At 43.5% G+C, this 144,179-nt stretch overlaps 3 protein-coding genes, 1 non-coding gene and 1 pseudogene across 4 annotated transcripts in view; 2 read left to right on the top strand and 3 right to left on the bottom strand.

The window, feature by feature from the left end:
* Positions 1-29,984: 29,984 nt before the first annotated feature.
* On the top strand, positions 29,985-47,120 carry CNOT11 (CCR4-NOT transcription complex subunit 11). The gene is made up of 7 exons (XM_025354431.1): positions 29,985-30,678; positions 34,703-34,867; positions 39,061-39,213; positions 41,716-41,918; positions 43,527-43,729; positions 45,873-45,969; positions 46,054-47,120. Exons 1-7 carry the CDS (start codon positions 30,165-30,167, stop codon positions 46,249-46,251), a joined length of 1,533 nt encoding a protein of 510 aa, XP_025210216.1. The 5' UTR covers positions 29,985-30,164; the 3' UTR covers positions 46,252-47,120.
* A 2,582-nt stretch (positions 47,121-49,702) lies between these two features.
* Positions 49,703-49,816, bottom strand: LOC112605477. Its single transcript, XR_003115463.1, has one exon. It is a non-coding gene; the product is annotated as a small nucleolar RNA SNORD89 (small nucleolar RNA).
* Positions 49,817-52,911: 3,095 nt separating this feature from the next.
* On the bottom strand, positions 52,912-85,598 carry RNF149 (ring finger protein 149). The gene is made up of 7 exons (XM_025354497.1): positions 84,990-85,598; positions 71,246-71,496; positions 70,251-70,319; positions 65,056-65,138; positions 61,991-62,087; positions 57,767-57,965; positions 52,912-53,650 (listed from the first exon to the last, which is right to left on the bottom strand). The coding sequence occupies exons 1-7, from the start codon at positions 85,447-85,449 to the stop codon at positions 53,607-53,609; spliced, it is 1,203 nt and encodes a 400-aa protein (XP_025210282.1). The 5' UTR covers positions 85,450-85,598; the 3' UTR covers positions 52,912-53,606.
* Positions 85,599-124,497: 38,899 nt separating this feature from the next.
* The window catches only part of CREG2 (cellular repressor of E1A stimulated genes 2), a 39,259-nt gene continuing 19,577 nt past the window's right edge, over positions 124,498-144,179 (bottom strand). Inside the window, exons 3-4 of the mRNA XM_025354400.1 lie at positions 130,637-130,750; positions 124,498-125,827 (exon numbers count right to left, since the gene is read on the bottom strand). Coding sequence (XP_025210185.1) covers positions 125,680-125,827; positions 130,637-130,750 — 262 coding nt within the window. The 3' untranslated portion in view covers positions 124,498-125,679. The remainder of the gene's footprint in view (positions 125,828-130,636; positions 130,751-144,179) is intronic.
* Positions 140,458-144,179, top strand: part of LOC112605261 — an 11,133-nt pseudogene continuing 7,411 nt past the window's right edge.

Below are 144,179 nucleotides of genomic sequence, written 5' to 3'. Positions count from 1 at the left end.
CACCCATTCCCCAATACAGTGAGATGGCTCATGAAGATCCTGCCTCACTGTTTATCACCCTACCAATGCCGAAGGACCTACACTGAGCCCTTCCTCAGTCATCTTTGGTCATACTGAAGGAGTTCCAACACAAGGGAAGACAAGGACGGTCAAAAAATTCACAATTCTCTCCAACAGGAAAATGGAAGTAACCGCTTAGTTCCTTATGAGTTTCCCACTTAAGAGTTCATAACTCACAAGTTACAACTGACAGCTGCCTTCAGTTCTGGTATTGCCATTTAGTGCCCTGGATGGCACTCCGGGTTCTCTTCAGTAGGGTCTTTCCCCACTGCATGAATAAGATGGCCGTTTACAGATATCTACGATCATAGGTTTAGTCTTTTTCATGGGAAAGATTTAGGAGTGCTAGAAACTAATTTTATGTCACGTGTATCCTGTTGAAGTAATCTAAAGGCTAGATGAGAGTTTTACTGAAGAAGGTGAAAGGTAGAACCAGTTTTATGCCTGAAACTCCACAAAAGAAAGATTCATCCTTTTAAAAAGAAACCCTTATTGACTGGGCACAGTGCCTCATGCCTGTAATCCCAGCACTTTGGGAGGCCAAGGCAGGTGGATCACTTGAGGTCAGGAGTTCGAGACCAGCCTGGCCAACCAGAACTCCTTTTCTACTAAAAATACAAAAATTAGCTGGGCATGGTGGTGCCTATAATTCCAGCTACTCAGGAGGCTGAGGCAGGAGAATTGCTTGAACCCAGAAGGTGGAGGTTGCAGTGAGCCAAGATGGCACCATCACACTCAAGGCTGGACAACAGAGTGAGACTCCATCTCAGAAAACAAACAAACCAAACCAAAAAAAAAAAAAAAAAAAACCCCTTTCTCCCCATTATCAACATATTTAAGAAGAGGCAAGGGTTCCCAAGCAAGGCCCCCTTCCTTGTGCTATCAATCTCCTGCCCACAGAGAGAAGGTTTTCTCTGTAACCCAGGCGAGGACACCAAAGCTGAGGAGGGTCAATGTATTAGTCCATTTTCATGTTACTGATAAAGACATACCTGAGACTGAGCAATTTACAAAAGAAAGAGGTTTAATAGACACAGTTTCACGTGGCTGGGGAGGTCTCCTAATCATTGCAGAAAGTGAAAGGCAGGTCTCACATGGCGGCAGGCAAGAGAAGAGGACTTGTGCAGAAAACTCCCCTTATAAAACCATCAGATCTTGTGAGGCTTATTCACTCTCATGAGAATGGAATGGGAAAGACTGACTCCATGATTTTAGTTGCCTCCCACCGGGTCCCTCCCACAACACGTGGGAATTGTATTGTGGGAGCTACAATTCAAGATGAGATTTGGGTAGGGACAAGCCAAACCATATCAGTCAACAACTGTTAAAACGAACTACATATGGCCTGAGAAGGACTCCATATTTGATTCCTTGTGGATGAACTGTAACCTAGATTAATAGGCAGTCACAAGTGAAAACCTAACTTAGTAGTAGGCACCTGTAACAGTAGCTAAGTCTTGGCCAGTCCCAGTGGCCATACTTCAACCATTCACACATTGCTGAGTGTTCAAACTGTGTTCAAATAAGGCATACCCCAAGCTGTAACCAACCCAGCCATTCTGTACCTAACTTCCAATTTCTTTCTTTTCTTTTTTTTCTTTTTTTTTGTTTTGAGATGGACTTTTGCTCTTGTTGCCCAGGCTGGAGTGGAATGGCATGATCTCAGCTCACTGCAACCTTTGCCTCCTGGGCTTCATGGGATTCTCCTGCCTCAGCCTCCTGAGTAGCTGGGATTACAGGTGCGTGCCTCCATGCCCGGCTAATTTTTTTGTAGTTTTAGTAGAGACAGGGTTTCGCTATGTTGGCCGGCTGGTTTCTAACTCCTGAACTCAGGTGATCCACCTGTCTCGGCCTCCCAAAATGCTGGGATTACAGGTGTGAGCCACTGCGTCTGGCCCTCACTTCCAATTTCTGTATGTCATTTCCCCTTTTTTGGTCTACAAATCTTCTTCCACCTCATGGCTGCACTGGAATCTCTGTGAATCTGCTGTGATTCTGGGGGCTGCCTGATTCGTGAATTGTTCCTTGCTCAGTTAAACTCCTTTAAATATAATTTGGCTAAACTTTTTCTTTTATCACAACTTGCCCACATTTACAAAGCAGGCTCCTTCTCATGCAGTCTGAACCCTCCTGGAGGGCAGGGACAAGCTGTCTTTCCCTTTGCATCGGCAGGGCCAGCGCAGGCCCAGCGCAGGCCCAGCGCAGGCCCAGCATGCAAGAGACTTGGCAGGTGTCTGCTCAGCTGCACCTAACTCTCAGGCCAGGGATACTAACCAGCTGAGTCTGACTCTGAAGCCTGTGCTTACCTCCCTGGCTTCCTCATACTCTGACAGGGTTGGACAAGTCTTTTGAATGCCTTGAATGGGGAAGTTAAAGAAATCGCAGGCCGGGCACGGTGGCTCATGCTTGTAATCTCGACACTTTGGGAGGCTAAGATGGGCAGATCACCTGAGTTTAGGAGTTCAAGACCAGCCTGGCCAACATGGTGAAACTCTGTCTCTACTAAAAATAAAAAATTAGCCCGGCATAGTGGCGGGTGCCTGTAATCCCTGCTAATTGGGAGGCTGAGGCAGGAGAATCTCTTGAACCTGGGGAACGGAGGTTGCAGTGAGCTGAGATTGCGCCACTGCCCTCCAGCCTGGGAAACAAAGTGAGACTCTGTCAAGAAAGAAAGAAGGAAAGAAAGAAGGAAAGAAAGAAAGAAAAAGAAAGAAAGAAAGAAAGAAAGAAAGAAAGAAAGAAGGAGAAAGAAAGAGAAAGAAAGAGAAATCTCAGACAATTGATAATTGTGTGAGGAATATGGGAGGGCCTTGGGGAGAAATAGAGAGCTTTGGGGTGCCAACATCTGCACAGGAAGGCGTGCCACTCCTCCAGTGGCAGAAAACCAAATATTTCCACTGAAGCTGCCTCATTCTTCTTTGCCTCTCCCAGTTTTCCTGAAAGAACCACTTGGGAGGGATGAGAAACAGACCAACCTCAAGAACCATCAGACAGCACCACGGGGAGCGTGAGAATGTTGGGCCTTGTGTTTCGTGGTGTTCCACACATGGAGAGTGGACTGGAGCTGCTGTCGACTTGTGTCAATGAGCTAGAAGGGAGGGAGCTCAAATCTCAGAAGGGAGAACGCTGCGGCACATCTGGCATTTCTTTCAGTTTGGGAAATGCGGGAAATTTCGGAAAAGAACACATAGGCAGATGTCTGAGTTACAAAGAACAAATTCCAGTCACAAACTTACATGGATGCTTTACCTCTTTTAATAATTTTTTTTTCATTCTAAAAATAATATATGTGCATTTGGAAATCACATGAACATAAAAAGAGAAAAAGTACCTAAAGACGATTATTAACAATTTTAAGTATGTATGTGTGCATACATGTTTATACAATACATATATAAAGTGTGTATATACATATGGTATACACACATATAATATTACATATTTTACTTATTTACTTATTTATTTATTTTTGAGACAGGGTCTTTTTCTGTCACCCAAGCTGGAGTGTAGTGATGCAATCATGGCTCACTGCAACCTTGACCTTCTGGGTTCAAACGATCCTCTCACCTTGGGTTCCTGAGTAGTTGGAACTACATGCATGCACCACCATGCCCAGCTTTTTTTTTTTTTTTTTTTTTTTGGTAGACACATAGTCTCGCTATGTTGCCCAGGTTGGTCTTGAACTCCTGGCCTCAAGTGATCCTCTCACTTTGGCCTCCCAAAATGCTGGGATTACAGGTGTGAGTCACTGCACCTGGTCTATTTTACTTTTTGCGTGTAGCATTATGCCATAGGAATGTTGCTATGTTAATTTTTTAAACTTTTTATCTTGAAGTCATCACAGATTCACAGGAAGTTAATTTTAAAATGTATGGCAAGTCCCCATGTATTCTGCACCCAGCTCCCTCAATGGTAAGATCTTGTGGAACTACAGTTTGGTCTTAACTAGGAAGCAGGCAGGGTTACAGTGTATGCATACCACTCTCGGTAGCACATGTGTACATCCCTGTAGCCACCATCACAATCAAGATACAGGACTGCTCCCTCACCCCAAGGCTCCCTCATGCCACCCACTTTCTCTCGGCCCCCCACCATCCCTAACCTCTGCCAACCACGAATCTATTTTCTATTTCCAAACTTTTGTTATTTCAAGAATATTAAGTGATGGAATAATATAGTGTGTGATCTTTTGAGATTGGCTTTTTTACACTCAGCATAATCCCTTGAGACTCATCCAAGTTACATATATCAATGGTCCATTCCTTTGTTGTTGTGGAGTAGTATTCTATGGTATGGATTTACAATATTTATCTTAAATAGTTGGTAAACAACATTTTTAATGATTGCATAATGTTCCCATGGGTGGAGATGCCATCAGTTTCCTAACTATTCTATTATTGTTGGACATTTAGATTGTTGCTGATAAAAATAAATGCTACTGAAAACCGTGTATACAAGGGTTTCCTGATTCTGATTTCTTTAAGATCGATTTTTATAAGTGGAATAACTTAGAAAAAGGATATTGACAATTTTCAGACTCTTAATGCCTGTTACCAAATTAATTTTGCAAAAGATTTACAAATGTATATAGGTCCACCAGCAATATAGAGGCTGAGGTAAGAAGTTTTCCTAAATTATAATACAAGCTGAATAATAAATATGTAGCTTGCTTTCTGCAAAAGCCAACTCAATACCCATAGGAGAAACTAATGAGCCTTGTTATACCCATGATGTACTTGGTCTAGGTATGTATGATCTAAAGTTACTTGATAATCATGCTGCCCTCTTGGTGAGCAACATGATTGGAGGCAAACTGTGGCATACATGCACAGTACAATAGTGGTCTCCTGGCTGCATTTGTGTTGGCTGTCTGTGCTAGGGCTTCCATAACAAAATACCATAGACCAGGAGGCTAATACAACAGACATTTATGTTCTCACAGTTCTGGAGCTGGAAGTCCAAGATCAAGGTGCCAGTGGGGTTGATTCCTCTGAGACCTGTCTGGCAGATACCCACCTTCTCCCTATGTTTTCTTTCTTTCTCTCCTTCCTTCCTTCCTCCCTCCCCTCCTCCCTTTCTCTCTTTCTTTTCTTTTCCTTTCTCCTTCCTTCCTTCCTTCCTTCCTCCCTTCCTTCCTTCCTTCTTTCTCTTTCTTTCCTTCTCTCTCTCTTTCTCCCTTTCTTTCTCCTTTTCTCTCTTTCTCTCTCTCTTTCTTTCTTTGATGGAGTCTAGCTCTGTCACCCAGCCTGGAGTGCAGTGGTGCAGTCTCAGCTCACTGCTAGCTCCACCTCCCAGGTTCACGCCATTCTCCTGCCTCAGCCTCCTGAGTAGCTAGGACTACAGGTGCCTGCCACCACGCCCGGCTAATTTTTTTTGTAGTTTTTAGTAGAAATGGGATTTCACCGTGTTAGCCAGGATGGTCTTGATCTCTTGACCTCATGATCCACCCGCTTCGGCCTCCCAAAGTGCTGGGATTACAGGCATGAGCCTCCGAGCCCAGCCCTCCCTGTGTTTTCATACCACGTTCCTCCATGCATGTATGAGTCCATTCCCATGCTGCTATGAAGAAATACACATGACTGGGTCATTTATAAAGAAAAAAGGTTTAATTGACTCAGAGTTCTACATGGCTGGGGAAGCCTCAGGAAACTTATAATCATGGTGGAAGGGGAAGCAAACATGTCCTTCTTCACATGATAGCAGGAAGGAGAAGAATGAGTGCCAAGCAAAGCGGAAGCCCCTTGTGAAACCATCAGATCTTGTGAGATCTCACTCACTATAATGAAAACAGGATGGGGAAAACTGCCCCCATGATTCAATTATCTCTACCCAATCCCTCCCATGACACATGGGAATTATGGGAACTACAATTCAAGATGAGATTTGAGGACACAGCCAAACCCTATCAGTGCATGAATTCCCCTTGTGTCTCTCTGTGTGTCCTAATCTCCTCTTCTTACGACACTAGTGAGATTGGATTATGACCCACCTTCAAGTCTCATTTTAACTTAAAGACCCTATCACCAAATACAACACATTTGCAAGTACCAGGCATTAGGACTTTAACATTTGCATTTTGGGTGGAACACAATTCAGCCCATAACAGAAGGTGTTCATTGCTAGAAAGGAAGGAAAAGTGAGAGAGTCAAAAGAGTTCAGATCTAGTAGGATCAGTGACTGGCCTGGTTGGTGCAGGCCACTAACATGTAGAACCCACCCAATGGCAACACCTACCTGGGAGATCCATCTTCAGGGTTGACCAGCAGTTTAAGTGAAATCAGCTAATTAGGAATCTTTCTTTTATTGTTAGTGATATTAATCAGCTAAACTCATGACTGAAAATTGAATCCTGAAGCCATCTCATCCACATAGTACAAAGATCTCGGAATATAGACACGGACATTCCTTCTAGTATCAGCAGTTAAAAACTTCTGGCCAAAAATGCTACTGTCTTAGCTGCATTTGTCCAGTGTCATAAGCAGTCCCCTGCTCAGCACAGGACATACTGGTAGCTTTAGTACCTGGAGCCAGCTGAGAAAATTGGCCAACCCTCTACGCAACCATAATGCAGAGCCAAGCCTGAGACAGCCTGGAAAACTCATCAGGGTCCTTGACCAATGGAGTGAACTGGACTCAGTACTATCTTTTCTTGAAGAAGGCAATGGTTTTCAACAGAGTTGGGTGTTATTCTTCTTAGCCCCAGAAGTCCACTAGGGCCTAGAAAGGGGACATTGAAAATAAGGAGTTAGGGTTTGTGGTTCAGTTGATAGAAGTTGCAGCAACATGCTTCACTGGAAATCAGCTCTGTTGGTGGATTCCAGTGAGCAGAGGTTACAAGTCAGGAAAAATGAGCTGGCTGTTAAGGATTTAGCTGTACTATCAGCAACCAGACATGCTTAGCATTGTTTGGACCCACACTCCGAACTGATGTGGCCCCAGTTCCTTTAAGTGGCTGGCTTTTATACCATGTTACATATATCTCACAAAGCCCTGTAGATATTGGTTCAACAAATGTGGCCACAAGAAATCAGGAATGTAATTATAGGAAACTATTAATAAAGCACTCACAGAGTGGGAGAAAATATTCATAGTACTTATATCTGAAAGAGGAGTTATACCTAGAATATATAAAGAATTCCTACAAATCAGTAAGAAAGCAAATACAAAAATGTGGAAGAGACTTCAGTGGGACCTCTGCAAAAGAGAATACCAAATGTCCAATAACATGAAAAAGTGCTCAACTTCATTAGTTATCACAGAAGTGAAAATTAAAAGCACAATGCTACACCACCACACACCAACCAGAATGCTTAAGAAGAAAAAGTAGGCCAGGCGCGGTGGCTCAAGCCTGTAATCCTAGCACTTTGGGAGGCCGAGACAGGCGGATCACGAGGTCAGGAGATCAAGACCATCCTGGTTAATACAGTGAAACCCCATCTCTACTAAAAAATACAAAAAACTAGCCGGGCGTGGTGGTGGGCGCTTGTAGTCCCAGCTACTCGGGAGGCTGAGGCAGGAGAATGGCATGAACCCAGGAGGCGGAGCTTGCAGTGAGCCGAGATCCGGCCACTGCACTCCAACCTGGGCAACAGAGCGAGACTCCATCTCAAAAAAAAAAAGAAGAAGAAGAAGAAAAAGTATTAATAGTTAGTGGCTATGTGAATGAATCCGTATTCTTACACACCGCCAGGAGTGGGGAGGAGTATAAATTGGTACAACCACTTGGGAAAGTCTTTGCCAGTACTTACTTAAACTGAACATGCAAGTATCCTATGACCTAGCAATTCTACTCCCAGCAAGAAAAATGCTTATGTCTACAAAGAGCTTTACTTGAATATTCATAGCTCCTTTGTTCATTAGAGCCCCAAACTGAAAATTATTTAAATACCCGTCAGTAATAACATGGGTAGAGAAATTCTTGTAGACTCATTCACACAATGGACTACTGAATCTGTTGTGCCATGAACTGGGTGGCTTTATTTGTTTTTTGTTTTTTTTTTTTTTTGAGATGGAGTCTCACGCTGTCGCCCAGGCTGGAGTGCAGTGGCGCGATCTCGGCTCACTGCAAGCTCCGTCTCCCGGGTTCACGCCATTCTCCTGCCTCAGCCTCCTGAGTAGCTGGGACTACAGGCGCCCGCAACCGCGCCCAGCTAATTTTTTGTATTTTTAGTAGAGACGGGGTTTCACCGTAGTCTCGATCTCCTGACCTTGTGATCCGCCCGCCTCGGCCTCCCAAAGTGCTGGGATTACAGGCGTGAGCCACCACGCCCGGCGAACTGGGTGGCTTTAAAAAAAAAAAAAGTACTCTCTCACACTTCTGCAGGCTAGAAGTCTGAAATTAAGGTGTAGTCCGTGTCATGCTCTAGGTCTTTAGGGGAAGATCCTTCCTTGCCTTTTCCAGCTTCTTGTAACCCAGGTGTTCCCTGGCTTGTGGCAGCATCACTTCAGACTCAGGCTCCAACATCACGTGGAGTGTTCAACTTTTGAATATGAGCTGTCTGTTTAGTTGCTTCCTCCTCCTTCTCCTTCTTTCTTTCTTTCCTTCCTTTTTTCTTTCTTTCTTCAGCTTAAGCAAGAGAAATGTATTGTCTCACAGTTCTGGAGGCTGGGAGTCCAAGATCAAGGTGTTGGTAGGGTTAGTTTCTCCTGAGGCCTCTCTCCTTGGCTTGCAGACAGCCGCCTTCTCACTGTGTCCTCATATGGTCTTCCTTCTGTGCGTGCATGACCCTGATATCTCTCTCTGTGTTCTAAGCTGCTCTTCTTACAAGGACACCAGTCAGATAAGAATAGGGCCTACCTCCACCAATGGCCTCATTTTAACTGAAATACCTCTTTGGGCATTTAAGTTGAAGGCCTTATCTTCAAAAACAGTCACATTCAGTGGTATAGGGGGTGAGGGTTCTAATTATAAATGTTGTCAGGGGACATAATTCAGTCCATGACTCTCCATTCTCTGGATCCCCAAAATTCATGTCCTTCTCACATGCAAAATACATTTACCCCCACCCCAATGCGCCCAAAATGTTAACCTATTCCAGCATCAATTTCAAGTTCAAAATCTCACCTAAATATCACCTAAATCAGGTATGAGTGAGAGTCGAGGTTCAATGGTCTCTTTTACTTTCGTTTTGAGCTTCCCAGGATCCTTGCAGCCAATTGAAGGGACAATGAAACATTTCCCTTAATGCTTAAATGTCAAGCTACCTTTGAAAGGGGAATCCCTTGTTAGTAATGGCCGGGAAAGAAAACGTTAGAAGAAAAGCATGACAATTTCTACAAAACGGTGAAAGCAGAACAATGAAGCTAACATCAGACAAGATTATAGCTTAGGCACTGAAGTGGTGATGTTGTTTGGGGTATATACCCTGGGGTTTGTTGTCACGTGCCAGGAAAATTTAGGACACAAACACACACACAGAGTTTAGGAGCGGAGGTTTAATAGGTAGAAGAAAAGAGAAAAAGAAACAGGTTTCTCTGTAGAGGAAAGGGTCTTGGAGTGGAAAAGACTGGCTGGTAGTGAATGCGCTGAGTTTTATTGTCCAGTTTGAGGAGGCGGTATCTGATTTACATAGGGTTCATAGATTGGGTCAATCAGGTATGACATTTACACAGTGTGTGGGGAAGGCTCGTCACCCCACCCTAATCTTCTTATGCAAATGAACTTTCCAGTTGATCAGTGTCTTGTCTGCCCCTTTACAGTACACGTGGCTGGAAGAGAAGGGAAGATGGAGCTGCCACCTTGAAAATGTCTAGTCCTGGGCCAGCACAGTGGTTCATGCCTGTAACCCCAGCACATTGGGAGGCCAAGGCAGGCAGATCACGAGGTCAAGAGATTGAGATCATCCTGGCCAACATGGTGAAACCCCATCTCTACTAAAAATACAAAAAATTAGCTGGGCATGGTTTCACGCGGCTGTTGTCCCAGCTACTTGGGAGGCTGAGGCAGGAGAATCACTTGAACGCAGGAGGTGGAGGTTGCAGTGAGCCGAGATCATGCCACTGCACTCCAGCCTGGAGACAGAGTGAGACTCCTTCTCATAAAAAAAAAAAAAAAAGAAAAGAAAATGTCTAGTCGTTAGTTCCTGCCAGCATTTACCTGTGCAAGCTCCCAGCTTGCAGGCTGCTCTTTGTTAGAAAATGATTTGGGACTGCTTGGCCAGGTGTGGTGGCTCATGCCTGTAATCCCAGCACTTTGGGAGGCCAAGGCAGGTGGATCACCTGAGGTTGGGAGTTCAAGACCAGCCTGACCAACATGGTGAAACCCCATCTCTACTAAAATACAAAACATTAGCTGGGCATGGTGGTGCATGCCTGTAATCCCAGCTACTCTGGAGATGGAGGCAGGAAAATCACTTGAACCCGGGAGGCAGAGGTTGCAGTGAGCTGACATCATGCCACGGCACTCCAAAAAAGTCTCACTGAGGACTCCCATACCCTTGCTATCTGTCTAAGTGATTTATTCTTAACTCTTATATCAGTATAAAAGCCAAATATCCGGTAACCTCAGTTACCTGCAACTCGGGAAGGGATCAACGAGTGAGCAGGAAAGTTTCTCAAGCAGCCAAAGGAGTGTCACGAAATTAAGTTTCCATCAACCATGAGTCTTTTCTGACTTCATCACTCTTGTTTGAACAATATCCTAAAAAGTAAGCTGCTCAGCCCTCTCAGCTTTGAAGAGCAAACTGCGAGGTTTGCAACAACCTAACAGGAATGAAAGACCAAGAAAAACTATAAAAGGTAGACATAAGAATTCAAAAGGTATAGCAATCCAGAGGTCACTTTTCACACAGCGAAGCTCTCTGTGCTTTACTGGCTTCATTTGTAGCAGGACAAGCCGTGGACAAAACCCCTCAGACACCAGGTTAAAGAAGGAAGTGGTTTTATTCGGCCAGGAGCATCAGCAGACTTGCATCTCAAGAACCGAGCTCCCTGAGGAAAGAGTTCCTGGCCCTTTTAAGGGCTTATAGCTCTAAGGGGTCCACGTGACAGGGTCCTAATAGGTTGAGCAAGCATGGGGTACATGAGTAGGTGGGGGTAAGCAAGGCAAGTATTTCTCCATACCATTGTCTGTGATCTATAGATAGCACAAGTGATTAGGGTGGGGGTTAATCTTTAGCCTACAGGCCTGGCCAGTGGCCCCAATCAGTCTGTTATTTTTCAGTTTTTACTTCCTCCTTTGCTTTGGAGACAGGAGACAGTAAGAGAAATGGCCTCTCTCCTCACATTTAGTGAGAGAATAGCATCTCTAAACCATCAAATTAATATCTATCTCCTAAACAGCTTTCAAAAAGCACATGACTTTGCCAGGTGTGCTGTCTGATGTCTGTAATCCTGGCTCTTTGGGCGGCCTAGGCAAGCAGATCACTTGGGAGCAGGAGGTGGAAACCAGCCTGGGTAATGTCAGAGGCATTCAAACCAGAACGACCCCATCTTGAATAAAGTCTGGGTAAAATGAACCTGACACCTATTGGACTCCATTCCCAGGAGGTCAAGGCATTGTAAGCCACAGGATGGAATAGGAGGTCAGCACAAGATACAGGTCACAAAGACCTTGCTGATAAAACAACATGTAGTAAAGAAGCCGGCCCAAACCCAGCAAAACCAAGGATGAGAATGACCTCTGATCACCCTCACTGCTCATTATGAGAGGTGAAGCCAGTGGAACTTATAGCTTTCCTATCAAAAATCCTTAACCCAGCAGGTTTCCTAACAGGGGATCTAAATCTTAATTAATTACCATGCAAAGGTCCGACCAGATCGAGGAGGAACTCTCTTCAGGACAGGACGATAGATGGTTCCTCCCAGGTGATTAAGGGAAAAAGACACAATGGGTATTCAGTAAGTGATAAGAAAATTTTTGTAGCAGCAGAGTTAGGAAAATTGCCTAATAATTGGTGTGCTCAAATGTGGGAACTGTTTGCACTCAGCTGAACCGTAAAGTACTTACAGAATCATGAAGGAGACGTCTATACCAAATCTAAGTTAATATGGACTGGACGAGGTTGTATTAATAGCAAAGAATAACTGAAATCCCAAACTTACAAGGTTTTCAACAAAAGTAAAGTTTGCTAAAAGTTAACAATGTAACATGTATTATCCTGACTTCTAATCTTGTGGAAATCAGACCCTATCCGTGCCCCTCAAAGCTCAAGTCCCTCAGCGCAGGGTCATGCAACTAATAACCCTACTTACAGGGTTAGGAATGGCTACTGCTACAGAAACCAGAATAGCAGGTTTATCTACTTCATTATCTTACTACCACACGCTCTCAAAGGATTTCTCAGACAGTTTGCAAGAAATAACAAAATCTATCCTTACTCTACAATCCCAAGTAGACTCTTTGGCAGCTGTGACTCTCCAAAATCACCGAGGCCTAGACCTCCTCACTGCTGAGAAAGGAGGACTTTGCAACTTCTTAGGGGAAGAGTGTTTCTTTTACACAAACCAGTAAGGGATAGTATGAGATGCTGCCCGGCATTTACAGGAAAAGGCTTCTGAAAACAGACAATGCCTTTCAAACTCTTATACCAACCTCTGGAGTTGGGCAACGTGGCTTCTCCCCTTTCTAGGTCCTGTAACAGCCATCTTGCTATTACTCACCTTCGGGCCCAGTGTTTTTAACCTGTTTGTCAAATTTGTGTCCTCCAGAATCAATGCCATCAAGCTATAGATGGTCTTAGAAATGGAACCCCAAATGAGATCAACTAATAACTTCTACCGAGGACCCCTGGACCAACCCACTGACCCTCTGGCTGGCCTATAGAGTTCCCCTCTGAAGGACACTACCACTGCAGGGCCCCTTGTTCGCCCCTATCCAGCAGGAAGTAGCTAGAGTGGTCATTGCCCAATTCCCAACAGGATTTGGGGTGTCCTGTTTAGAGGGGGGATTGATAAGTGAAGCCAGCTGGACTTCTGGGTTGGGTGGGGACGTAGAGAACTTTTCTGTCTTGTAAGAGGATTGTAAAATGCACCAATCAGCGCTCTGTGGCTAGGATTGTAAAATGCACCAATCAGCATTCTGTGGCTAGCTAGAGGTTTGTAAAATGGACCAACCAGCACTCTGTAAAATGGACCAATCAGCAGGACATGGGCGGGGACAAATAAGGGAATAAAAGTTGGTCACCCCAGCCAGCAGAGGCAACCTGCTCAGGTCCCCTTCCACGCTGTGGAAGCTTTATTCTTTCACTCTTGATAATAAATCTTGCTGCTGCTCACTCTTTGACTCCGTGCAATCTATAAGAGCTGTAACACTCACCGCGAAGGTCCATAGCTCCAAGAAGTTAGGGACACCATGAACCCACTGGAAGGAACCAACTCCAGACACAATTATATGCTAATTATAATGTATTAGCATGCTAAAATACACTCCCACCAGTGCCATGACAGTTTACAGATGCCATGGCAACATCAGGAAGTTACCCTATGAGGTATAAAAAGGGGAGGAACCCTTACTTCTAAGAATTTCCCACCTGTTTCCCCGGAAAACCCATGAATAATCCACCCTTTGTTTAGCATATAATCAAGAAATAACCATAAAAACAGTACACCAGCAGCCCTCAGAGCTGCTCTGCCTATGGAGTAGCCATTCTTTATCCCTTTACTTTCCTAATAAACTTGCTTTCACTTTATGGATTTGCCTAAAATTCTTTCTTGCAAGAGACTCAAGAACCCTCTTGAGGGGTCTGAATGAGGACCCCTTTCCAGTAACAGAAACATGGTGAAACCCTGTCTCGACACAAAAGTACAAAAATTAGCCAGTGTGGTGGTGCACGTCTATAGTCCCAGGTACTCAGGAGGCTGAGGAGGGAGGATTGCTTGAGCCTGGGAGGTGGAGGCTGCAGTGAGCCAAGATTGTGCCACTGCACTCCAGCCTGGGGTGACAAGACCCTGTCTCAGATTTTAAAAAGGTGGAAATAGGAAAAAGAAGAGGGAAGAAGGAAGGAGAAAGGAGGAGGAGAAGGAGAAGAAGGAGGGGAAGAAAAATATTTATAAGCCTCCCCAACCCTGGGCATGGTGGCTCATGCCTATAATCCAACCATTTTAGGAGGCCAAGGGAGGTGGATTGCTTGAGCCTAGGAGTTTGAGACCACCCTGGGCATCATGGCGAAACCCCATCTCTATACAAATACATACATACATATATGAATTAGCCAGGCATGGTGGTATGTGCCTGTAGTTCCAGCTACCTGGGAGACTGAGGTGGGAGCATTGCCTGAGCCTGGGAGATTGAGGCTACAGTGAGCTGTGATTACACTACTGCACTCCAGCCTGGGCAACAGAGGGATACCCTGTCTCATAAATAAATAAATAATAAAAAAGCTGTTTCAGGCCAGGTGCACTGGCTCACACCTGTAGTCCCAGCACTTTGTGAGGTTGAGGTGAGATCACTTGAGGTCAGGAGTTCAAGACCAGCCTGGCCAACATGGTGAAACCCTGTCTCTACCAAAAATACAAAAAATTAGTTTGACATGTGTAGGGAGACCCCCTGAAATTATTGCTATGGAATAAAAGATGAAATGCTCATGATTATCATAAATGCAAAATTGCAGGCAGGATTGTGTAAAGACAATGCCAGGTTGGACTGCCAGAATGAGCCAACAGCACGTGATGTGCTTCCCCCTGCAGAGCGACTATAAACGGACATGTAGTCAGCGAGGTTTCACATCACCAAGATTCCTATCCCAGAAAAGCAGATGTTCATAGCTTTGGGAATGGAATGCACCCTTGTGGAGAGCCTATAAATGGATGCATGAGGGGCTCCTGTTCATATGGGTAAGATAGGGCTATAGATGCCCTCATCCTGCCATGGCTCTTCTGGGCCTCTTTAGGGTTAAGGCATACTCCCTTTTGAGAATTTCTGGTCTAACTGGTTGTCTAGCTTCACGTCCTGTTTCTATGGATTGTTTGTAAACAGCTTTTACTGCAACTGTTACGGCTGATTAATATCTTGTTAATCACAGGTTATGGAAAGACTGTGTTTCTGTTTTAAGGATCTGTTAGAAATTACTGATGCACACACTATATTGTAAATTCTTATCTCTGTATACTGTATTTCTGCATACAGATGTTATGTTAAAGAATTACTTCATCCCCATGTGACCATCTCACCTCATAATCAAACGACCCTCAATCCCTCACTAACCTAAATCCCTCACTAAACTACCCCTTCCTATTTCTGTTTGGGCTGACTGGGTTCTTATTCGTATTGGTTTACTTCCTTTTCAGTCTGTTGATCCTCTTCAACTGCCACAAGTTAACGCAGATGGTGAGCCACTCCCTTTACCTTGGGTAGCTGACCCCCCCTACTATTCCTCCTTCTGATGATGAGGAGGAATTCAATCTCTCCTTGTTTTCTCCCCAAGAGGAGGAACCTAGTGATGATCCCCTCCCTCCGCCTCCTATCTTGGAACCTGTATATGTTAACTCTTCTTCTACTAAGCCATTGCCTCCTCTGCCAGAGGAGGATGTGTGGCATTCATCTGAATGGCCTGTTTCTTGTTCCTGTCATCCTTTTGGACCTCTCCCCTCTTCTAAGCCTACTACTTCTTTCGACACTCCAGGACCCCTTCTTCCAGAGGTTTGGAATCCTGCTTTCCCCCAGTCCACGTCCCAGCACCCTCACTCTCCTTCTCTTCCTCTGCCCCTGCACAATAGATGTGTGAGTCACCTGTTTGGGTACAGCAGTGGCCACTTTCCAAACACAAGTTGGAGGCTTTAATTGAAATTGTTAATGATTTACTACAAGCAAACACTATTGAGCCCTCCTTGTCTCCATGGAACTCGCCTGTATTTGTTGTACAAAAAAAGTCAGGAAAATGGAGGATGGTAACAGACTTAAGAGCTGTTAATGCAGTTATGAAACCTATGGGGGGCCGGGCGCGGTGGCTCAAGCCTGTAATCCCAGCACTTTGGGAGGCCGAGACGGGCGGATCACGAGGTCAGGAGATCGAGACCATCCTGGCTAATGCGGTGAAACCCCGTCTCTACTAAAAAATACAAAAAAACTAGCCAGGCGAGGTGGTGGGCGCTTGTAGTCCCAGCTACTCGGGAGGCTGAGGCAGGAGAATGGCGTAAACCCGGGAGGCGGAGCTTGCAGTGAGCTGAGATCAGGCCACTGCACTCTAGCCTGGGCGACAGAGCGAGACTCCGTCTCAAAAAAAAAAAAAAAAAAAAAAGAAACCTATGGGGGCATTACAACCTGGTATGCCCTCCCTCTCCATGATTCCTAAGGAATGGCCTTTAATTATCATTGACTTTAAGGACTGCTTTTTTCATATTCCTTTAGACAAGTCAGACGGTGATAAATTTGCTTTCACTATACCTTCCATTAACAATTCAGTTTCCACAGCTAGATATCAATGGAAAGTTTTATCTCAAGGAATAATTAACAGTCTTACTATTTGTAAGTTGTTTATCGGTACTGTGTTACAACCCATCTGACAGACTTTTAAAAATAATTACATTCTTCATTATATGGATGATATACTGATTGCTGCTCCCACTAAAGATGAATTAATTCAATGTTTTACCTCTTTATATTTATTTATTTATTTATTTATTTATTTATTTATTTGAGACGGAGTCTCGCTCTGTCGCCCAGGCTGGAGTGCAGTGGCCCCATCTCGGCTCACTGCAAGCTCCGTCTCCCGGGTTCACGTCATTCTCCTGCCTCAGCCTCCCGAGTAGCTGGGACTACAGGCGCCCACCACCTCGCCTGGCTAGTTTTTTGTATTTTTCAGTAGAGACGGGGTTTCACCGTGTTAGCCAGGATGGTCTTGATCTCCTGACCTCGTGATCCGCCCGTCTCGGCCTCCCAAAGTGCTGGGATTACAGGCTTGAGCCATTGCGCCTGGCCCGTTTTACCTCTTTAAAATTAGCTGTTGCCAATGCAGGACTCCACATCGCTCCTGATAAAATTCAACAAGCCACTCCTTTTCTGTACTTAGGAATGCAGCTAGAAGCTCGCTCCATTAAGCCCCCAAAAGTCCAACTTTGTACTGACAATTTAAACACCTTAAATGATTTTGAAAAATTACTAGGTGACATCAATTATCTCAGACCAACCCTAGGCGTCACTACTCACGCATTATCTCATCTAATTGCTACTTTATCGGGAGATACAGATTTAAACAGTCCTCGCTCCCTATCTGAACCAGCAAAACAAGAGTTGTCTTTTGTAGAACAAAGAGTGAGAGAGGCACAAGTCTCTCGTATTGACCCAAATTTGCTTTTACAATTTTTAGTTTTTCCTTCCATCCACTTTCCTACAGTACTTATAGTACAAAGTGATTCTCTAGTTCAATGGGTATTTCTTCCTAATTCAGTCTCTAAAACTCTTTCAATATATCTTGATCAAATGGCCACTTTAATTGGGTTAGGAAGTTAACGTATCACTAAAATTGCCAGCTTTGATTCAAACATTATTGTGGTCTCTTTGTCAAAAAATGAAGTTAAAAATGCCTTTTCGGCCGGGCGCGGTGGCTCAAGCCTGTAATCCCAGCACTTTGGGAGGCCGAGATGGGCGGATCACGAGGTCAGGAGATCGAGACCATCCTGGCTAACATGGTGAAACCCCGTCTCTACTAAGAAATACAAAAAATAGCCGGGCGAGGTGGCGGGCGCCTGTAGTCCCAGCTACTCGGGAGGCTGAGGCTGGAGAATGGCGTGAACCCGGGAGGCGGAGCTTGCAGTGAGCTGAGATCCGGCCACTGCACTCCAGCCTGGGCTACAGAGCGAGACTCCGTCTCAAAAAAAAAAAAAATAAAAATAAAAATGCCTTTTCTACATCCTTGTGCTGGCAGACTAATCTGGCTGACTTCATTGGCACTATCAATAATCATTTGCGTAAGTCAAAATTCTTTCAATTTCTACGAAATACTTCCTGGAGTCTACCAAAACTTACTCGTTCATCACCACTAGAGGCAGCTGTTACCATTTTTACCAACGGATCCAGTAATGGAGAGGCAGGGTGTGTAGGACCAAAAGATAAAGTCATTTCTACTCCACACACTTCTGCTCAAAAAGCCAAGTTGTTTGCTCTTATCTCCGCATTACAAGATTTTGATCAGCCTCTTAATATTGTCTCTGACTCAGCTTATGTAGTCCATGCCACTAAGGCAATAGAAATAGCTACCATCAAAAATATTGCTGACACTAATCTTTTTTCCTTGTTCTCTTTGTTACAAAAAACTGTCAGAAATCGGAAGCACCCTTTTTTTTCTTTTATCACTCACACTCATTCTCATACTAATTTGCCGGGACCTTTATCCAGTGGTAACCACAAAGTTGATACTCTACTTTCTCTAGCCATTACAGATGCAGAACAATTTCTTTTTTTTTTTTTTTTTTTGAGACGGAGTCTCGCTCTGTCGCCCAGGCTGGAGTGCAGTGGCCGGATCTCAGCTCACTGCAAGCTCCGCCTCCCGGGTTCACGCCATTCTCCTGCCTCAGCCTCCAGAGTAGCTGGGACTACAGGCGCCCGCTACCTCGCCCGGCTAGTTTTTTGTATTTTTTAGTAGAGACGGGGTTTCACCGTGTTAGCCAGGATGGTCTCGATCTCCTGACCTTGTGATCCGCCCGTCTCGGCCTCCCAAAGTGCTGGGATTACAGGCTTGCGCCACCGCGCCCGGCCTGCAGAACAATTTCATCAACTCACTCATACTAATGCCTCAGGTCTTAAACATAAATATTCTCTCAGTTGGAAACAAGCTAAACAAATTGTACAACACTGTTCTCAATGTCAGGTTCCTGTCTTACCCACACCATCTCCCAGAGTTAATCCCCGAGGCCTTTCTCCTAATTCTATCTGGCAAATAGATATTACTCATGTTCCTTCTTTTGGAAATTAGCTTATGTGCATGTCACAGTTGACACCTTTTCCAATTTCATCTGGGCTACCTGTCAAAATGGATAAGCCACTTCTCACGTTAAAAAACATACGTTTTCATGTTTTGCAGTTATGGGAATTCCTAGTGAGCTCAAAACAGACAATGGTCCAGCCTATTGTAGTAAAGCTTTTAAAATTTTCTTGATCAGTGGCATATTAAATATATTACTGGTATTCCTTATAACCCACAAGGCCAAGCTATTGTAGAAAGAAGTAACAGAACTTTAAAATTACAATTACTTAAACAAAAAGAGGGGCTAAGGAATTGTCTACCCCTCACATACAACTAAACTTGGAATTGCTCACGTTAAATTTTCATAATATTCCTAAATCTAGTTATGTTACTGCTGCTGAAAAACATTTCTCTGGTAACCATCTCACAGTAAACCAAGAAGGGAAGTATGGTGGAAAGATGTTCAATCTAATATATGGTCAAAAGTTTCTATTTTAACGTGGGGAAGAGGCTATGCTTGTGTTTCCCCAGGTGAGCCTGTTTGGATTCCTGCTAGACACCTGAAATTGTGTCCTGAAGATGCATGTGACAATGAGATGGAGAAATTTGCTGAAGAAAACCCTGCAGCAAAAAACAACTAACACATCCAACCATCAAAAAAAAAAAAAAAAAAAAAAAAAAGAGAAAATAACCACGCTAACTCCTTTACAACAGACAATCCAGTCAGCCATCCTGAACAACTTGTCTCCAGCGATCCAGATCCAGCTCAATCTCTGCCTCCTCCTGATGACACTGATCCTTCTACCCTCTGTCACTCCACAGACTGTTAAAAACTATACATATTGGGCCTATATTCCTTTTCCTCCTCTTATTCGAGCCATGACACGGATGGGTACTCCTGTCGAGGTCTATGTTAATGATAGTATTTGGATGCCTGGTTCTGTAGATGATCATTGTCCTTCCCAACCTTCAGAAGAAGGAACCCTTTTCAATATCACTGTAGGTTTTAGGTATCCACCTTTGTGCCTGGGACCCACCAGTGGATGTCTCTCATTAGATATTCAAACTTGGGCAGTCACACTACCATCTGTTCACTCTGTCCCTCCTTTAGGACACTTGGTATCAGAGCTCTCATTAAAACCTCTAAGGCAGATCAAAACAGGAATCACTGATTATATTCACACATCCCAGTATAAGCCTTTAGGACCTGTGTGTCCTCTCAACTTGTCTTCAAATGCTGACAAATTAATGTGGAAGGATTGTGTTAGTCCAGAAGGAACTGTGCTATTTAATTCTTCTCACTACGCCATTGCTGATTGGGCTCCCAGAGGTCATATTACTAATGATTGCTCTCAAGGTCACAGAGATTGTCAACATTTTCTCTATGATATTACTTATCAAAAAAGCAGTGACAACCCTCCCCTATTATATTGTAGATTTAACTCCTTTTTTCCTTTTAAGTGGAAAGGGGCAGGGGTTGCCCCTCCAAAGCCAAGGCTCGTTTTTCTCCACTTAGGACCTGAACATTCAGAATTATGGAGATTAACCATAGCTATGACTGGTATGACAGTTTGGGCTGCAGAAAGTGTTATAAATCCACCTTGTCACCTGGAAAACTAAGACAACAGATTGATTTACACTACTATTTCCACACAGCCAAAAATATCACTTTGGCAATCGTCAAAAGGTCAATTCAAAGATGGGACAGTAAAGATTATGCTGACTTACATGCCCTCCCGTTGCTAATGTCCCCCCAGCACCTCTCATACAACCTATTGCCCCCACCCCATATTTCACAAAAGAGTATCATCCCAAAATATATATACTATCTATATGGACTCCAATAAAACTATGCCACTTAAAAGTTGTGTTAAACCATCATATATGTTATTATTAGGAAAGATGCATGTTAGTTCAAAAACCAACATAATTACATGTGTTAATTGTTACTTGTATACTTGTATTGACTCATCCTTTAATCAATATCATAGTATTTTAATAGTCAGAGCCAGAGAAGGTATTTGGCTCAGGCCTTGAGAATCTTCCACTTCTATCCCTGTTATTAACCATATTTTACAAAAAAAAAATTCTTAAAAGGAGTAAACGATTTATTTTTACATTAATTGCATTAATAATGGGCTTGATTGCTGTTACTGTGACTGCTGCTACTGCTGGAGTTGCATGACATCAATCTATTCAAACTGTTCATTTTGTGGATAAATGGCAAAAAAAGATTCTACTCCGACGTGGAATTCTCAGTCAGGTATTGATCAAAAATTTGCCAATCAAATTAATGATCTAAGACAAACTGTTATATGGATGGGAGATAGAATTATGAGTTTCGAACATAGATTATAAATGCAATGTGATTGGAATACTTCTGATTTTTGTATAACTCCGTTCCAATATAATCAGTCTGTTCACAATTGGGAATCAGTAAAACTCCATTTACAAGGAAGTGAAGATAATTTAAGTTTAGACATAAACAAGCTAAAAGAAGAGATTTTTGAGGCCTCTCAAGCACACTTAACTCTTTACCCAGTGCTGAAGTTTTAGACGGTATATCTGAGGGGTTATCTAATCTCAACCCCATTCAATGGGTAAAATCTCTGGGAGGATCCACTATCGTTAATTTTGTTCTGTGTATAATTTGTGATATTGGTTTATCGTTCATGTGTAAAATTGGAGAACTAGAGTGCTAGTTCAATCCAATCATGATCAGTGCCAAGCTATGATTGCTATGGTTCATTTAAATCAAAGAAAAGGGGGAGATGTAGGGAGACCCCCTGAAACTATTACTACGGAATAAAAGATGAAATACTCCTGATTATTGTAAATACAAAATTGCATGCAGGATTGTGTAAAGACAATGCCAGGTTGGACTGCCAGAATGAGCCAACAGCACGTGATGTGTTTCCCCCTGTAGAGAGTCTATGAACGGACGTGCAGTCAGGGAGGTTTCACATCACCAAGATTCCTATCCCAGAAAAGCAGATGTTCATAGCTCTGGGAATGGAATGCAACCCTTGTGGAGAACCTATAAATGGACGCATGAGGGGCTCCTGTTCGGATGGTATGGATAAGATAGGGCTGTAAATGCCCTCATCTTGCCACGGCTCTTCTAGGCCTCTTTAGGGTTAAGGCATACTCCCTTCTGAGAATTTCTGGTCTAACCAGTTGTCTATCTTCACGTCCTATTTCTATGCATTGTTTGTAACCAGCTTTTGCTGCAACTGTTCCTGCTGATTAATATCTTGCTAATCGTAGGTTATGGAAAGACTGTGTTTCTGTTTTAAGGCTCTGTTAGAAATTACGGATGCGTGTAGTATCTTGTAAATTCTTATCTCTGTATACTGTACTTCTGTATACAGATGTTATGTTAAAGAATTACTTCATTCCCATGTGACCATTCACCTCATAATCAAACTACCCTAAATCCCTCACTAACCTACCCCCACCCTCACTAAACTTAATAATAAATGCCAGTGCATTGGCGGCATTGCAGGACCAGAAGGCGGTGACACCCCTGGACCCAGCTTTCACTATCTTGTATGTGTCTATTATTTCTCAACCTGCCAATCCACCTGGGAACAAAGAAAGAGCACCGTTGCATTGCAGGCTGCTGGCCAGATCCTGCAATATCCATGATGGTGCACGCCTATAGTCTCAGCTACTCAGAAGGCTGAGGCAGGAGAATTGCTTAAACCTGGGCGGTGGAGGCTGCAGTGAGCTGACGCCACTGCACTCTAGCCTGGGTGACAGAGTGAGACTCCGTCTGAAAAAAAGAAAAAAAAAAGAAAAAATGCTGTTTCATAAAAAGCTATTTTATCACATGGCACAAATTAAATAAACAGATGTTAATTAAAATGATTAAGGAGTTCTCCTGTGAATTTCAATATTTAATGCCAGCTGTTATTCACATTAATATTTTAACATTTTACCATTAAGATATTTAATACAAAGGATTGATACATACTTAACTGTTTAAGGCTGGGTGTACAGGATCACGTCTGTAATCCTGGCACTTTTGGAGGCCAAGGCAGGTGAATCACCTGGCCAATACGGTGAAACCCCATCTCTTATACTAAAAATACAAAAATTAGCCAGGCGTGGTGGTGCATATCTGTAATCCCAGCTACTTGGGAGGCTGAGGCAGGAGAATTGCTTGAACCTGGAAAGCGGAGGTTGCAGTGAGCTGAGATGGTACCCCTACACTCCAGCCTGGGTGACAGAGCAAGACTGTCTCAAAAAAAGAAAAACAAAAAAACATACTTAATGGTTTAGAGTGCTAGTTAAACCTGTTCAAATCATTCCTGGACCAAACCGAGGGTCAGGGTGCTATTTCTTGTGACCCAATAAGGAGATGCAGATGAACTGGGTAGGAAGACAGTTTTTATTTCTGCAACCAGTTACAGGGTGAATGCCTGGAAATTATCACCAGATCAACTCAAAATTACAAAGTTTTCTAGAGCTTATATACCTTGTAAGCTGTAAGTCTACATGTAAGTGTGCATTCATCTAATGACGTAAGTGATTAACTTCTTTTAATTTATAACTAAGGTCTGAGTCCTGAAGACCTTCCTCTGGAGCCTCAGTAAATTTAGTTCATCTAAATGGGTCTAGGTATTGGGGTGATTACCCTTATCTTGTCTCCTGCTAAATCATGGAGGTTTGGGGAGTTCCTTCAGACCCCCAATAAACTTGTTTGTGGAGGACTGGGGGAGTTTCTTCAGACTGCCCCCCAGAAATTCGTTTAATCCTAAATGGGTCCTGTTAAGAATTCCTTGGTTATTTTGTCATGCTTTAAGACTCAGGAAAGGCCTAGTCAAAACTCTTGGTGGGCTTTTGTTACATTCCAGCCTTTGTACAAGGGCACTGGCTTTTTTAGCTTTTAATATTTACATAGTGTGTGGGGATGGCTCGTCACCCCACCCTAATCTTCTTATGCAAATGAACTTTCCAGTTGATGAGTGTCTTGTCTGCCCCTTTAAAGTACACGTGGCTGGAAGAGAAGGGAAGATGGAGCTGCCATCTTGAAAATGTCTAGTTCTGGGCCAGCATAGTGGCTCATGTCTATAATCCCAGCACTTTGGGAGGCCAAGGTGGGTGGTTCAGAAGGTCAAGAGATCGAGAGCATCCTGGCCAACATGGTGAAACCCCATCTCTACTAAAAATACAAAAATTAGCTAGGTGTGGTGGCGCATGCCTATAGTCCCAGCTACTTGGGAGGCTGAGGCAGGAGAATTGCATGAACCCGGGAGGTGGAGGTTGCAGTGAGCCAAGATTGTGCCACTGTACTCCAGCCTGGTGACAAAGCGAGATTCCGTCTCAAAAAAACAAAAAACAAAAAACAAAAAACAAAATTTAACTTAACCAGTCAGTCCTGAAACAGTTGTTTTGGAGGCCTGCATTAGCGAGACCTGGCCTGCCACAGAACGTCTAAGAGGAAATGGAAAATAACATTCCCTGAGTGCCCACTATGTGTACAACTCTACTTATGTATCTTGCTTAATTTTTATGATGATTCCATGAGCGAGATTTTTTTTTGTTCGTTTTTTTTAGTGATTGACCAATCCTGCAGAACATGAAGATTTTACTTTTCATTTTAGAAATGAGGAAACTAAGGCTCAGAGAGCTTATTCAAAGTTCCTGAAGATACATAGCTAATAAATGGTAGAATTAGAATCTGAACCTAGGTCTGCCTGACTGCAAAGCCCACGTTTTGTGGAAAACTCTCCTCTTGTATTTCATAAAATTAACCTCAATTGACATTCGAATCAGCATCTCTGTGGATTATTGGAGAGAAGTTATAAGTTGCCAAGCCTCTGCTTCACAGTGAGAAAATATGGGTAGGATTTGAATGAGATAAGAATGGGATGCTTGCACAGTATTTTGTGGTTTTTACATTTTTAAATTTTTTTGTAGAGATGGGGGTCTTGCCCAGGCTGACAGTATCTTATTTATGCTGCTGAGGGAATATTTTTGTCTCCCTTTTTAACAGCAGGGTATTCTAGAACAATCTTTTGGAATTGAGCTCAGTCGGGAGGTCTGAACTTTTACTATTGTTAGTCACCTCCAAACCAAGTGATTTGTTACCAGTTAAAGGTTATTTAGAAGCCTTTACTGGATTTTTATTTTTTTATTTTATTTTTGAGACGGAGTCTTGCTCTGTCACCCAGGCTGGAGTGCAGTGGTGTGATCTTGGCTCACTGCAACCTCCGCCTCCCAGGTTCAAGCGATTCTCCTGCCACAGCCCCCTGAGTAGCTGGGATTACAGGCATGTGCCACCACACTCAGCTAATTTTTGTATTTTTAGTAGAGATGGGGTTTTGCCATGTTGGCCAGAGTGGTATTTATTTATTTTTGAGATGGAGTTTTGCTCTTGTTGCCCAGGCTGGAGTGCAATGGCACCATCTTGGCTCATTGTAACCTCCAACTCCTGGGTTCAAGCGATTCTCCTGCCTCAGCCTCCCGAGTAGCTGAAATTACAGGTGCCCACCACTACGCTCAGCTAATTTTTTGTATTTTTTAGTAGCAATCAGGTTTCACCACATTGGCCAGGCTGGTCTCGAACTCCTGACCTCAGGTGACCCACCCACCTCGGCCTCCCAAAGTGCTGGAATTACAGGCGTGAGCCACTGGGCCCAGCTTGGCTCTTTAGAAAAGGACATGATGGGGAGGGTTAGTTGAGAAATGCGGCAATGAGAATGTAGATGGCAGTGTGCAAAGGCAGGGCCAGTAGATGCTTTGAGGACAGTTGTGGGGGGAAAAAGGAGTGATCATTACAATTAATAGCAGTAGCAGTTTTGCTTCAGTTATAATTTAAGGAAAAAGGTTGAGGGGCCTGTATTTTTTGCTCCAGATCCAATGATTTAATTTTGAAAAGCAAGATCCAGTGATTGAACTCATGCAAGGGGATGACCTGGGGCCTGTGAAAAGTCAGGTTGCAGTTTCCATTGCATTCAGAAAAAACAGAAAAATAAATACAACTTTTGGAAGAAACTTCAAGTTTCCTCCCATTCACGTTTAACCCTAGGGGTCTCACACTTCTAGAATTGCTTAGTGTCACGCATGTTCTTATAGAAGACCACCTAAACAGGCTTTGTGTGAGCAACAAGGCTGTTTATTCACTTGGGTGTAAGCGGGCTGAGTCCGAGAGGAGAGTCAGCGAAGGGTGACAAGAGAGGGGCAGCTTTATGAGGCTTGGGTAGGCAGTGGAAAGTTACAGTTAAAGGTGGATATCTATTGTCAGCAGAGGAGGGGTCACAAGGTGCAATGGTGGAGAGATCATAAGACTCATTGTTCAGAAGAAGAATGTCACAAGGTCGATTCATCAGTTGGGGCAGGGCAGGAGATCAAGTCATAATGGTAGAATGTCGTAAGGTGGATTAATTAGTCAAGGCAGGAAATGGCTGTTCACTTCTTTTGTGGTTTTTTGGCTGCTCCAGACTTCTTGGCTCCTGCAGGCCGTCTCGACATATATGTGCAGGTCACAGGGGTTACAATGGCTGAGCTTCAGCTCAGAGGCCTGACATTCCTGTCTTTTTACTTATAAAATATAAGTAAATATAATAAGATTATAAGAAAACATAAAGAAAATATAAGCTTTTCCTGGGGGTTATTGGGGTGGGGCGATATTTCTCAGGGCTGCTTCAGGCATGACTTAGGGGCAGCGTGGACACCTAAAGAAAATTTAATTGTATAGTGAGTTGCTCTGGAAAGTTTTTGGGTACAATTCTGTGTGGCTAACAAGGCACCAGTTAGCATATTTTTGAGCTTGGAATTGTCCTAATAGAATAAATTCTCTAAAAGTAGCAATTAAGCATAATAGCTTTAAGGTAGGTGGCAGTGAGATTTTAGACCAAGGTAGAAATAATGTTTTATATACCAAAGCCTTTTGTCCCCATTTTCCAGCATATGAATAGGGTTCCCTGTTGTTTAGCCAACGATCTATTATATTACCCTTTCCCATAGGTATGAGTGGCAGTCCAAATGGAGAAGTTCAATAGTTCTGAGTGCAGATCCTATGCAGAAGAGATAATAAGGAAAATAATCTTTGCCTCCTGGGTTAAACTGAGGCTGGCAAAGAGAGAAATGTCCCAAGCCTTCTAACCACCAATGGCATAGTTTATGTCATCCGGGATGCTGGTCCGGTTGCCAAATATGGGGAAGGAAATGAGGGGCTGTAGGAGGCTGTAGGAGGCAAGCCAGAGCCTTATATCCTACGTGGAAATGGTCATGAAGGGAAGAGAGAATGGCAGAACTTCCCTTCTAACAAAAAGCAGCCCAAGAAATCACTTCTTTTCTAACAAAGAGCAGCCTGAAAGATCGAGCTGCAAACATAAATAAGGAAGCTGGAAGCTTGCACAGGGTGATGCCAGAAGCCGCACAGACAGAAAGGGCAACCTGGGGCCATGCATGCCCACCATGGGGGCTCTACCTTCCCTTTTATGTTAGCATGTGCACAGCAGGAAGGAGATCAGTCACAAGAATAGCTACCTGCCTGCGTAATAAAAGACTGGGGCGGGGGCTGCCAGAGATTCACACTCGATGCAGATGGCACACCTCAAAAACCGGTTTTCTTTTTGAGACAGAGTCTCTGTCACCCAGGCTGGAGTGCAGCATCGTGATCTCAGCTCACTGCAACCTCTGCGTCCAGGGTTTAAGCGATTCTCCTGTCTCAGCCTCTCAGTTAGCTGAGATTACAGGCACCCACCACCTAATTTTGTAGTTTTAGTAGAGACGGGTTTCTCCATGTTGGTCAGGCTGGTCTTGAACTCCTGACCTCAGATGATCCACCTGCCTCGGTTTCCTATGTCATTTTTTTAAAGATAAAATATATTGTTCAAATATTTTTGAAACATCTTGGAAAAAACTCACACAGTATTAGTATTACTACATTAATAATTGGCAATTGGTATAATGAGTACTATTAAATAGTATTAGCACTGCAGGAAAACTACTATAATAGACCCACAGACCACCCATTGTAAAATGGCTTGCACAAAATAAAGTTTATTATAATAACTTTTTTTTTTTTGAGACAGTCTTGCTCTGTCGCCCAGGCTATAGTGCAGTGGTGAGATCTTGGCTCACTGCAACCTCCGCCTCCCAGGTTCAAACCATTCTTCTGCCTCATCCTCCCAAGTAGCTGGGATTACAGGCAGGAGCCGCCATGCCCAGCTTATTTTTGTATTTTTAGTAGAGACATGGTTTCACCATGGCCAGGCTGGTCTCAAACTCCTGGCCTCAAGTGATCCACCCATCTCGGTCTCCCAAAATGCTGGGATTACAGGCGTGAGCCACCATGTCCAGCCCCTATAATAAAAAATTAATGAGAGTACTTTTGAGCTAATTTGAATCAGTTCCTCAGGTTACCACATTATATCTGCTGCTGTTAGGAACGTTAATTGAAAGGATCTTTCTGAAGGGCAATTTAGCAGTAAATTGAAGAAGCCTTTAAAATTCAGTAGATATCACAGCTGTTCACCCAGCAATTTCTCTTCCTTAAATTTTTCTTAAGAATTGAGGTGGCAAACCAAATACTACACTTCTCACTTATAAGTGGGAGCTAAGCTATGAGGATGCAAAGACATAAGAATGATATAATGGACTTTGAGGAGTCCGCAAGGGCGGGAGGGGGGATACGTGGGACGGGCGTGAGGGATAAAAAACTACATTTTGGATATTGTCACGCGCATCCGTGAAGAGACCACCAAACAAGCTGTGTGAGCAATAAAAGTAGTGGAAAATTACAGTCAAAGCGGGTTGTTCTCTGGCGGGCAGGGGTGGGGGCCATAAGGTGCTCAGTGGGGGAGCTTCTGAGCCAGGAGAAGGGATTTCACATGGTAATGTCATCAGTTAAGGCAGGAACCGGCCATTTTCACTTCTTTTGTGATTCTTCAGTTACTTCAGGCCATCTGGATGTATATGTGAAGGGTTGGGCTCAGAGGCCTGACAGGTACAGTGTACACTGCTCTGGTGATGGGTGCACGAAAATCTCGGAAATCACTACTCAAAACTTATCCATGTAACCAAAAACCACCTGTACCCCCAAAACTACTGAAATACAAGTTTTAAAAAGATGAAAAAAAAATCTTTCTCCCCAAAAACACATAAAATAAAAATACGTTTTAAAAAAGAATTGAGGTGGCGCTTAACTAGATAATTAAGAATCGCTGGTGGTAATCACTGGTGAAATACATGCACGTTTCTGTAGGTTTAGGGACGGGCAAGTCTGGGAAATGCCACCTGGTGGTTCTCAGCCCAGACTACACCTCAGCCTCACCTGAAGAGGCGGGGTTTATTAATACCTGAATCAGCATCTCTGGGGGTGGGACCAGGTATTTGCAACGCCTCCCCGTGGGTTTCTAATGCGCCGCTAAGTGCCCAGGATAAGCACCCTAGGGCAGTCTAAGGAAAACGTGGCACAGCAAACAATTTTGTACATGAATATTAACTGGAGACATGTTCTTGAAATCGTGTTAAGAGAAAAAAACCCATGTACAAAAAAGCTCATAGCGCAGTATGATTCCATTTCTGCAATAAGAGTGTGAGACTAGAAATTAACCGTGGTTACGAGAAATGCGTAGCATCTTTTTCATTTACTGTATTAAAAAAAAATGTTTGAGACAGAGCGCCCAGACTGGAGTGCAGTGGTGATGACAGCTCACTGCAGCCTGGGACTGCCAGGCTGCAGCGACCCTCCCGCCTAGGACACTCAAAGCGCTGGGACTACAGGCACGCGCCACCGCGCCCGGCCGGCCTTTACAATATTTTTACGACGAATACTTATGGATGTTAAGAAAATAGTTAACATCCGAGGTGCGTTTTTCCAAGTAATAACGTAGATAGCATTTACTGGGACCGTCTGGCACCAGGCACTGTCCTAGGGCCCGCCAAGGTGCGGCTTTCGCTTGTAGTTGCGCCGACGCACGCGGGCCCCGGGCGCTCCTGCCGGGGAACCTCAGCGGACCTAGCCCTGAACGCCGCCAGCCCGACCTCGCACCGCCCCTCCCTTCCCGGGCCCCGCCCCCGCTTCCTGCCAATTCGCCCCGCCTACCCCGCGTCTCCGCATCCTCTTCCTGGCTTCGCTCCATCAGCCTCGCTTTCGCTGGGCGCTGTCCTTTTCCGCGGCGGTCTGGTTTCCCCGACGTGTTTTGTTTGCGACGCTGTCGTGTAACAGCGCGCTTTACGGCCGCGGGGACGGAGCGAGCCGGCGCCAGGGCCCCTCGGGCCGGGAAGAGGGGAAGGGGAGCGAGGTTGATGCCCAGCGGAGGGGCGAGCGCGGCGTCTTGCCGGCTTCTCACCGCCGCGGAGCAAAGAGTGTCCCGGGAAGCGGCAGGGTCGGCGTCCAGGAGCGGCTTCGGGGGCTCCGGCGGCGGCAGAGGCGGAGCAAGCGGCCCCGGGTCCGGGAGCGGAGGCCCTGGGGGCCCCGCAGGCAGGATGAGCTTGACCCCGAAGGAACTCTCGAGCCTGCTCAGCATCATATCGGAGGAGGCGGGCGGCGGCAGCACCTTCGAGGGCCTGTCCACCGCCTTCCATCACTACTTCAGCAAGGCCGACCACTTCCGCCTGGGTTCGGTGCTCGTCATGCTGCTCCAGCAGCCGGACCTGCTGCCCAGCGCGGCGCAGCGTCTCACGGCGCTCTACCTGCTCTGGGAGATGTACCGCACCGAGCCGCTGGCCGCAAACCCCTTCGCCGCCAGCTTCGCGCACCTGCTCAACCCCGCGCCGCCCGCCCGCGGCGGTCAGGAGCCCGACCGCCCTCCGCTCTCAGGTACCTGCTGAAGCCGGCTGTGCCGTGTGGATAGCGTTAGATTCCGCAGCTTTCCACCCGCGCTGCTGGGAGCTCACCTGAAAGGGAAATTAACTATCCGTGTGAACTGATAATCCTCTTTTTCCGCCTCCCTCTGCGTTCCCACGCCCCTCACTCCCTCCCAGCCTTAACTCTAAAGAATGGAGAGGTGGTAGCTTAATTGCAAGTTCGTGACACCGAAAATTTCTCTATACACCCCATCACATCATAGAGCTCAGTGTAGGTCTTGACATGTTTAGTGTCTCAAATACGGTTCGTTCTTCGAAAGCCCGTGTGTGGTGTGTGAAGTTAAAACCAACGATAAGACTAGATCTGTCCCCGGTTTTTAGTCTCAAAGGAGTACGTAGAAGTCAGTACTAAGAAGCTGAAGAAGTTGTGGGCGGAATTACACGTGAAACACCATTAAAGACTTTGCAGCCGCCTGCCTTAGCCTGTTAGGGATGGGGGCAGAGGATAGAAAGTCCCAAATTGATGATCTCGCGATTGGAAACGCATGACTTACTGAACATTATGTAAAGTGCATTCATGGTATAAATTATGTAAAATATATTTACCATTGTGTGGCATTGGTGAGATCAAACTAGTAGGTTGGATGCGAGGCTACATTTTTTTGTTTTTAAGCTCAAACGGGATGCTTTATGTGGATTTGCTTTGGGAGAAGACTTGCAGTCAGAAAACAAAAATGGCGTGGTGACAAGGGGACCTGAAGGATTTAGGGACCAGTGTAGTGGAGGAAGCACATAGCTAGAGATAGGTAACAGCTTGATCTTACATTCCTTAACCAGCATAGGTAGGGCCTGCTATACAGTGAGTCAAGGCTAAGGCAGCAGATTTTGAGGTGACACCAGGAGTTCGTTTTTATGGTACAGGAGGGCCGCATTTCTAGTTAGCGTTCCTGCCTGGCACCCCGTCAGGATCTCTGATTGGTGCCCTGTAGTGCCCTTGTCTAAGAAGGGCAACCTTTTGTATTGGCTGAGATGCCGTTAGGGTACAGGTACTTAACCTGCTTTTAAGAAGCTTGTGACTGCCCAGAAAGTGAATGTAACACAGGTTTGTGGTCAAAACCCACCACCTAGGCCTGGCGAGGTGGCTCACGCCTGTAATATCAGCGCTTCTGGAGGCCGAAGTGGTGGAGGTTGGGAGTTGGGAATTGCTTGAGGCCAGGAGTTTGAAACCATGCTGGGCAACATAGTAAGACCCTGTCTACAAAAAATAAAAAATAAAAATTGTTGGGCATGGGGTGGCTCACACCTGTAGTCCCAGCTGCTCTGGAGTTTGAGGCAGAAGGATCACTTGAGCCTAGGAGTTTGAGGCTGCAGTGAGTTAGGGTGACAGCGAGACCCTGCTTCTAAACAAACACACACAGAAAGAGACAACCACCACCCTGGGGTGCTGGTATGAGAGGATTGGGACACTATGGGATTTAGGTCAGAGGGCCCTTTGAATTCTGAAGAACAAGTGAGGCAAAGGAACTGTGACTTATTAATGTCATTCTCATCTACAGTGAATCTAAACCCACACCTAGTCCGTAGACTGCACTGTCCACACAGATCTGCCATGGGCAGGATGGCAGTGGCCAGAGAAAGAATCCATGGATGGATTATATTTAACCGTTTTGTGCCTCAGATTCCTCATCTGTAAAATGCAAATAGTAACAATTGCCAGCTGGTAGAGTTGTTACAAAGAATAAAAGTACCTGTGAGTGTTACCCACTATTATTACCATTATTAAAGGAGGTAGGGATGGTGTGTAGGTAACATAGAAGAGAAAATATCAGTGCCAACACCCCACTCCCAGAGCTGCTGCTGTTTTCTGTTTAGGGTAAGACATTTAGTGGGTATGTCTTCAGAATGCTTTTCAGATGACTCCGAACAGAGGCAGGACTGCGATTGTGTAATGCTGGGTAGCACGGAGGAAGGACGGACCACCCGTGGAGCCAGAGAGATTCTTGGAAGGAGTGATACTTTTGCTGGATATTGATTAGGGATGCAGGTGCGAGGGCGGGAGTGACTCTGCCAGGTATTACTAAAGAACCGGGTGTAAAGCCGTGTGCGGTGGCTCATGCCTGCAATCCTAGCACTTCGGGAGGCCGAGGCAGGCAGATCACTTGAGGCCAGGAGTTCAAAACCAGCCTGGCCAACATGATGAAACCCCATCTCTACCAAAAATACAAAAATCAGCCCAGCATGATGGTGCACTCCTGTAATCCCAGCTACTGAGGAGTCTGAGGCAGGAGAATTGCTTGAACCTGGGAGTCGGAGGCTGCAGTGAGCTGAGATCGCACCACTGCACTCCAGCCTGGGCAACAGAGTGAGACTGCCTCAAAGCAAAAGAAGGAACTGGGTGTAGAAGTTGAGGGATTTTGTGCAACTGGGGTGTAGGGTACATGGATGGGACAGAAAGTCAAGAAGTGAGATTAGGAAGGTGCGTTGGGACCATATTATGAAGGGTCTTGTAACGGTATAAAAATCTGGGTTTAATTCTGTGTAAACAGGTTAAGTAATGTGATCAGATCTGCACTCTAGAGATATAACTAAATGGTAAGAGGAAGTGTGGGCTATGGGTGGTGAGTGGGCAGGGGTCAAAACTGGGAGCTGGGGAAGTCAGTAGAGGGGGCAAGAGTACTCCAGGCAAGAGAGGAGTGGGGACTAGAGCTGAGGGAATGCAGCCTGTTGACATTGCTGCAGTGGGAGAGATGAGGCTTGATGAGCAATCGAACATGGGACAAAAGGGAAGGAAGATTCAGCCTTGCGGGAATTTGTAAACTGCATTGTGTGTTGAATCAGGTAGTGTATTTGGATTGCTACTGGTTGCTCTTCTATTTATTCCACTTTACACAGTGGAAACAGAGAAGAAAGAAAAGCATGTCTGAGCACTGTAGTGTTGTCTGTTTTTGTTTACATATATAAGCTTTAGCCTTTGCAGGAATTGAGGCACTTTAGAAAATGAAGTTATTGGGCCAGGCGCGGTGGCTCATACCTGTAATCCCAGCACTTTGGGAGGCCGAGGCGGGCGGATCACGAGGTCAGCAAATCGAGACCATCCTGACTAACACGGTGAAACCGTGTCTCTACTTAAAAATACAAAAAATTAGCTGGGTGTGGTGGCGGGCACCTTCAGTCCCAGCTACTCGGGAGGCTGAGGCAGGAGAAGGGCGTGAACCCAGGAGGCGAGGCTTGCAGTGAGCCGAGATCGCACCACTGTACTCCAGCCTGGGTGACAGAGCGAGACTCTGTCTCAAAAAAAAAAAAAAAAGAAAAGTTATTAATGTAAGAGGTAAAGAGGAAAGAAACACCAGGTGGGGTGCGGTGACTCACACCTATAATCCCAGCACTTTGGGAAGCCAAGGCAGGTGGATCACCTGAGGTCAGGAGTTCGAGACCAGCCTGGCCAACATGGTGAAACCGTGTCTCTACTAAAAAGACAAAAATTAGCTGGGCGTGGTGGCGGGTGCCCGTAATCCCAGCTAGTTGGGAGGCTGAGGCAGGAGAATCACTTGAACCCGGAGGTTGCAGTGAGCCGAGATCATGCTACTGCACTCCAGCCTGGGGGATAAGAGTGAGACTTCATCACAAAAAAGAAAAAAAAAAAAAGAGAAAACCACGAAATGCAGCATGGCAGTCAAAGACAGATTTTCTTCAGTGAAAATCTGAGAGGCACTCCTGGCCGATGTTTTAACTAAAGAAAACCTGTCTTTCACTGCTAAGCCACGTTTCATGTTTTTTCATCTTCCTTTAACTCTTAAAATTAACAGGTACAAAAACCTTAAGTTTCATTGGTAGGGCCACAGATCATTGAATTTCAAATGACATATTTAATTACATAGTTCATAAATGTATATATTTGGTTGACTGAAACTTAATTATAATTTAGTTCTTAAAAATATATGGCTTGAAGTGGCAAGTAGCAAGTACTGATTTTACCAGATTCAAGTTGATTTTTAAAAGTAACCATTGGAGAAATTGTTATACATTTTTGTTTGCAGGATTTTTACCTCCTATAACTCCACCAGAAAAGTTTTTTCTTTCCCAGCTGATGCTGGCACCCCCACGGGAACTCTTCAAAAAGACGCCTCGCCAGATTGCGCTGATGGACGTTGGAAACATGGGCCAGTCTGTGGACATTAGTGGGCTTCAGTTAGCCTTGGCCGGTAAGGAGGAATCAATGGTTTGGGCATTCCTGTGTGGTAATATTAGGACTCTCTTGTTGAGGACTCGACTAAAATGATGGTTTTTGTAACTGCTAAAAGGTTAGTATCATCCGTTTTAAAAAGTAGTTTTAGTACTGAATCTTAAATGGAAGTCTTGGCTGGGCACGGTGGCTCACACCTGTAATCCCAGCACTTTGGGAGACCGAGGCGGGCGGATTATTTGAGGTCAGGAGTTCAAGACTAGCCTGGCCAGCATGGTAAAACCCTGTCTCTACTAAATATACAAAAAATTAGCCGTGTGTGGTGGTGCACACCTGTAATCCCAGCTACTCGGGAGGCTGAGGCAGGAGAATTGCTTGAACCTGGGAGGTGGAGGTTGCAGTGAGCCAAGAATGCACCACTGCACTCCAGCCTAGGCTACAGCAAGACTCCATCTCTAAATAAATAAATAAATGGAAATCTTTATTTTCGGATGCTAATAGCTTGTACATTCATTTGTAGTCTTCACTTGAGTTGATTGCTTTTCCTGATTTAGAAGAAAGCTGGATAAAATTTAGTGTTTTTTTTTAAGTTCTGATTGGAAGACTTAATATTTGTTAAAATGTCAATACTATCCAAAACAATCAGCAGATTTGGTGCAATTCCTGTCAAAATTCCAACAGTGTTTTTTGCAGAAATAGAAAAATCCGGCCAGTCACAGTGGCTCACACCTGTAATTGGGAGGTTGAGGCACAAGAATCACTTGAACCTGGGAGGCGGAGGTTGCAGTGAGCCGAGATTGCACCACTGCACTTCAGCCTGGGTGACAGAGCGAGACTCTGTCTCAAAAAAAAGGAAAAATCCGTCTTTGAACTGAAGAAAGGCTGGCGTAGTAGCTCATGCCTGTAGTCTTTGGGAGAGGCTGAAGTGGGAGGATCATTTGAGGGCAGGAGTTCAAGACTAGCCTGGGCAACACAGGGAGACTTTGTCTCTACAAATAATTAAAAACTTAGCTGGGCGTGGTGGTGCATGCCTGTGGTCTCAACTGCTTGGGAGGCCTAAGTGAGAGGATCACTTGAGCCTGGGAGATTGCAGTGAGCTGTGATTGCGCCACTGCACTCCAGCCTGCATGACAGTGTGAGACCTGTCTCAAGGGACCCTCAATAGCCAAACCCAATGTACTCTTGGCATCCTTGTTGAAAATCATTTGCCCGTATATGCCAGGATTTATTTCTGGGCTTTCTATTCCATTCCATTTGTCTATATGTCTGTCTTTCTGCCAGTACCACACTGTTTTGATTACTGTAGTTTTGTACTAAGTTTTGAAATTGGGAGGTATGAAACTTTCAACTTTGTTCTTGTTCAGGATTGTTCTGGCACATTCTGTGTTAAACATGTAAGCAAATGAATGAGTGCTCTTGAAGTAAACAGTGTGTTCTGACAGAAAATAATAGGAGAAGGAGAACTGGTGGTGAGAGAGAAGGTCTCTGAGTTCTGAAGGAGTAGAGGAGGCACTTTGGGCTTGCCTGCTATAAGCATTCGTCACTTGAGAGCAGCTCAATAGGGAAATTGTAATATGTAGCTGGGTTTGTGAATGCTTGACTTTGTCATTAAGTAAGCTGAAGTATTAATTTTGACAATGCCCCATCATCCTCTTAGACTTCATAGACCTGTGACATTTGGCTTCTGATATAAGGTGACATGTTGCAATAAACAGCTTTTCCTTTGGAACACTGTTAACCTTTAAACTATTGGGTATTAACAATACAACAATGGGGCCAGGCACAGTGGTGCATACCTGTAATCCCAGCAGTTTGGGAGGCCGAGGCATGAGAGTCACTTGAGCCCAGGAGTTTAAAACCAGCCGGGGCAACACAGGGGGACCCTGTTTCTACAAAAGTAATTTAAAAAAATTAGTTGGGTGTGGTGGTGTGTGCATCTGTGGTCCCAGCTACCTGGGAGGCTGACATAAGAGGATCACTTGATCCTGGGAGGTCAAGGCTGCACTGAGCTGTGATTGCACCACTGCACTCCAGCCTGGGCAGCAGAGTGAGACCCTGTCAGAAAAGCAGAGACAAGAACAATGTAACAAAGGTTATTTTCTGAAACCAAAAGAAATCTTTTTAAGACTTTTTAAGGTTGTACTAATAAGTACAAAAGTACTTATTAGCCACTAGTGTCAGATATAATTTAATAGAAATAAAATGATTATTTTTATTTATTCCTGACAAACACCGAAGATACTTTGAAAACTGGATACAGAAGTGATATATTCTGATGGTTCTAGCTTAGTATTTATAATAATATTTATACTATTTAAACAGTATTTATCATAATAAAGTGAGAATCACATCTCACCTTCCTTTTCACTTGGGATGTCTTGAGCCAGACGTGAGAAAGTTGTGAAGTATATCACGTGGAGGAAGGATCACACGCCTAGAGTAAGGGCTGAGAAGTCTGCCCGAGTGGCTAAGCTTGCTGCTTGCCGTTCTCTCCCCAGCTGGCAGATGTCCGAATCCATTCCTCTTCACAAGTGGAAAGAAAAAGCAAGCATGCCTCTCCACTCTGGGGCCAGCCACCCAGACCGTCTCTCTGGAGGCCTAAAATTCAGGTGTCTTACAGTGGCATCCGTGGACCACAGGTGTATTTTTGGATGATGCAGTTTGTGTTTTCTTAACTTTAAAAAAACAAGCAGACAAGTTAAACATAAGTGACTACAGGGGGTGAAGTTTTACCCCAACAATGACAGTATTCATTTCAGAGGTTTTGTTTTTCTTTATGATTTATTCCTGACAAACACCGATCACTAGTTTACCACGCAACTGGCCAGTTTTTACATTTTGGTTGATAGTATGTTATCTAACTTTTTGTACTTCAACAATCTGATATTTTTTAAAATGGCATTACAGGATAATTTTAGTGAGTATTTCTCTTAATACATGAATGAGAAAAGATGCTCTATGTCTAAGGCATCTTTTCATATGTCTGGCCATTTTTCCATTGGGTCGATGGTCTTCTACTGATTTGTATAGTTCTTTACTCAGGAATTTAGCCAGGTGTTTCTAAAATTATACAATCTGAAATAAAACATGCATTCACTTTTTAAAGGAATTATAATTAAGTGAACCTGGAGCAACCTGCCATCCAAGTTAAGAAAGAGAATATTTTCAGGGCCAAGAGGCTCCCTGGGTGTTTCTCCAGGTGGCTGCCTCATCACTAACCTGATTTTTATGATAATCATCCTCAATTTGCTTCCCTCCTGTGCCTGCCCATAGTTTCACGTTGCATGCCTTTGAACTTCATATATGTGGAATTGTACTGCATTTCTTCTTTTGTGCTTTTCTTCTGTTGGGGGGTGAGAGATGAGTCCATGCTGATGGTGTGTAACTGCAGTGGCTGCTCTTCATTGCTGCTGTGGTACCTTCACACTGTGGAATACCAAGTTCTGTATCCATTCTGCCACTGATGGACATAATACTGCTGTGAACATTCTTGCACCTTATTCTGGGGTGCGTGTGAAAGTGTGTCTCCTAGATGGAAAGAGATGCACATGTAAAACTTTATAAGGAAACGTCAAATTGTTTTCCAAAGTTGCTGTGCCATTTTTCATTCCTGTAACAGTGTGCAAGTTACCTTACATCCTCTTCCGCATTTGATAATGTCAAGTTTATACATTTTTGCCAATCTGGTGGGTATGTTATAGTATCTTGTGTTTTAACTGGATTTTCCCTAGTTCCTAATGGGATTAAACATCTTTTCAGATTTTTTTGGCCATTCAAGCTTTTTAAATAAAATCCTTATTAAAGTTATTAGTTCATTTTTTCCTGTTGGGTTTTTTTTTTTTTCAATTAATTTAAAAATTTATGTACAGTAAGTCCTCAACATCACTGACAGGTTGTTGGAAACTGCGGATTTAAGTGAAGTGATGTAGATCAGGTCCTTGAATAACACTGTTTCATCAACTTTGTTTTATTATAACATTGATGAAAATAATTGTTATATGTCGTTTCACTTAGTTGCAGATGCCAAGAATCTTTCAACGACGTTAAGTGAGGACCTGCTGTACGTACAGACACACACACATACTCTTTCTCTCTCTCTGAATCTGGCTCTTTGTTTTTCTGTGTTACAGATAGCTTACCTCAGTCGGTAGCTTTTCAGTCTCCTCATGATGTCCATAATTTTAAAACATCTCCTATTTTAACCTTTTCCAGAACGCCAATCTGAACTGCCAACACAAAGCAAAGCGAGCTTCCCCAGTATTCTCAGTGACCCAGACCCGGATTCTTCTAATTCTGGATTTGACAGCTCAGTTGCCTCTCAGATCACGGAAGCTTTAGTCAGCGGACCAAAGCCACCTATTGAAAGTAGGTATATGTAAATTAATTTATATTCTTGGTTTTATTCCGTCAGCATCCTCTAGGACTTTTCAGTTTTTTGAGACATCATCTTATTTTTGTTATGACTTAAATTGTAATTTAGTGTGAACCTTTCTAGTGTAGTGAGTATCTAGAACATAGTAGAGATGTTCAGTGACAATTAGTTTCTTCTTTAAGAAAAGTGCATGCCAAGTTGTTGGTTGCACGTCTATCCTATGCATACCTAAAGATACAGGCCGGTGCGGTGGCTCACACCTGTAATCCCAGCATTTGGGAGGCCAAGGCGGGTGGATCACTTGAGGTCAGGAGTTTGACACCAGCCTGGCCAACATGGTGAAACCCCGTCTTTACTAAAAATACAAAAATTAGCCAAGACTAGTGGTGCACGCCTGTAGTCCCAGCTACTCAGGAGTCTGAGGCAGGAGAATGGCTCGAACCTGGGAGGCAGAGGTTGCAGTGAGCCAAGATTGCACCACAGAACTCCAGCCTGGGGGACAGAGTGAGCGAGTGTTTCAAAAAGGAAAAAAAAATTTTTTTTTTAAATTACAGATTCTGATTTTACTGAAATGAGTCTTTTTGTAGCAGCTCATTATCTTTTTGTTTCATACCTCTTAAGTAATCTTATCACTATCATTTCCTTTTCCATTTTAAAGTTTTTCTTATAAGCTCCTAATTTACTTTAATTCAAAGAAAATACTTGTAGAATTTGAAATAATATTAGCTGCATTTTTTGGGGGTTTCTTTAAGAGATGGAGTCTTGCTGTGATGCCCAGCCAAATGTGAGAGTCTACTGTTGAGTTTACAGAAAACATCTATTTTCTGGTTAAAAATCATCACTTTATCTTAAACATCTCCGCTGCCTCTTCTCTCACCTCACCAGGACTAGCATCTGAATCTCCCTTCAACCACTTACAAAATCTGCCAGACTCCATCCCCTGAGGCTCAGGGGATCCTCCTACCTCAGACTCCCACGTAGCTGGAATTACAGGCATGCACCACTCTCCCTGGCATCTGTTTTATAGGCTTCTGTGTGCTCTGAATTATGAAGGCAAGCTTTCTGCTTTGGAATGAGAACATGTTTACCCGGTGATAGTGTGGTATATCACCATGAGTTTGAAATTCACACAGTGACTTTTGTACCATTTGGTTTACAGTAGATCTTTGGCATACATAGGTTTAATATTTGAAATTTCCGCTAGTCACAAGTGTGACTGAAATGTCCATGGCATGTAGTGGCTTCTTTTTAATATTTGCTTGGGCACAACTCTACATTGCATAGGTCACCAGGAAGATATGTGAAAAGCAGATCACTCATCATAAGTGGGTCTAGCCAAATACCCGATGTCCCCACCTCGCAGGAACTCTCTACACATAAGGAGTACTGCTCGTAAATTGGTAAAAACCTACAAAAAAAAATTTTTGTAAGTGGTTGAAGGGAGATTCAGATGCTAGTCCTGGTGAGGTGAGAGAAGAGGCAGCGGAGATGTTTAAGATAAAGTGACGATTTTTAACCAGAAAATAGATGTTTTCTGTAAACTCAACAGTAGACTCTCACATTTGGCAGGGCTAGGATCCATGATCAGAATAAGCCACTTCTGCCCTATGTGGATCCATGATCGGAATAAGCCACTTCTGCCCTATGTGGATCCATGATAGGAATAAACGACTTCTGCCCTATGTGGATCCATGATCGGAATAAGCCACTTCTGCCCCATGTGGATCCATGATCGGAATAAGCCACTTCTGCCCTATGTAGAAACCATGTGAGATGTGAAATTGGTTCAGCAGAAGTCCTAGCCAGCATTTATTTCAGTGGGTTTGTAACTCAGGGATGAATCTTGTTTTATAAAACAGTCGAGTTGAACCACTTCATTTTCCTTTTGTACTTATATTGTTTTCTGAAAATAAATACAGCATTTGTGAATTTAGGGATTTGTGACGGTCTCCACATTCATTTCAAAATATCAAAAGGCAACCATACTTTTCCTCCTGCTGTTTCATCACCACATAATTTGTTACTTCAGTTATAAGATGCAAAGATAAAACTAGTACAGATCACAGTGGCGACTGAACGAACAGTGAAAACCAGAACAAATAGTGGTAACTCAGAATAGGATGTGTGAGGACATAGTATTTCATTTTTTTCATCAAAAGTCTTCACCCGTTTAGCAGTCGCGCCCTTTTGCTGTTGAGTGGTCATGCTTAAGTACAGCGTGGGCAGGCCACGGCCAGGCTTTCCTCATTTCTCCAAAAATGAATAGTTTGTTCTCTGGCATCACGCTGGTATAGTGTTCTTTCATTGTCTTGTTTGCATTCTGACTGAAGCCCTGCCTTCCTGTGTCATTCCTGCTTCTGATTTTGAAGTATAAGAGTTTTAGTCACGTCATCCTTATTAAGAGATATCTTTGTGAACTTTATTAAGTGAAATGTGTGAGATGTGTAGAGATGTTAGCTTCCTGACAGGAGCAACTATCACTGCTCTCATTACAGGCCATTTTCGACCAGAGTTTATTCGTCCACCGCCTCCACTCCACATTTGTGAGGATGAACTGGCCTGGCTAAACCCCACAGAGCCTGACCACGCAATCCAATGGGATAAATCAATGTGTGTTAAGAATAGCACTGGTGTGGAGATCAAGCGAATAATGGCCAAAGCCTTCAAAAGCCCCTTATCCTCTCCGCAACAAACGCAGGTGTGTATTGATTGTAAGCATTTTCTTATCTTTTTCTAAAATTTATTTTTAATTAAAACAAATTTGTTTTTGAGACAGTCTTTCACTCGGTTGCCCAGGGTGGAGTGCAGTGGCATGATCTTGGCTCATTGCAACCTCTGCCTCCTGGGTTCAAGTGACTCGTGCCTCAGCCTCCCCAGCAGTTGGGACTACAGGCATGCACCACCATGCCCGGCTAATTTCTGTATGTTTGGTAGAGATGGGGTTTTGCCATTGTTGGCCAGGCTGGTCTGGCCTCAAGTGATCTGCCAGCCTTGGCCTCCCATAGTGCTGGGATTACAGGTGTGAGCCACTGCACTCAGCCATTGTGAGCCTTTTCTTATCTTTAATCCAACAAGAGTATTTGTTTTTTGGAAAGTGATAAGCAGTAAACTAATCCTGTCACCATGAGGCAGCAGTAGGAAGTTGCAAAGGTTTTTGGGTCTCTGAAGTTTTGTTCTGCTCTTTGGTAGTTTTGCTGTGGTGGGGCAAGAAGTCTGATGGCTGAAAATGTTCTGACGTTTCTTTGTGATCAGTTTGTCCCTGGGAGAGGTGGGGTCGTGGGGGTGTCACTGCTGTGTACAGCGGGACACTTTCCCCAGTGGTTACGTTTGAGCAGACAGTAACGCTTCTGATGGAAAGCGAAGTTACTGATAGGCTGTAGGGAGGAAACAAGGCTGGGAAGGGGAACCCGCCCCCATCACACAGCTGGATCGTGGTGGATTTGAGATTAAAGTAGCCCCCACTGCCCGAGCGGGAGACTGGATCCCCTCCGGAGAGGCAAGGCCACTCTTCTACTGGTTGGTGAATTTTATCCAGTTTGCATTAGAACTTTTCAGGAGATATTGACCTCTCCAATCAAGTTTGCCACCAAAAATATCATTTTCAAAATGAAATAATGAATAGCAACGTTTGTAGTTCGCTTTGCTCGCGAGACTATCCTGAAAACACAGTGACTGTGGAACATACAAGTAGACGGGAAAAAAAAACAGCATAGGACATTTAAAGAGGAAGTGCTTATTTGGTGGAAAAAATCTTTTGGGGATACCTGTTTGAATTACAAAGTGTGGCTGTGACTTGAACTGTAAAGTTCTGCAGACTGATGACTTGCAGCAGGTCGGCTGTCCCGCTTCCCACTCCGCCCCCTTCTCAGGTAGTTCTGGTCTCTACCTGAGTGGGGTGGGGCAGGACTGTTTCTTGGGATAACTAGTTGGTCATTAAGATTATTTTTAGTTACAACAGATGACAGAAAAAAAAAACCTGCAAAGGACTTGACATTGTTACAACCAGACAGTGTTGTATCTGACCAGACAGTATGGAGTCTGGCTTGATGTCCAGGAAGAGGAATCACTAGCATATTTATAAACTGTCTTAGATGTGTTTGCGTTTTAGTTTGTTCAAAATTAAAATGTAAATTTAGAAATGTCAAGACATCATGGGTTTGAAGGAAGAAATTTATGAAGTTGGTTCAATGCAGATAGTTTTGTAGCTTTGTGTATAAAATGCTTATTTCATATACGTGGGAAAAAAAATTGACTCAAGACCCTCTTTTTCTCTCCCTCTCTCTCTTTAAAAATCTGGTGTATTTAGCTCCTTGGTGAGTTGGAAAAAGACCCCAAACTTGTCTACCATATTGGCCTCACCCCAGCCAAACTTCCTGACCTTGTGGAAAACAACCCTTTAGTCGCTATAGAAATGTTGCTGAAATTAATGCAGTCAAGCCAGATCACTGAGTATTTCTCTGTCCTGGTCAATATGGACATGTCTTTACATTCAATGGAAGTTGTAAATCGGTAAGTTTCTAGATTTGATCAAATGTGTGGGGACAGATACAGATTAGATGGCCAGGAAGGAAAAATTGTAACAGATTTTTGTGTTGATATTATTGGCATAAGAGTAACTATTAAAGAAATAATCTAAGCCTTAGCATTCACTACATGTGAATTTAGCATGTGTTAATAAGAACTGAGGGTAGGATTTCAAACTATTTAGTGTTAGTAGAAGCATAAATGAAAACTGCTGAAATTTATTTTATTTATTTTTTTGAGAGGGAGTCTCACTCTGTCGCCCAAGCTAGAGTACAGTGGTGCAATCTCGGCTCACCGCAACCTCCACCCCCTGGGTTCAAGCAATTCTCCTGCCTTAGCCTCCCTAGTAGCTGGGATTACAGGTGTGTGTGCTACCACACCCGGCTAATTTTTGTACTTTTAGTAGAGACGGGGTTTTGCCATGTTGGTCAGGCTGCTTTCGAACTCCTGACCTCAAGTGATCTGCCCACCTCAGCCTCCCAAAGTGCAAGGATTACAGGCGTGAGCCACTGTGCCAGCCAGTTACTGAAATTCATTTCCCTGTACATAGTCCTATCTTCTTTATCCCTGTACAAATACAGATATTTTTTTCTTAGTGACTAACAGCTGTAAGTGTGGAAAAATATGGACCTTAAGAGCTGAGAATCCTAGGAATGCCGTCCTAGCTTCCTCGTGCTCTTCTCCCAGCCTTTCTGACTCCCCGTCTCCTGACCCTGCCATCCTTGACTGTCAGGAAAATAGAACGTCTTCCCTTCTTGATGTATGCTGTACAGTGTTTGCATTTTATAGTATTTTCCTTACAAATATCTTTTAGGTAAACTGTGAATTAGATGGGCTGGAGGGCTTCAGTTGTTTATGTGCAGGATGGCCAGAGGTTCAGGTGTGCCTGAGTCCTGGTGGAGGCTTTGCATCCTGAGCTCCCTTTCACGTGGTATCCTGCTTTGGGTGATAAATTATATGGTCCTCCTATATGGGGAAATCCGTTCTGAGTGCCAAGCGACTAAACTTCAGTGAGAGCATAGTTTTTTAACACCTGTTTGTAAGTTGGGGCTTTTTGAAAAATCTATGTGAAATTGAACTACAGAATGTGCCCTTTTTTCATCAACTATTGGGGAAAAAAAGCCCAGCTGGAAGCCGAGGGAGTGGAAGTATGTGCATAGAAGGAGTGCATTCTTTTAGGGGCAGGAGAGGGAGGAAGCGTGAGGTTTCCAGATTAATTTTTAACTTTAACCTTGGTCACCGGCAAAACCAGCTAGCTGCTTGTTGAAAATGTGTTGCTGCATTTCTCCCACTCCTTGTTCCAGTCTTTCCCCTACTGAGTGAAGACTCTCTTTTCAGTGGCCCAGTTCTGTGCAGGTTTGCCTGCACAGCGTGGATTGACCACGCTGAGTGTTCACTTCACCATATTCTTATAGCAGTTCTTGTCCCTACCAGACATTTGGCCCTGAGTCCAAGATGCAGAATCACTGTATCTTTTTGTCAGTGCGATTCTATCTGCTCAGTATCTTGGAATTCAAGGACAGGGTCCTGTTTGTTTTCCCCCAACACCTATCACAGTGCATCATCCTTAAGCGTGAAAACATGTTTGTTGGTGACACACGAATCTCAAGTGACTGCAGCAGCTCATGACAGTGTCCTTGGAGCACTGCCTCCTCATGCCTTATTGAAAAAAGTTTTGAGGTCTGATAAGTTTAGAAAAGGTAGCATATATTAATCTTCTTTTGGAAATTTATACTTTGAGTATGGAATTCCTGTTCCCACCCCACTCATTTTTCTCCTTAAAACATTCCATATAATCCTTTGGAAAATACTGGCTTTGGCCTTTATTATGACTCTAAATTCCAGTAACAGACCATGACTTATGATTTAACCAAGAATACTCAGGGGCAGGGCTCAAAAAAATAACTGCGATATGTACAGTAAGTAGAGACAGTTTTAAAAAGTGTTATTTATGAGTAAGTAGGTGTGGCTCTTGGGTTTACTTGCCCAAGTATATTTAAAACAAGGGAATTGGATATGTCAGATAATTCCACCAGATGACCGAAGCAAATTTTGTATTTTATGGTTAACAGTGTTTTTCGATGTTAGCAAATGAAATTAATGGCCCAAATTTTCTTTTATGAAACAGACTAACTACAGCTGTTGATCTACCTCCTGAGTTTATTCACCTTTATATATCAAATTGCATCTCTACTTGTGAGCAAATTAAGGATAAATATATGCAGGTAATAGAAATATTTCTGTAAATTTTATAATTGCCTGCCAGGAAAATGAGCACACTAACATTTGTTCTTTTTCCCCTTTTTCAGAATCGGTTGGTGCGTCTTGTGTGTGTGTTTCTCCAATCCTTGATCCGTAACAAAATTATTAATGTACAGGATTTGTTTATAGAAGTGCAGGCATTCTGTATTGAATTCAGTAGGATACGAGAAGCTGCTGGTCTTTTCCGGTTGTTGAAGACATTGGATACTGGGGAAACACCTTCTGAGACCAAAATGTCAAAATAATACCTCATCAGAACCATCCCATCCATTCACTGTTCAGCTGTACTGTGATTTAGTTTTTACACCGTTAAAACCCTGAGTGGATTGCTTGGTCTAATGCATATAAACAGTACTTTATCTACTTAAAGCAAAGTTTTGCTTTCTTGGATGACTTTTTCCGTGAGATGAATTTTTGATAAGAACTGGGGAAAACGTGTCTTTTAGGTGTCTTGCTGATGACTATCCATAGGAGGAATGGCTATCCCAAAAAAAAGATGAGTTTTTTTTTTAAAGCACTAAAGAACAAAATGTGTTTTTCATTAATACAGGCTTCTGATGAAACAGGAATCCAGTTTTCGTAAAGTTCCAATGTTGATAATGAGAGTAAATTCTTAAACATTTGTGATACTGTCCTAGAAGAAAGCAGCTGAATGTTTCTGAACCATCAAGAGGCAAACAGGAGTTTGGTTCTTGAACCTGCTTATGCACAAAGCTCTTAACTCCTCATGAACCAAGGACTTACTTGTAACTTTCTCCTTGTCGTGGAGGCTTAATAGACAACAGAATAAATGCATTTCTTGGGCCTCTTATAAACTTGGGAACGCTTAGAAAGCTGCTTCTATTACTAGGCTGTAATAGCTGGTATAGTTTTTTGGTTTTTTTCCCTCTTAAGATGTTCTGTTATTAGTCTGAGACAGCTATTTTTTTGTTTTAAGGAAAAACGTCAGTCAGTGCTCTGGGAGGTGATTTCCTGTGGGGTCTGCACCCTCCTGTCTGGGTGGTGGATGTGGGTTTGAGAAGTAGGAGAGCAGGGTGGTACCATGTGGGCTCTTACCCTTTATGTGATTTTGGACAACAGTGCCTTCCATTAAAGTTCTTTTTATCAGCTGTTATCTGATATATTTTTAAAGAAATCATGAGAAATTCCTTTTACTGAGGTATTTTCAAAGTGTATTTACAAGGAAGATAATCTGTTCAACAGGAATTACTCTCTAACACTTTGAAAAAGTTAAAGGAAACCAAGCCAAGTGATTTTAAGGTAAGTAAAAGTTCCAATCTTAAAACTGGAGAAAGCAGTACCAAAGATTTGTAACAAATTGTCTTAGTTTTTCACTATAAGAGAAACGTTTAAGAACGTTTGCTTAGAGGAAATAATGAACTAAGCCCATCTATAAGAGGAATGCCTTCAGACAATTAAAACAATGGCAACAAGTGATTTCTTTCTACACCTAAAAGTGAGCATCCCCGTTAGCATTGGGAAAAGAACAGCTTATTACTGAAGTACTTTTGGAGTGGCGGTTTCAACAACCCAGCCTTAGGTTCCAGGACCTAAAGGACCTACAGATTCTCTGGCATAATAAAACATTGAACTCAGCCAACACCACAATCACTCATGCCTGAGTGAAGCTGATGTAACAGACACTGAGTCCATGAGGCACATCACAGCCTTGTTGCCTTTAAAGCAGTAGACAATATTTTGCTATACCTGGGGGCCATTTTAAATAGTGAAATCGCCAACAAAAAGTGCAGAAATGCAAAGAACATGGTACTGAAAAGACTATGAAAGGACACCTGTTTGTAGTAGGAGAGGAAACAAGGCATGGCATCCCCTCCAGCCTCCGTCAGAAACGTGCATGTCAGGCAGCTTGGCTCATTCACTGCTCTGTGCATGTCTGAAAATGACTGCATGTGGTGATTTTGGGGTTACAAATTTTAGTAGGGAGGTTCTCAAATAGGAACTTCGTAAGTGAGGATCAAAACCACAATATTGGTGTTTACTTGAAAGACTAAAATTTTAAATGGCTTACAAAGAATAGTGGTTATATTTATAGAACATTTGATAAAACAGTCATGATTTGTACGTGCAACACCAACAAAAGCTGCTTGAAAATAAAAGTTTACCTAAAGTAAAATTGGTGGCTAGGTTTGGTGGCTCACGCCTGTAATTCCAGCACTTTGGGAGGCTAAGGTGGGAGGATCACTGGAGTTCAAGACCAGACTGGATGACATAGCAAGACCTCGTTTATATTGAAAAAAATAAAAAATAAAATAAAGCGTGGCATGCACCTGTAGTCCCAGCTACTCTGGAAGCTGAGGTGGGAAGATTTCTTGAGCCTGGGAGATTGAGGCTGCAGTAAGCATCAATGGCACCACTGCACTCAAAAAAAGATTCAATAACTACAATAAACTTTGTAATCAAATGAGTTCAATTCAACTGTCACGTTAAGATGCCTTGAATTCTTTAGATTTTCTAGTTCCAATTTCTAGCTTTAATATCTTCACCTGTTAAAAAGAAGACAGCAATAAGTAACACCTTAGGGTAGAAAGCAGTTATTTCAAAAGAAAAGTAGTTTGAGATCCTAAAATGTAACTATTAGAAATAATTAACTTTCTTTTAGAAAGCTTTAAAGAAATGGTACCGATTTTTATTCTTATAGTGTACATATACATTTACACCTAATTTTAAGTAGCACACTAAATGATCCACATTCCCTTGGAGAATGATGGTCACGTCTCTCAAACAGTATTTTGAATGATATTCCTTAAACATTTTAAGGGTATCTGGAAAATTAATGTATAGGAAGAACTTTTTACACATTTGTTAAAATGTCAGCACCCTCTGTCTACTAAAATGTTTTACTGATTTCACTTTACATCTTGTCTTTTTTTTTTTTGGCAATCACTGTTGTTCTTACCAGGAAAATCCCCAAGACACTTCCAAGAGTACCTGTATAATCCTGGATCTGATACCTGCAGTCACCCACACAAAGTCCTGGTGTTCCAGGCTTCTCACTAGCCAATAATACAACCCTACAACTCAGCAAAGAAAAGCATGGGTTGGTTTTTTTTCCCTAATCTTTAAATGAATGTAGTGCAAATGCTTTTTTCACAACTTTGCTGTACAAAGAGGGCAAGTCTCCAGCTGCGTGGCTGATTATGACACAGTAGAAATTTCACTTTTATAACTAGTAATCCAAATGTTAGTATTTTTGAAAATATGGTGACAAGTATTTTAAAAAAAACTTTTAAAACTTAATTAGCTGGGAATGTCGTAGGTGGCTTTTCTAGTTGACTATTAAGTCACAGAAACACAACATATATTAACTACAAAACTAGTTTTGGTTTGAGTCAACATCCTGTGCTTTAGCAAATCACAAAGTAGGGTTTATACCAAGCCCACAGAAACTGCTTTTGACTAAAACATATAATTACCTCAAGTTCTACTTAGTAATACATATATACTGACTTATAATTTCAGCCTTCATTGAGCAAATAAACTTCAGCGTGCTCAAAAGAAGAGACTATTGCCAAACTAAGCGATCTTACTGGGGAATTTGGTTACACTGGGTATTTCATCCTCAGTATATGGGGACAATCACCTATTCCTAAAGGTCTATTTTTTTTTTAAATAGTTCAGTTCTCTTTGGGATGCCTTTCTTGACCACTCCCATGGCATGGAGCTTCCAATCCTGCTACTGAGGTCAGACTAGTGGTTCGCTTCAGGAAATTTTGTCATCGTGTGCCCAGAGAGAGCAAACTGCTGATGGAGACACTGCAATTCGGCCTTTTCTTGTCATCATTCCTCAGTAGCTGGAGGGAGCAGTCTTTTGGGAAAGGCTGTGTGTTCAGGATCCCTAAAAAGATAGCACATGGGGAAATTACCTGCCAAGTGGTGTGTGTGTTTACACCTCTCTGGCCCTTTAGTTTTCCGCTGGGACACCCAGAATGCCAGTCCAGACACCGAGGAGCCGAGGAAACAGGACAGCAGACGGGGCTGCGGAGAGCGGCACAGTCATGGACAGTCTCCTTCGCCACGCCACCCACGGTTCCCACAGTTAAATACCGGTCTTCATTACACGTGAACACATGGCTCTTACGACAACTGTTGGGAGGAAAGTGATTCATGTGGTAAATAATATAACTAAATGAAATCTGATTTATTATACATTCCCCCAATTCTCTGCATCTTAACTTAAAAGCTTTAGCAAAAACTCTCATATTTGTCCCTTCCTGGTTTTTTTTTTCCCCCCCTTTAACAGGATTATCACTCTTGCCCAGGCTGGAATACAGTGGTGTGATCACGGCTCACTGCAGCCTCAACCTCCTGGGCTCAAGTGATCCTCCCACCTCAGCTTCCCAAGTAGCTGGAACTACAGACGGGTGCCACCATGCCCAGCTGATTTTTTAAATTTTCAGTAGAGATGAGTTTTGCCTTGTTGCCCAGGCTAGTCTTGAATTCCTGGGCTCAAGAGATCCTCCCATCTTGGCCTCCCAAATTGTTGGTGTTAAAAGCGTGAACCACCACACTTGGCCTGTCACTTCTTTCTCATGTTAATTTTCATCTAAACTTCTATCAGTGAAAACTTTCTCCATTCAAAGTACTGAATAGTTTTCTTCTCTTGCTAATTTCTTTTTTGCTACTAAAGATTTGTGTTTCTAGATATATGACCATAATTATTCCAACCTCTCCAATTTATAATTTAGTGTTCAAGCTTTTAAATTAAGGAACACTATGTTTGACAGCTGCTGATTAAGAAATCACATTTCTGTAATGATCAAAAACAATTTACCTTGGTCTGGCACGGTATTTTTTTTTTTTTTAAAGAAACACCAAATTTATTACAGTTATCCACAGTTAGCAATGATGATCTTCATGCAAATTGCTGCTCTTGCCATTCCTGGACCCAGAGTGCGCCATGACCTTCACAGTATTCATGCCATCTTTCACCTTGCCAAAGACCACACGTTTGCCATCCAACCACTCAGCCTTGGCCGTCTTGGCAGTGCAGATAAACTGGGAAATGTTCATGCTGGGTTCGGCATTTGCCATGGACAAGATGCCAGGACCTGTATGCTTCAGGATGAAGTTCTTGTCATCAAATTTCTCCCTGCAGATGGACTTGCCACCAATGCTGTATGGCGTGTGAAGTCACCACTCTGACACACAAACCCTGGAATAATTCTGTGAAAGCAGGAACCCTTATAACCAAATCCCTTCTTTCCAGTGCTCAGAGCACGGAGGTTTTCTGCTGTCTTTGGAACTGCAAACAGCTCCAATCTGCTAACATAGTTTTATGGATTAGATGAACAGTCACTTCTTGGTTTCTAGGCCCCTTACCTCAAAGGAGACAGCCCAAGGGCTTGCCATCGACGGCAATGTTGAAAAACGTGGGGTTGACCATGGCTGGAAGCAAGGGGCTCTGGGCGGCAGCATCTGCAAAGCTCACAGCCTTCTTTTCAAAGTCAGCTTCGTTAGCTACTCGGAAGAATGACTAGTTAAAACATTTTCCCCTAGTATTTCTTTTCTTTTTTTTTGAGACGGAGCTTTGTTCTTGTTGCCCAGGCTGGAGTGCAGTGGTGTAATCTCAGCTCACTTCAACCTCTGCCTCCTGGGTTCAAGCAATTCTCCTGCCTCGGCCTCCTGAGTAGCTGGGACTACAGATGTGTGCCACCACGTTCAGCTAATTTTTTGTATTTTTAATGGAGACGGGGTTTCACCATGTTAGCCAGGATGGTCTCGATCTCCTGACCTCGTGATCCACCTGCCTCAGCCTCCCAATGTGCTGGGATTACAGGCATGAGCCACCGCACCCAGCACCCCCCTAGTATTTCTTAAAAGACAAAGAGCAAACAATCTACTTGCTACAGAATCAGGATATATTTTCCTATACATATTAAGCTACAGAAGGTAGATTCAAAGGCAGTGGCTGTTATGGAAACCTACTTGAAGCTGTCTGCTAACACACACTCAGTGTGCAAAGCAAAACACATTTTCTGCTTCAATAACTCCTCATATTGCATCTATCTGTAGAGTTTATTTCAGTAAAACTGTTTACTTACCATTTCACGAATCAAAGTATTAAGTAGCTTGAGAAAATCATATTAATCTTCATACCCTACATATGGCTATAAAAATACATTTATAATTTTAAAAATTGTTTTAAATAAACATTTTTTACCTACCAACTAAAGATATAGAGTAACTAGAAGCAACACAAGACTACAGTTCCACACTCTAAAAAATAACTGCCTCATATTCCTGACTTCTACCTCCAGGAAGTGAGGACAGCAGAGTGTGCGTTTAATCACTTTCTAACACTTAGCGGTCTGCAAAAGCTTTGCATTAGCCTGCTCCTTTGACCCAAAAGAACAGCAAGCAAGTAAAAAAGAAGAAATGGTTACCAAAGTCATGGTATTAAATCTGCTTAAACTCTGGGCCGGGCGCGGTGGCTCAAGCCTGTAATCCCAGCACTTTGGGAGGCCGAGACGAACGGATCACAAGGTCAGGAGATCGAGACCATCCTGGCTAACATGGTGAAACCCCGTCTCTACTAAAAATACAAAAAACTAGCCGGGCGAGGTGGCGGGCGCCTGTAGTCCCAGCTACTTGGGAGGCTGAGGCAGGGGAATGGCGTGAACCCGGGAGGCGGAGCTTGCAGTGAGCTGAGATCCGGCCACTGCACTCCAGCCTGGGTGACAGAGCGAGACTCCATCTCAAAAAAAAAAAAAAATCTGTTTAAACTCTAATCAAGAAAACTGGTTATTTCAACAATAAAAATTAAAATAATACATCTTTCACCCTTTTAATTGTAAAGATTAAATTGTAACTGAAATCAATATGACAGATTCTCAGTCTGCCTACTCATTTTCCTTAACAAGGCAATGAAGAACTTAATGCTCATGTGCAATATAGAATCTTAGGTTTTTATTTGTAGGAAAAAATAAACAGATTTCCCTCCCCATCAAGGCGTCACAAGAAATGAGGCAATAAAGGGAAAAATGCAAATCCTAAAGTCATCTAGTGACTTTCTCCTAATTCTAAACAAAGAAAAAGTGCTCTCAGGTTTTGAAATCTCCACATACAACACAGATGGGCAAAAAAGCTATAGACATCTCAGTTACAAGTTTCAAGTTCTTAAAAAAAAAAAAAAAAACCAAACCTTTCCTCCAGGGAAAGCCCGTGTGATCAATTACCGAATTGAATTATACAGTTCCACTTCAACTAGTCTAAAATTGATGTGATTAGCCAAAACCTTGAAAAATAGAATTAACCAGTTTTTTACAGTACCATAGCAGCCAGTCTATTATACAGAAATACCACCTGTCCTTTACATTAGAGTACTTGCCCCAGTTGTCTTTGTAAGTCTGAAGCAACACACTGTTCATAGTAAATTTTAGTAGATAAATATATGAGGACTAATTGAAAAGTCTCTTTAAGAAGAAAATATCTTAGTCCTTTGTATATCAAATCAGAATCTAATAGGTAAAATAATATACATTATTTTCAAATATACAAATTATGTGCTAAAGTAAAAAAAATAAAATGTCCTTCAGTTCAAGCCAAACTTCTGCCGGTGCCACTTCAGTGGGCACGTGCGCTAGGAGATGGGTCCTCCATGCCGAGAGTCACTCCTGCCGGCTTCTGCAAGAGAACGACACAAGCTACTCCATCAGGAGAAGAGGGCAGCATATTCCGAGCTTCAACTACACAAACACAGTTACTCACTTGGAGATAATTCAAGATGGTAAACAGAAAACTTTTTTTCTTTTTTTTGAGATGGAGTCTCACTCTGTTGCCCAGGCTGGAGTGCAATGGCGCCATCTCGGCTCACTGCAACCTCCACCTCCCAGGTTCAAGCAATTCTCCTGCCTCAGCCTCCTGGGTAGCTAGGATTACAGGCACCCACCACCACACTCAGTGATCTTTTGCATTTTTAGTAGAGATGAGGTTTCACCATGTTGGCCAGGCTAGTCTCGAACTCCTGACCTCAGGTGATCCACCCACCTCAGCCTCGTAAAGTGGAGAAAACACCTTCTCCAGGGTCTACCATTACATGCAGGATTAGAGGCATGAGCCACCATGCCCGGCTAACAGAAAATTTTAAATAAAACATACATGGAAAACTGATAACCCATTGATAGTCAACAAGAAAAACTGGTAAACATCTTTGTCATATGAGGAGTTTTCTAGCATTAGCCTAGCCAACATTAATCTCATCAGAAGATCAGTCTTTAAAGACAGTCAGAGATGGTGGTACCAGAAGATGTTCCCAAAAGTTGAACAAGTAGCTAAGGTGATGGTGACGCTGCCACCAATGAAAATAGCCAGTATTTATATTGACCCTAAGAGGGAAGATTAACACGTCACCAGCCCTGGTGTATAGATGGCAAGGAAGAGGAGGAGCTGGTACTGAAATCCAGACAGTTGCTATTACTACGTATACAAAAATCACTCCACACAAAAGGCTCTTAGAATAGAATACTTCCTTAAAGATAGCAGTAGAACCCACTACTTTTTATTTTGCCAATTTAAAGTTTCTCTTTTGAGACAGGGTCTCTCTCTCTCTCACCCAGGCTGGAGTGCAGTGACATGATCACGGCCATGGCTCACTGCATCCTTGACCTGCTGGGTTCAAGTGATCCTCCTACCTCAGCTTCCCAGACAGCTGGGACTACAGGCACATGCCATTATTCTATGCCCTGCTAATGTTTTGTAGAGACAGGGTTTCTGTACGTTCCCCAGGCTGGCCTCATGCGATGTAATCTGCTCCCACCCCACCTCCAAAAGTGCTAGGATTATAATTGTGTGCCACCATGTCCAGCCTAAAGTTTCTATTAAATGGTGAAATAACGTAAGTAATCTCAAAATGTTTCCTCTTGCTTTATAAATATAAAATGTGTATTTACTGTTTAAATTGACAAAAACTGTATATATTTATGGTATACAACATGATGTTCTGAAACATGTATACATTGTGGAATGGCTCAATCACACTAATTCATGTGCATTACCTGACACACTTATTCAAAGTGAGAACATTTAAAATCTACTCTTCGGGCATCTTTCAAGAATACTATGCATTGTTATGAACTGTAGTCACCATGCTGTATAATGGAGTTCTTGAACTTACTCCTAACTGATACTTTGCACCTTTTGATCAGTATCTCTCCAATCCCCCCCACACCCAATCAAATATTTTGCAATCCCCCACCCAACCAAATATTTTACACTCCCTTCAAGGAGGTGAAGTAGGTGGAGAGTGACGTAACTGGACACTGGAAGGTGCACTTCTGCAGGAAAACACCTTCTCCAGGGTCTACCATAGTAACTTCCACACTCATTTCCTAGTTGCTCCTAAGAGTCTAGTAAATGTTTTCTCAACTATAAGTGAAGCTACATTTTATTCTGGAGGTATTAATGCCTGATTTTTCTAATTTAGTGTTTTTCAATTTATACTGTTACCGTTACAAGGCTGAAAGAACATTAATAGATATAGTCAACTTGCTGATGCACAATACTTGGGAATTTAAAAAAAGGACAAAGAGAGAAAAACAGAATGTGAGCCCCACATGGAGTTGGGTGGGGAATGGGGGAAACTGGCTGCTTCAGAAGGTATCTGACATTCTGCTGCTTTGGAAACCTAGCTGCTGCTTCCACCTTCTTTATTTCTACCCATGATTTCAAATTGTATTATCTTTGTTCTATGAGGGCAGTTCAGGACAGCCAATGGTAAACTGTAATGCACTGCAAGTTAACAAGGTAGCAAGAATGCAGAAAACTCTGGAGGCTGCTCTTGAAGGACATTTAGTCAGAATAAGAGTCTTAGTATCTCCAGGGTGCTCATGTACTAGAGAAGGCAAAGTTAGTTTTCTTTCTGGAGTTGGAAGGCAATGGCAAAATCACACAGGTATGCATTCTGGCTCCATAGAAAGACATTCTTAAAAATAAGAGCCATTTACCAACAGAACATGCTGCTTTGTAAGGTGGCCCAGTCTTAGCTGGAGAGCTGGTTAGGAGAATGCCTACACCAATCAATCGCTACAATTTTATAATTCTCCGAAATCTATTCTCCTTTTTTCTTCCACAATGCATTCTTTTCTTCCTCTGGTGCTGTTAATACTTACATTGTAATATTTCCACCTGTTTTTGCCTCACGGATCCTAAATGTGCCACAAAGAAACTGACTTAGTTTCAATCTTACTGCTTTGGAAAAATACGCTTCCTCTTCTAGGATGACAAAATTCAAAATGTGAAGCATCGATTCTTCCCATTTAAAATAACCTTTAAGTGAATCCAATTCCAATAAAAATTCTGAGATTTTCTTTTACTTGGCAAAATGATTTTAGAATTAATCTTTAAAAAATGTAGAATAGGCCAGGTGTGGTGGCTCATGCCTGTAATCCCAGCACTTTGGGACGCCAAGGAGGGCACATCACCTGAGGCCAGCAAATCACTTGAACCCAGGAGGCGAAGGCTGCAGTGAGCTGAGATCACGCCACTGTACTCCAGACTGGCCGACAGAGCAAGACTCCATCTCAAACAAAAACAATAACAATAACAATAATAATAATAGAGAATAGCCCAGGAATTTTTTTTAAAAGAAGAATAAAGATAAAGGAATTTGCCTTGCAAATATCAAAACATATTATTTGTAATTATTATTCACTAAACAATATTAGGACAACTGATTAAACACTTAGGTTTAACAAGTGGAATAAAAGGGAAAAAATAGATTAGTTAAATCTCTCCTCACACCTTAAACTATATATACTAAGATTTCAATGTAAAATACAAAACCCACAAATACTCGCAAAGTACAGGTCAATATCTTTATAATCCTAAGATAAGAAAGGCCTTCCTAAGTCAGCATGCAATCAAAGGCAGAATCATGAGAGAATGGGAAACTAAACTACATAGTTTCTATCTGGAAAGTACAATGAAAAGCCAAAGGATACAGAAACTGGGGGAGAAATACACAAAATATATGACAAAGCCCTAGTATTTTCAGTGTATAAAAAGCTCTAAGGATCAATATGAAAAAATTACTATCTTCATAAAAAAATAAGCAAGGGATAAAATAAGCAGTTCATCAAAGAATAAAGATGACCAATAATCTGAAAAGAGGATTAACCTCATCGGTAATAAAAAAAAAAATGCGATTAGTCTAGACAACATGGTGAGACTTCATCACTTCAAAAAAATTTAAAAAGTTAGCTAGATGTGGTGGCACATGCCTGTGGTCCCAGCTACTTGGGAGGCAGAGGTGGCAGGACTAGTTAAGCCTGGGAATTTGAGGCTGCAGTGAGCTGTGTTCTCATCAGTATACTCCAGCCAAGGTGACAGAGCAACACCCTGCCTCAAAAAGTAAAACAAAACACACAAAAAAAACCAAACAAAAAATACATGCAGTTCACTACATTTTACCTATCAGAGTGACAGAAAGCAATTAGACAAGTGGTAAGTATATATACATAATGATTTCAAAGTGCTAGTTATAATAAACACCCATGAATAGTTTCAAGAAATTACAGAAAATTCAAAATGTAGTACTATGTAGCTGTAAAAAAATCACCTATTTATCAACATAGAAAGAGCTTCATACCTTAAGTAAAACGTAGATTATATTTAGTTAGTTATTCTTTGATAGCTCAAACTCAAGCAATCCTCCCACCTTAATCTCCCAAAGCCCTGAGATTACAGGTGTGAGCCACCACACCTGGCCACATGCCATTGTTTTATAATTTGCACACCGCTCACCTAGCAATGCCGTATTTTCCCCTGCATCTCCTTTAAAGCTGGCATCGCACTGTGGCTCCGATTCAGCGGGGGAGGCTGATGGTGGGCTGCTCTCATCACTTCCGTCGTCCTCTGGTAAAGTTAGACTCAAATTTGCAGCCAGATCCCTTCCAGAAGGAGATTCTGGAGCAGGCATGTCCTGGACATCTCCAGGCTCTCCCTTGAGAATTAGAACAGAAGAAAAACATGATCAAAGCTTATCTATCATCTGGCTCGTAATTCACACACGATATTATGTACTTCTATACAATGAATCTGGCAAAAAGCACAACGTCTCCCTTATCTAGTATCACAAGAAAATGAATTCTTTCTCGACAACCAACCTCCTAAGGCCTACATGTTTTTTATTCTAAAAAACATTTCCCCTCCTTGATACAAGCAATGCCACCTTTTAAACTACTGACAGAAAGTGAAGCTTTCCTCCACTTCCTTGCCTTCCTGGACAGAGGATATGAGGCCATAGCCATGAACTCTGATTACCACCCTGTGCTGGTTTACAGTGAGGCACTAGGGTTTCAGAGATAAACAAGGCTTTTGAACAACAGATGCCTTCAGACTGTATTATTTTCTTGAAAAAGTTACTCTGGCTCCTTCCATATGGACAGGGTGGTGATCAGCTGTAGTTTGCCTCCACCTTCCCTCCCGCTTCCATTTGCTGCTTTAAAGAAAGGAAAACAGTGAAAGTGGAGGGCTGGAGACGCTATCAGCAACACTACATTAAGTCTCAACATTTGGGGAACAGCTAGAAACCTCATTTGATTAATACCAGAGTCAAAGCTGTGTTGTAAGTGGATGGAACTCCTGGTAAAGTGACTTATTAGATGAGGGGTTGCTGCAGGTTCACTATGACCATCTGGCTCAGCATCTCACCATTGCTTCAAGTAAAAACACCACTCACAGGCACTCCACCTCCCTCCACCGGGCTGCGCCCCCAACAGCCCTGCTCCACCTGGTTCTAGAACCTGCCCCTCCTGCCTCACCAGCAACGTAACGCCCTCCCATCCCTGCTCCTGACACACCAAGCAACAAATCCTGTGGCTGTGACATCACAATACCCAAACTTCTGCCAGCCTAGCCCCAACCTGTTTACCTATATCTGCTAACTTAACTACCTGCCAACCTCCAACCCTGTCTGTTCACTCCCCAGACACAGCATTAGCCTCAAGACTTTGGTGTGTCTGACGGATAATGCAACACCCAGCTCAACTGCCCTCTCAAATGCACTTGCTCCACCTTCCAATTTCTACCTGGCAGGAGGCCGTGTGACCCCTCCTCTGTGCTCCCACAGGCAGCACTTCAAACAGGTCTCTCTGGCCGTGTCGTGTCTGTGTGCGTGCCCTGACCCCCCACCAGTCCAGAAAGTGAAATCCTCAAGAGCCCGTGAGGGGAGGGGCTGTGTCTTACTCATCTTGGTCTCCCCAGAGCCAAGTGCAGATCTAGCACCTCAGATGTCATTTCTTTGACCCATCCTTGCCAAATGAATGAAAACAAGTGACAAGGATCACTGAAATAGCTGTAAACCTTTAAAGTCTGTGTGGTGGACTGAGGCTGACTCTCACTAGTTATGGGGAAATAGAGAACTAGTTACTCCAAGAGGGCACAGCATGGCTAACTAAAGCATCCACTGCAGGAGGGGGTCAACAGGTCCACAGAAAAGGGTGTACTGTCTAAAGATTCAAAAGTCAAAGACAAGACAGTAAGTTTCTGAGGTTTAATGTTACTATAGGTTCTGTTCATCAAAAAAGAAATTAGGCATTCTGGGGATACATATTCTAGCTTTCTGAAATTAACATTCTAAGAAAGCAACTCAACCTTATGTGAGATGAAGAGTCTTAATTTTTAATATATGAAATATATAGCTTATTTCCACAAACAAAACTCATGAGGATTAAAGTCGCTGTGCTACAGTCAGTGAAATTCCTTTCATACAAACATCCAGAAATGAAAAGCATGTTAAACTACTGACTGATGAAGAAAACAACTTAGAATATGCTTTAGAGTGTATCTAATGAAGAGTTCTAAAACCTTGCCAAGAAAGAAATCCATCAAGCTCCCTGTATGCTATTATTTAAAATGCTGTCCCCACAAAGGGTCATCCTCTCATCTAAGCTACAGTTTCTGCAGTAAAGAGGGATGAGCCAGGTTCATTAAGAAAGCATGTTATGCCACGCTAAACACAGCTACAATTATTGAAAACCATGAATATGTGAAGAAATTCTAGAAGAGAGACAAATTTTCTGGACATCAAAATAGTCTCGTTTCTAGCAAGACCGTTCTTGAACACTGACCCCCACCTTCCTGTGAGCACACAGTGAAGGCGTTCTGGAACTCACATTTAAAAAACAACTCAGTGGCCAGGTGCAATGGCTCATGCCTGTAATCTCAGCACTTTGGGAGGCTGACGCGGATGGATCACTTGAGGCCAAGAGTTTGAGACCAGCCTGGCCAATGTGGTAAAACTCCATCTTTACAAAAAATATAAAAAATTAGCTGGATGTAGTGGAGTGCACCTGTAAGCTCAGCTACTTGGGAGGCTGAGGCAGGAGAATCACTTGAACCCATGAGGCAGAGGTTGAAGTGAGCCGAGATCATACCACTGCACTCCAGCCTGGGCGACAGAGTGAGGCTGTCTCAAAAAAACAAATGAATTGTAATTCATAGAGAATGACAGTAGTTGTTAAGGAAGCGGTCTCTTAAGCTAGAAGATGAGGGGACATTTTAAACAGACTGCAGTCTGGGAAATAAGTCCCATTAAATAACTGTATGACTTCAGGTGAGTTATTTAGCTTCTCTAAGCGCTTTAATGATGCCACTATAGAAGCTTACATGACCATAATGGCTTAAAGCTGCATAAAATGATCATCATTAAAAAAAACCCAAACTGCAGTTTCTAATTCCACAATAAACTCTATGAAAAACTCTAAAAATATGTTTAGCAACAAGACGATATTTGATAAATTATTTTCCCCAAAGATCTTTATTTAAAAACTTTTTTTTTTTTTTAATTGATTGATTGAGAGAGGCAGGGTTTCATTCTTGTTGCCCTGGCTAGAGTGCAGTGGCACGCTCTCAGTTCACTACAACCTCTGCCTCCCAGACCCAAGCGATCCTCCTGTCTCAGTCTCCCAAGTAAATGGGACTATAGGAGCGTGCCATCACATCTGGCTAATTTTTTTTTGTATTTTTAGTAGAGACAGGGTTTCACCATGTTGGCCAGGCTGGTCTGGAACTCCTGACCTCAAGTGATCCGCCCACCTCAGCCTCCCTAAATGCCAAGATTACAGGCATGAGCCACCAAGTCCGGCCTATAACTGTTTATCTTCTAAATGAGAATATGTTGAGACATTAATAGAGTGTATGAAGACTCTAAAACCAATAAAAAATATAACCTAAACAAAAGTGTTCTTTCCCTCTATGTTCCCCTCTTTGGGTAGGGTAATAGTTAAGTGCTCGGACCCTGGAATTAAGCAAACTTTATTTGAAAGATGAGTTCCCATTAAATAACTGTATGACTTCAGGTGAGTTATTTAGCTTCTCTAAGCTCAAGTTTCCAATTAGTAAGATGGGAATAGTGACAGCACTTTTATAGCAACTGTGAAGATTAGACATAACAAGGTATGGAAGGCACTTGTTCAGCACGTGGCTAGCTACTCCTATGATTTCCTTTTCATTTTGCCCCCGTGTCTTCTGTGTAAGGCCCTGTGACCATCAGTGATGAACCAACTTCAATGCAGGACAAACTGCCCCAGGTCTATTTGATTCTGAAACCTAGGAATAGGGAATAATATTTGATGTTAAGAAGTATTGGCTTCGGTTTCTTCACATGTAGAATGCACATATTAAGCCAGACAACCTATGCGGCTCCTTCCTTTTCAAATATTTTATGATTCTTGTTTATACAAAACTAGCATACATACATTCTGTGGTGCAGCATACCAAAACACATTACTCTAAGTAATTACAAACTCTCTGGGAAACATCTGAGCATATCATCACAAATTTATTTCACTGATTTTTTTGGACTGCCTTAAGAAGTCATTTTTAATAGTGAGGAAATTTTCTTCAGAGAACCACAAGGATATTAGGAGCCTTTCGCCCGTTCCTCTTGTTTCTAGTCAATAATGAAACTGAATCACTCAGGAAGAACTGGGGCAGAGATTGAATATAAACAAAAACGTAACAAACCCAATATCCTAGGGCTTTGATGACATCAAGTTTACACATTGGACATGTTCGGTGATCCAAAAGCCATGGGTCAATGCATATTCTATGAAAAATATGCCTAAAAAAATTAAGTATGTGTTAATGTTTTTAAAATCAATGTTTATATAACTTATAAAAGAAATAAGACATTCTACCAACTCATCCTCTCATTACAAGTTAGCTGGCGTCAAATCAACATTCTAGTCTACTTACTTATCATGTCATTATTCTCTCTTCCATGTGAAACAGAATCTGGCACTTCTAGGGAAAATTTCCCTTCACCCTACAAAAACCATGGCTTATTTATGCCCTCACACTAGGTTGTACATTTTTATGTGCCTTTGTAAGGTATTTGAAAAATTTTTGGGAAAAAATGTGGCATAAATCAACTAGTAGTAATAAGTAAACTAATACTAAACTGGCAGTACCTTATATAAAGTCCATAAAGTGACTCAAATGGAAATACAACAAAAATATTAACAGATCATCTTGCGGTGGTAGGCTTACGCAGGCTTACGCAACTCTTTTTTTCTCTCTTACACAGTTTTGTATATACTCCATTTTTCTATAATGAACACCTATCACTTTCAGAATAAAAAAAAAAAGGCATATATATTTTCTTCTTTTGCTGATCTGTCTCAGTTGGCTAACTTTTCCTCCTGTGTGATAAATCTATTTTCTACAAGAGATGAAGAAAAGGAGTTAAGATTATAGTATGTATGGGTTTCAGAGCCAGACAGGCTGGGCTCAGACACGAGCATGCCATTCGATGGCTGGGACTCTGAACTAGGTTCCTACACTCTCTGCCCCACACCAGGGGCGCTGAGGGGCACATGCAACGTGTGTACAACTGCGCCACGCACAGAGCTTACTTGGTCATTGTTTGGTATTATTACTGTTGTTTGGAGACTTTTTTTTTTTACAAACAGAAATCTGCTAGTGGAATTAAAAGTAACAGTACTTGCAGCCAGGCATGGTGGCTCACGCCTGTAATCCCAACATTTTGGGAGGCTGAGGTGGGTGGATCACCTGAGGTCAGGAGTTCGAGACTAGCCTGGCCAACATAGTGAAACCCGCTCTACACTAAAAGTACAAAAATTAGCTGGGTTGTTGGCAGACGCCTGTAATCCCAGCTACTCAGGAGGCTGAGGTAGGAGAATCGCTTGAACTCGGAAGACGGAGGTTGTAGTGAGCCAAGATCACACCCCTTGCACTCCAGTCTGGGCAACAAGAACGAAACTCTGTCTCAAAAAAATAAAAAAATAATAAAAAAAAAACCAGTACTTGAGAAATACTTTTTACAAAAACATAAAAGGAACATGTTGGCTTTATTGGGAAATTTGTTACATAAATAAAGCACAGGAGAAAATAAGGGAAAAGTCAAAAGCCCGGTAAGGAGACCAGGAAATGTGCACATGTGCCTGCATTTGAGGGTCAGGTCCAAACTCCAGCTCAGCCACCAGCATGACCTAGCACTGCTCGTCTGTGCAGCTTCCTGGACATTGTTTTTACGTTAGAAAGACTTGCCCTAAACCAGCCTGGAGTAAAAACTCTTTTCTCTACTTTAATAACTTTCTACATGACATGATCAACTTACACTGACCCAACCCAGTTTATTCAGTACCCATCGTACCAATCACATGTAAATGTTTGTAGGTTTAAACCAGCTACCTTTAGTCAGGAAACTTTCATTTGGTTACCCTGATATGCATGGCTGCATTTCCTTCACACAGTTATCAATCTACTATAAAGTACTTGGATATATACTAAAATACTCTGCAAACAAAGCAAAATATAATTATATACTGACTTGTGACCTGCTTCTAATAGCTGTGAAGTATAATTAAAATTCATCAGACTTAAAACATACCATTTCTGCACACAAAATGAACCCTTTTAACAAAGCAATTCTTTTTAAAAAGTTATCAATTAAAGTATCCCATTACTTTTTTTGGAGATAGAGTCTTGCCATGTTGCCCAGGTTGGAGTGCAATGGCGTGATCTCAGCTCACTGCAACCTCTACCTCCTAGGTTCAAGCAATTCTCATGCCTCAGCCTCCTGAGTAGCTGGGATTACAGGCATGCGCCACCATGTCTGGCTAATTTTTGTATTTTTATTGTAATAGAGACGGGGTTTCGCCATGTTGGCCAGGCTGGTCTCAAACTCCTGGCCTTAAGTAATCCACCTGCCTTGGCCTTCCAAAATGCTGGGATTACAGTCATGAGCCACCACGCCCACCCTTTTCGTTCTATTTTTTTTTTTTAAAGCAACTTCCTGCTACTAAAACAAAACCCTTAGTGTAACCAGAATAAAGGAAAAAAAATTTTTTTTTTCTTTTTTGAGATGGAGTCTCACTCTGTCACCCAGGTTGGAGTGCAGTGGCGCAATCTTGGCTCATTGTAACCTTTGCCTCCCGGGTTCAAGCAATTCTCCTACCTCAGCTACCTGAGTAGCTGGGATTACAGGCGTACACCACCACACCCGGCTAATTTTTGTATTTTCAGTAGAGACGGGGTTTCACCATGTTGACCAGGCTGGTCTTGAACACCTGAGTCAGCCTCCCAAAGTGCTGGGATTACAGGTGTGAGCCAGCTAGGAATACTGATTTTAAACAACCTTAGAAGGAACACAAGTCCAGGGTGCATATAACAGCAAACTACTGCCCTCCCCAACCCACTTCCTTTAGGCTGTTTCAGGCCCTTCTCCCTGGTCCCTCATTTTTCTTGCTCCCAACACAGCTTACTTTTTGCACTGCTAAACGTATAATGTAATTCCTAGGATTCTGATAAGCCTTGCTTAGAAGACTAAAAGCCAATCTATGACAAAGATACTTAACGAGTCTTAATGTAACCTAAGAATCTCCTAGGTAAAGCAATCTTAAAGAGCAGTGAAGACATTACATTTAAAATCCAAGCTGCTTTTCTAAAAAGAGGAGATGATCACAAATAACAAGATCTTCATATCATAAAAAACAAATAACTATTTTGTCAGACACCTAAAACTTGTCAAATAATTTTTAACATCTCAGTAGGTAAAAAGAACATACTTGCATGGCAGAATTCTAATAATATCCTTTACTTTGAAATTTTCAATACACACTGCACAATTTTCAGCATCAACATCAATTCCCTGTAAAAAGAACAAGAAAGTGTTACTACATTCTTGGCACATAGTATATCCCTTGGTAAACTCACCACATCCGGACTACAACAATGATGAATTCCCTTCTACAGTGGTACAACCAGCGAAACTAAAACACAAATAACTCTATACTTGGTGTTTACCACTATCAGGGGATTATCTAAATAATATGGCTGAAAAGGAAAAAATTTCATTGTCTGCCTAATCAGATATGAACAGTGTTTAAATACTAATACACTGTTCATATGTAATTACTGTATTTAAAAATATATTTAGCCATGTGCACCACCTGTCAATATGGAAGCAGTAAACATTTTATTTTATTTATTATTATTGTTTTATTTATTTATTTTTTAAAGAGACACGGTTTTGGCCAGGTGCAATGCCTCACACCTGTAATTCCGGCACTTTGGGAGGCCAAGGAGGGCCGATAATGAGGTCAGGAGACCGAGACAATCCTGGCCAACATGGTGAAACCTCGTCTCTACTAAAAATACAAAAATTAGCTGGGCATGGTGGCGCATGCCTGTAGTCCCAGCTACTCGGGAGGCTGAGGCAGAAGAATCGCTTGAACCAGGGAGTCAGAGGCTGCAGTGAGCCAAGATGGCGCCACTGCACTCCAGCCTGGGTGACAGCGAGACGCCATCTGAAAAAAATAAAGAAAAAAGAGACAGGACCTCACCGTGTTGACCAGGCTGGTCTTAAACTCCTGGACTCAAGCGATCCTCCTGCCTCAGCCTCCGAAAGTGCTGGGATTACAGGCATGAGCCAATGTGCCAGATGTTTGATTTTTTTATGTAGATATTGTTATCAAAGACTGTATTACAATGAACTTTCACAGCCAGACACGGTGGCTCATGCCTGTAATCCCAGCACTTTGGGAGGCCAAGGCAGGCAGATCATGAGGTCAAGAGATTGAGACCATCCTGGCCAACATGGTGAAACCCCTCTCTACTAAAAATACAAAAATTAGCTGGGCATGGTAGTGCATGCCTGTAGTCCCAGCTACTCGGGAGGCTGAGGCAGGAGAATCGCTTGAACCCGGGAGGTCGAGGTTGCAGCGAGCCAAGATTGCACCGCTGCACTCCAGCCTGGTGACAGAGCAAGATTCCATCTCAAAAAGCACAACAAGGCCGGGCGCGGTGGCTCAAGCCTGTAATCCCAGCACTTTGGGAGGCCGAGACGGGCGGATCACGAGGTCAGGAGATCGAGACCATCCTGGCTAACACGGTGAAACCCCGTCTCTACTAAAAAATACAAAAAACTAGCTGGGCGAGGTGGCGGGCGCCTGTAGTCCCAGCTACTCGGGAGGCTGAGGCAGGAGAATGGCGTAAACCCAGGAGGCGGAGCTTGCAGTGAGCTGAGATCCGGCCACTGCACTCCAGCCTGGGCGGCAGAGCGAGACTCTGTCTCAAAAAAAAAAACAAACAAACAAACAAAAAAAAAAACCAAAAAAAACCACAACAACAAAAAAAGAACTTTCAACATTTAAAATTATATGTTTCAATGAAAGTAAATACTATCATTTATCATATGCAGGGCAAAAACGATGAAATAATTTTTAAAGTCTTTAATAATGGTTTGCAAGTTTATACATTACTGTGAATGAGTCTACAAGGAAATAAAAATTAGACACCACTAGTCTCTCTAGAATGGAATATGATGTAGACCGAAGAAAACATTTTTGTACAGTTTAAAATGTTTAAATACTAAGCAAGTGTTCACGGGTTGTTAAAAAGTATTCATGTTTTAAATGCTGTAGAAATGCAAATGTCTGCTATATTATAAAATAAATTACTTTTCAAACATAAAACTTAGAATGACAAATTAGAGTAAGCTACCATTTTTCATCTAACTACTTAATAACGGTACAAAGAAACAAAAATTGCTGGGGAGAAAGTAGTCTTGTGACAAAATTTTCACTTCTAAGAATCTATGGGTCATGAACTTCTTTGGTGGTAATCAGCCCTCCCTACTTCTCTGGAATAACTCCTGGATCTACACACCTGGTCTCATCCATTAACCAAGGCAGCCAGGGCCACAGTGGCCATCTGACACAAGACAGGCCAGCAGGATTCTCCTTCCCAGGATGCTCGGGTAGGGACTCAGACACTCCCAATCAGTATCAGCATATGGCTGCAAATTTAGGCAGTTCATTTTATAGAACACAGTTACACTGTTCTTATGTAATTGCTGTATTTAAACATATATTTAGCCATGTGCACCACCTGTCAATATGGAAGCAGTAAACATTTTATCTTATTAATTAATTTTTTGAGACAGAGTCTCGCTCTGTTGCCAGGCTGGAGTGCAGTGGCATTATCTTGGCTCACTGCAACCTCCGCCTCCTGGGTTCAAGTGAATCTCCTGCCTCAGCCTCCTGAGTAGCTGGGACTACAGGCACGCACCACCCATGCCCAGCTAGTTTTTGTATTTTTAGTAGAGATGGGGTTTTACCATGTTGGTCAAGCTGGTCTCGAACTCCTGACCTTGTGATCCACCCACTTCGGCCTCCCAAAGTACTAGGATTACAGGCGTGAGCCACCACGCCCAGCCTATTTATTTTTTTTAAGAGACAGGGTTTCACCATGTTGCCCAGGCTGGTTTCAAACTCCTGGACTCAAGCGATCCTCCTGCCTCTGTCTCCCGAAGAGCTGGGATTACAGGCGCGACCACATTTGATTTTATATGTAGATATTGTTATCAAAGACTGTATTAAAATGAACTTGTAACAACATTTAAAATTGTATGTTTCAATGAAAGTAATCATATGTGGGGCAAGAATGATTAAATAATTTTTTAAATCTCTAATAATGGTTTGCAACTTTATACATTACTGTGAATGAGGCTACAAGAAAATAAAAATTAGACAACACTAATTTTTATTTTCTCTAGAATGGAATACAATGTAGTCTGAAGAAAACACATTTTTTTGTACAGTTTAAAATGTAAAATTGCAAGGAAATCTGTGTACAGCTGTTCTTCAACTTACCATGGGGTCACATCTCACTGAATCCATTGTAAGTTGAAAATATCATTAAGTGTAAAATGCATTCAATGTACCTAACCTACTGAACATCATGGCTTAGCCTGGCCTACCATAAACATGCTCAGAACACTTACATTAGCCTACATTTGGGCAGAATCATCTAACACAAAGCCTATTTTATAATAAAGTACTGACTCTCTCATATAATCTACTGCATACCATACTGAAAGTTAAAAACAACACTTGAAGTATGGTTTCTACTGAATGCGTATTGCTTTCACACTGTCATAAAGTTGAAAAATTGTTAAGCCAAACCATTGGAAGTTGGGGGCCATCTGTATATACCTCATGGATCATTTAGGAATCTTCTTAAAAATATATACACCATAAGGCTTTTTTGCAAGGCTCCTCTTTTTCTCAACCATTATTTTGACAACTTTCAAGAAACAGTCCCTGGAAGCATATTTTCAAAATTGTTCTGTATGGGAAGAGGATAATATCAATTTACTTGTGTTCTCAAAGATTCGATTCAGTAAATTAAACAAATACATCTACGTCTTCTCACACTTAAGAACTTCGATTTCCGTCCAGGCACGGTGGCTCAAGCCTGTAATCCCAGCACTTTGGGAGGCCGAGGCGGGCGGATCACGAGGTCAGGAGATCGAGACCATCCTGGCCAACATGGTGAAATCCCATCCCTACTAAAAATACAAAAATTAGCTGGGTGTGGTGGCAGGTGCCCGTAGTCCCAGCTACTTGGGAGGCTGAGGCAGGAGAATGGCGTGAACCTAGGAGGCGAAGCTTGCAGTGAGCCGAGATTGCGCCACTGCACTCCAGCCTGGGTGACGGAGTGAGACTGTCTTATTAAAGAAGAAAAAAAAAGAACTGCGATTTCCTGCTAAGGAGGCTAAGAAGGCAAGTTCCAAGAGGAACGTAAACCACATGCTTGTCAAGTAACTGACTATGCTGAATGTGTGCAGAGTTTGTCACAGGCATTAACCGGAAACTCTATCCCTAAGGACCTTCTGAGTGATCTGCAAATCAGACACTAATCTTAAGCCATGAGATGTGATCTTTTTTTTTTTTTTTTTACTTTTTCTGTTCAACACATTTACATGGAAAGAAAACAATACCTTGCACAAACTGTTAAAATTGAACTGCAGTACGAAAGCAATTAGCAAAGGAATGGTAGCCACCAATACAATTCTCGAAGCCTCATTACTATCAATTCCAAATTAAAAAAAAAAATGAAAGGTCTGTAAGCTAATGTGTTATTTTTGCTTTAATCCTTTAAGGTCAAAGAAAGAGATATACACCATAAGTGCAGGTACTCTTTCTTTCTGAAGGGGAATAGAGACTGGAGGGTGGAACAGATTTTTGATAACTTAGTGAGATAACATGAAAATCCAAACAGCTACACCAAGTCATAGCTGCAAGTCAACACAATTATCAACATTTTAAAGCACACCAGAAGAACTATGAAAAGAATAAATACTACGCATTAGCAACAGTTTTCCTTTTAAGGCATCTATTCTCCAAGAATCTGAGCTTCTAGATTCAGGATTTGTCCTATTTCAAAAATGCTTTAAAATTCTGGTATGATTTTGAACTTTTAAGTGTCAGATTGGCCATGTCAAAATGTTTCCTTTTCCAAAAGTAGTTTTAAAAACCCCTTTTCTCTCCTTCCCCACAAATGCCAACATGTTCTCCCTGTAACTAAAGGAGTGGACACATAGTCTCAGATTTAACAGAAATGAACTGAAGGTATCAAGGGTTGGTGAAGACTGTATGCTCCTCCACGTCTTCATAGTTACCTGGTTCTAACCAGCACCACTTTCTTCACTGCTGGGAATGTCAGAGCTGGCCAGGAGGGCAGCAACCAGCCACTGTGGCTCCCAAAGTGCTTGAACTGTCACCAGTGAGGGGCTCAATTTTAAATTAAATTCATTTAAATGCAAATTGCTGTATGTGACTAGCGGCTACCACATTAATGCAGGTCTAGAAGGCTCTTCTCAATGGCAAAATATTTCTGCCAATCCTTCTTTAAGATAAACACGTACAGCATATTCTCTACTCTAAACCACAAAAAAAAAAACCCATGAAAATATTACCTTTTCTCCATGCTTTACAGTATGAAGTAGAAGCTGGCCAATAACTTTCTTAGTTTCTTTTCTATGGCTCTTGGGTGGGAAAATATTAATATAGTTATTGAAAAATTTAAATTAAATCACTATTTTTCTTAAAAGTCACAAATACAATACACATAAGCATACAGAAAACATTTCACTTGAAAGGCAACGTCAAATGACTATACTGAAAATAACTTTTAATGGCAAAAACCGCTATTACTTTTGCACCAACTTAATGAAAAAGCCCCCAAACAACAAAAGCCATTCAAGTCTTAATATGCAGAACAGCCATATGTAACATTAAGAGGTGTGTGACCAAGAGTACTGATTTTCAATTTCTTTTCTGAAGAAGAAACCACATCTTATGTTTAAATATTGTCAAGAAAGAAAGCAGCTAAGGGTAGGGGTACCATATGCTCATCTACTCAAGTACCTAAAAGGAAAAGGCCTCTTCCTAGTACTCAAGACAGAACAGTCAACTTTCCACAATGACAGAAATAAGTGGGATGTTCAAAAGGCCTGCCTTGGGAAGCCACTGGCTCTGACGGCCCTTCTCTTCGCTGTCACTGAGACAGATAAATGGCTTTACTACAGCTCCATGATGGAGACAGAGAGGCCCCCATTTCCTCTCTGCTCCTCACTTTTAGGTCTCATCAGAGAATGAGGGCTACCTAAGGACAGGTCCACCCTTAACTCAGGCCTTTTCATCACTCCTTTGTGTCTGGCAAGGGACTAAGAGGTTCCTGCAGGAAACAAATGTGCAAAAGGTAACCCAGACTTAAAGGTATCTAATTTCCCACAAAACAAAAAATTTAACATAGTCCAATTAAAAAGTGATTTCCAAAAAGTCATGTGAATACTTAAATAATATAAGCAAAAATAAAAGAATATGGTCAAATGTAACTTCTAGGAATACATACGGGGCATATTTATGAACTATCTTTTAAAAATCAAAATTCAGAGTTATCCATCATTACCTGACTTCCAATCTGAGAGCCAGTATATAGGAAACGCTGTATATAGTAAAATATTAGCCAGGCTAACGAGATAATCATCATGGTGATGAAGGCGATGGCCACAAACACCACAGACTGACCGCTGATGAACTCCTGTACGTGCCGAGTGCCAACCCCTATGGTCATCGTTACTGGAATTCCTTTCTGCACCAGCTCCAAAATTTCTCTTCCTTTTGGATAGCTAATCATAATGACCACTATATTTCCTGTTCCTGTAGGAAAGAACAAAGAAATCAACGTGAAGAACACAAAATATGATACACAGAACATTCAATTAAATATAAGGGTACTATGTTCATCTACATATATAAATACATTAGAAAAATTCCATGGAAAACATAAGTTACCAAACCTGGTTCCAAAAGAAACTGATGACATTATAAGTAATAGAATCAATCACTAAAAACTACTCCCCCGGCTGGGCATGGTGGCTCACGCCTGTAATACCAACACTTTGGGAGGCCTAGGTGGGTGGATCACTAGGTCAGGAGTTCAAGACCAGTCTGGCCAACATAGTGAAACACCATCTCTACCAAACTTACAAAAAATTAGCCAGGTATGGTGGTGGGCGCCTGTAATCCCAGCTAGGGAGGCTGAGGCAGGAGAATCGGGGTGAACCGGGGAAGCGGAGGTTGCAGTGAGCTGAGATCGCGCCACTGGACTCCAGCCCCAGTGACAGTGCAAGACCCCATCTCAAAAATAAATAAATAAATAAAAACGATTCCCCCAAAAGCTACAGTACTGTTCAGTTTCACAGGTGAAGTCTACCACCAAACCTTTAAGGAACAAGTAATACCAACGATATTTAAGTTGTTCCACAGCAGATTAAAAAATTAGAAAGTTTAAAAATTACTTGTAAGACGGCCAGGCGCGGTGGCTCACGCCTGTAATCCCAGCACTTCAGGAGGCCAAGGCGGGCCGATCACGAGGTCAGGAGATCAAGACCATCCTGGCTAACACAGTGAAACCAAGTTTCTACTAAAAATACAAAAAATTAGCCAGGCATGGTGGCAGGCGCCCGTGGTCCTAGCTACTCGGGAGGCTGAGGCAGGAGAATGGCGTAAACCCGGGAGACTGAGCTTGCAGTGAGCCGAGATCACGTCACTGCACTCCAGCCTAGGCAACAGAGCAAGGCTCTGTCTCAAAAAAAAAAAAAATTACTTCTAAGATAATAAAACCAAGCATGGTAATAAACAACCAACAAAAGAACCATACAAGCCAGGCATGGTAGTTCACACCTGTAATCCCAGCACTTTGAGACGTGAGATCGGAGGATCACTTGAGGCCAGGAGTTGGAGACCAGCCTGTGTAAGTGAGACCATGCCTCTACAAATAATTTAAAGAAAAAACGAGTTGGGAGCAGGTGGTCGAGGCTGCAGTGAGCTGAGATCATCCTGCCGTACTCCAGCTTGGGCGACAGAGTGAGACTGTAGCTCAATGAAAAACAAACAAACAAAAAACTATACAGATCAATTCCACTTATGAGTACTAATACATAATGCCTAAAGCATATTCATTAAAATCAGGGAGACAATACGAACATTTTTACTATGATCACTATTATTTAGCATTGCTCTGAAGGCATAAGCAGACATGAGACAAAAATCGAGACATAGAAAAGAAGGGCTAAAATAAAAAATTTTACATGAATTTAGCTACAAATGAATGCAAGCATCATAAAATATCAGTAAGATTAAAAAAGAACTAAAAATACTGCTTCTAAGTTCACTTAGAAGGAAAATAAGACGACTGGAACAACATTTTAAACTGTGAAACCTGGACCGGTCTTTAAGTAATTAAAACATCGTGGCTGTAGCATATGGAGACGCCCACAGGATGAGACAGAATAAAAGTCCAAAAATAGACCCAAATACATTAAAGAATTTAGTGCACAGAAGCAGAATTCCAAATGCATGAGGCAAAATGAATTATTTAAAAAATTATTTGAGGCAACCGGGTATCACCGGTGGGGCGGGTGGGGAGAAGCTGCATCCATTTCTCACAACTTACGCCAAAATAAATTCCAACTAAGTCAAAGATTTAAAGGTATATATATAAAAAGAGGAAACATACAATGGCCAGAAGAAAGATGGGAATTAAAAAATATATATTGAAGAAAAGCTTCTCCAAGTATAAAAACTACCTTAGAGGATCTTAACAAAAATTTTTTTTTAACTACAGAAAAATGAAAATTTTCTCCATGAGTAAGAGCAAAACCAAGGTCAAAAGAGCAAAAGAGCAATGTCCATGTCTCTTTGGCCCAGCAATTCTGTGTCCAGGAACATAACTGCATAGATGTAACCAATGAAGTATCTATAAAGATTTATTGTTGGCTGGGCACGGTGACTCATGCCTGTAATCCCAGCACTTTGCCAGGCATGGTGCCTCACGCCTGTAATCCCAGCACTTTGGGAGCCTGAGGTGGGTGGATTACCTGAGGTCAGGAGTTCGAGACCAGCCTGGCTAAAATGGCGAAACCCCGTCTCCACTGAAATTACAAAAATTAGCCAGGCATGGTGGTGGGCACCTGTAATCCTAGCTACTCAGAAGGCTGAGACAGGAGAATCACTTGAACCCCAGAGGCAGAGGTTGCGGTGAGCCGAGATTGCATCACTGCACTCCAGCCTGGGCGACAAGAGCACGACTCTGTCTCAAACAAACAAAACACAAAAAGAGCGAACGATCAACTTGGAAAATATAGATGTAACATAACAAAGACAAAAAACTAATTTCCTGTAAGAGTAATAGAAAAACAAAGAAAATGAAGTTGATCTGCAGAAAAGAAAATACAAAGGGTTTTTTGTTTTGTTTTTATTTTTAAAGAGATGGGGTCTTACTCTGTCACCCAGGATGCAGTACAGTGGTGGGATCCTAGCTCAATGAAATCTAAACTCCTGGGCTCAAGTGATCCTCCTGCCTCAGCCTCCTGAGTAGCTGGGACCACAGGCACACACCACTACACCTGGCTAATTTTTTTCATTTTTTGTAGAAATGGGGTCTCATTATGTTGCCCAGGCTAGCCTTGAACTCCTGGCCTCAAGCAATTCTCCCACCTCGACCTCTCATAGTGTTGGGATCCTGGCATAAGCCACTCTATGCCTGGCCAAATGGATATTTTAAATAGCAGCTTTATTGAGATATAATCCACATACCACAAAATTCACCTTTTTTTAAGTGTACAAGTCAGTGGTTTCTAGTAGATTCGTAAAGTTGTACAACCATCATCACTATCTAATTCCATAACATTTTCATTACCCTAAAAAGAAACCCTGTGTCCATTGGCAGTCACTCTCTCCCTGCAAAAGGGATTTTAAACACACAAAAAGTCTTCCTTAGTAACAAATGAAAACATTTCCTGTAAGATTGGCAAAGACCAAAAAGTCTGATACACTGTATTGGCAAAAATAGGCACGAATCAACACTCTCGCACACTGCTGGTGGGGTGGTGAATAAATTACTACACTCTTCTACGAAAGGCAATGGCATTTGAAAAATTCTAAATGTCCATGTCTCTTTGGCCCAGTAATTCTGTGTCCAGGAACGTAACTGCATAGATGTAACCAATGAGGTATCTATAAAGATTTATTGTTGGCTGGGCACGGTGACTCATGCACTTTGTGGGGCCAAGACAGACGGATCAGGAGTTTGAGACCAGCCTGGCCATCATGGCAAAACCCTGTCTCTACTTAAAAGAAATACAAAAATTAGCTGGGTGTGGTGGTGCATGTCTGTAGTCCCAGCTACTTGGGAGGCTGAGGCAGGAGGATCACCTGAGCCTAGGAGGCAGAGACTGCAGTGAGCCGAAATTGCACCACTGCACTCCAGACTGGGCAACAGAGCAAAACACTGTCTCAAAAATAATAATAAAATTAAATAAATAAAAAAGATTTATTGCCAATGTTTTTTCCTAAGTTTTCGTATCACAATATAAATGTCCATCGAAAAGAAAAAAACTATATAAATTACAGTATGTGTATGAAGGCTGAAGCAGCAGCTCTGTAAGTACTGACAGTATTCATGACAGAAAACACACAATATGTAAACTGTGTGGACAGCATGCTGCCCTTAAAAAAACAAAACAACAACGAAAACCCAAAGACCTACATGCTCCTATAAACACATACTACCCTCTGGAAGGCCACCCCAGAGACTGGAGACCATGACTGTTTCTGGGGAGAGGCTCTAGGGGATTCAGGACGGGGTGGGGGGTCTTATTTGCATAGTAAGAATTCTGTATCATGTGCACATGTTAGCTATTCAAAAAATAACTTTTAGGCATGTTGGCTCACGTCTATAATCTCAGCACTTTGGGAGGCCGAGGCAGGTGGATCACTTGAGGTTAGGAGTTTGAGACCAGCCTGGCGAACATGGTGAAACTGTGTCTCTACTAATATTACACATGCAAAAAAGTAGCTGGGCGTGGTAGCTCATGCCTGTAATCCCAGCTGCTCAGGAGGCTGAGGCAGAAGAATTGCTTGAACCTTGGAGTCGGAGGATGCAGTGAGCCAAAATCGCGCCACTGCACTCCAGCCTGGGCGACAGGGCAAGACTCTGTCTCAAAACAAAACAAAAAATAACTTGAAAGGGTATATAAAGAACATTCCCTGACATCATACTAAAACCACATTTTAACACTATTTTATTGTGGAAATTTCATCTGCAGCAAATCCACTGGGTCTCAAGCTTTGGGATTTAGTTACTGAAACACCAGAAGGACACCCTTCTAAGGTAGCCCCTGTGTGGAAGCTGATCCTATGATCTGATGACCTGCCTGTCTAACAGCGTCCCTTGGCAAGAACTGTAGTTTCCAAAGCACCCACACAACCAACCATGTCATCACAAGGCGACACAACAAGGAGAAAGGCATTTTCTGCCATCACGAAAATAAACATCTAGTAGTTAAGAAAGACGTGTATAGAAAGAATTATGATGGTTATATCGGATATAATTATATGGCACTTTGAAAGCTGAAAGTCTTTTTTGTAAACCCGCTTTTGTGGAAAATTCCAAGCACATACAAAGTAGAAAGAATAGTACCATGAACTCTCATGTTTCCATCTCAGTTAAAAGCTTTTACGCAGAAAACTAAACTATGCTATGATGATAGTTGAATCAATTTCTGGTACTGATACCACATTCTTTGTGTGGTAACGGGGAAGAACATGTTTACATTTATAACTCACTTGAAGCAGGAAAAGGCCACACTATGGTTCTACAGCTGAGTGTTTAGAAATCCTAGGGAGTTGCTCAATGTCACACACCACCTGAAAAAGCCAGTTCTAAAATCTGAAGACCCAGTTCCAAGGTAGTGTCCCTTCCCCGCACCCCTTCATAGGATCACAGGCTCCACAGCCAGACAGACCTGGGTACAAATATCACTGTTATCTACAGTGGGGGGGGGGGGCGCTGGGGGGCTGGAAAAATCCATGCTCACTGAGAATGCTTCTGCAGCTACAAAATGGGGATGAGCATGACTCTATTTCAGACTACCACTTTTGCAATAAGAAAGCAGAGTAACAAAGAGCTACAGAAGTAAGGGGACGATTTTGTTTGGGGTGGAGGGAAATCTCCCCAGACACACTGGAACCACATCTCAAAGGAGAGAAAAGTTTACAAAGCAAAGGAAGAGGGTTTCTAGACGGTAGACCACAACAATATATTTGGGATGGTGACCAGCCCAGTTTGGCTGGTGACTAAATACATGTAAAGGTATCTTGTTGAATAAATGAACGGATGAGTAGGAGACAGAAGATTAACTGAGATTAAAAAGGTTATTCAACACCTACAATCTCAAGGCTGGGGTGGGGGAAGGGATACTGCCGCAACAAGTATCAGGACACCCTGCCCAGAAAACACTTGCAATATCAATCTGAAATTTCTCACCTAGGAAATTCATCTTAGTTCGCTGAGTTAAAAGAAATTATTATTTTATTTATTTATTTATTTATTTATTTTTGAGACAGAGTCTCGCTCTTGCTCTGTCGCCCAGGCTGGAGTGCAGTGGCACGATCTCGGCCTTGGCCTCCCAAAGTGCTGGGAACAGAGGCGTGAGCAACCACGTCTGGCCATGGATCTCTTGACCCTAGGGAGTTTGAGACCAGCCTGGGCAACATGGCAAAAATCCTGTCTCTATTAAAGCAAACCAAAAAAACCTGCCTAGCATGAGGACTGAACAGTTTGCTATATTATAATCATAGCAGCAAGATTGCTTCTGGAAATTATTTTAAATTAACAAAACCCAGAACGAAGATCATACCCTGAGATTTGCTTTTCCAAAACATTTCTGGGGACGAACTGGAGACAGGGCAGTTGGGGAAAAAACACGCTAGTTCAGGGGTCAGCATGTGCATAACCCCAAGGGGTGCCAGGCACAGGCACCTTGTAGGCCCTACTCTTGCCTCTGATACATCGCCGCCTCTCTGGTCAATACTTAAGAGCTAAGCTGCTCAAGTTATTGTGCACGACCCTTCCTTAATTGGCACATGAGAACAAATCACAGCTTATTTCCAAACTAAATGGCTGGATTTTTTCACGGAAACTCAAAGACTTGGGATGACAGAGGAAAAAGCCCTTTGAGGTTATATTTTCCTTCCCCAGGCCTCAACATTGTTACCAATATTGCTTGACTAAAAAAAATGTCACCTTGTCCTCTTCCCCACAAGAAGCTACACACCTTGGCATTAGACAGGAAAATTTCTTGAAGGCAATTTATGCTTTTTGTTTTACACTTAGCAAAATATCTTTGCACATAGTACATAACCATACATCTACTTGCTGAACAACAATAAATACCGAATATAGTGTTTTTTTGTTTTTTGATACAGGGTCTCACTCTGTTGCCCAGGCTGGAGTACAGCTGCACGATTACAGCTCACTGAAGCCTTGACCTCCCAGGCTCAGGCAATCCTCCCATCTCAGCCTCTCTAGTAGCTGGGACTGCGCCACCACACCCAGCTAATATTTGTCTGTTTATTTATTTATTGAGACGGAATCTTGCTCTGTCACCCGGGCTGGAGTGCAGTGGTGCAATCTCAGCTCACTGCATGCTCTGCCTCCCGGGTTCACACCATTCTCCTGCCTCAGTCTCCCTAGCAGCTGGGACTACAGGTGCCCGCCACCATGCCCAGCTAATTTTTTTGTATTTTTAGTAGAGACGGGGTTTCACCGTGTTAGCCAGGATGGTCTTATCTCCTGACCTCGTGATCTGCCCGCCTCGGGCTCCTAAAGTGCTGGGATTACAGGTGTGAGCCACCATGCCTGGCCTGCTAATTTTCATTTTTATATTTTTTGGGGGTTTCACCATGTTGCCCAGGCTGGTCTCAAGCAATCTGCCTGCCTAAGCCTCCCAAAGTGCTGGGATTACTGGTATGCATCACGACGTCCCACTTCAAAGACAGTATTTCTAACAAACCAAATCACCCGTAACACAATTTAACATTCTTCTGTGCCAAAAAGTAAAGTTGTGCTTACTTCTGTTTCATATTTCTGTGTTTCTCTTATCACCTTGTCAAAATAATAATAAAAAGGAAAAACGTTCTGACTTGGTCAACAGCTTTAAAATTCTTCTGGATGACATGAGTCTAGTGTACTATTTCTCCTCCCAAGACAGCTATTTAAAGTAGATTTCAACATTCTCTTGAAGGAGAAGGGAGCTATTGAAATATTTAAAGTAGTGGATTAGATTTCTGTTCTAGAAAACGAATTTAGGCAGCAAGAAATCGTTTCAAAGTTCCACAAAGAGAATACTATCAACTTTCAGGTTTTCTTTTCCCCAGTAACTTAACTGCAACACTCTCTCTACATTTTTCCCCCTCCTCTCTGGAGAATTTCTGGTCAAATCTTTAAGGTTCAGCATAAGCTCAACTTAAGACTTTTCAGCACCATCCGCCTCTTAGAGACCTCTTTTTGCACACCTACTATAATTTATTTATACGTCTCCCTCACTAGACAAGTACTACCTGTTCTTATTTATTAGTTTTTGTAGCCCTAGCATCAAGCAGTGATGGCCTATAAAAAGGCTTCTACATGAATGAATAAAACTGAAAAACTGGCTCATCTTTTAGTGCTACAGTTAAAATGACCCAATAAGGCGAATTCCCAATAAAGAGATTCCCTAGCAGGTGAATTTGGTGAATTCATCAATATGAATGTAAATATCATGGAAATCTGAAGTATTATGCAAAGCAAACGTTTTTATGGTTGGTTAGGTGAGTTAGGAGGACCCCAACATAAGTGCAATTCTCTTTTTGGCACAGAATTTTAAATTATGTTTTGGACAATGTGTCTTGCTCAAAAACATTTTGTATTTTTGAATATAATACTCAACAATGTTAAGAACTCTTTTGCAATTTTCCCAAATGCACTGCTTTATCTCAGATCTTCATTCTCAGATCTCAGATCTTTTGCAATATTGCAAAAGGCTGTTTCTGCCACCCAGAATATCCTATAGCCCACTCACCTCTATCGCACACAACACACCTTCCCCATCGACTTTAACTGGTCCTTGAAAACTCAACCTTGGCCAGGTGTGGTGGCTCACACCTATAATCCCAGCACTCTGGGAGGCCGAGGCAGGACAGCTTGAGTCCAGGAATTTGGAAGCAGCCGGGCAACACAGGGAGACCCCATCTCTACAAAACATTTAAAAAATTAGCCAGGTGTGGCAGCATGCACCTGTAGTCCCAGCTACACAGAAGGCTAAGGTGGGAGGACTGCTTGATCCCTAAAGGGCAAAGCTACAGTGAGCTATGATTGTGCCACTGCACTCCAGCCTGGGCAACAGACTGAGACACTGTCTCTAAAAAAAGAAATAAAAAAAAACAAAACTCCAAAACCAACCAAACAAAAAACCCTCAACCTTTCTGGGAAGTGTCCTAGCTGATCCCATCCTCTGTGAGGCTATGAGGTGCCATTTCTGTCTTCCTACAGCACCAAAATACATTTTATTTTATTTTTGAGAGACAGTCTTGCTCTGTCGCCCAGGCTGTAATGCAGTGGCACAATCTTGGCTCACTGCAACCTCTGCCTCCCAGGTTCAAACTATTCTCATGCCTCAGCCTCCCAGGTAGCTGGAACTACAGGCGCTTGCCTCAACGCCTGGCTAATTTTTTTTCGTGTTTTTAGTAGAGACGGAGTTTTTCCCATGTTAGCCAAGCCGGTCTTGAACTCCTGACCTCAGGTGATCCACCTGCCTCAGCCTACTAAACTGCTGGGATTACAGGTGTGAGCTACTGTGCCCAGCCTCAAAATACATTTTAAATTCAAATCTAAAGTTTTAGATAATTTGTGAGAGTACAGCATTACAGATCATCAAGAACTTACTATCCATTCATAAAAGACTATTTAACTTGCTCTGCAAATACAAAATGCACACCCCTCAACATGTGAGCTCTCTAAAGGTCAGGGATTTTTTAAAAAATTTTCTTTCTATACCTCTAATCAATAGGAGGGATTTCTTACACATCTTTGTAACCTCCCCTGCTATCCACTCCAACTCTGGCAGATTCCCAAATATAGCTCCAAGCCTTGCCAGTACTTGGCACTCAGTAAATAACTGTCAAAAAATGAAAGTGCCGTTCTTAAAAGACCACACCAAGATTTCAGCTAAAGGATCAGCCTATTTGTTAACAAACACATGTACGTTAATTTAAGGCCAATATCCTGTAAAAGCTTTTGTTGTAGTGCTTTGATGTTTATTAATTTCCACCTACCTTGGTCAAGTTTACTTTGATACCTTTGCAACACCTGCATTAAATCCCTTTCCTTAGCCAGGTGTGGTGGCTTACACTCCCAGCACTGTGGGAGGCCGAGACAGGCAGATCGCTTGAGCTGAGGGAGAACAGCCTGACTAACATGGCAAAATCCCATCTTTACAAAGAATACAAAAATTAGCCAGACACGGTGGCGTGTGCTTGTAGTCCCAGCTACTTGGGGGGCTGAGGTAAGAGGATCGCTTGAGCCTAGGATGCAGAGGTTGCAATGAGCCAAGATTATGCCACTGCACTCTAGCCTGGGTGACAGAGCAAGACCTTGCCTCAAAAAAAAAAAAAAAAAAAAAAAAAAAAAAAAAGCCTTTCCTTTATACCTCCTAAGCACCTGTGCATACTGCAATTATGAGGTTCAAACCACATTGTCTGGAAAGTTCTGTGTATCACTCCCCCTAGACCATACACCTCTTAAGGGCAGGCCTGTGTCCTATGCATTTCTATCCCTGAGCAGGCATAATACTTAACCCAAAGTGGCTGCTGAATATATGTCTGCTAAAGTAAACAGAATTGACTTTGGGAATTAGTAACAGTCCTTATAGTTGTTCTGACGAAAAATTAAAATCACTTTTTTTTAGAGCCACAATAAAATACTGATTTAAATCCCAAAATAATCTTGTGCTGGATTCTAGTAGAGACAAGCAAGATTTCAGAAAAACTGGAGAAATTCTCCTGAGGCTTGGGAAGAGACTACCAGTATTCTTTTTTTTTTTTTTGGAGACAGGGTCTCACTCTGTCACCCAGGCTGGAGTGCAGTGGCACAATCTTGGCTTACTGCATCCTCTGACTCCCGGGTTCAGGTGATTCTCCTGCCTCAGCCTCCCGAGTAGCTGGGACTACAGGCCCGCACCACCATGCCCAGCTCAGTTTTGTATTTTTAGTGGAGACGGGGTTTCACCATGTTGGCCAGGCTGGTCTCGATCTCTTGACCTCATGATCCACCTGCCTTGGCCTCCCAAAGTGCTGGGATTACAGGCGTGAGCCAACGCACCCAGTCTAGTATTCAATTTTATAGGCAGGCCACCTCCACCTACTTCATAGAAAACCAATGTTACACAGAACAGTGAGAGCCACTGAATCAGTGGTTTTTCCTGGCTCTAGTCACACTCTGGCTAAACACAGAAATCTAAGTCTGAGCCATCTTCAAGGCTGGCTGTACACAGTCACCTTGTGACTTAATTCCATTCTCAAAAAGTCACACTGGGTACCATTATGCCCAACGTGGCCACATTCTGTAAAGGTCTTTTCATTTCTGCAGTCACCACTACAGTACTGGCCCTTATATTTCTACTTAGACTAGCCCCACAGTCTAAGTGGATTCTGTTCCCAGTTTTTGCTGTTTAATTCATCCGTCACACTGCTACCAAACTAATTTCCCTTTAATCAGTGCTTCAAAATGTTGGATAATTTTGTCAGCCCCTCCCCGACTCTCTAAATGTTTTGCAATATCTGCAAACATCTTTGATTGTCAGGACTGGAATTCAGTGGGTGGAGGCCAGGGATGTAGCTAATATATCCTACAACGCACAGGACAACCCCTGCCCCAACACACACAGAGACACACATGTGGTAAGGGGGTAAGGACAGGGAGGAAGAGGGAGAGGAGGGGGAGAGGGAGAGAGAACAAAGAATTATCTGGCCCTAGATGACTATGTTGTCCTGGGCTAGTCATTTAAACTCCTTGAGCGTCAGTTTCCTCATCTGTATGTACTCCGTGGTCAAATACCTACCTTAAAGGCTGTTGGGACGAGTGAGTCACTCTATGCAGAACACTGAGCTGTGTCTGCAGACTGGACACTTCACACATCTTTAAATTGTTTCGTTGGTCTTTTCTCTCAAACAGAATTATTCTCTCACTAAAAAGGCTAGAATGGACACTAATAATGGGAAGAGAAGCTCCCAAGAAGTAGATTTCACATGAACATCAGAGGTGTTTTTCTGGGCCTGGATAAATTACATGTCAATAACATAAGCAGGCAAGGTTGCTAAGCCATGGTTACAACAAGTGCTATTAGCCCGAAAAGGGGGTTCTTAAAGCTATTATCAAAAAATGCGGTAAGTAGATTTGGAAAACTGTAGGCTGATGAACCTGCCATTTGAAAAAAAGTCTACGTTAAGATGGGTGTATAAGGACCCAGCAACAGAGAATCACGGCACGCTAACCTCTTTTCTTTGACAGAACTACTAAAGTGGGGAACACTGGTGATAGGATGTACGTGGAGTGCTATGTCAAATCTGACAGGACCTTTCATGACATTCTTGTGGAAACGCAGCCTGGGTACCATGACAATTAAACAGATTTGTAACCACTGGAATAACCGCACCGAACATGGTGCCTAGCCCAGTGCCACCACATGGACATCTGCTCTCATTCCCATGCCCTCCTTTCTGCTGCAACTGAGGAACTGTCCTTGGACTGCCTGTGGCCAAGCCTCCAGGGTTCTGGACCCAGCCTTCCTGCCCTCTGGAAGACTCTGGCGGATCTCTCCCACCCAATTTCAAACACACCCTACCAACTTCGTCCCACCATCCCGTACTCCCACAATTTCTCCCTCAGTCTTCAATCTTCTTGAAAGAGTTGTCCTAACATTCCTTACTTCCTCTCAACAGTCTTTCAGCTGGCTACTTTTCCCATCACTTCACAAAATAGGCAAATCCAAGGTTATTTTTCTGTCCTCACTTTACTGTTAGGTCCTGAACTTGTATTCAGGACGCCAAAATAGAGCAAAAAACAGAAGTATAGGAAAAATAATGTCTGACTTAGTAGCAGTGGAAACAAACAAAAAAAAAATTAACCACATTAAGCTGAGACTGAGTCAACTAGTTGTGTGATGCATAAGTGGTTATCTTACATAACAGAATATGTTCACTCTCTGTGTACTGGTCGTTATTTTACCCGGAACTTAGTTTTAAGGATATTTTGCAAAATAAGACTTAAACTACGACTACTGCCTGAAGATACAACCTGCTGCCCTAGGGAATGGTATGCCTGGTAAATAGCAAGGTCTTATTATTATTATTATTTTTCTTGAGGTCTTGCTCTCTCGCCCAGGCTGGAGTACAGTGGCACAATCACAGCTCTCACTACAGTCTCGACCTCCTGGGCTCAAGTGATTCTCCCATCTCAGCCTCCTGAGTGCCTGGGACTACAGGCGGGCGCCACCCTGCTCACGCGATTTTTAAAAATTTTTGTAGGATGGTGTCTCACTATGTGGGCCAGGCTGGTCTCGCACTCCTGGCCTCAAGCGATCCTCCCACCTCGGCCTCCCAAAGTTGGGATTACAGGTCCCAAGGGCTTGTCTGGAATGAATACAGTAATTTCAAAATTTTGATCGTAACTCAAGACTCACTGAATCTGACCGGCAGTAGAGCCAGTGTTATAACCCTAAATTTAGAAGGTCAGAAAGCACAGGTCAAGGTTTACTGACTCAGTCAGATGCAGGTTTTCTGACTCAGAGTTTAGAATATTCAGACATGATTCAAGAAAGCGAAGAAACCAGAGTGCCAACGAGCCATCACCTTATGTTGATGAAGGGACAACTGATCCTGGGGTGCGCTGGGTTAAGAGCTTGGATTCCTACTCACCCCTCCAACTTTTGGAAGCGGTGAATGGAAAGGGGACCATGATTAGGAATCTAAGATTTCCCCACCTGTTAGAACCACAAGGCTCCTTCTGTGGATTTTAACGTCTTTTGTACTCCCTTCACCCCATGGATCAAAGACGAAGATCATATCTCGTCTGCAGACTTACCTCCCTCCCAATAGCGCTTGGGGAGCCGCACCGAGCAAATGAGGGCTTCCCTGAGAGTTCCAACAGCTAGAGGCCTGAGAATCGTGCCAGGCCCGCTTGGCGGCCTGCGGTTCAGGGCCAACCCTGAAGACCCCAGCCTCGGCTGCCGCGCAGAAGTCCCCCTCCCGTCCTCGCGCCCCGGCCTGCTCACCCGCATGGGACATGGGCATGGTGAGGTTCCCGTAGCGCTCCTCGTTGTAGAGGACCACGGCCGAGGCGTTCCTCCGCGCCGCCACCAGCACCTTGTCCTTGAAGGTGCAGCCCCCGCGAGCCACCAGGGCGACCCAGGGCGCGGCCCCTCGGCCGCCGGGCTCGGGCACGAAGAAGCGCGTGTCGGGCGCGCAGCCCTCGGGGTCTCCGCCGGGCGCCCACGGGACGCCCACCACGCCCTGAGCGCCCTCCTTGGGCGAGCTGTCGCCGAAGCGGCCGCTCTCCGAGACGCTCCACACCGTCAGGTTGGTCTGCGGGTCCACGTACTCGATGCTAACCACGGCCGAGAACCACTCGAGAGCCCGGCCCCGGGCCCCGGGCGCGCACAAGGCCAGGGCGAGCAACGCCAGAGCCAGCGCGCCGCGGGCCCCAACGCCGGCCGCGGGCCGCCGCCACGCCATGGCAGCACAGCTGAGCTGACTAGGGGCAGGCGGGGGTCACGCGCGAGTGCTGTGAGGCCGCGGAGCGAAGAGAAGCAGACGCCCACCGCCACCCGGGAAGACTGAGGCGGGGTCGGGGCCCTGGCCGCTGCGCACGCGCACTTGGCGGAGCGGACGAGGGGCGTGACTGGCCCTGGCCCCGCCCCCGCCCGATCAGCCGCGCAGTACGCAGGCGTAAGCTCCGCTGAGCCACGGACCGCGAGCCGTTCAGGGCTCTCGGGCGCCTGTGGGCGGAGGCGGGGGCGGAGGCGGGGGCGGAGGCGGGGGCGGAGGCGGGGGCGGAGGCGGGGGCGGAGGCGGAGGCGGGGCGCGCAGCGTATACCACAGTTTGCGCCACAGCTGACCCCTTGGCCAGGGGCCGAGTTTGCGCAACAGGACGTCTAGCACCCCCGAAGTGAGGGGAAGTAACTCCAGAGAAACGGGAAGCTTCCCTGAAAGCAGGCGTGGACCGCGGTTCAGTAAAATCGCTTAACAGATGTTTGTGGAGAGTTTATTGTGCAAGGCACATGGCAGAGGCCTTGTGTAAATCGTTTCAAAGTTAATTAGCCAAACCTGTTGGCGTCCGCCGGTCGTTCTCACTCGGGAGGCCGAGGTGGGAAGATCACCTGAGCCCCGCAGGTGGAGGCTGCATTGAGCCGAGATCACCACTCCTCTCCAGCCTGGGCTGACTAGGGAGGCAATTAAAAAAAAAAAAAAAACCAAAGTTAGGCACACACTATCCAACTGCCTTTTGCTACCAATATTATGATGCTAGTTGATTCCTTACAGCTGAAGTATATGTACAACAGCCATTTTTGTTATAGTGTTTTATGTGCAATCTGTAATTTTGAAATAATCAGGCATAGGCATACAACATAAATGTCATTTAGGTAGTCTGATGCCTGCTACTGATGACATACAACGTTTAAGTGCTCATTTGGGCATCAGACTACCTAAATGAACACCTATGTTGTATGTCAATAAAAAAGGGAAAAGGATTTGTTTGGATATCAATACCCAGTGATACAGAATCCATATAAAACTACTGTGAGTACAAAGCCTACTGCTGTCAGAAAGGAAGTTCAGAACATTGATTTCAGATAGACTCATCTTCCCGTGTTAAGGGTCTATAACTGTAGGAAGTAGGTTGTTGCCGCCCGCATCACGTGTTTTTTTGTTTTGTTTTGTTTTGACAGAGTCTCGCTCTGTTGCCCAGGCTGGAGTGCAGTGGCGCGATCTTGGTTCACTGCAACCTCTGCCTCCCAGGTGCAAGCGATTCTCCTGCTTCAGGCTCCGGAGTAGCTGGGATTACAGGAGGGCGCCACCCACCTAATTTTTGTATTTTTAGTAGAAACAGGGTTTTGCAATGTTGGCCAGGCTGATCTTGAACTCCTGACCACAGCCTCCCGAAGTGCTGGGATTACAGGCCCGAGCCAGTGCCCCCGGCCTGCATCACATGTTTTTTGTTGGGCCTTAAACCCTCTCCATTTCCGCTTTGCTGCTGTCTTTCTTGGACTGTCTCTGTGCTCCAAAATGCAGTCTGACCCACAGCCTGTAAGTTTTCCATGAAGTTGAATCTCCTCTCCTTTCCCATCAGGAAACTGAATTTTAAAAGGCCCAAAGGGCCTCAGGCTTAAATTATCATGGTCTATGCAGGCTGAGAACGGGTTTTAGGGACGCCTCCACCACCACCCTTTATGCTGCAGCAAAACAAATACTGTAGTTCCCAAAAAAGTGTCCTTGCAGTTTCATGTTATGTCTTGCAAATTCATTTACATCTTTCTCCAATGACCTGCTCCTGGCTCTTGTCCCAGCAAACACTAAGTTAGTCTTCAAGTGTTAACTCAAAAGCTATTTTTTTTGTGTGAAACCCGCCTTGGGTAACTACGGGCAAATTTGGGTTCTCCTCCAGTTTTCCATGTTGCTTGTGTATGTTTGTACATTCATGCTGTAGCAGCAATACTGCTTTCCAAGTTTTGGGCCTTCTTTTAACGTTGTGAACTTCGCAAGGGCTAGGATTGTGTCCTCGGTCTTTTCATGAGCCTACCTCAACTAGCACAGTGTTGTATGTGTAATTGATAAGTAATTGATAATTTCTGAAATAGGCAGAATAGCTTTTTTTTTTTTTTTTTTTTTTTTACTGTTCAGAGTTCAGTACTCAGGATTGGTTACAGGCTTGTTGAGCAAAGTCCGGCAAGCTAATAGGAACAGACCTTGCAGCTGTTGAGCTCAGCACAGTTCCTTGGTCTATTTTTTTATTACTAGCTCCAGGCCTCAGTTGGTTTTCCTTGATCCAAAGTTGCCACCACTACCTCAAATCTTCAGGACCTTCTTTCCCTACACTGGCTGCCAGGGGCCTTCACTCTGGTTAATTCCCCTTCCGTACTGCCCCAGAAGAAAAACTAACAAGACTTCCACCTCACTCTTTGGTGTGGGGAGGGAGAGAAAGGGTGCGAGAGGTGTCATTATCTTTTCTTTTAATCATTTTATTGTAGAAACTTTCAGATACTTTCAAAAGTAGAGAGACTGGTATAAGAAACGTTATGCACTTGTAACTTAGATTCAACAATGATCTGTAACCATAATAGGTCTATTGCCTGAAGCACATGGTGAGTCAAAACACTGATACACCAGATTGCAGCAGAGAGAGGTTTAATTGTAGAGCTGCTGAACGAGGAGATGAGAGAAACCTCAAATCCATCTCCCAGACGAGTTTGGGACTAGGGTTCTTAAGAGTTTTGGAGTGGCTAAAGTGTGGAAATCATTGGTTGGATGATTGAAGAGTGCAGAGTGTAAAATCATGGGATAGGGAGCTGAAGAAATCGTATTCTCATGATGATTCTGTTCCTCTGTGGGGGCCTTCAGACTGGTTGGCATCATCTGTTTTACTGGAATTAGGGATCCCAAAAACATCATAAGCAATTCTTAAACAAAAGCCTTCTGATGCTAACGTTAGAAGTCCTATCAATAGGAAGAATGGGGCTACAAACAGTCAGTGTCTACTGACACATGACTTGTGGTTATAAGGAAGTGGGTCAAAGTGCAGCCTCATTACTGCTTACCCATAACTATATGTCTATCCAGAATTCTTGTTAAACCTGTGAAGATGGCTTCAGATCAACTCACGGCTAATTTGATTTCAAGTATATACCTGACCACTTCCTATCTCCTCTGATGGAGTACTTTGAAGGTGTGAAATTAAATAATTCAAACTTAAAGCTGTTGGAACTTGAAAGTATTCTGAGTCTTGAAAGGGATGTGGCTGTGTGACCTGAGTCACGTGGCATGCAGCTGCAACTTCTGTTTTTTTTCCTGTAAATAATTGGAAAGGCCAAGCAGCACCAGAGATAAGACCCCCCACAGATTTTTACCCCTCTTCACACAGTAGTAAATTAATAAATAAATCCTCCTTGGAATGTAGCAATCAAATATTTGTAGTTATCAAATAACTATAACATATGCACTGGTCTGATATGGAAAATATTGTAATCCTGCTAAAACTTCTCCGTCTCTACCTACACAAGTAAAACCTTAACTTTTCTACTTTGGAACACTGACCCTGCTTATTTGGACTCTGTGTTTCTCTATGGCCATCTTCAAGCTTTGCACTTGAATTATAGAATTTTTCTATAATTAACTATATGTTCTGAATCTCATGAGTTAAGGTTGACAAAGGAAATCCAAGATATTATATCATTTTATTTGTAAACATTTTAATATGTACCTTTAAAGCATAGGGACTCTGTAAAAACATGAAAGCACAATACTATTATCACATTAAAAAATGTGACCACAGTTCTTTAATATCATTGAATATTCAGTCAGCACACGAATTTCCCCTGATTATCTCCTGAATGTTATTTTACATTTTGTTTGGATGAAGATTCACACATTGCATTTGGTTGAAATGTCTCTCAAGTTTCCTTTATTTATAGGTTTTTTTTCTTTTCAGTTTTTAAAGGAAGAAACTGGATGATTTGTCCTGTATAATTTCCCACATTCTGTATTTGGCTCATCACATCCTCCTGCTGAACACAGTATTACCTATGAGTATGAACGAGGGTTTCCTTCATAATACGCAAAAACAGCCTCCAATAAAGAAGCGCTTTAGAGGGCAAGGCTGATATAGAATGGCATGTGTCATTCACAACTTGCAATTGAAGAATTTTGTATTCATCAAAATGGTTTATTGTCTTATTTACTGACCTCGTAATACGCGTAGTGGGTAAGATTCTCAGTCTACAATCTCAGGTGTACGAGAATTCTCCAGTTCCTTATTCTTTTGGGTGGTGGTATATTTTGTCGTCGTTTCCACTGTGTTGCCCAGGCTGGACTGCAGTGGCTATTCACAGGTGCAATCATAGTGCACTATAGCCTCAAATTCCTGGGCTCAAGCAATCCTCCTGTCACAGCCTCCCAACAAGCTGGGACCATAAGCCATCATACCCACCTTGTTTTTAATAGAAATAAATTGATCTGTGAGATCCATCCTACGAGGGGTGTCTCAGTCAGTATAGGGGTCCCTCAAAAGGTGATGGGCCCCAATGGGGTCCAGAGGCCAGGGCTGGGGGTTTCGGCAGGGGCTTCTGGTTGGCAGCCTCAGTGAATACATTGCCGCTCCCACTGTCTATGCACTGCTTCCCAGCCTGCTGTGAGTGGCATGCGGCAGGAAAAGGCTTTGCTGGGCTGGGATCCTGAGTGCCACCTCATCTGAAATTGTAACACCCCCTCAGGTGCAACCCTGGAGTCTCACGTGTCCAGGGGCTTACTCCCTCTCTTCTTTCTTGCCCCCAAAAGTGAACACATTCCACCACCTCTGAAATTCTTCCTGTAACCTGATGGTTTTCACACTTTAATGTGCATACTCATGGCCTGAAGAACTTGTTAAAAAAAGTTCCTCAACCTTACCCCCAGAGATTCTGATTCCAGAGGTCCGGCGGGCCCGTTTGTTCCCACTGCTGATGAGCTCACAGGCCCCTTAGAGGAGTCTCCTTTCTGTAATACTGCCTGTGTCCTCTTCAGAGGGTGGAAGAGCCTTAGAACCGCTTTTGCTGTCCACTCTGCACACCTTCCTGGGTCAGAGGAACATCAAACTTGGCACCTGCTCCAACTGGCTGTGGGATGATATGGGCATAGAGGGGAGAACAAACAAATTAGTATTTCAAAATAAATATCACTAATTGGAAATTAGGTTCTACTAATAAAACATCACTTATCTGATTTATATGTAGACTTTATACATACTGGCATTTTGTTGAAATTGGGAAGAAAGAAGTTTCTAAAGAGGCTTAAAACCCCATTTTCCTTGACAGGGGGCCTTCATGATGACAGGGACTGTGGCTTTTAGATTTGTGTACCCAGATAAGCATAGGTTTGAATTAATGATAACTTATTGAAATATTAAAACACACATATTCACCTTCATAGAACTCAACTGTGTATGAAAAAAGACTTGGTATTACATAATCACTAATAGTGGTCATTTTGGATGTTGATACTGCTCTGAGTGAAAATGTTTCTGAATTTAGTTTTATTTTATTATAAATTTAAAAAATTGGCCAGACCTGGTGGCTTATGCCTGGAATTCCAACACTTTAGGAGGCTGAAGTGGGAGAATCACGTGAGGTCAGGAGTTTGAGACCAGCCTGGGCAACACAAGGAGACCCCATCTCTACAAAAAAAAATTTTGTTTTTTTTGAGACGGAGTCTCACTTTGTCGCCAAGCTGGAGTGCAGTGACTGATCTTGGCTCACTGCAACCTCTGCCTCCAGGGTTCAAGCAATTCTCCTGCCTCAGCCTCCCAAGTAGCTGGGATTACAGGCATGTGCCACCAAACCCACCTAATTTTTATATTTTTAGTAGAGACAGGGTTTCACCATGTTGACCAGGATGGTCTTGATCTCTTAACCTTGTGATCCGCCCGCCTCGGCCTCCCACAGTGCTGGGATTACAGGCGTGAGCCACCGCGCCCGGCCCAAAATTTTTTTAAAAAATTAGCTACATGTTGTGGTGTGTGCCTGTAGCCCCAGTTACTTAGGAGGTGAGGCAGGACAATCGCTTGAGCCCAGTATGTGGAGGTTGCAGCGAGCTATGGTCACGCTGCTGTATTCCAATCTGGGTGACAGAGCAAGACTCTGTCTCTAAAAAAATTAAAACACAAATTATTTTCTGTACTTCATACATTTTCTTTAATGCACTTGCATGATTTTATTGCTAATAAAATAAATATTACAATCCTGGCCAGGCACGATCACTCACACCTGTAATCCCAGCACTTTGGGAGGCCAAGGCGGGCGGACCATTTGAGGTCAGGTGTTCGAGACCAGCCTGGCCAACATGGTGAAACCCCATGTCTATTAAATATACAAAAATTACCTGGGCATGGTGGCGCACACCTGTAATCCCAACTACTCGGGAGGCTAAGGCAGGAAAAATGCCTGACCTGGGAGGCGGAGTTTGCGGTGAGCCCAGATCATGCCACTGCACACTCTAACCTGAGGGAGAGACTGAGACTCCGTTTAAAAAAAAAAAAAATTTACAATCCTAAGGAAAACCTGGAAAGGTCTACAAAATCTTTGCTCTGTTTGGGGTAGTAGGTGTATACTGGGGAAGGAGTATAGGGTAAGGGACACTTGGAGGTACAAAGAATGGATTTTTTTTTTTTTTTTTTTTTGAGGCGGAGTCTCGCTCTGTCGCCCGGGCTGGAGTGCAGTGGCCGGATCTCAGCTCACTGCAAGCTCCGCCTCCTGGGTTCACGCCATTCTCCTGCCTCAGCCTCCCGAGTAGCTGGGACTACAGGCGCCCGCCACCTCGCCCAGCTAGTTTTTTTGTATTTTTTAGTAGAGACAGGGTTTTACTGTGTTAGCCAGGATGGTCTCGATCTCCTGACCTCGTGATCCGCCCGTCTCGGCCTCCCAAAGTGCTGGGATTACAGGCTTGAGCCACCGCCCCCGGCCAAAGAATGGATCTTTTCTAAGCTATTTTGGTGAGTGTGTGAAAGGCACCAGGCATGTGACCTCCCAGATGGATCGGCAGAGGTCCCAACGTGGACTTCTACTGGCTTGTATTCAAACCAGAAAATCTAGGGGTGGGTCCTGAGAAGCAGGAGTCTCCCCAGGCTCATCTACGCCTCCAGTGGCCTAGATGAGTATGGCCAGGCTCTAATATGGGTCAGGAGTGCCTGCAGGCCTCTCAACTTTTTAATCTCTGTTTGAAATGAGTACTAGTGGGAGAGCTTGTAAATACGGCAAAAAAGCACCTAAGGGGTAATTTGATAATGTTGGTCATTAGGCCATAAACTGGAACATTATCAAACATCCTTTCCAGGGGTTAAATCAAACTATAATCAGACCCAGGCCTGGGCGCCCCTTTACACAGTAGCCTGTTTTTTGTTTATTTGTTTACGTCTTTAGTTTTCTGAACACTACCAGCGTTAAAAAAGTGAGGAAAACCAGATTCCATTGTCCACCAGTTCTCTATGATGAATTTTCAGGAAGAAAACGTCTGCAGCCATTCGTGGGCATTCCTGCCAGTCTCTGATGCCAATTCCAGCATCTTCCAGTGGATGTGTCAAGTAGTCTGTGATAGACTAGGTCTTTGCAGTCCAAAAGACCTACAAGATAAGCCACATATATAATTTAGAATGTTTGAGTAGCCACATTAAAAAAAGAACAGAGGAAATTAATGTTAATAATGTATTTTATTCATCCAGATTTATGCAAAAATAGTTCAACATGTAAGGAATATAAAAAATTTGAATATAAAAAATCACTTACAAGGTTTTTTTTTCTTTTTCTTTTTTTGAGACAGAGTCAAAAAAAAATGGTGCCGTCTCGGCTCACTGCAACCCCCACCTCTGGGTTCAATCTATTCTTGTGCCTCAGCCTCCTGAATAGCTGGGACTACAGGCACGTACCACCATACCACACTAATTTGTGTATTTTTAGTAGAGATAGGGTTTTACCATGTTGCCCAGACTGGTCTTGAACTCCTGGCCTCAAGTGATCCACCCACTTTGGCCTCCCAAAGTGGTGGGATTATAGGCATGAGCCACCGTGCCCGGCCCTACAAGTTTTTGTACTAAGTCTTTGGAACTCCGTGTGTCTCACACTTACAGCACACCTCCATTTGGACTAGTAACATTCCAGGTGCTTAACAGCCACATGTGGCTTATTGAACAATGCAGGGCCAGGTAAATGTAAGTGGATTTCCTGAGACATTGCTATTGTGTTTAACAAGAACATATTATTTGTTAATGAACTCAAAATACGACTGTGCCTTCATGTTACACTCAAAGTATTCAAAGATCTTTCCTGACATCTGGTGAAGAATCAATCTTCTTTCTCAAGAACCAAAGATCTTAATTCCCAGGAATTTTATGTACCTAGTATTTTCTGTGTTTAAAATGTGACTCTCACAAATATTGCAGAATGGATCACAGAAAAATTTGCCTTACTACCATTCGAAAATTTAGCTCCAGTATATGAAAAAAAATTTACCAGAGGATGAAAAATTATGAGGTTACATATTTACCAAAACATTTGTATTAACCCTTTCTTATCCTTGTGGAAAAAGCAGGCTATACATCCTGCAAACTCCATAAATACACACATTTGTCAGTGGTTTTGGAAAACCCATAAACAGGGGCTACGGTATTACCCGCAGGTGCAGGCTGCAATTTATAAGCTCTTTAGTACACTCCTAGCACCAGGTCATGCAGTGACTATAGCTTGTCTTGGCAGAGCCTGTTACGTCATGATAGCCCACCACAGTGAGAAATTCTTCCATTTCCTCAAGTTTGTGGATTGCGCTTCTCTCCTGGAAACATGTAACATATTCTTTTATACTCATATAATGTGTCACTCTTCTGAGGTTATTTCAAAGAAAAGCCAGTATTATTCAACTGTACTTCATTCATCTTATATAATCAGTTGTAGCTGTAGACCTCTACAAACAAAATTAAAAAAAAAAGAAGACATGTGACAGACTTATCTGCCAATATTCAAAATGCAGCTATCTCTTTCCATAGTTTTCAGTTAATCTTTGTAAATACCTATTTATGAACAGGTAAATAAATATAGCTCCGTTGTATAGACAACTGTGTTATGTTTGTCTTTCTAAGAATTTGTTTCATCTAGGTTATCTAATTTGTTGGCATATAATTACTCATAATATTCACTTATAATCCTTTTTATTTCTGTAAGGTTAGTAGTGATGTCACCCTACCCTTTTTTTTTTTTTTTTTTTGAGACAGAGTTTTACTCTTGTTGCCCAGGCTGGAGTGCAATGGCACGATCTTGGCTCATGGCAACCTTCGCCTCCCGAGTTCAAGCGATTTTGCAGCCTCAGCCTCCCAAGTAACTGGGATTACAGGCATGCGCCACCATGCCCTGTCAGTTTTGTATTTTAGTAGAGATGGGGTTTCACCATGTTGATCAGGCAGGTCTTGAATTCCTGACCTCAGGTAATCCACCCACCTCGTCCTCCCAAAGTGCCGGGATTATAGGCGTGAGCAACCGCGCCTGGCCGATGTCCCCTCTTTCATTCCTGATTTAATAGTGAGTTCTCTCTCTTTCTTCTTGAACAGTCTACTAAATTCTTGGACAGTCAAATAAAGGTCTGTCAATTTTGTTCATCTTTTCAAAGAGCCAACTTTTGTTTTAATTGATTTCCTCTATTTTTTTTTTTCTATTCTCTATTTAGTTTATTTCTGCTCTAGGTTTTGTTATGGTCTTCTGCTTGTTCTGGGTTTGGTTTGCTTTTCTTTTGCCAGTTTTTTAAGGTGAAAGGTTAAGGTACTGATTTCAGATATTCTTTTTAAAAAAGGTATTTACTGCTATAAATTTCTCTTTAGGTACTGCCTTAGCTGTATCTCAGAAGTTTTGGAATTTTTTTCATTTTAATTCATCTCAAAGTACTGTCTAACTTTCCTTGTTTTTTATTCTTCGATGCATTGATTATTTAGGAATGAGTTTTTAAAATTTTAACATATTTGTGAATTTCCCAAACTACTTTTTCTTGTAGATTTCTAATTTTTGTTTTGTTTTGTTTTGTTTTTTGAGATGGAGTCTCACTCTGTCACCCAGGCTGGAGCGTAGTGGCATGATCTCAGCTCACTGCAGTCTCTGCCTCCAGGATTCAAGTGATTCTTGTGCCTCAGCCTCCTGTGTAGCTGGGATTACAGGCACACCCCACCACACCTGGCTAATTGTTTTGTATTTTTTTTAGTAGAGATGAGGTTTCACCATTTTAGCCAGGCTGGTCTCAAACTCCTGACCTCAAGTGATCCACCCGCCTCGGCCTCCCAAAGTGCTGGGATTTCAGGCGTGAGCCACCATTTCTGGCCCTCATTTAATTTCATTGTGGTTGGAGAACATACTTTATATAATTTTAATACTTTTAAATCTATTTGAATTTAAAATTCAATTGTTTTATGAGGTAACATACAATCTATTCTGGGGAACATTCCATGTGCGCTTGAGAAGAATGTGTACTCTGCTGTTGCTGGGTGCAGTGTTCTACAGACACCTGTTAGATCTAGTTGGTTTACAGTGTTATTCCAGTCTTCTGTTTCCTTGTTGATCTTCTGTTAAGTTGTTTTTCTCATTATTTAAAGTGGGGTATTGAAGTCTTCAATTATTATTATTATTTTTTTCAAGACAGAGTCTTGCTCTGTCGCCCAGGCTGGAGTTCAGTGGCACAACCTTGGCTCACCACAACCTCTGCCTCCCAGTTTCAAGTGATTCTCCTGCCTCAGCCTCCCAAGTAGCTGGGATTACAGGCAGGTGCCACTGTGCCCAGCTAATTTTTGTATTTGTAGTAGAGATGGGGTTTCACCATGTTGGCCAGGCTGGTCTTGAACTCCTGACCTCAAGTGATCCACCCACCTCAGCCTCCCAAAGTGCTGGGATTACAGGCGAGAGCCACCATGCCTGGTAAAGTCTTTGGGTGAGGGAGAAAGGACAAGATGGAGGAAGGTGAACAAGGAGGCACAATCCATGTTGCTTCCAGGTTCTTCCTCACCAACTTTCCCACGCACGGGAAAATGCAGCCCACGCCCAGGAAGATGCAGATCAACCGAACATGCGCCAGGTGACGTCAATCCGAAGAGATCGAAACTTACCCGGCCACGCCTACGGAGACGCCCCTATCACGCCCTTATCCCGCCCACTGCCCTCCCCCTTCCAGTACCAATGCATAAAGGTCCGCTGCCGGCAGGAGCCCGCGTGACTTCTTCGACCCCCGTTTTCATGGGCCGGGGAACCTCACCCGAGAGCGCCGGTGCAACTTCCCTGGCCCCCCACACCTGAGGACCAGAGAACCTCGCCCGAGAGTGTGTGCATATTTGCAATAAAAGACTGCCACTTTCTTACGTACTTTGGCCTCATGTTTAATTGCTTAGCGCTCCTAAATTAAGTTACATTAAATTAAATTAAAACAGTCTTCAATTATTATTGTTGACTAATTAGCAACAACAGAGTCTCAACATACTGTGGGGAAAAGAAAGAAAGATCAGACTGTTACTGTGTCTATATAGAAAGAAGCAGACATAAGAGACTCCATTTTGCTCTGTATTTGAGATGCTGTTAATCTGTGACCCTACCCCCAACCTTGTCTTTGCAAGAGACATGTGCTGTGGTGACTCAAGGTTTAACGGATTTTGGGCTGTGCAGGGTGTGCTTTGTTAAACAAGTGCCTGAAGGCAGTATGCTTGTGAAAAGTCATCACCATTCTCTTAATCTCAAGTACCCAGGGACACGTACACTGCCAAAGGTCGCAGGGACCTCTGCCTAGGAAAGCTAGGTATTGTCCAAAGTTTCTCCCCATGTGATAGTCTGAAATATGGCCTCGTGGGAAGGGAAAGACTTGATCGTCCCCCAGCCTGACACCCATGAAGGGTCTGTGCCGAGGAGGACTAGTATAAGAGGAAAGAAGGCCTCTTGGCTGTTGAGATAGAGAAAAGCATCTGTCTCCTGCCCGTCCCTGGGCAATGGAACATCTCGGTATAAAACTTGATTGTATGTTCTGTTTACTGAGAAAGGAGAAAACCGCCTTAGGGCGAAAGGCAGGACTTGCTAGCGCAATGCGGCTCTTTATGCACTAAAAAGGTTTATGGAGATGTTTGCATATGCATATCAAGGCACAGCACTTTTCCTTAAACCTATTCATGTCACAGAGATCTTTATTTATATGTCTTACTGCTGACCTTCTCCCTACGATGATCCTATTATCCTGCCACTTCCCTTTTTCTAAGATGGTAAAGATAATGATCAATAAATCAATAAATACTGAGGGAACTCAGAGACCGGTGCCAGCGTGGGTCCTCTCTATGCTGAGCGCCGGTCCCCTGGGCCCACTTTTTCTTTCTCTATACTTTGTCTCTGTGTCTCATTTCTTTTCTCAAGTCTCTCGTTCCACCTAACGAGAAACACTCACAGGTGTGGAGGGGCAGGCCACCCCTTCAACATACGTGGAGCAAAACCCAACAGAACTAAAGGAAGAAATATCCACCTTTTAAATTTACATTTAATGTAATTACTGAAAAAGTAGGATTCACATCTGCCAATTTGCTGTTTATTTTCTATTTCTATATGTCTTGTTTTTCTTGTTTTTTCTGGTTCTGCTTTCTTTTGTGTTAGGTAGATATTTCTAGTTTATAACATTAATTCACTTGTCATTTTTCTTGTTATCTATCTGTATGAGTTATATTCTTACTAATTGCCCTAAGGATTGCAAGTAACAACTTATATCCATCTAGTTGTCAATAATGCCAGCTAAATTTCAAAAGAATACAAACTTTGCTTTTATATAGTTTTGTTTCCTTCACTGTCCTTTTCGCTCTTATTGTCATACAAGTTATATCTTTATACATTATAAGCCCATCAATGTAATTTTATATATTCTGATTTATATGGTTATTTAAAAATCTATCAGGAGAAGGCCGGTCACGGTGGCTCACGCCTGTAATCCCAGCACTTTGGGAGGCCGAGGTAGGTGGATCACGAGGTCAGGAGATTGAGACCATCCTGGTGAACACTGTGAAACCCTGTGTCTACTAAAAATACAAAAAAATTAGCCAGGCATGGTGGCAGGGGCCTGTAGTCCCAGCTACTTGGGAGGCTGAGGCAGGAGACTGGCATGAACCCGGGGGGCGGAGCCTGCAGTGAGCAGAGATGGCACCACTTCACTCCAGCCTGGGCGACTCAGTGAGACTCCATCTCAAATATATATATATTTTTTGTATATACATCTCCTGGTGTATATACAAATATACATATTTGTATATTTTTATAATATACAAATATACTTTTTTTATATATACATCTCCTGATGTGTATATATATATACATCAGGAGAATAAAAGAGTTACAAACAAAAAATACAGTTAAACTGTCTGTTATATACACCTCTGTAGTTAACTTCACCAGTGTTCTTTATTTTTTTGTATGGATTAGAGTTACTATCTGGTGTTTTTCATTTCAGTCTGAAGCATCCTTTTGAGTATTTCTAAATACAAGCACAGATTTTCTAGCAACAAATTCTCCTATTTTTTTGTTCTTCTGGGAGTGTCTTAATTTCTCCTACATTTTTGAAGTATAGTTTTGCTGGCATAGAATTCTTGGTTATCAGTCTTTTTTTTTTTGTTGTTCCAGTATTTTGAACATGTCATTCCCACTGTCTTTTGGCCTCCATGGTTTTTGATGAGAAATTAGCTGTTAATCTTATTGAGGATCACTTGTATGTGATAAGTCACTTCTCTTTACTGCTTTCAAGATTCAGTTGCTGTTTTCAAGATCCTCTCTTTGTTTTCCAACAGTTTGATTATAGTATGTCTAGATGTAAATCTCTATGAGTTTATCCTACTTGGAATTTTGTTTAGCTCCTTGGAACTGTAGAATAATGTTTTTCATCCAATTGGGAAGTTTTTGGCCCTTATTTCTGTAAGTTCTTTTTCTTCCTCTTTCTTGTCTCAACATTCTCTTACCATATGATCCGGCAATTGTGCTCTTTGGTATTTACCCAAAGATGTTGAAAACTTATGTCCACACAAAAACCTGCATATGGATGTTTATAGCAAACAGCTTTATGAATAATTGTCAAAACTTAGAAGCAACCAAATCGTCCTTCAGCAGGTGAATGGATAAGTAAATTGTGATACATCCAGACAATGGAGTATTATGAGACTGAGCTCTTAAGTCATGAAGGGACATAGAGGCTATGTTAAGTGCATGTTGCTAAATAAAAGAAACCAATCTGAAAAGACTATCTACTGTATTATTCTAACTATAGGACATTCTTGAAAAGGCAAAATCAGGGAGACAATAAAAAGGCCAGTGGTCGCTGGGGTTAGGGAGAAGGAAGAATAGGTGGAACACAGAGGACTTTTAGGACAGTGAAAATATTCTATATGATACTACAGTGGTAGAAACATGTCATTATACATTTGTTCAAACTCTTAGAATATATAACACCAAGAGTGAATCCTAATGTAAACTATGGACTTTGGGTGATAATGATGTGTCAATGTGGGCTCATCAACTGTCACAAATGTTCCACTCTGGTGGGGGATGGTTAGTTGGGGAGGCCTGTGTCGAGGCAGATGGGAACTCTCTGTACCTTTTGCTCAATTTTGTTGTGAACCTAAAATATGTCTTTTTAAAAAAATCTATTGAAAGGTACTGTTTTTAAGGCAATACTACTTAACGTGTGAACTGTGGTCTGGTGCCAGTCAATGAACTGTTTGGTAATAATCTGCCATGAGATAAGGAGCTTGTTCCAGAACGTACATCAATCTACTGTTGACCCTACCTAAACAGCCTTGCTATAAAATGAAAAAAAACTTCAGCTGAATTGAACAGTGTGCTTAATGATGTATGCCATACTTGGAGTATGAGGAGATGCATACCATACTGTATAGGAGTTGCAAAGAGAAATCTGACATAAGCTTATTTACAAATGACTAGCAGAGATAAGACCTTCATTTTAGTGTGTCTTGTTATTAGGTAAATTGTAGTAAGAACCACAAGATGCTCCAAACAGTGAGAGAGCTTCCACATGGAAAAATTGGGCACTGTTTCATGGAAGTAGTGAATTTGAAGTCAACTTTGAATGATAGTTAAGATTTCAATGGGGTAGGCAGTGTGAAAAGGAAAGGCATTTGAGATAGGACACAAAATAAGCCAAGGTTTGGAAGTGGGAAAATGGGGGTTGTGTTTGAGACTAGTTAAATTTTGAATGAAAAATAGGGTATATAGGTTAAATCAAGTAAGGCAAGGTCAGAAGGCATTTGAGGCCATACTACAAAGGACTAGGATTCTATACCACGGAGTTTTTCTTCCATTTGGTAGATAATAGGGACATACTGACTTTTTTTTTTAATACCAGGAAATGACATGGTTCTACTGTGATGTAAAAGATGTACCTTGGCTGGATGCAGTGGCTCACACCTGTAATCCCAGCACTTTGGGAGGCCAAGGTGGGTGGATCACCTGAGGTCAGGAGTTCAAGACCAGCCTGGCCAACATGATGAAATCCCATTTCTACTAAAAATACAAATTAACTGGGTGTGGTAGTGGGCAACTGTAATCCCAGCTACTTGGGAGGCTGAGGCAGGAGAATCTCTTGAACCTGGGAGGTGGAGGTTGCAGTGAGTCGAGATTGTGCCACTACGCTCCAGCCAGGGCAACAGAGTAAGACTCTGTCTCAAAAATAAATAAACAAATAAAATAAAATAAAAATGAAAGATATACCTCATATCATTGAGGAGAAGGCACCTAAAGAGGAAAAGACTAGTGGAAGGAGACTAACTAGAATGCTATATAAATAATAAAAACCCAACCATGAGGCATTGAATCAGAGTGGTGGCCTGAAAGGGATCTGAAAGGAATGACAGCATATAAGGAGAGATGATGGAGGCAACACTTACAGGTCTTGAAAACTGCTCAAATATGCAGAAAGGAAAAGAAGGATGCCTGAAAATAATGATGATGCAAAAACTAAGCCAGGTAAGGCAGCAGGAAGAACCGGTTTGGTGGGAAGATGATGAATTTGGCTTGAGGTGCTTGGCAAGACATCCAAGTCTGCTGCACAGGCAATGTAGGTCAGCAATTTGAGAGAAAGGTAAACTTTCACAATCCTAATTTGAGAAGCAACAGCACAGAGATGATTATGGAGCCATGAGGGCTGAGACACTCAGCGGGGGAGACAAAAAACAAAAGAGATTCTTAGCCAGGAGAGAACTGTGGTGTTGGGCAGGGAGAGAAGAAGTGGTGGTTGGAAAGGGCAAGGAAATGAAGATGAACCACTGACAATGGCAGATAGATGTTCAGAGAAGACCCTAAAGACTACAGCTTTATAGCACCCAGGGCAGGACAGGCTCAGAAAGCAATGGAAACAATGTCATGTGCTGCAGAGTCTTGGTATTGGCCTAAGTGTTGGGGGCCATAAGCGTAGACCACTTTAAGTTGTTTGGGAAGAAGCAAGATCAGTAATTCCAAGAAGTAGAAGGGTTGAGGGAAGTGTTTTCTTTTTTGGGGAGTGGCAGACAGGGATGTTTGTCAGCTGAAAAGAAGGAACCAGGGGTAAGGGAAGATTGAGGCTGCAGAGTAGAGGAAGTGGTTGTGGGAACAAGTTTGCAAAATGAGCTAAAAGGGTGGGGTTGATTACAGCGGTAACCCTGGGAGGAAGGAAGTGTATTTCCTTTTTTGACACGGGGAGAAGGATGAGAGAGTCAGTGTGGACACAGACATTTTTGACGTGCAGAGACAGGAAGCTGAAATCGTTCTGGGCAAGTGACCCTTCTCTTCTCAAAAGAATAGGAAGTGAGGTCGCCAGACACTAAGATGGGACAAGTGTTGGGATTAGAGAATAAGGGAAGGAGCAAAACAGCTGCTGGGAATGAGACAAGGAGTCCACCAGAAATGGGTAAATGGATTTCTGAAGACCTGTGAGAACTCTACTGAGTCTAAATTCCAGAATGTGCAGTAAAAACCACTGGTGCCATTACCCCCATGAATTAGAGGAAGCAGGTGGTGGGGTCTCCCTGGGATACAATCTAGTCCGCCATCTGGATATTTCACATTATTGCTGCAAATGAAAAGTAGGCTCATACCTTATTCATCACTGTGTTCCCAATACTCACGACAATTAACCATACTCATGCTTAACAAATACGTATTGAATACATGAATGAATTGTGCAGCAAGATCAAAGTTCTCGTTAACTGCAGAAGGAGGCATTAGAAGGAGAGAAGCAGTGTTATTACTAAGGCTGAGTCAGTACCCTGTCAGCACCTGCCAGAGAGACGGCCCCAGAACTTTGCGTCCCTCTCCCCTTGCCTACAGAAGCTCACCCTGCCTGGCCTAGGCCACAGAGGAGAGGCATAAAAGCCCTCCACCCTCTTTCGTATGTCGCCATGCTTATCTTGCAATCTTGAGTTATAATCTGGCTGCCTGAAAATCTAACACGTGTAACATCAAGGCCACAATTGCGGTGCGCTACAAAGATTTTATCTGCTTTTAACATTAATCAATGATGATGATGTTGTATAAACCAGCCATGTGAATTCAGTTCATGGGAGGCCTAGTAACTCATGGGCGAGTTAATAAAACAAGTTCTAAGCTGCACAGCTGGGCATCAGCATCAGGATCAGAGGCAATTTTCTATAATTATACTTCTTCCAGAAACCACCTGTCTACATTGCTAAGGCTGAAGTCAAGAAATACAGAACCTAGAGCTCCTATTCAAAAATATTTTGTATTTTAGCAAAAGATAGGTGCTTCTCTCAAGACAGAAACAAACAAAAAACAAAAAACAGCAGAGACCCCATAAGGAAGGCATAAAATGAAATCAATAATCGTTTATAGGTTATATGAATATTTGTAGTCTACAGACCTAAATTCTCAGAATTTCATATTTCTGGGCAGAATACACCCTTGAGGTTAAGTGACTTTGAACTTGCTGTGTTCATAGAATGCATCTTATGGACCTCAAACTACAGGGGCGTAAATGACCAGGGCTGCTGACTGCTCTAAGTCAAGGACTGGACACTTTAGCCAAGCATCATAAGGCAGTTTCTGGAAGATGGGGACGACTTCTGATGGCCAGCTTTGTCTTGAGGGCTCTCCTTTGGCCTTGTGGAAGCTTCTTTAGTTCACATAAGGGTCTAGGACACCTCCAGCTAGTCTTTCTTCCCTTTCTCCTTCACTCAAGCCAGACTTGCATGGGGTCTAATGTTGCTCTCAACCTTTCCCAGCTTCCTCTCTGTTATCTCTCACAGGCATAATAAAACCCTTGCCCTATTCATTCCATCTTGGTGTCTGCTTCTTGGAGGACTTGAACGGACATAGAACCTTTGCATCGGAGTCCAGAGGCCGAGAGAGGCTGATGGTAGGTGAGAGTTTCCGTACCATTGCTGTAGCCACTGCATAGGCTTATGCATTTGGAAATCAGCAAAACATCATTAGCAAACAAGTAAATATGTCTGCAGACCCCATTTGCCTTCATCTGACTGAGAAATAGATATTCCTAGAGTAGTTGGCCTGGAAGCAGAGACTGACCATGCTGAGGAGGGCTGGGCTGCCCCGCTAGACTTGGAGCCCTGCTCTCTGAACCTACTCTGAGATCAGTGGGAGAATGCAGCCCTTGTTCAGCACATTTGCAAGTCTCCCCACCCCCGCCCGGCCAGACCAGGCCAGTGAGCTGAGTGCAGTGGGTGTCTGCTAGGCGTTCCTGGCCAGGCCTATTTCCTTCTCTTCTGGTACGAGCGTGACTGTTTTGCTCTGTGGAAATAGTCTTCCACACAGGACCAGTCTTGATGAATAGCACTCAAGCGCTTCCTTTTCTTTCGGCCAAAGGTTGGGTAAGTAACTCAGCGTAGTGCAAAGCAGGGCCCGCTCTCAGAACCTGAACTGGAGCAGCACAAAACTGGAAACTGTTGAAGAGTCACGCAGGGGCCCAGAACCTCCCCGTGCTCCTGTGTAAACCTAGTTGCTCTGTTTCTGCCCTTCAGAAGCCAAGAACTTCAGCTCTCAAGATCTTCCTCCTTCTCTTGCCCAAGGGTAAATAAAGCTTGCCCAGAATTACATAGGTAGGGAGTGACAGGGTTAGCACATATAGTCAGTCTGCCAGACTCAGCGGTGCCACGCTAGGATCTCCCAAACCACTCCTCAGAAAGCCCAGCCTGGCCTCAGATGATCTGCATACCACCATTTATACCCTGTGGTGCCTGGGCTTCCTTGTCCATGTCTCTAACATGAAGATGTTGGCTTCCCTGCCTCCTAATAGCTACTGATTCCCTCCTCACATTTTCTCTCTTTCTGTGAGAAATTGTGGATAGAAAATAGTACGTAAGACAAACTCACATTTCCTCTGTGCTTATGATGTGGCAGGCCCTGTTCTAAGCACTTTATATGCATGAACTCATTTAATCCTCATAACAGCCTGAGGCACCGTGTTGACCCATTTTACAGGTGAGAAAACTGAGGCGCAGAAAGTTCTGAGTAACCACATGGCTAGTTAGTGGCAGGTCTGCTAAACGCGGCACATTCTCCTGCGACAGAGGCTCCTTGAGGGCATGGGCTTTGTTTGGCTCACAACTGCATCTACTGTGCATTTGGCATAAAGTAGATGCTTGATAAATGTCAGAACACATGAATAAATGTGTTTAAAAACTAAGATAAAAAAAGAAGCCATGAATGAATGGATAGGGATGGAAAAGAAGGTCTAATTTTCTCCAAGTCTAATTCTGTGCTGTTTTGGTTTTCCTGATGCTTTTTTCTTTTTTTTCTTTTTTTCAATCCTGCTCCTTCTGTAGGTGCTCATTTGGGTTCTCATTACTTCTCAGGTAGGCTCTGGGTGTTTTAAGGAAATTCCTGAATTAGTCCCCCTTTTTCCAGTTGATCTAAAGGTATGATTTCTGAACCTGCTTCGTTACGATAACTATGTAAGAGCCCAATGGTGCAAGCACTTAGATGAAAAATAGATGTCATTTATTTCCCCATGATTTAGATCAGGAAGCCTCTAAGGGTTGTGAGATGATGTGTTAGGGTCCACATAACCTAGTTCTCATGGGGAATTTTCCATTCTTATGGGGAGTTTTCTATGATCTGTTCATTGAGGAGAAGCCCAAACAAAACTTGGGCTTAGCTTATAAAATGCTGGCATCAGCTGGAGGGCACAGCTGTGGAACAGCCCTGAAAGACAACAAGGAAATCTGTTTTTTGTTTGAGATGGAGTCTCGCTCTGTCGCCCAGGCTGGAGTGCAGTGGCGCGATCTCGGCTCACTGCAAGCTCCACCTCCCTGGTTCACACCATTCTCCTGCCTCAGCTTCCCCAGTAGATGGGACTACAGGCGCCCGCCACCTCACCTGGCTGATGTTTTCTTGTATTCTTAGTAGAGACGGGGTTTCACCGTGTTAGCCAGGATGGTCTCGATCTCCTGACCTCGTGATCTGCCCGCCTCAGCCTCCCAAAGTGCTGGGATTACAGGCGTGAGCCACACCACCCATCCTACAAGGAAATCTTAGACCCAGCTTCCCGGATGGAGAGGTAGCCAAAGAGATGGTCTCCCCTGATACCAGTGCAGGTGACGGTTAACTTTCCAATTTGGTCTTCAGTTTACAGAATACTGAGGCAGGAACTAATATTACCCAGAGGAGGATACAGTGGCTGATGGGACGTTCGGTTTCCCGTTTTCAGGGGGAAAGTGAGAGTATCTTTATTTCTGCAAAGTATAACTGCATCTTGTAAGGCAGAGCGTTGGGCTGGTTAGCTCTTTTAGCTGACTGTGCCTTGAAGGGTGTGGGAGCTGAGTAGTCAAAGCCGTGGGTTGTGCCCGTTATTGGCCGATTGTCTCCTACAGCCACAGTGGGTCCTTTCTACTTGGCTCTGTGGTGTAAAGGCTGGGAGTTTGCAAAATCTCTTGGGTGTAGGATCTGGGTGTCCCAGGCTCTCTTGCCAGCAGACTTATTGTTAGTTTCTACCAGTAGGAGGCACTGGTGGGAGCTCTAAAGGTAGGAAGGGAGAAATTGAACTTTTTAAATAAGTGAAATCTAATAAGTGTTTAAGAATGTTTATCTTCAAATGAACCATTTAACTAGCTTTTTTCTTTTCTTTTTTTTTTTTTTGGAAACAGAGTTTTGCTCTTGTCACCCAAGCTGGAGTGCGATGGTGCAATCTCGGCTGACTGCAACCTCTGCCTCCTGGGTTCAAGTGGTTCTCCTGCCTCACCCTCCTGAGTAGATGGGATTACAGGCACCTGCCACCACACCTGGTTAACTTTTTTTTTTTTTTTTTCTTTTTTGAGACAGAGTCTCGCTCTGTCACGCAGGCTGGAGTGCAGTGGCCGGATCTCAGCTCGCTGCAAGCTCCGCCTCCGGGGTTTACGCCATTCTCCTGCCTCAGCCTCCTGTGTAGCTGGGACTACAGGAGCCCGCCACCTCGCCCAGCTAGTTTTTTGTATTTTTTAGTAGAGATGGGGTTTCACCCTGTTAGCCAGGATGGTCTCGATCTCCTGACCTCGTGATCTGCCCGTCTCGGCCTCCCAAAGTGCTGGGATTACAGGCTTGAGCCACCGCGCCCGGCCTAACTTTTGCATTTTTAGTAGAGGTGGGGTTTTCTCATGTTGGCCAGGCTGGTCTCGAACTCCTGACCTCAGGTGATCCTCCCACCTCAGCCCCCACAAAGTGTTGGGATTACAGGCATGAGCCATCGCGCCTGGCCAGCTTTTCCAGATATTTGAGTGTTATATTTAAAGTTGCTAATTAACCAAAGAATTGCAAGACCAAACCATATAGTACTAACAAATACAAATGCCAACATGTAATCATTACTGCTAAAGTCATTTAAAACCTATCAAATTTACTCTGGAAATTCTGACTGTTCCCTCTCAGAAAGCCTGTGGAACATTACCCACCCTGTAGGTCATTGAGCTTTCCTGACTTTTTCAAATGCGTAATGAGAGCATGAGTCTTTTTCTCAGCAACATTAACAGCATCTTTGATTTCTGTTGACTTTTTCTACTGAAAAGAGTTGAAAATCTTTGTCAGCCTCAGAAAAGACAAATAATTGTCACTGTTAGATAGCTGTTTGATATTTGGCCTCTTTTAGCTGAAACGATTGAAGTCTTTAGAGAAATCATGTATTAATATTTGGTGAATAACTGTGTTCAATGATCTGTGAAAATAAAGGTGCTTTAAAAAGAATGTTTTTGGCTGCACAATATTGTGAATGTACCAAATGCTACTGAACTGTACACTTCAAAATGGTTAATTTTCTCTTCTGTGAATTTTACTTGAATAAAAATTATTTAAGTATCTTTTTCACATTGAAAAACTTATTTAGCTGTAATTTCACCAGATTGAAGAACGCTTAAAAGATTTCTCACTGCCTGCGTCCACTTATCTTTACACCCAGAACCATTTGACAGCTTTTAGATCATGGCAGTTTTTATTTTCAGTAGTTTATGATTTTAAATCACATAATAGATGAAACAAGATGTGAAGGACGCACTCGCACTGGTTACTTTTTCTTTTTTTTGAGACAGAGTCTCTCTCTGTAGCCAAAACTGGAGTGCAGTGGTACTATCTCGGCCTGCAACCTGTGCCTCCCAGGTTCAAGCAATTCTTATGCCTCAGCCTCCCGAGGAGCTGGGACTAGAGGTGCATGCTGCGCCTAATTTTTTGTATTTGTAGTAGAGATGGAGTTTCGCCATGTTGGCCAGGCTGGTCTTGAACTCCCAACCTCAGGTGATCCACCCTCCTCAGCCTCCCAAAGTGCTGGGATTACAGATATGTACTGGTTACTTAACCTAACTACTTCAAAAGGATCAACTATGAAAAATGCACGAAAGTCTCAGGACGCTTTTTTATGAGCCCTCAGAAAAATTGCCTATTTTAAATTGCATGAAATCATTATAAAGGGACTTTGGAAAAGAATTGAACTCTGCGGCCGGGCGCGGTGGCTCAAGCCTGTAATCCCAGCACTTTGGGAGGCCGAGACGGGTGGATCACGAGGTCAGGAGATCGAGACCATCCTGGCTAACCCGGTGAAACCCCGTCTCTACTAAAAAATACAAAAAACTAGCCGGGCGAGGTGGCGGCGCCTGTAGTCCCAGCTACTCAGGAGGCTGAGGCAGGAGAATGGCGGGAACCCGGGAGGCGGAGCTTGCAGTGAGCTGAGATCCGGCCACTGCACTCCAGCCTGGGTGACAGAGCGAGACTCCGTCTCAAAAAAAAAAAAAAAAAAAAAAGAATTGAACTCTGCAAAGATTTCTTAAAATAGTTACAATGGGCCGGGTTTGGTGGCTCACGCCTGTAATCCCAGCACTTTGGGAGGCTGAGGCAGGTGGATCACCTGAGGTCGAGAGTTGAAGACCAGCCTGGGCAACATAGTGATACCCCATCACTATTAAAAATACAAAAATTAGCCAGGTGTGTTGGCGCACACCTGTAATCCCAGCTACTCGAGAGGCCGAGGCACAAGAATCACTTGAACCTGGGAGGCAGAAGTTGTGGTGAACAGAGATCACACCCTTGCACTCTTGCCTGGGCAATAGAGTGAGACTCTCTAAAAAAAAAAAAAGAGAGAAAAAAAAAGATAGTTACAATGTAATAATAAATTATATTTTTATTTCTCACAATTCTCACCTGTATATATAGCTGATTGTTCTTTTTACAAAATAAAGCTATTTGGAAGAAAATAATGTCTACCAGAATTAGTACTGCTCTTCCTCATATGTTGTTAATGATTTCCTAATGTCAAATTATGAGAACCATCATTATATGTTTGTTTGGAAATTAAAATTCTCATGTATTGGAAGAATATATCCTTTTTACATTGTATTTTATCTTGAATTTAGGTTGTGAATTTCAAAATAGATAGCCATGTTTTGTTTGTTTTATCAAAAAATCACATTTTTTTTTTTTTTTTTGAGACGGAGTCTCGCTCTGTAGCCCAGGCTGGAGTGCAGTGGCCGGATCTCAGCTCACTGCAAGCTCCGCCTCCCGGGTTCACGCCATTCTCCGGCCTCAGCCTCCCGAGTAGCTGGGACTACAGGCGCCTGCCACCTCGCCCGGCTAGTTTTTTGTATTTCTTAGTAGAGACGGGGTTTCACCGTGTTAGCCAGGATGGTCTCGATCTCCTGACTTCGTGATCCACCTGTCTCGGCCTCCCAAAGTGCTGGGATTACAGGCTTGAGCCACCGCGCCCGGCCAAAAAATCACATTTTTATAATAGTGATGTCAACGTATAGCAAGAAGAGCTCTTTTTATTGTATGTGGGGATCCTGGCTACATCAGGCTTTCTCTCATTTCTCCCCATTTTTACTATTTAGGCCTCTGGCATAAAGAATAAACGTCGGCTTGTAATCCTAGCAGTTTGGGAGGTCAAGATAGACAGATTGCTTGAGTCCAGGAGTTTGAGACCAGCCTCGGCAACATGGTGAAAACCTCTCGGCCGGGCACGGTGGCTCCTGCCTGTAATTCCAGCACTTTGGGAGGCCGAGGCAGACAGATCGTGAGGTCAAGAGACCGAGACCATCCTGGCCAACATGGTGAAACCCTGTCTCTAGTAAAAATACAAAAATTAGCTGGGCGTGGTGGTGCATGCCAGTAGTCTCAGCTACTCGGGAGGCTGGGGCAGGAGAATCGCTTGAACCTGGCAGATGGAGGTTGCAGTGAGCCGAGATTGCACCACTGCACTCCAGCCTGGCAACAGCAGGCGACTGTCAAAAAACAAACAATTTCTATTAAAAAAATGCAGAAATTAGCTGAGTGTGGTGGCACACACTGTACTCCCAGCTACTGGGGACGCTTAAGTGGAAGGATCACTTAAGCTAGGGGAAGTCAAGGCTACAGTGAGCTGTGATTAGGCTGCTGCACTCCAGCCTGGGTGACAAAGCGAGACCCTGTCTCCAAGGAAAAAAAAAAGAATAAAAGTCAGTTAGCATTATTATTTAAAAAAAAAAATCTTACAGGGCACTTTATTCAATTAAATTGAGCAAGGTCTAATTTATTCATGTAAACTGAGTTTTGTTGTTAACTGGATCCTATCCTCCAGCTTTTTTTTTTTTTTTTTTTGAGACGGAGTCTCGCTCTGCCGCCCAGGCTGGAGTGCAGTGGCCGGATCTCAGCTCACTGCAAGCTCCGCCTCCCGGGTTCACGCCATTCTCCGGCCTCAGCCTCCCGAGTAGCTGGGACTACAGGCGCCTGCCACCTCGCCCGGCTAGTTTTTTGTATTTCTTAGTAGAGACGGGGTTTCACCGTGTTAGCCAGGATGGTCTCGATCTCCTGACCTCGTGATCCACCCGTCTCGGCCTCCCAAAGTGCTGGGATTACAGGCTTGAGCCACCGCGCCCGGCCCTATCCTCCAGCTTTTATTCATTTTTCATGAGAACGAATTTATCATCAGTATCTACTGCAGTTGACCAGGCACGGTGGCTTATGCCGGCAATCCCAGCACTCTGGGGGCCAAGGCGGGTGGATCATCTTGAGACCAGCCTGACCAACATGGTGAAACCTTGTCTCTACTAAGAATACAAAAATTAGCCAGGCATGGTGGCGCACACCTGTAATTCCAGCTACTTGGGAGGCTGAGGTGGAAGGATCTCCTGAACCTGGGAGACAGAGGTTGCAGTGAGCCGAGATCGTGCCACTGCCCTCTAGTCTGGGCCACAGGGTGAGACTCCATCTAAAAAAAAAAAAAGAGAAAGAAAAAAAAAGTACTGCACTCATTTCCTACTGCTTCTGTAACAAATGACCACAAAGTCAATGGCTGAAAATGACATAAATGTATTGTCCTACAGTTTTGGAGGTCAGAATTCTGAAACTCTTCTCAATGAGCTAAAGCTGAGGTCTCAGCACAGCCTCCCAAGTAGCTGGGGCCACAGGCACACACCACCATGCCTGGCTAACTTTTTGATTTTTTTTTTGTAGAGATGAAGTCTCACTATGTTGCCCAGGCTGGTCTCGAACCTCTAGGCTCAAGTGATCTTCCTGCCTCAGCCTCCCAAAGTTCTGGGATTACAGGCATAAGCCACCACAACTGGCTCCCTTGTACATTTTAAAATTCACTTGCTCCCCTGTTTTCTTCCTTAATTTTTACTATCTGGTTTATTTTTTAAAATCAGTATCTTTTTTTTTTTTTTTTGAGACAGAGTCTTGCTCTGTTACCCAGGTTGGAGTGCAGTGGTGCGATCTCAGCTCACTGCAACCTCCGCCTCCCGTGATTCTTCTGCCTCAGCCTCCTGAGTAGCTGGGATTACAGGTGCACACCACCATGCCCAGCTAATTTTTTTGTACTTTTAGTAGAGACGGGGTTTCACCATGCTGGCCAGGCTGGTCTTGAACTCCTGACCTCAAGTGATCCACTCGCCTTGTCCTCCCAGAGTGCTGGGATTACAGGCGTGAGCCACTGTGCCCAGACTCAATGAGCTAATTCTATTTTCCTCACTCTCACTCCTTTCTCCCATATGTTACTTGTCTTATTTCAACTTTGTCATAACATAATAACTTTCGTACACTAGTCTTCCCCATTTGTCTCACTTTTGTTTTAATCTTAGATGTATACTTCTATGTTCTTAAATGCTCACAATCAGTCTGATTGCTAAAGTTTTGCCAGTCATCATTTGCTTAGATAACAGTGATTCTTGGCCAGGTGCGGTGATTCATGCCTGTAATCCCAGCACTTTGGGAGGCCAAGGCAGGTGGATCACCTGAAGTCAGGAGTTTGAGACCAACTTGGCCAACATGGTGAAACCCTGTCTCTACTAAAAATACAAAAAAATCTGCTGGGAGTGGTAGCGCATGCCTGTAATCCATACAATAGCTGGGATAATAGTAATCCCAGCTATTCTGGAGGCTCAGGCAGGAGAATCGCTTGAACCCGGGGAGGTGGAGGTTGCAGAGAGCCGAGATTATGCCATTGTACTCCGGCCTGGGTGACAAGAGCGAGACTGTGTCTCAAAACACAAAACAACAAACAAATAAACAAACAAGCAAAAAACCCTGATTCTTTTTTTTTTTTTTTTTTTTTTTTTTGAGACAGAGTCTGGCTCTGTCACCCAGGCTGGAGTGCAGTGGCCGCATCTCAGCTCACTGCAAGCTCCGCCTCCCGGGTTCCCGCCATTCTCCTGCCTCAGCCTCCCGAGTAGCTGGGACTACAGGCGCCCGCCACCTCGCCCGGCTAGTTTTTTGTATTTTTAGTAGAGACGGGGTTTCACCGTGTTAGCCAGGATGGTCTCGATCTCCTGACCTCGTGATCCGCCCGTCTCGGCCTCCCAAAGTGCTGGGATTACAGGCTTGAGCCACCACGCCCGGCCAAAACCCTGATTCTTTAGCAGATTCTTCAAGAAAGGTAGATAGGTACAGATTTCTCTCAGTTATCATCTGGTGAAAACTATGTTTCTTTAGCCTTGATATTTAAAGGACAATTTGGGTGTAAAATCCTTGGATCACACTTTCTTTCATTTATTTATTTATTTTTAATAATGCCCATTGTTGCTTTGTTTGTATGTTGGCTTTGAAAAGTTTGATTCCAGACTAATTTTCTTGCTTTTTAAAAGTTATCTAATATTTTTGCCTGGGGGGCTTTGGGATTTAATCTCTGTCTTTGAAATCTAATCATCTTCTTGGCCTAGCTCTCAGAGTTGATATTTCTGGGTTAGTTTCCCCCTTCCCCTGGCAAGCCCGTTCACTAGGCATTTTTTTTTCATTTCTTCCTGCCATTCCTGTGAGTCATGAAATTATGCTCAGATCCTATAACTACCCAGATAGTTAGCTTTTGGAATCAGAAAAGAGCAATTCTTTTATTTAAGATATCAGTGTGCATGCTAAACACTAGACTACATTAGTTCTAACTAGCAACCTAAATATTGTACAGAGAAGCTGACTATAATAAATGTTATGAAAATAAGAGACTAGAGTGGTGGTGCACACCTGTAATCCCAGCTATGTGGGAGGCTGAGGCAGGAAGATTGCTTGAGCCCAGGAGTTTGAGACCAGCCTGGGCAAAATAACAAGACCCCTGATATGATTTGGCTCTGTGTCCCCACCCAAATCTTATGTTGAATTCTGATCTTCAGTGCTGGAGGAGGGGCCTAGTGGGAGGTGACTGGATCATGGAAGTGGATATCCCCCTTGCGATAAGGCAGAGGGTCCGTTGAGCTGATGAACACACAAGCCATCGGCAGACGGCAAATCTACAAGAGTTTGGTGACACATGCCCACTTGGGCTTTGGGAGTCGAAGACACCCACCGTTAGATGCTGTTGTGGGCCAGAGCCCAAAAGGGCTTGGGTGGGCCTCTGCGCCTGCCCATCTGCATGCTACCCTTAGGGGTCTGAGCTGCAGGGCAACCAAGCAGGCGACACCCCTGTCACATGTCCTACGAGGGGAATCAGGGAATTCTGTTTCATTGGAGCCTAAGACAAATTCTATTTGTATTACTAACCTGAGAAACATGAATGTGCTCTTACACTAAAACACACAACAACAACATCTTTCACAAGTTTGCATTCATATGAACTTACTGAAGTAGACAATATCTTCTTTAAATAAGGAATAGTATCAAATTTATTTTTACCTGGATTTAAACTCCCTAAAAATTCTAGCAGTGTGCATACTGTGCATTGCCGGCCTTAGAAACTGTGTGACATAATACATGTTTGTTGTTTTAAGCTGTTACATTTTGGGGGTAATCTGTTACACGGCAATAGATAATGAAAACAGTGAGATATAATCTAGATTACTTAAGCAGAGTATTTGGAAATTGTTGGTTGCCATGGCAGGGCATCCCAGGACTTACTGAGTAGTTCCAATTAAATCAATACATAATACATTGTTGGAGATAGAGTATCTCATGGCTTATAGTACAGTGTCTTGAAATACAGCTTCATCAGTGACAATAAGCATTTCCCCATCCTTGTCTCCTAGCGGCAGAGAGCCACTATGTCTGGATTATGAGAGCAGCTTCTCTGCATTCTCTGTTGGAAAATAAAGATGAACTTACTTGCCTGTTTTTGAATTTAGGTGAATAATACCTTCTGTTCGTATGCTCATCGAACAACTCTGAATAATCACTTGGCTTTCCTGGTGCCTAGGAAGGAGTGTGGGGTGCCCTGGTTATGAAGTGTGCGCATTTAGGTCTGTGGATATTGTCCTAGCCAAAGGCCATCAGGACAGATCTGATGGACAGGACAGAAGTCCAATGAAATCAGGCTTATTGGCTCTTGGAAATGAGGGAGACTGCATGTCAATGGAACTACTGGGCATTTCACCAAGAAAGAAGAGATAAGGTTATGTGATTTGGGGGAAGGGATGCCCTTAGGTAAAATTTAAATGAAGCAATGTTTTGATGGAGTCCAGGCAAACAGGCTGTGGGTTAGGGTTCAGCATTGTGCCTAAACTGCAAAGTTCTCTATTTCTTGGAAATTAGGAAGTTAAGAAAGCTTTGCTGTGTTGTGTCTAGAAGCCCTTGTCTGCAGCCTATATCTGAGTGGGAGATTGAGGCTGCTTCTCCATGTTAAAAGACTTGAATACTCCAGGCAAAAGTGGAACATTTCATTTACACTGATTTGATTTCAAGCAGCTAAGTTTCTGACTGCATAAGACTTCAGAACAAGGTTTCTCACTGAGGCAGAAAGCAGAAATCACTCAAAACTGGGTTTGTGACATTTTACAGATGTAGCATGACCCTGGGAGAAACACTATTTCCAGTTAACTTTGCAGCTGCCTTTGTCTGCGTTAGGCTAGCCTGATTGATAGCAGGGAAGATTTTTCCTTTCTCAATCTGACTTGATTTTTACTTTCTCAATAAAATGTGTGGAAGGAGAATTGTTTGGGTCTTTATAAAAATATCACCAGCTACTTTTGCAGAATATAGTACACCACTGATGAATACAATAAAACCATTTTCTCTTAAAAACCAAACAAAAAGGGCCAGGCGCAGTGGTTCACACCTGTAATCCAGCACTCTGGGAGGCCGAGGAGGGTGGATCACGAGGTCAGGAGATTGAGACCAGCCTGGCTAATACGGTGAAATTCTGTCTCTGCCAAAATACAAAAAAATTAGCAGGGCGTGGTGGTGGTCATCTGTAGTCCCAGCTACTCAGGAGGCTGAGGCAGGAGAATGGCGTGAACCCGGGAGGCAGAGCTTGCAGTGAGTGGAGATCACGCCACTGTACTCCAGCCTGGGTGACAGAGCGAGACTCTGTCTCAAAAACAAATAAACAAACAAAAAACCCCCAAAACTTTCATACTTTTTTTTTTTTTTAATCCAAACACTTTTAGGTCAACTGCATGATTCTTTCAAAAGTATCTTGGCCAGCTGCAGTGGCTCACGCCTGTAATCCCAGCACGAGGCAAGCAGATCACTGGAGGCCAGGAGCTTGAGACCAGCCTGGCCAACATAGTGAAACCCCATCTTTACTAAAAATACAAAAATTAGCCGGGCGTGGTGGTGGGTGCCTGCAATCCCAGCTACTCCAGAGACTGAGGCCCAAGAATCGCTTGAACCTGGGAGGCGGAAGTTGCAGTGAGCCGAGATCACACCACTGCACTCCAGCCTGAGTGACAGGGCCAGACTCTGTCTCAAAAAAGGATCTATTAAAAGTGGCTTTCATATTAAGACAGATCCAGAGCCTGGTTTCAGAAGTAATTAAAATATAATAAGATGACACAGGAAATGTGAAATGTGGTCGTTATAGAACAAATGCCTTAATTCCAAAACTAAGAGATCAATGCCCTGAAAATGTCTGTTAGGAGGCATGTCAGTCAGCGTCCAATTAGGAAAACAGACACTATTTCAAACAGTGGGGTTGAATCCAGGGGATTCGCTATAGAGAGGTTGGTAGGGAGGACAAAGCAAAAGACCCAAGAAAGGAAGGGGCAGAGCTGGGGCAGGGCCAAAGCTCCCCAGCCTGGCTAGAGGCCATCATGAGTCCACACTGAAGTTACGATTCTTGTAAGTATCATTGAATTAAAATCAAAATTTCAATCACAATCGAATACCAAAAAATACATAAATACGCCAGGGTAAGACTACTGGGTGGTAGTTGAGAGCATGAACCTGGGCTCACAATGGACCAATTATTACCCATGTGATTCTGGGCAGCTTCTGAGTTGGCAATTAGTGAGAATAGGAGGACCTGCCTCACAGGGTCCTCCTGAGGACCAGGGAAGACACGGATTGTGAAGGATGCAGATGGAGCCTGGTCTCTGTACGCTGGAGCTGCTCCTCCTTGAGCCTCCCTTGCTCCAGCCACTGTCGGGAGCAGGGAGAGGGTGGGGTGCTGAGAACGGAAGGAAGAGAAGGAAAACTCAAGGAGGGGAAAATAGGTCTGACTGCATTCTGGAAAACCCCAAAGCATTGAGAGGAGAGAAAGGAGGTTGGAGTCAGTCATGGGTTTAATACCTGCTCAGCCTCCTCCCTGGCCCTGGAAGCCCAGGAGCGCAGGTCTGTGAGCTTGCTGAGCCTCGGGTTTCTCATGTGAAAAACTGAAGCATTTCTTTCTTGCAGGGTGGATGTGAACAGCAGATGAAGTTAATGTCTGCATCTAGCTCCTGGCAGGATGCTGGGCTCCGGGAAAGGCGAGGTTTCCAAGATGGAGCCACCAGGGGGCGCAGTGGTTCTTTGCCTTGGCTGCAGTGAAAAATTGCCAGACTTGCAAACCCAGGAGTTGATCAGAAACTCCGGGAGGCTCAGCGGCTAATCTGGAAGTAGGAGGGTGGGAGACCTCAGCGAGGTGGGGTAAGAAGGCGAGGGAGGGAGTCGCAGGGGAGCAGGAAAAAAGCAAGCGTGTCCGTGAGGCTACCCACTGAGACCTGGGCAGGGGCTCTGGCCCAAAGCCCTCAGAAAACGAAATCATCCCTTCTTTCTACTCATTTGCGGAGCACCTACCAGGAGTCAGAAAAGGCCGTGTGCAAAATCAGCCCCTCCACTGGCTCCCAGTCTTGCTAAGGAGATTGACACGTGGACAAATGTCACCTATACGATATGCAAATGAGAAGTCCTATAATGCCACCAGGTCTAGTAACCTTTATGGCATACCAGGCATTGCATAATAATCCCATTTTACACGGGACGAAACTGAGATTCGAAGGATTCACTCATTCCCGAAATTCGCAAAGCTAAGAAACAGTGGATTCAAGCTACGTTAGTCTATTATAAAGCTACAATCGTGCTTTGCAGGTCATTCCTCCTCCAGTAAAGCAACACCAAACAACCCTACTCCTTGAAAGTTCACGTCAGTAGCCCTCAGCAGCAGCGACAAGCAGGATGGCAGCACCCTCCCCTTACCCCCATGGCTCCCAGTCAGCCTCTTCCCTCCTCTCTGCTGGCCTCGCCCTCCTGCTCACCTTCACTTTGACTGCGGCATCTGGCTCACCCCAGCCACCACGTTCCCGGTCACCTCCACCGTCCAGTGCCACAGCTTCAGCCTGGCCTTGTCATCGCTATCATCGCTCTGGAACTGGGCGTTCACATGTCTCACTGTGGACAATGCTGGGCCTTCCAGGTCGTGGTCTCAGGTCCCCTCCTGCAGCTGTCACAGCCTCCTGCTGCCTGTACTACCTTCCTTCCCACCCCAGCTGCTCTTAGAAAACACCCTAAACGGCTGGGCGCAGTGGCTCACGCTTGTAATCCCCGCACTTTGAGAGGCCGAGGCGGGTGTATCACCTGAGGTAAGGAGTTTGAGACCAGCCTGGCCAACATGGTGAAACCCCGTCTCTACTAAAAATACAAAATTAGCCGGGTGTGGTTGCACGCACCTGTTATCCCACCTGCTCGGGAGGCTGAGGCAGAGTTACTTAGAACCTGGGAGGCAGAGGTTGCAGTGAGCCACGATCACGCCATTGCACTCCAGCCTGGGTGACAGAGCAAGACTCTGTCTCAAAAAAAAAAAAAAAAAAAAAAAAGAGAAAACACCTTAAATGCCTCCTCGTTTCCCCTTCTTCCATCACACCTGTCTCTTCCTGGGATGAGTCTGGACCTGCACCTGCCCATATCCAGGCAGGGAAACCCTGCCCTGCAAAACCAGGCAGGAGGAGGAAGGGGCTGCGGCCACTGGAGGAGTTCTCCAGGGATTGAGGGAGTGCTCACTGGAGACAGCCCAGTTCTCCAGGAGCATATAGGAGAGGGTGGGAGACAGCTGCGGGGAAAGCCCTGCTACAGGGAGGGCCTAGTCAGGGATGGCAGCCCTTGGATTTAAGGTCAAAGCAATCCTTGTGAATGTTATTCAGCTGCAGAGATGAGGACTGAATTTATCCAGGCTGGAGTTCACCACGTGGTTCTGATGAAAACAGCGGGGATACTGGCTGAAGGGATGGGGCACTGAATCTACAGAATGATGACCTGGGGTCCAAACGTACTTGTTTACTTACTGTTTAGAAACCATTTGTATCTTGAGTGCAGGGCCTGGCCGTGTTCTCCACTGCAATCCCATCCCATCATCGGTCACCTTCCTGAGCAAGTGCTCTGGCGGCAGGGGAGAAAGGCTGGAAGGACAGAAGTGTGGGTGGAGATGTCTGAGTGCGTGGTGAGAAGTGGGTCACCCTAGAGATGGCTGGCTCCAGGGCGTGGCCCAGGATGTGGGAGACTGAGAGGTGGCGTCGAGGGAGGGGTGCCAACCTCTCCCAGTGTGCTAGGATTTTCCTGACTTTACCACTGAAAATCCCACGTTCCAGGAACCTCCCCATTCCTAGGTGAACCCGGCCATTTGACGCCCTAAGTGGAGGACAAGAATATCCTGGAGAAGCCGGGGTGTTGGCGGGTGGTCTGTGGAAGCTAGAGTCACCCAGGATTGACCTCGTGGGCACACATCATTTTTTGCCGCACTTTCTATGTGTGACCCCTTGTGCTTTCATCAGTGAGATGGGGCTTCATCAGTTTCTTCATCAGTGAGATGGGGCTTTTTCCTAGCCCTGAACTCCAGGAATAACAATTATGTTGAAAATGGCAAATATTTTCAAGGGCAGGAATACCAAAGCGTGGCTATGTTGGCATTTTTGAGTCTGCCAATTAGGTGCATTTTACCCTTAAGAAATCAACAAAAGTAACCCAGCTAATTCTTTCTTTTCTTTTTCTTTTTCTTTCTTTTTTGTATTTTTTTGAGACTGAGTTTCACTCTTGTTGTCCAGGCTGGAGTGCAACGGCTCGGTCTCAGCTCACTGCAACCTCTGCCTCCCAAGTTCAACCGATTCTCCTGCCTCAGCCTCCTGAGTAGCTGGGATTACAGGTACCTACCACCACCCCCCGGCTCATGTTTGTATTTTTAGTAGCGACGGGGTTTCACCATGTTGGCCAGGCTGGTCTCCAACTCCAGATCTCAGGTGATTCACCCGCCTCAGCCTCCCAAAGTGCTGGGATTACAGGCGTGAGCTACCGCGCCTGGCCTAATTCTTTCTTTTCTGTTGGAAAATTAACTGCTGATTCTCTGTAGTCTGTTTTTCTTAGAACCTCTAGTAATGGTAATTTGTAGTATGACATGAAATGACTATATATCAATATCATAATTTCATTTAATCAAGCACACAAATCATATCAGGAATGAAATAGTCTTTGGTTAAATAGAGCTAGTTTTAAAAACAGATTTTACATTCTACATGCATTACATGGCACAAATAACGACATCATTACAATTCAAATTTTACAGTAATTGACTTTCTGTTATAGCAATCAAATAAGCATCAATAAATTATCCTAGAGAGGTTTTATTTTCAGAACAGTATTTAATAGTTCAATTATTTAAATAAATACAGACTTTTTGGAAAAATTGTAGAAATACCTTTTGTTTTGTTTTTAAGAGACAAAATCTCACTCTATCACTCAAGTGCGGTGGCATGATCATAGCTCACTGCAGTGTCAAACTCCTGGCCTCGAAGCAATCTTCCCACCTCAGCCTCTCAAGTAGCTAGAACTACAGGTGGGCACCAGCATGCCGGGCTTTTTTTTTTTTTTTTAATAAACATTTTTTGTAGAGATGGGGGTCTCGCGATGTTGCCCAGGCTGGTCTTGAACTCCTGACCTCAAGTGATCCTCCTGCCTTGGCCTCCCAAAGTGTTGGGATTACAGGTGTGAGCTACCTTGCCCAGCCTAGAAATACTTTTCAACCAAAAAGCGACTGTCTTATAAACAGCTAATATATACAAGGCATATTGAAATAAGTAACATCAGAATTATACTCTACCTGTCAAAATCATGGATATGTACAGTCACTGTAAATAAGAATATGGTGGTCTGGATGGACTTTAATCAGCTTATTCACTAAAACAGAATTATTTCCCACAATATTTAGAGGAAGATCACTGGAAATGTAGTTCTTCTCTATAAGATCAGTGGAGAATCATTATATACACTGGATACTCATGTACACCTATAGCTTACTCAACATGTTTATATCAGAAATTTGAAGATGTCCTTTCCTCCTAAGTGACCCACTTAAAATCTATACAGCAGATTTGTTGAATTCTTATTAATTTGTATGTAACATTAAATGGAACGTATTTAAGAAAATTTTAAAGAACTTTACATCTCTTCTGCAAATGGATATATTAACAGTCAACAAATAAAATGCTCTTTGTATTAGGTTTTGGCCTATAGCTCAGTTCCTTATTTTATTAGGGACTAATAAGAGACAGAGTACAAATGCCTTATTAAGCTAAGCCTTAAATCTTGTTTATGTTAAGTTTTTTACTCAGAGATAATTGTAGAATCTGAGACAGTTGTAGATAATTGTAGATTCACATGCAGTTGTAAGAAATAATACAGAGATCCTATGTTCTTTTTACCCAGTTTTCCCCAGTGACACGTCTTGCTAAACTATAGTACAACATCCTAACCAGAATCTTCACATTGATTTGATCAAGATACTGAACATGTCCATTACCACAAGGATCTCTTGTGCTTCCTTTTACAGTTATGCGCAACTCTCTTGTTCTCCCCACTCCTGCCTGGCAACCCCTAATGTATTCTCCATTCCTGTACTTTTGCATTTCAAAATGTTACGTAAATGGAATCGTAGAGCGTGCAAACTTTTATGGTTGGCTTTGCCCACTCAGCATAATTCTCTGGAATTCATCCCAGTAGTTACCCATGTGAGTAATTAGTTCTTTTTTATTGCTGAGTAGTATTCAGCCCCACCCACTGTTCCACCAGCCACCTGTTAAAGGCCATCTGATTGCTCCAAGTTTTTAAACATTATGCATAAAGCTGATATGAACATTCACGCACAAGTTTTTGTGTGAACCTCTTTTCATTTCTCTGGGATAAATGGCCAGGAGCAATTGAGGGTCAGTATGGCAGTTGCATGTTTAGTTTTATGGGAAACTGCCAAATGGTTTTCTGGAGTGGCTGTTCCATTTTACATTCCCACCACTAGTATCTGACTGACCCAGTTTATCTGCATCCTTGTCAGCATTTGGTGTTATCATTATTTTTTATTTGAGCAATTTTGGTTGGTATGTAGTGATAGCTCATTGTAGTATTAGTTTGCAGTTCCCTAGTGACTAGTGCTGTTGAATATCTTTTTATGTGTTTATTTGCCATTTGTATATCCTCTGCAGTGAAATGTCTGCTCATGTGCTCCACTTTCTAATTAAAATTTTTTTAACTGTTGAGTTTCGGCAGTTCTTTATATATTCTAGATACTGATCTTTTGTTGGATATGTGGTTTGGAAATACTTTCTCTCAGTAAGTAGCCTGTCTTCTTGGTCTTTTAACATGGTTCTGTTGCAGAACAAATGTTTTAAATTCTGATGAAGTTTAATTTTAATTTATCAAATTTTTCTTTTATGAATTGTGCTTTTGGTATCAAGTCTAAGAACTCTTTGCTTAGCCTTTGTTCCCAAAGATTTTCTATATTCTATAGTTTTATAGTTTTACGTTTTATGTTTACAGATATGATCTCTTTTGAGTTAATTTTTTTATAAGGTATGAAGTTTAGTCCAAGGTTCATTTTATTTGCCTACAGATGTCCACTTGCTCCACATTTATTGAAAAGGTTATTCTCTGTTGAATTAGTTTGTACTTTTGTAAAAAAAATCAGTTGAGCGTATTTGTGTGGGCCTATTTCTACATTCCCTCTTCTGTTCCATCGATGTGTATTTCTACGCCTCCACCAAATACCACACTTCTTGAGTACTGTAGCTACGTAATAACTCTATATTAAATAGAATGATTTCTCCTACCTTATTCTGCTTTTACAAGATTGTTTTAGCTATTTCAATGCCTGTGCCTTTCCATGTAACTTTTAAAATAAGCTTGTATTGGCCTACAAAATCCTTGCTGAGATTTTGATAGGAATTGCATTAAACCTAGAGATGGAGAGAGGGAGAACTGATCTCTTTACTGTTTTGTATCTTCCAATCCAAGAACATGGTATCTCTCTTTCTCTGTGTAGGTCATTAATTTCTTTTCTTAGCATCTAAAAATTTTCACTACATAGGTCCTGGGTAAGTTTTGTTTATACGTAAGTATTTCACTTTGGAGTGATTGCAAATGGTATTGTGTTTTTAGTTTTTTCCCCACATGTTCATCGTTAGCGTAGAGAAATGCAGTTGACTTTTGTATGCCGATCTTGTGTCCTGAGACATTGCTGCGCTCACTAGTTCCAGAGTTTCTTTTTTGAAAAATAGATTATTTGGAATTTTCTTTGTGGGCAATCCTGTCATCTCTAAATAGGGATACATTTTTTTTTTCTTTCTGATCTGTATGTATTTAATCTCTTTTTCTTGCCTTATTGTCATGTCTAGAACTTCCAGAACAGTCTCTAAAATTTTAATCAGTGTAAATTTCTAGAGATTTGCTGAAACACACTTGCCTGAATGGAGTCCATCAAACTTAAAACTATGAATTTTCAACACCATTCTTAGCCAACCTTTTCAGGTTTCATGTTCTGTAATTTGGATAAATAGCTGATAACATTCATCAGCGGTTATAAATGGCATCCACTCGGCAAAGTCCTTTGGAGCAGCAGTGACCTTATTGAGCTAAATGGAACCTGACTATAAACGCAAACCTAGCAAGGGGACCTTATCTGCAGGACAGGATCGGGGGCAGCGAAGCTCCCAGTATGAAGGTGTGAGGTGGACTGCTGCAATACATTTGAGCACGTCATTTGTTCTTCCGGCTTTCTCCCCTTTTGTCTAAATTGGAGTAGCAATAATTTTAAACTCCGAAAATATAAAATTCCCTCAGAGGTACCTTATTCTTATATATTAGAAATCACCACTGTTAGGAATTCTTTTGAGGATGGGCTTATGACAAATAAATAATTTTCTGCATCCTACTATGTTTTTAGCAATAGGTAATTAAAATATATTTTGACAGGCCGGGCGCGGTGGCTCAAGCCTGTAATCCCAGCACTTTGGGAGGCCAAGACGGGCGGATCACGAGGTCAGGAGATCGAGACCATCTTGGCTAACACGGTGAAACCCCGTCTCCACTAAAAAAATACAAAAAACCAGCCGGGCGAGGTGGCGGGGCCTGTAGTCCCAGCTACTCGAGAGGCTGAGGCAGGAGAATGGCGTGAACCCGGGAGGCGGAGCTTGCAGTGAGCTGAGATCCAGCCACTGCACTCCAGCCTGGGTGATAGAGCGAGATTCTGTCTCAAAAAAAAAAAAAAAGAAAGAAAGAAAGAAAAAAAAAATATATATATAAATATATATATATTTTGACAACTCAAACTCTCATCATGTGTTTTGTTAAGCAAAAGTTTATAATCATTAATAACACTTTTATTTACTTGAAAAATGCATATTTCCTATATATAGTGATGTGTTTTTTATGTTATACAACCTCCCTAACCTACCAAAGAAAGTTTATAGCCATTACAGGAAGACAGAAAACTTGAGACAGCTCAACCCTTTATAGGTTTTAACGATCAGAGGTCTTAGATATATACACATAGGTCCATGTAGGCCTTAGAAGTGTACACAGGTACAGTCTAATTTCTTGAAAACACTAGGAGCTCCTACATATAATATGTACAAAATTTTAAATCTATAGTAAGAATCAAATTTCAGAGACTTTTTTTTTCCCCCCAAAAGCAAGAAACATCATCTCCAGGCAAGCTAGTCCTTCTTTTTTACAATCACTTCACTGATTTTCCTGGTTCAATTTCTACCCGTGCATTTCAATAACTCTTTTGTTGTTAAAACTGGACGTTTTCTAGGAGCCACTCCACCCGTGTCTGCAGTGAGCTGTCTGGGATGTGGACTCAGCCTCTCTGAGTCTAGTTTTCTTGTCTGTAAGAGCCAATGATGACGTGCAGCTCATTGGTTGCAGGGCTTAAATGAGATGGCTTCTGCTGAGGGCCTGGCCCAGGGCTGGGCAGGCAGTGGGTCCTCAGTTACTGGCTTCCTTTCTTCCTTCTGTAACATGCTGTCTTTACTTTCCCAGCTTCACCCTCTCCCCTCTCCGCTTTCTCCACCACAGAATGGGGAGCTTCTTATTTTGGATGCCCCTGTTCATGCATGAGAGAGGGGAACCCTTGCCAGAGGTATGAGCAGCAGGGATCTGGGGAGCTTCATGTCAAAGCTGCTCCTTTCTCTTTAACGCACTGCCATGGCTGCTTACATAGAGAAGGGCTGTGCACAAAGCATCCTGTGTTCTTACACTGCTTTCATGTCATGGTGGGAAAAACGTTGCATAAGTGACCAGTACCTTCTAGCCAATATAACCTAATAATGCATCTGCAATCCACCAGCAGAAGGCGTAATCCACGGACACACAGTCCTCCACCCTCACCCTAAAAACAATATTGTGGCTGCGTGATGCACAGTCAGCTCCTTTGTGGTCACGATGAGCTTAGAAGCAAGACTGCGTTTGGCACAGCAAGCAACAAAGACACTCTGACAATACAAAGCAATCACGTTGTAGGTACAGGCATTGTCTTTTCTTAAAGAGTGAAACAACAATGATCTCAAAACGTCATTTTGACCACCAGCTATTATATGATTTCTGAATAGGTGAGTCTGGACTGAATACAATGGAATAAAGACTATCTACGTGAAGTATCCGTGTGAGTTGGAGATCTGCAAATGACCACTTTAATCTCAAATCTAGCACAGAGTTCCCTGTTCGCCCTCTCTCATTCTGCTGCAGGGATGGCAGGGCTGCTACGAACCCTTCAACAAAGAGACAGTGGTCAATGGCTGTCTGGCTGCATCACTGAAAAGGTTTTTATTTAAGTGCAAACACCAAGGACTTTCTTCTTACTCCATCAGGCCTTTCTGGGAACTGCTTTGAAATATTCCTCCTTTGAAATATTGGATATGCCTCCATACCATTTCAGAAGCCAGATATGTTCTATCCTCATCTTCATAAAGAACCATTCATATTGACGAGGCCACTTCCTCATCCCTGGGTGCCTGTAGGAATAAAGAGAGACCACAGTAAAGCTGCTCTTATCAGAGGAGTGCACGCTGGGCCAAGTCATAGGACCTCCAGACTCCAGGCCTCATTTGGGCTGACAGCTGCTCAGAGGCAGAACTAGGGAGCTGAGTGTCAGTGCCCGGGACCACCAAAGGAAGTCAGGGACTGTAGACCTTAGCCCAGTGGCTAGAGGCTCAAGTCGTGGGCCAGGCTCCTTGGTGTGAATCTCAGTTCAACTGCTGATGAGCCGTGACGCCAGTGGGCTGTCGGCACTCTCAAGCCTCTGTCTCATCACCTGTCACGTGGGGTGATGTTGACGGGGCTTTTCATAGGGCGGTGTGGGGAAGCAGGCAATGAACCACATATACAACACCCGCAGAGAGTGAGTGCTCAGTGGAGGCTGGCTACCATTATTAGGAAACAAAGAAAGGCTTTATGCATCTCTATATGAAATGTTAACAGAATGGTGAGCCTGTGAAACCAGCTTGTTCATGGGAAGATTTCTAGTCGTGCAGCAGGCTGAGAGCTACTAAGGCAAGTGAGAGCCAGCTGGAGTTGACAGGCAACGTCACATCCCGTCTTGTGCTGTTGACTGACTTGCCTCTCCCCCATGCATACCCCTAAACATGTTGCGGTATCATTGAGGGCAGGGGCTGTGGCTCACTTCTTTCTTTTATAACTTCATAAAAATTTCCTTTATCTCTAAAAATGTTATAAACATAATTCAAAGACCAAGTCCAAACTGGGAAAAACATTTATTACAAAGCAAATGCATAATAGGTTGATGATCTTTATTTATTTTATTTTATTTTCATTTATTTATTTTTTTTGAGACAGAGTCTTGCTCTGTCACCCAGGCTGCAGTGCAGTGGCCAGATCTCAGCTCACTGCAAGCTCCTCCTCTCGGGTTCATGCCATTCTCCTGCCTCAGCCTCCCGAGTAGCTGGGACTACAGGCACCCGCCACCTCGCTGGCTAGTTTTTTGTATTTTTTAGTAGAGACGGGGTTTCACCATGTTAGCCAGGATGGTCTCGATCTCCTGACCTCGTGATCTGCCCATCTCGGCCTCCCAAGTGCTGGGATTACAGGCTTGAGCCACCGCGCCTGGCCTGATGATCTTTATTTATTAAAAAAAATTTTTTTTTTTTTTAGAGATAGGATCTTGCTCTGTTGCCCTGGCTGGAGTGCAGGGGCGGGATCACAGCTCACTGCAGCCTTGACCACCTGGGCTCAAGCGATCCTCCTGCCTCAGCCTCATGAGTAGCATGCCACCATGCCTGGCTAATAAAAAAAAAATTTTTTTTTTTGGTAGAGATGCAGTCTCACTATGTTGCTCAGGCTGGTCTTGAACTCCTGGCCTCAAGCAATCCTTCTGCCTCAGCCTTCCAAAGTGCTGGAATTATAGGTGTGTGCCACCACACCCAGTCAATCATCTTTTTGAAGAACAATTTATTTTGAAACAATAATAAACATACAGGGAAGTTGAAAGTACAGTATCCAAAACTGTTTTATTTTCTTAATCCATTTGAACAGAAGTTGCTGATCTGAGGCCATAACACCCCAAATATTATGCAGCCAAGATAATAACATGATTTTTGTTGTTTTAAGAAACCTACTTTGGTACTGATAACTGGAACAAAGTTTGATACCTGGAAGTGGTGCTGGTGCAACAATCCGTAATCCATGGGGCACTGGCTTTGGGCCCAGGCCATGGGTGGAAGCTGGAAGGACCCTGAGGAGACCGACAGTGAGCGCTTATAAAAAGGTAGTGCCTGGCTGGGTGGAGTGGTTCACGCCTGTCATCCCAACACTTTGAGAGGCTGAGGCGGGAGGATCACATGAGGCCAGGAGTTCGAGACCATCCTGGACAACATGGCAAAACCCCTTCTCTACTAAAAATACAAAAATTAGCCAGGCGTGGTGGTGCACACCTGTAACCCCAGCTACTTGGAAGGCTGAGGCACAAGAATCACTTGAACCAGGGAGGCAGAGGTTGCAGTGAGCCGAGATCGTGCCACTGCACTCCAGCCTGGGTGACAGACTGAGACTCTGCCTCCAAAAAAGGTCGTGCCTGTGGGTAGCCCCAGCTACTCAGGAGGCTGAGGCAAGAAGGTCCCTTGAGCCCAGGACTTGAAGGCTGCAGTGAAATATGATCATGCCACTGAACTCCAGCCTGCACAAAAGAAAAAGACCTTGTCTCTAAAATTAAAAATAAAAGCAGAGAAAGGCTACTGAAAGCTGGAGGTAAGGGGACCTACATTATGTAGCAGTAGGCAGACTTGGCAATGCTGTTGTCTACAGTTACGTGGAAAATAGGAAATGTTCACATCCTTCACCCACTTTTTGATGGGGTTGTTTGTTTTTTTCTTGTAAATTTGTTTAAGTTCCCTGTCGGTTCTGGATATTAGACCTTTGTCAGATGGGTAGATTGAAAACATTTTCACCCATTCTGTAGGTTGCCTGTTCACTCTGATGATAGCTTCTTTTGCTGTGCAGAAGCTCTTTAGTTTAATTAGATCCCATTTATCAATGTTGGCTTTTGTTGCAATTGCTTTTGGTGTTTCAGTCATGAAGCAAAAGAAGACATTTACGCAGCCAACAAGTATATGAAACAAAGCTCATCATCACTGGTCATTAGAGAAATGCAAATCAAAACCACAGTGAGATACCATCTCATGGCAGCTAGAATGGCAATCATTAAAAAGTCAGGAAACAACAGATGCTGGCGAGGCTGAGGAGAAATAGAAATGCTTTTACACTGTTGGTGGGAATGTAAATTACTTCAACCAGTGTGGTGATTCCTTAAGGATCTAGAACCAGAAATACCATTTGACCCAGCAATCTCATTACTGCATATATACCCAAAGGATTATAAATCATTCTACTATAAAGACACATGTGCACGTATGTTTATTGCAGCACTATTTACAATAGTGACTTGGAACCAACCCAAATGCCCATCAGTAATAGACTAGATAAAGAAAATGTGGCACATATACACCATGGAATACTATGTAGCCATAGAAAAGGATGAGTTCATGTCCTTTGCAGGGACGTGGATGAAGCTGGAAGCCATCATCCTCAGCAAACTAACACTGGAACAGAAAACTAAACACCGCATGTTCTCACTCATAAGTGGGAGTTGAACAATGAGAACACGCGGACACAGGGAGGGGAACATCACACACCTGGGGCCTGTTGGGGGGTGGGGGCAAGGGGATGAAAAGCATTAGGACACATACCTAATGCAGGGGGGCTTAAAACCTAGATGACGGGTACAGCAAACCATCGTGGCACATGTATACCTATGTAACAAACCCGTACGTTCTGCACATGTATCCCAGAACTTAAAATAAAAATTAAAAACAAGAAAATAGGAAATGAGCCGGGCGCGGTGGCTCACGCCTGTAATCCCAGCACTTTGGGAGGCTGAGGTGGGCGGATCACGAGGTCAGGAGATCGAGACCATCCTGGCTAACACGGTGAAGCCTCGTCTCTACTAAAAATACAAAAAAAAAAAAAACTAGCCGGGCGCGGTTGTGGGCGCCTGTAGTCCCAGCTACTTGGGAGGCTGAGGCAGGAGAATGGTGTGAACCCGGGAGGCGGAGCTTGCAGTGAGCCGAGATCGTGCCACTGCACTCCAGCCTGGGCGACTGAGTGAGACTCCGTCTCAAAAAAAAAAAAAAAAGAAAATAGGAAATGAATTTAATGAACCCACTGATCTAGGGAAGATTCTGGCCTCTTCTCATTGCTTATAATAACATGTGAAAGAAGAGAGGAACTCAAGAACTAGAGTTGAGTTTAAAAGCTAGCAATAAAAAATAAAAATAAAAAATAAAAACGTTTGTGCACACACACACACACACATCATCTGTTTCTTTAAGTATTGAAAGCCATGAGCTCATGTGACCATATCCAATCCCAGTAATTCTAGTTTTCTCCGATTGTGCCTTTAGCCCTTTTCTGTGTCCTTACAAGGCTTGCTTATTCGCTGCATCCCTGTGTGCAGGATCTTCCTCTTCCCGTGGGGTTGTGGCTCGCCCCTCCAGCTCAACACTTGCCTTCGTGTTACCCTCCCTCTACTGCAGACCAATGCCTTCTAGCCTGTTTCCATCGCTGCACCAGCCCGCACCCCAGCTCCAAGCCTCCATTTCTGGCTGCCCCTGCATGGACACCTGTGGAAAGGCCACCCCGTGTGCGTGCGCCATCCTCAGCTTGCACAAGCTCTGACTCCAGGCTGGGCCGCCCTCTCACTTGTGTGGACCCCTACAGCAGTGGTTCTCAAACATTAGCATGCACATCAATTTCCTGCAGCATGCCTTTTACAATACAGATTTCTGAGCCTTGTTTCCGGAGAGTTTGATCCAGTAAGCAGGTGGAGGTGGGGTCCATAAAGCTGCATGTAAGTCAGCATCCTACTGATTTAAGGGTGAGAACACCACACTGCGAAACGCTGTGCTGGCATCCCCAGCAGGCAATGTGCTTTGTTTCGAGTGGATGCTTGAAAATGTTTGTGGTGTTGACGAGAAAGGCTCAGCTCTTTTCACGGCAAGGCAGGGCATCGTCAAAGGTTGGAAGTAGGTAGCAATTGTACCTGGAATAGCTTGCTCTCCAGAGGCATTCACCTGGCTTCTGCTGCCACTGCTAGTGATCTCCACAGCCAGGCTAGCTTGGTCCTATTACCACTGAAGGGCAGTGGAGACTAATCACTGTCATTGCATCAGAGGCATCAAATGGCACAGCCTGACCTCTGCTTAATATTATTGTGTATTTCTAGGCATATCAATTTTAAAGCATTTACACACCTTGAAAACATGGCTTGCTTGGCAAATTCTACTTCTTCTGGAGACACTGCGATCATCTGGCCAGTGAGCGTTAACCGGACACATCGGGGATCTTCCGGGTCAACAATGTTTTTTCTGCATGTGAAAAACATTTTTCGTATATCAGAACAAGGATAGAACATCAGCTGGCAATTCTAATGAGTTTATAAAATTAAAAATACTACTCACATTCCTGGTTATATCATTCAGGTTATGTGATGGATAGTTACTTTAAAATACCCAGGCCGGCCGGGCGCGGTGGCTCACACCTGTAATCCCAGCACTTTGGGAGGCCGAGGCGGGTGGATCAGAGGTCAGGAGATCGAGACCATCTTGGCTAACATGGTGAAACCCCGTCTCTACTAAAAATACAAAAAACTAGCCGGGCGTGGTGGCGGGCGCCTGTAGTCCCAGCTACTCGGAGGCTGAGGCGGGAGAATGGCGTGAACCCGGGAGGCGGAGCTTGCAGTGAGCCGAGATCGCGCCACCGCACTCCAGCCTGGGCGACACAGCGAGACTCCGTCTCAAAAAAAAAAAAAAAAATACCCAGGCCTTGTAATAGGTGTGCTTGTGTAGGTTAGATATCAGTCTGCATTCTGGGGCAGTGAGATAACATCCGAAGCACCCTAGTCAAAAGTGCCCATTTGAGGGTGGAGGAAATTGAGACAGGAAAGTTTCCTGACTCCCTCGAGGGGCTTGGGACAGTGGGGTAGGGTGGGTTTTTTTCGGGGAGTGGGGGTGCTTGTTTTGCTGAGCTCAAACCCCTTGCAGGAGGGGGAGTACACAGGTGAGCAGATGCATGAGCTGGGGCGGGTGCCCTTTTAGGCAGGAATGAACCCTGTACCAAGTTGTCCACAAACTCTGGAGCCCCAGAGGGCATGTATTACAAACAGTGCTCTTTTAGTGGTTGCCATCAGCAGATGGCTAAGTGTTAACCAGCTCAGTGGTGAGTTGGGGTGACATACACTCTGACCTCTTGGTACCCGGCTTCTTGTCCGGCATCCGGGAAGAATCGGGTCATACAGACTTAAAGACTGGTGAGTGCAGAGGTTTTATGAAGCAGTGGAAGTGGCTCTCAGTAGAAGAACAGCTGGAAAGGGGCTGGTGCAGGAAGGTGATCTTTTGCTGAGACCTGGCCATCTCCAGCCAGGCTCCTCTCCAAAGTCGTGCCGTCTGAGGTTAAGCTGTATCTATCCATCCTCTCTGACTGTCAGTTGCTGCTTCTCCTCTCAAAGTCTGGCTGCTTTTCCGTCTGCCAGCTGCGGTCTGAGGTTTACATGGGCACAGGATGTGGGGGCAGGACAGGCCAAAAAGCAACATTCAGGCTCAGAAACAGGAATGCCTGTTCTCATTTAGGGCTTCAGGTCCAGGCTTGAGGGTGGAGCCCTCGCCAGGGACCCTGCCCCCGTTCCTATCAAAATAGGGAGTTATTATTCAAAGAGAATGATGTTTCAGTTCTGCTACGAATAAGTGCTAGAGATCTGCTATACAACATAAGAGTTCACAAAATAATATTGTGCACGTAAAAATTTACTAAGAGGGTAGATCTCATGTTAGGTGAGTTTTCTTTTCTTTTTTTTTTTTTTTTTGAGACGGAGTCTCGCCCTGTCGCCCAGGCTGGAGTGCAGTGGCGCGATCTCGGCTCACTGCAAGCTCCGCCTCCCGGGTTCCCGCCATTCTCCTGGCTCAGCCTTCCGAGTAGCTGGGACTACAGGCGCCCACAACCGCGCCCGGCTAATTTTTTGTATTTTTAGTAGAGACGGGGTTTCACCGTGGTCTCGATGTCCTGACCTTGTGATCCGCCCGCCTCGGCCTCCCAAAGTGCTGGGATTACAGGCGTGAGCCACCGCGCCGGGCTCTTTTTTTTTTTTTTTTTTTAACTGCAGAAACAAAACACATCAAATGGACACAAGAAAACTTTGGCAGGTGTTGGATGTGTGTGTAATATGAGTGGCATCCCTGGAGTAGCGCAATGCATCTGTCTGGATCCAGCAGTGACTGGAATAAGGGCTTTCAAATATTGCCATCAGAACCTGCACTGGAGGGTCCCTTAATCAGCAGAAAGTGTATTAGAAATAATAAGAACAGTAGTGTGTGATCGCATTTGTGACTGCTTGCTAAGAAATGTTTCTGCGGTGACAGAGTTATCCTAAGACCTGTTTCCATTTTAAAGGTCACCTGGCAGTGAGGATGTGGGGAAGAAAACTTTTTCTTCTTCTTTTTTTTTTGAGACGGAGTCTTACTCTGTCACCCATGCTGGAGTGCAATGGTGAAATCTCGGCTCACTGCAACTTGTGCCACCCGGGTTCAAGCAATTCTCCTGCCTCAGCCTCCCGAGTAGCTGGGATTACAGGTGCCAGCAACCATGCCCAGCTAATTTTTTTTTTTTTTTTGGTGAGACAGAGTCTCAGTCTGTCGCCCAGGCTGGAGAGCAGTGGTGCAATCTTGACTCACTGCAACCTCCGCGTCCCAGGTTCAAGCAATTCTCCTGCCCCAGCCTCCCGAGTAGCGGGGACTACAGGCACGTTCTACCACACCCAGCTAATTTTTGTATTTTTAGTAGAGACGGGGTTTCACCATATTGGGCAAGCTGGTCTCAAACTCCTGACCTTGTGGTTCACCTCCCTCGGCCTCCCAAAGTGCTGGGATTATAGGCGTGAGCCACTGTACTTGGCCCAATTTTTGTATTTTTAATAGAGATGGGGTTTCACCATGTTGGTCAGGCTGGTCTTGAACTGTTGACCTCAGGTGATCCACCCACCTCAGCCTCCCATAGTGCTGGGATGACAGGCATGAGCCACCGTGCCTGGCCTGTGGGGAAGGGAACTTAAAGCTCTCACCTACCTCTAATCATGTCAGGGTGCCTATTTCTGGAAGAAGCATAAACAAGAGAATCTGATTCTCCAAATGTCGTTCAGATAGTGGCTTCATGTAAATCCACAAGGGAAAGCTCTTCTTGGCCACAGCTTGTGCCTTATGCTGTTGCAAGCTGTGTCCATAAGTGTTTGGGAAGATGGTTCAAGGATAAGGCAGCACAATGATAATATCAGTCACTTACATTCACATAGTGTTTCTGGTATTTCTAAAAGGCTTGTATATTCCATCATCTGCTGCTGTAGTAAGATTTGTCAATTTTTATACCAAGGACATTTGTACATCACCTCATTTTGTTTGAGCTTCATGACAACCCTAGGAGGTTTTATTATTAACCCCTGTTTAGAAGTAAGAAAAGTGAGACTCAGAGGATTTAAGTTGTCCAGGGCCATGGTGCTCACAGGGGTGCAGCCAGGCCTGTAGGACCCTATCTTAGGTCCTCTTGTCTCAAGTAGAAAGCTAGGCTACCTCCCAGCTACTTGGGAGGCTGAGGCGGGAGAATGGCATGAACCCGGGAGGCGGAGCTTGCAGTGAGCCGAGATTGCGCCACTGCATTCCAGCCTGGGTGACTGAGTGAGACTCCGTCTCAAAAAAAAAAAAAAAAAAAAAAAAAAAAAAAAAAAAAAAAAAAAAAGCTAGGCTACTTGTCATCTGGTCAGAGTCTCACTCTGTCTCCCAGGCTGGCATGCAGTGATGTGATCTCAGCTCACTGCAACCTCTGCCTCCCGGGTTCAAGTGATTCTCCTGCCTCAGTTTCCCAAATAGCTGGGATTACAGGCTCACACCACCATGCCCGGCTAAGTTTTGTATTTTTAACGGAGGTGCATTTTCACCATGTTGGCCAGGCTGGTCTCAAACTCCTGACTTCAAGTGATCCACCTGCCTCGGCCTCCCAAAGTGTTGGGATTACAGGCGTGAGCCACCGCATCTGGCCCCATCTGGTCCCTTATATCTGGGTATATCCCAGACTTGACCCCTCCTCTATCTCCCAGATCCAATCAGTCCCCAAGGTTTATAGATTCTTTATCCCAATATCTGATTATAAACTTTTAAATATCATGCTAGGACATTTTCTCAAAAGCTTGCCTTGGAGGTAAAAAAAAAAAAAAAAAAAAAAAAATACTACCACATGAGAAAAAAAAGAGCCTGTTGCATAGAATTGTTTATGATGGCAAAAATTGGAAGTAACCAAAAAGCTTAGCAGTGGGGAAATACAAATATTAAGTTTTATCAATACTATAACATACAGCCTTTAAAATAGATGAGATAGAACTATAGGTGTCCTTGACAAAGATATAAGTAAAAATGTTACAGGCAGTGAATCTGTATGGGTCTGCAGCAACCTCAATTCTTGCCTCCTCGGAAGAAAGAATTCAACTGAGGGGGGCTAAGGCAGAGTGAGAACTGAGGCAAGTTTTAGAGCAGGAGTGAGAGTGTGTTAAAAAGTTTTAGGGCAGGAATGAAAGGAAGTAAAGTACACTTGGAGGAGGGCCAAGCTGGCCACTTGAGAGATCAAGTACGTGGTTTGACCTTTGACCTAGGGTTTTATACATTGGCGCACTTCTGGGGCCTTGCATCCCTTCTCTCTGATTCTTCCCTTGAGATGGGCTGTCTGCATGTGCAGTGGCCTGCCAGCTCTTGGAGGGGAGCATGCACAGTGCGTTTATGGACTTGTACACACACTCACTTCAGACGTTCTTCCCTTACCAGTCAAGTCTTCCTATAATGTCACATACCAGTTAAATGCCGCCATTTTGCCTCTTAGTGCACACGTGTGAGCCCACTCACCCAACTCCTGAGATATTAGTGGGAAGTCGCTGATCACCAACTTCAGGTTTTTTCTATCTATTGGGAGACTGCCTTTCCCTGGTACTGGGTGTGACCAATCATTACTTTAGAGAGACTGTTAACAACCACCTGACCACCACCTGATAGTCACCTGACATTCCTGGTCAGGGTAGGAGTGGGCCCTCTCCTGGTCTGCTCATGTCTGACTAGCTACTTACAGTAACAAAAACAGTTGAAGAAATTTTAAAAATCTCTGGACCCTCAAACTCCTTATGCCAGAGGGAAGGTTAAGGCTAGAGGTTGAGTTATGCAACTCCCTCTTCCAAATAAATCGCTGTTACCAGCATTATGCATCGGCCAGACTCCCAGGGAAAAGGTAAAAGGCCTCAGGGGTCTCCAAATGACTGTCCCCACAGACCATTCATAAGTAAATTTTTTGCTGGCCTCCCATAAACAAGGACATGCCAATTGTAACTTCAGGTGTGCAATTTAAGTCTAGCTCCTGAAACTAAAGTCTGTTTGATTCCATGCTGATAATGGAATTGACATTCAATTGCAAGCTTATCTTCCCAGGTGCAGAACAAAGACAAGACTAGATCAATCATTCCTCTGCTTACCCAGAGACACTGGCATAATAAATTCTTCCTTTACTCCCTTTTTTTCTTTCAAACATTCACCTTATCCTGTGTAAAATGTTGATTTACCAGGCACTAACTAAAGTCTCACAAAGATATAACCATTGCCTTACCACCTACCTGCCTCTCTTCCTACATGCCTTTCTCCCCTTTAAGAAAATGTACAAATACTAAACCTCCTGAAAACCTCTTCAGGAAAACAGCCACAGATAGGTCTGTGGCTTGCATGTTCCTGGACGTGCCCCGAGGTTGGCTTAATAAATCTAAACTGACTGAGACACTTGCTTCAGTGACTCATTTTGGTTAACAGGAAAAATATGTGCTGTGCGGCTCTATTAAAAGAAGAAAGAAAGGGCTGGGTGCGGTGGCTCACACCTGTAATCCTAGTAGGGGAGAAGACCACCCCTCATATTGTCTTATGCCCAATGTCTGCCTCCAAAGAATGAAGAAGTAAAAACTAAAAGGCAGAAATGAAATCCACAGGCAGATAGCCCGGCACCACACCCTGGGCCTGGTAGTTAAAGATTGACCCTTGATCTAATCAGTTATGTTATCTATAGATTACAGACAACGTATAGAAAAGCACTGTGAAAATCCCTGTCCTGTTCTGTTCCATTCTAATTACCAGAGCATGCAGCCCCCAGTCACAGACCTCCTGTTTGCTCAATCGATCACGACCCTCTCACGCTGACCCACTTAGAGTTGTGAGCCCTTAAAAGGGATAGGAATTGCTCACTGCGGGAGTTCGGTTGTTGGAGATGTGAGTCTTGCCGAAGCTCCCGGACGAATAAAGCCCTTCCTTCTTTAACTCGGTGTCTGACAGGTTTTGTCTGAGGCTTGTCCTGCTACACTAGCATTTTGGGAGCCCAAGGTGGACAGATCACCTAAGGTCAGGAGCTCAAGACCAGCCTGGCCAACATGGGTGAAACTCTATCTCTACTAAAAATACAAAAATTAGCCAGGCATGGTGGTGGGCAGCTGTAATTCCAGCTACTCAGGAGGCTGAGACATGAGAATAGCTTGAACCCGGGAGACGGAAGTTGTAGCGAGCCGAGATTGCACCACTGTGCTCCAGCCTGGCCGACAAAGCAAGACTCAGTCTCAGAAAAAAAAAGAAAAAAAGAAAATTATAATCTGTGATAGATACTGCAAAAATCTGGTTGTTAAGTTATAAACTTTTCTTGTGAGTTAAGATGAAAGAATGATGGAATGTAATCTACATAACAAAAGCTAAATCTATATCTTTGTAAAAATAACTGAGATGCATAGGAGAAAAGAAGTAAAAATTGTAAGAAGAAACTGAATTCACCTATATGAAAAATATTTAGAATTTGTGTCTGAATGATACTGTCATTAGTTGCACCCAATTTATTTGTTCACTATTAAAGCTAATTTCTTCATAAAATTGTTCTGTGATGAAAGCAATGAGATTAGCCTTCAGGTGTAAGTCATTATAGAATAAGAACACAGTACATTTACATAGGGAGCATTTTTGTAATTACTGTGGGTAATTACATAGAAATAGAAAGGAGATTATATATTTTAAAAAGCAAATAGAAAACTTTGCATTTACACAATGGAAAACCCAGCTAAACTTGGTATCACTTCCTTCTACATGTGGTAGGCAGGCTAATGGCCCCCCAAAGATGTCCACATCCTAATCTCTGGAACATGTGAATATGTTCCTTTACATGGCAAAGAGGAAGTCGGTTGCTAATCAGCTGATTTTGGATCAGAAGATCATCCTGGATGGTTTGGCTGAGCCCAAGGCAATCACAAGGATCATTGAGTGGAAAGCATTGAAGTGATTTAACTGAGAAAGACCCACCTGGCCATGGCTGGCTTCGAATATGGGAGGGGCACAAGCCCTGGGGTGCAGGCAGCCTCTCAAGCTGAGAAAGGCCAGGAAACAGACTCTGCCCCAGAGCTTCCAAAAAGGAACATAGTCCTGCCAATGCCTTGGTGTTAATCTGGTGAGACCTCTTTTGGACTTCTGACCTCCAGAACAATAACATGATAAATCTGGGTTATTTTAAGCCAGTAAGGTGTGGTAATTTTTTACAGCAGCGATAGGAAACTAATACACCATCTAAAGGAATTTGGATGGCAGCCCCACCCTTAGTCACAGGAGTGCAGCACACCTGTGGTTGCTGGCAGCTGCGCCCCTGAAATGGCCAGCAGATGCAACACCAACTAGGCGAGAGGGCCCTGAGCACCCTGGGGACCCTGATGCACGCTGTCAATTGGTGACAGGCTACTTTGGTAAACAGGGGCCATAGGAGGTGTTGCCCCTCCTCTGGGTGACAGATCTCATCTATTGTTGAGGCATCCACTTCCCTCTCACACACAGCTTCAGGAACCCTGGTCCATCCCCAGGTCCCGAGAACCTAGACTGCCTAAGCCAACCAGGGTATTCCAGTCCCTGGCTGTGGTGATGGATTCAGGGACTGGTACAACAGCAAGTTTGGTCACAAAAGCTCAAGGAGCTACTGGCTGAGGACTTTCAGAGTGGAAATCCCCGCAACTCTTCTTTGGAGTCTACCTGGAGAGATGCTCACTTTTGTTGGACATAAACAAGGGAGCATCTGTACCTGGGGAGCGGGGGCGGCTACACTGCATTACAAAGGAGCCACCCTTAAAATGAAACAGACACCACAGGAAAGAGGGAGAGGGAAAAAAAATTTCATTTGGTTGACATTGTTTACGCCCTAGGAAAAGCCTTCGTCTGAATTTTTCAGTCAGGTGAACTGTTAAATTTCTCAATTCTTTAAGTCCATATGAGTTTACTTTTCTATTTCTTTCAGCTGAAAGGTTCCTCACTAATTACAGGGCTTCAAGTTTCTGGAGCTCTGTCTGTCTCTGTTCTTAGATGTGGTGGAGACATGCCCACCTAATGTTAGATGTATTAATAGCGATCAATGAGCTATTTTTCATAAAGGCAATGAAGAAGCACCCTGGGGTGTCCTGTTGGGCTACCTCCTGCAACTTGAGCGAGCTTACTTATTTTTATTTGTGTTTCACTGGTGTGGGTGACCCTAGGAGCTGAAGGACAGGGGCTGTGTTGATCGCATCTCTCCTTCAGGCCAGTGGACATTCTTTTGGGTATTTCTCTCCTTTTCACCTGACTTTAGGGTTGGCTACCCATGGCCTGTGAGGATGGATGGGCAGCTTGTAAACCAAGAGGATTCAAGTCTCAAGGGTAGGACCAGAAAAGCCTGATCCACGCTCTCAAAGTGGCCACCTGGGGAGCCCAGAGGGATGTCCTTCCTGCTTGCTGACCCTGCCGGAGAGTGGCAGGAGCCATCCTGGACTGTGACGTCTGCCCTCCGGACCCTGACTGCGCTCACTCATCGATGCTGGCCTGGTCCCCACCCAGCACTCAACAGGTGTCCTCTGCTGGGTGAAATGCTTGCATACCCAGCCAGGAGCTTCTTTTAACCTTTTCTATTTTTATTTTGCCTATAACAGAACCTAAAATGGTATATGAAGATTCAATCTAGGGAGTCAAGGGACCAAATATCTGTTCTTAGGGGGTGGGTTTCATGCCCAAGGCATGGATGCCATTGTATTAGGGGTTCCAGAAGCTTCTGAATCGGGAGAATGATCAGTCACAGCACTTTGTATGCAACGGAGTGGATTACATGACCTGGGGAGTCATAAAGGACACAATAAAGCAGTGCTCTCCACTGACGTTAAATGATCTCCAATTAAACGTGAAGCTTGCCTTCCAGATAGTTAACCTTCTCGGAGATAAGTAATCCTCCTCTTGCTACAACAATTTCTTTTACACTCATATTTTTATGGGCTACAATTTTGTAAGAGCTTCATAAGGGATGCATTTTTCTAAAAATACATGTAACCTTCCCAAACACTTTATATCTTGCTAGTATATTTAAAAGTCTGTTTTATTTTTATGTGTTGGTGTTCAGTGGTAAAGAAAAATGTTGGAGGAAAGGATGTGTTATGTTCTTTGAGGATTTCAGAAATTATACCAATATATATAAACATACTGAACAAATGACATTAAAATATTTGTTTAACCTTTGTTATATTTTTTATAATATAGAGAAAATTGGCTGGGCGTGGTGGTGCACACCTGTAGTCCTAGCTACTCAGGAGGCTGAGGCAGGAGGATCACTTGAACCCAGGAGATTGAGGCTGCAGTGAGCTATGATCATGCCACTGCACTCCAGCCTGGGCGACAGAGTGAGACCCTGTCTCACACACACACACACACACACACACACACACACAGACACGAAAAAAGGAAGTGGGTTGGACCGCCCAATCCTGCAAATGATAAAATCACCATCATTGTACAATGGTTCTCAACTGGGAGAAGTTTCCTCTCCATAAAAAGCAACTGGAAATCTGGGGAACATCCTGGTTTTCACAGAAACCTGGTTGAGGGGCTCTATCTCCTTGCACTTGGTGGGTAGGGGTCAGGAATTCTAAATGTCCTGCAATGTATGGGACGATCTTACACAAGGAACTGTCCTACCCCAAATGCCAATAGAACCCACTGAGATATGTCGCAAGGCTCTGTCTCTCCCTGATGTATCCAGCCAGATAGTAACAGAAGGAAGGTAGGTGTAGACCAGGCTTTCTCAACCTTAGCACGGCTGACATCTTGGGCTGGATGACTTTTTGAGGTGGGGGGCTGTCCTTCGCATAATAGAGTATTTAGCAGCATCCCTGGGCTCTACCTGCTAGATACCAGCAGCACCCCCCACCCGAACCCAAGTTGGAAGAACCAAAAAGGTCTCCAGACACTGCCAAATGTCCCTCGCGAGGAGTCTCTCAGCTCCCTGTTTGAGATCCACTGGTGGAAACGCAGGCAAACTTTTCGACTTAGTGGAGGGAGAGGAGTGAGTTGCCTGGTGTGATTTCATACTGTGTCAAATAAGTATGAGCATCATCTGCAACTGAGAGAGAATGAAGGGGAGCGCTTAGGTTTGCTCTTTAAAAACGGGATCTTACGGGGGAAATGAAATGGGATTTTCTAGGAGTGCTGAGAATGCATGCGAGGGTTCTGTTCATGAATTGAAAAGGGGCAGTCTCAGTTCGGCCACATGGTTTTGGGCAGACCTGAGCCACCTGGGTACAGGAACAGAGGAGGTGGAAGCAGGGCTTAAAGGCGTTGGGTATGGCCAGGCAGGAGGCGAGAGGGTCAGAGGAGGTGTAGGTGCTCTCAGGGCAATCGTGAAGACGGACCATGGAGTCTAACCTGGGCAAAGAGAAAGGGGAGCCAGGACATGCTGACAGTTGGGAAGGTCGTGACAGGGACAAAGGGTTGGCAGCTCCACGTGGTCCAAGCATGTTGCAGGAGGGTTGCACAAGCAAGAAGGATACAGGGTAGGAGGCGCGGAATGGAAATTCTGGATGTGGTGCCTTTGCTAGCAAATCTGGAGTGTGGGTGGTGAGAACCTGGCTGGAGAAGCTAGAGCGTAGGATGCGCCCTCCACCCAGTGCTGAAGGCAAGAGAAAGAGGATGGCAGCAGAGACGAAAAATGCGAGGCCTGCAGCTCCCACTGCCAGTTTTACTCCTGTTCCCCAGGGTAACCCCAGAACAAATAGCATTCTCCTCTTCGGTGTTAGCCTTTCCGGCATCTGCAGAAAGCACTGTGTCGTTCCTGAGACTGCTCCTTTCCGGGCTGGCTGCTTTCAGACATCCCAGCTTGTCCATGTCCCTGTTAAACTATGGGATCCAGAACTGCCCTCGAAACTCCAGTGGGAGGCGAGCAAGGTTGGGGAGGCGTCTCACCTCCACCACCCTCTACTCCATCCTCCTAGGGATGCTATCCACAATAGCTCCCCGCTTCATCATCATAGGAAACCTATCAAAGAAACGAATGCGCTTTGGTGTGACACCCTTCCCAACCAATATTGCCTGTAGGTGGTCACTTCTTCCCATTCTCAGGGCACAGAAAAAGCTTGTCTATTTTATTAATATCTTTCTTTTAATTTTTATTTTACTTTACAGCATACCAGTATAATGCCTCATACTGTCCTAGTTAATTTTTCCCCTCAGTTTTCTTGCCCTTCTTGGCACCATTTTCCTGGTTATGACATTGGCTTCTCTTGACAATTTTCTAGGTCTCCCAAATATGTAGTTTTCCGTGTCTCTCACTGTATCAAGCTTCCAGTCGTTTCAACCCCAGAATCCTTCCTCTGGCTCCCAGACCCCTTCCCCCCACTTTTCAGTGTATTGCAAAAGGTCAAGGAAGCAGAAACCTCCTACACAGAGTTCAGATGAAACCCCGCCCTACCAGTAGACCCTTTTGGTTATTGACCCAATTGTTCTTTCATCCACAGTTTCACACCCATTGTGAAATCAGATATATGGGAAATAAATATAAATCTGCCCAAGTTTACGTTATTCCATCTTGTCTATGAGAATACAACCATGCGGTTTTCTTCAAATGCCTCAGGGAAATCCACAACAGTTTCCTAACGCGTCATCACAGGAAAACTATAAAAGAAAAGGATGGTCTTTGACATGACATCCTTCCCAACCAATATGGCCTGTAGATGGCCACTTCTTCCTATTCCTAGGGCACAGAAACCATCTCTTCAACAGCCTGTTCCAGAATCACTATGTAAGTTATTTGTGTTCACCCACAGATCCTCCCAACGTCTGATTTTTGAGACTCTGAATGACGCTTGCCCATTTTCAGGCTGTTGATGTCTCTTTTACCCCTCGATTCAATGTTCCCAACCATGACTTCCCTGATTTCTCTGAATGAAATGTGTATTGTTCCGAAGCCTTAGACATACAGTTGGCCTTCCACATTCATGGATGTTTGCATCTGTGGATCCAACCAACCACAGACTGAAAATATTTAGGGGAAAAAAAAGCTACAGTATAAAATAAAAAATAATACAAATAGGCCAGGCGCAGTGGCTCATGCCTGTAATCCCAGCACTTTGGAAGGGCAAGGCAGACGGATCACCTGAGGTTAGGAGTTCGAGACCAGCCTGGTCAACATGACAAAATCCCGTCTCTACTAAAAATACAAAAATTAGCCAGGCGTGGTGGCAGGTGCCTGTAATCCCAGCAACTTGGGAGGATGAGGCAGGAGAATCGCTTGAACCCAGGAGGTGGAGGTTGTGGTGAGCCAAGATTGTGCCACTACATTCCAGCCTGGGCAACAGAGTGAGACTCTGTCTCAATAATAATAACAGTAATAATACAAATAAAAAATCAATATACTATCACAACGATTTATAGAGCACTTAGATTATATGAGGTATTATAAGTAATCTAGAGATGACTCAAAGTACACAGGAGGCTGTGTGTAGGTTTTACGCACACTATCCCATTTTACATCAGGGACTTGAGCATCCACAGATTTTGGCGTCTTTTGGTGGGGGACTGGAGGAGGGTTTCTGGAACCAATTGCCCACGGACACCAAGGGATGAATGTATGTGCTTAACTGGAATAGTGGTCCATTGCATATCCTTACTCATTTTGGGCTAGAATTTTCTCTTATCCAGTGTCAAATGTTGTGATTCAACAGACACTGGCCAGCCACACACAACAGACGGCACCAGAAAAGGGGGGATGTGGACCCACCTCCTGGACAGGAGAGCAGCAGGCGTGTTTGAACAGTCCACTCTGAGAGGCAAGGCACTGTCTAGCAAGACAGTTCAATGTATGACCCCTTTCCTTTGAGTTTTCACATTCATTTATATATTTGATATGCTGAGATTACATTAAAATTTATCTTCATCAATTGAATCTCACATGTGTTAGACCCATTTTAATTTCCATATTTAAAACATTTGTATTATAAATAATTGCCATCATGACACCTCCAACATACCAAAGGGGGCTGCAGCATACATTAGAATAAATCACTATGTTTCTATCTCCACTTGCAAATCCATGTAAACTGTTACTTCCATCCTGCAGTAGATAGAATAACAGCTCCCCCAAAGATGTCCTAATCCCCAGATGCCAAAGATGTCCTAATCCCCAGAATGTGTGAATGTGACTTTATGTGATAACAGGGACTTTGCAGATGTGATTAAGTGAGGGAGCCCAAGAGGGAAAGATTATCGTAGATTATCCAGGATATCCATACATATCTATGATGGAGATGATATTCGAACAATTCAAATCAACTTTAAAAATACTTCTGTGTTGGCTGGGCACGGTGGCTCAAGCCTGTAATCCCAGCACTTTGGGAGGCCGAGACGGGAGGATCACGAGGTCAGGAGATCG

This window comes from Theropithecus gelada, chromosome 13 (assembly GCF_003255815.1).
Source record: "Theropithecus gelada isolate Dixy chromosome 13, Tgel_1.0, whole genome shotgun sequence".
In the NCBI taxonomy this organism is placed as follows: Eukaryota; Metazoa; Chordata; class Mammalia; order Primates; family Cercopithecidae; genus Theropithecus; species Theropithecus gelada.
This window is presented reverse-complemented; position numbering and strand designations above follow the sequence as displayed.

Coding starts and splice junctions, on each gene's coding strand:
- CNOT11 (XM_025354431.1), top strand. CDS start 30,165: ATGCCCAGCGGAGGGGCGAGCGCGGCGTCTTGCCGGCTTCTCACCGCC. Junction 41,919..43,526: donor CCTCTCCGCAACAAACGCAG/GTGTGTATTGAT, acceptor TGGTGTATTTAG/CTCCTTGGTGAGTTGGAAAA. Junction 45,970..46,053: donor TTAAGGATAAATATATGCAG/GTAATAGAAATA, acceptor CCCCTTTTTCAG/AATCGGTTGGTGCGTCTTGT.
- RNF149 (XM_025354497.1), bottom strand. CDS start 85,449: ATGGCGTGGCGGCGGCCCGCGGCCGGCGTTGGGGCCCGCGGCGCGCTG. Junction 57,966..61,990: donor TCAAAGCCCTAGGATATTGG/GTTTGTTACGTT, acceptor CTAATTCTCAAG/GGAGAGCCTGGAGATGTCCA. Junction 53,651..57,766: donor GGAAAATACGGCATTGCTAG/GTGAGCGGTGTG, acceptor GTTCTCTTGCAG/AAGCCGGCAGGAGTGACTCT.